The sequence below is a fragment of the Emydura macquarii genome, unplaced genomic scaffold, assembly GCF_026122565.2.
Source record: "Emydura macquarii macquarii isolate MOO-44397 ecotype Brisbane River unplaced genomic scaffold, CSIRO-AGI_Emac_v2 contig_767, whole genome shotgun sequence".
Taxonomy (NCBI): Eukaryota; Metazoa; Chordata; order Testudines; family Chelidae; genus Emydura; species Emydura macquarii.
Window position 1 is genome coordinate 63,620 of NW_027130904.1, and position 144,179 is coordinate 207,798.

The 144,179-nt window shown below is 44.4% G+C and overlaps 2 protein-coding genes and 1 long non-coding RNA gene across 9 annotated transcripts in view; 1 reads left to right on the forward strand and 2 right to left on the reverse strand.

The window, feature by feature from the left end:
- The first annotated feature begins 13,334 nt into the window (after window positions 1-13,334).
- Window positions 13,335-108,377, forward strand: BRD10 (bromodomain containing 10). Of its 6 annotated transcripts, none has more exons than XM_067543031.1 (8): window positions 13,335-14,777; window positions 24,380-24,580; window positions 38,049-39,490; window positions 74,868-74,944; window positions 89,729-89,818; window positions 101,709-101,824; window positions 103,336-103,523; window positions 104,077-108,377. In XM_067543031.1, exons 1-8 carry the CDS (start codon window positions 14,251-14,253, stop codon window positions 107,733-107,735), a joined length of 6,300 nt encoding a protein of 2,099 aa, XP_067399132.1. In that variant the 5' UTR covers window positions 13,335-14,250; the 3' UTR covers window positions 107,736-108,377. The 6 variants fall into 6 exon arrangements, with proteins under 6 accessions (XP_067399132.1, XP_067399134.1, XP_067399138.1 ...); XM_067543034.1 differs by lacking the exon at window positions 13,335-14,777 and adding an exon at window positions 22,711-23,092; XM_067543033.1 differs by lacking the exon at window positions 24,380-24,580.
- Window positions 108,378-108,812: 435 nt separating this feature from the next.
- On the reverse strand, window positions 108,813-112,489 carry LOC137149542 (uncharacterized). The gene is made up of 3 exons (XR_010918798.1): window positions 112,390-112,489; window positions 109,962-110,096; window positions 108,813-109,292 (listed from the first exon to the last, which is right to left on the reverse strand). It is a non-coding gene; the product is annotated as an uncharacterized lncRNA (long non-coding RNA).
- Window positions 112,490-141,831: 29,342 nt separating this feature from the next.
- The window catches only part of MLANA (melan-A), an 8,389-nt gene continuing 6,041 nt past the window's right edge, over window positions 141,832-144,179 (reverse strand). For both annotated transcript variants that reach the window (XM_067543065.1, XM_067543064.1), the window contains exons 4-5: window positions 143,043-143,144; window positions 141,832-142,011 (exon numbers count right to left, since the gene is read on the reverse strand). In XM_067543065.1, coding sequence (XP_067399166.1) covers window positions 141,937-142,011; window positions 143,043-143,144 — 177 coding nt within the window. In that variant the 3' untranslated portion in view covers window positions 141,832-141,936. The remainder of the gene's footprint in view (window positions 142,012-143,042; window positions 143,145-144,179) is intronic.

Below are 144,179 nucleotides of genomic sequence, written 5' to 3' on the forward strand. Positions count from 1 at the left end.
TCAAGTCTCGTAGGTGGACTGCTTACTATGGATAATAGCCCCATCTGCAGTCTGGTTATAAAGTGCCAGACTACCCATCTTTCATATTCCCACTTTTCAATTCAGAACACCTCTGCTCAGAGAAGGCACATGGTAGGATTTAGCTGTGAGAGGCTAATATATTTTGCCAGCTGCATGAGGCATTTTCTAGGGATTGAGAGCTCATGCTCAAACCCACTTTGACCATGACAGCTCAGTAGGAGGCTCTTTAATAAATCTAAAAAACAAATTATGAAGTACTAGCTACCAGAGGCATTGTGGCCTCTTTGTGTGACGCAGAAGAAGACCAGGAGATAACTTGTCAAAAAAGTTAGTGTATGCTGACTACAATAGAATAGGAAAAACAAAATTCTAAAATGGTGGAAGGGAGTCTGTCAAAAATCTGTCTGAAGTTAAAGCCTCTATATGATAGAAAAGATGTAATGTGGTTAAAATTTAATTTCATGGCTATATCGAGCTTCCAAATAGACTCAAAACAGAACTATAATTGTTAGTATATACAATCCATTTATCTTCAGGCACAGAATCATTATCTTAATAAACCTTGCAGTTGAGAAAAGGTTGGAGCACAGATAAAGTAACTAAATAGCAACACTGGACTGTAAATGCATAGTTTTCATATAAATTTAATCTTTCAATTTACTGCCCCAAGGATCTTAACCAAAAAGAAAATCATTGCCCCTGCATAGGAAGAAGCATAATATATTCCCTCCACTCCAAAATTTAGAGAACTGTTTAAATATAATATATACTTTTCAGCTATATTTTCTATGGAAATATGTTTGAATGTATTATCTGAATGAAACACTTTTAAACAGTTAGATTCTTCAGGAGTCTTTTACCTCAACTTAATTATAGGCTGAAAAAAATTGACCATGATCTCTGACACTTATTTTCCAAAACGTCACACTAAATATATACTGACCTATTGAAAAGATTGAGCGAAATTCACCCCCATATAGAAGACTAGTACAAGGCCTATGAAGGAATTACATTTATGCATTATATTAATCTGATAGTTGGGGGAGCCTTACTTGTGGTCTTAAAATACCACCTTTTTTTAACATGGCATGGCACATACGGTTTGTTATACAGAGCCATGGGGGAAAAGTATCTTATAACTTCATTACACATTTAATTATTTTTTTTATGTTGTAAGAACCATATCCTGGTTTCATTTAAATTGAAGGGAGTTCTGCCTTTACATTTAGGGGGACAGGGTATGGTCTTTAATGCAATATCACTCTCCTGTGGTAAGACTTACAAATTACATTTTAAAAATATTTGGGTTTTGGATATTTTTTTTTTTTTTTTTTTTGTGCATTTAGCACAAAATGCATTGCTTTTATCTTGTGTGTGGTATGTGATTTTTTTTTGGGGGGGGAGGGGGTTGTGTGTTTATTTATTTTTTAGAAGGAAAGAGAACACAAGCAACAGAGAGGATAGATTATGCTACAGAACACTTTTTTTTAACTTTATCTGTTTTTCTTCTGATTTTCCAGGAGTACCGTATTTCCCCATGTATAAGACGCTCCCATGTATAAGATGCACCTTAATTTTGGGGCCCGAAATTTGAAAAAAAATGTATTTCATAAAGTTATTGAACTCAAGTTTTATTCATCATAAATGCAAGTAAAAAAATCTACAACCACTGTATAAGACGCACCCAGTTTTTAGACCCCAAATTTTTCGAAAAAGGGTGCGTATTATACATGGGGAAATACAATTTTCTATTTATGTTTGCATAATTGTCTTTTTTAAACAAAAAAGGGAGGAAGGTAGAGGGGTGAAAGCAAAAATAAGGGTTAAATTAGGAAATTCAAACAGGGATGGGCTGCAGAGCCCCACATCTCAAGAAAGGGTGGCAGACATGCAGTCTGTAGTTGGGAGTGCCTTAGAGACCCAGAGCTAGGAACAGAGGTGTAGCCAATTAGTTCATTTTATCATCCATTAACATTGTATTATGTGGTGTAACAGTCAATTCATACGCTATTTCATCTATAATTTTACACTGTTTAAATCTATTAAGCATACATTGAATTATATAAGAATAGGACTGATAAGTATTTAAGTGTGATATGTATTAGGTATATAAGTAAAGCGTGACTAATACGCAAGGCCTGTAGGCTGAGACCTATAAAACATTAGCTTAGCCATACTAGGCCATAGACTTAGGAATGCTTGACATGAATGGGTGGCTGAGTAATAAGCCTGTGCCAGTAAGGACACGATTACTGTAAATATGTGCCATAGGTGATGTTATGGAAAAGTGAATTGCAATAGACTGGAATGTATTATCCAAAACCACAAGATACTTAATTGTAACCTCTTTAATGTCTGTCCTGACGACAAGATACATGTTGTGTGTAGATGCTAATGAGATTAAGAGGAAATACTAACAATCTATGAAAAATGAGGCACCCCAATATTCATGGGGTGTGGAAGTACAGATCTGGACAAGGTGGTTAACTGCGGAGTCAAAGAATTAATCATAGAATTGATTAACAGCATGCCTGGCCTGAAACTGATCATAGAAGGCCTGGCCTGAAGTTGTAGTCTGAAACTGAAATAGAAGCCCCAGGTTGAACCATTAACAGGATGTCCCAACTGAAACTAAGATAAAGATGCTAAAATCCCACAGGATGTCTCTGAACCACACTCTAAATGCAAATTGTCTGTTGTGAGCCTTAGGCCTTTGAAGTCTGTGAACAGATTCTCCTGTCCTGATAAGTATCGGTACGTGCCCCCCTGTCTACCCGGCCCCATTGGAACTTACTCCATACAAATTAGCATTTGAACATGTATTGTGTAACCACTCACCTTCGGGTGATAGCCAGGGTACCTGAAAACCACATTGTATAATCAAGTGGCTTGTTGGTCTTTCCTGTGAAAATGTCTGGCGTACCCCATTGTACACATAATTATCTTTCCTGTTAAGTATAAACTGTTAATCAAATTCCACTATACGATCAATATGTAAATGAACCTAAGCAACCCCTATATAAGTCTTTTGTATCTGGTAGCCAGGCAAATTACATTTGCCCAGCATCCAGACATGCTGCTTGACTTCCCTATAGCCACTTGAGTTTTTTCCCCATGGCTATAGTATTCCCCATAAGCTATGGTTCTTTGATTGTGTGTGTGTGTTACAATTAAAGCTGCACCGATCCAACTCTAAAGTATAGCAGCGTGATTCTTTCCACGACAATACCTTCATGTATTTGCATAAGATGTTAAGTGAGGTCAGAATTACAATATAAAAGAGGGTTCCATGGTTGGGAAAAGTGGGAAGACCTAATGGATGACCCCACCGGAAACCCCAGCAGGAACCATTACTCTAGCAATAATTTTGCTAGAATATCTTTGAGGATGCGAGTATGACTACAGTTATAATTGTATGGATTTCTGTAGGATTTCTACATGCACAGGTAATTGTAACTTCACTTATTGCTTTAATAAAGCTTGTAGTACAGACAAGACTTTGTACTTGTGATTGTGTTTGTGGTCATTATCCTTGGACTTCGTGTGTTCCTACTATCTCCAGATTTGAGAAAAGCACCAGAGGCAATTTCACCTTGAGCCTGAAGCTGGAGCTGAATACATGATGGTATAATACAACATCACCACATTCATTTTAAATAAAATAAAAGTTTACAATGACCTGGCTTTCCCCAGATCCAGGGTGCTTAGAAACACATGGTATCCAGCTGTTGGGTCAGAACAGACATATGTCTCCCCAGGGAGGGGAAATGATCCAGGTTGTGATGGTGTCACCTACAGAAATATTTCAATTGGCAACTTAGAAATGGATTGCAATCTAGCATGCTAGTTTTTTTTTAACATGTGTGTCAATCCAGCAGAAAGCCTGCCACATCCAGCTAGGCCTCTTTGATGCTGTCTTAAAAAAAGAGGCAAGAGATATCTTAACAAAATTTCCTTCAATAGAGGAATTAAAGTTGTGACCCATATGGAGGAAAAGCCACAAAGGACAGGAAATTATGAACTTCAATTCACGCAGCCTTACAGTGGAGTGGAAGGATGGCCTAGGGTGTAGCACATTAGCCTGGGACTTGGAAAACCTGGATTCAAGTCCCTGCTCTGCCACGGATTTCCTGTGCCATGTTGGGCTCTCTTTGCCTTGGTTCCCATTCTGTTAAGTGGGGATAATAGAGAAGAACTATCTTACATGGGTGTTGTGAGGATAAATGCACTAAAGCTTGTGAGGTGATCAGATAATAACTTACAATGATGAGAACTATAAATACCTAAGATTGCTATCTTTGGGATGGGAGAGAGGCTGAGATCCAGTTCTGTAGGTGTTATGAAATATGAGCACCTTTTGCAATTAAGCTACATACTTGTTGTGGAAGGCTGCAATCCACTGCATGTATTATAATTATACAGTGACTGTACTGCTTTTTAGCTGTAAAGTTGTGATTCTAATTACAAGTTTGTAGCTTTATCTATAGTTATGGATTAGTTTAACTAATCACCCACCCCACTCCAATGTTAGGGTTTACACCTATTTTATTTTGTGATGATTCAGCCCTAAGATTCTCTACAGTAGAGAAATTATCAATAAAAGGGGGACCCCAGCATGTACAACAGGGACAAGAGTGGTCTTTTTGTAATAATTACTTTTTTTTTAGCCAACCAAACAATAAACACAAAGCAATCTGGTAAATGGGATATAATACAATATGGAATGTTTAGCATTTCCATTACTCACACTGCAATGCAGAGAAAACCAAAATGTCAATTATCTTCATTCTTACCATCACCAGTGCTCATCATCCTGAGCTGAGCTTAGTCCTGTTTTGAGCAGGGGGTTGGACTAGATGACCTCCTGAGGTCCCTTCCAACTCTAATATTCTATGATTCTATCCTAATAGCCCCCAAAAGGCCAGGATACAACTTTTATACTGTTATGCTGACACTCCATGGGTTCTTACATATTGAGGAAGGCTTCAATCCCTTTTTCTTATTTAAACTTCTATAACTCACTACTTTTTGGGTGCCCCAGTTTTCACAGGCTAGCTTATTAGCTCCCCTTATACTCTCATTTACATCACTTAATCACCATAGCTTATGATTAGCACATTGCTGACACTCTATGTTTACAAAATACTCTAAATGACTTTAACTGATATACCACAATTTATCATTCCTAAATATTAGCAGTTAACACTTGTATTTCTGTGACTGTTTCATCTTGTGATGTAGGGGCACTTATCAGTTAGCTACTTATTAGAATCATAGAATATTAGAGTTGGAAGGGACCTCAGGAGGTCATCTAGTCCAACCCGCTGCTCAAAGCAGGACTAACCTCAGCTATATCATCCCAGCCAGGGCTTTGTCAAGCCTCAGCTTAAAAACCTCTAAAGATGGAGATTCCACCACCTCTCTAGGTAACCCATTCCAGTGCTTCACCACCCTCCTAGTGAAAAACTTCTTCCTAATGTCCAACCTAGACCTCCCCCCCTGCAACTTGAGACCATTGCTCCTTGTTCTGTCATCTGCCACCACCGAGAACAGCCTAGCCCCATCCTCCCTGGAACCCCCTTTCAGGTAGTTAAAGGCCGCTATCAAATCCCCCATCACTCTTCTCTTTTCCAGACTAAACAAGCCCAGTTCCCTCAGCCTCTCCTCATAAGTCCTGTGCTCCAGCCCCCTAATCATTTTGGTTGCCCTCTGCTGGACTCTCTCCAGCTTGTCCACATCCTTTTTGTAGTGGGGGGCCCAAAATTGGACACAATATTCTAAATGCGGCCTCACCAATGCCGAATAGAGGGGAATAATCACTTCCCGTGACCTGCTGGAAATGCCCCTCCTAATGTAGCCCAATATGCTATTAGCCTTCTTGACAACCAGGGCACACTGCTGACTCATATCCAGCTTTTTATCCACTGTTACCCCCAGGTCCTTCTCTGCAGAACTGCTGCCTAGCTCATCGGTCCCCAGTCTATAGCTGTGCATGGGATTCTTCCTTCCTAAGTGGAGGACTCTGCACTTGTCCTTGTTGAACCTCATTAGATTTCTTTTGGCCCAATCCTCCAGTTTGTTTAGGTCACTCTGTATCCTATTCCTACCTTCCAGGGTATCTACCACTCCCCCAGCTTAGTGTCATCCGCAAACTTGCTGAGGGTGCAATCTACCCCATCCTCCAAATCATTAATGAAGATGTTGAACAAAACCGGCCCCAGGACCGACCCCTGGGGCACTCCGCTTGTGACCAGTTGCCAGCTAGACATGGAGCCATTGATCACTACTCGTTGAGCCCTATGCTCTAGCCAGTTCTCTATCCATTTTATAGTCCATTCATCCAACCCATACTTCTTTAACTTCCTGATAAGAATACTGTGAGAGACAGTATCAAAAGCTTTGCTAAAGTCAAGGTATAATCACATCCACTGCCTTCCCTACATCCACAGAGCCAGTCACCTCATCATAGAAAGCAATCAGATTGGTCAGGCATGACTTTCCCTTGGTGAATCTGTGTTGACTGTTCCTGATCACCTTCCTCTCTTCCAAGTGCCTTAAAATGGATTCCTTAAGGACCTGCTCCATGATTTTTCCAGGGATTGAAGTGAGGCTGACGGGTCTGTAGTTCCCTGGATCCTCTTTCCTCCCTTTTTTGAAGATGGGCACTATATTTGCTTTTTTCCAGTCCTCAGGGACCTCCCCCTGTTGCCACAAGCTTTCAAAGATAATAGCCAATGGCTCTGAAATCATCTCAGCCAATTCCCTCAGCACCCTCAGGTGCACTGCATCCGGCCCCATGGACTTGTGTATGTCTAATCCTTCTAAATCAGTGTTTCTTAACCTGGGGTTTTAGAGGGGTCGCAAGTGCAGAGCTGGTATTGGGGGTGGCAAGAAAGGCAATTGCCTGGAGCCACAGGGGCGCCATGAAACTAAGTTACATGCCTCAGCGTCGTGGGGGTGGGACTCAGGCTTCAGGGGTACAGTAGTTTGGAAAGGTTAAGAACCACTGTTCTAAATAGTCTTGGACCTGTTCCTTCAGCACTGCGGGATGTTCATCTCCTTCCCATTCTGTGCCACCAGGTACAGTAGTCTGGGAGCTGATCTTGTCTGTGAAGACAGAGGCAAAAAAGGCATTGAGTACCTCAGCTTTCTCCACATCCTCCGTCACTAGGTTGCCTCCCTCATTCTCTAAGGGGCCCACACTTTCCCTAATCTTCCTCTTGTTGGTAGCTTCCCAATCCCATTCCCAATCTTTGTGTGGTCCCTCAGGAGTGGCAGTTGTGACCACATCTTTTCTCTCTGCAGCTTCTCACTGAATCATTTTCAGCCAAAATCATCAGGCATTATTTCCACTTCTTAGAAAACCTCAAAGATCGAGGACATGATGCTTTGGTACACCACAGGTGCTAAAGCAATCCTATAGTTCCATTAAGGTTTTTTGCTTGGAAGTAGCTAGTTCCATCCATCTAGAATTACTCTCGCAAGCTGTTGTAAAGTTACGTCTCTTTTCCCCCTTTGCTCACTTGAACTTGTTCATTTTTTGTTTTACAAATAACCAGATCATATTTACTTCAAAACTTTCCTTCCTGAAGTTCCTTGCTTCCACTATTTATAGGTGACATGTTCTCAAGAGCAATTCTCTATGAATCTCCTTCACAAGTCTGTATTCCATGTTTAACAAACAACCAGGCCACTCTCATCAGAGCTCTGAGTTATACAATAGCACACCACTAGTACCTATCCAATAATCTTTACTTCATATCATATTGCACCTATGCCAGATGTATCACAAGTTTTATGGATTTAATATTTACTAGCCATCACCGCAGTTGGGAGTGAAAAAAAAGAGACTTGTTATTGCTGAACAGGCCCGTTGACAGGAATTCCGGGAGTCAGGGCAGAACAGTCCTGCCTCGCCCCTTCTGCCTGTGGGCCCCCCCCACACACACTTGGACTGCTTGCTACCACGTCCCTACCCCCTCCCGCCCACTGCTCGATTCCCCTGCCTCTCTTCCACACTCCCCCTTCTACCAGGTGGCAAGTGACAACTGGAGGGGCTGAGTGAAGAGGAAAGATGTGGCAAGCAGCAGCCGGGGGCAAATGGGGGAGAGGAGGGACACAAGCAAGCGACGGCAGGGAGGAGGAGGGATGCCGTAAGCAGCAGCGAAGGGGTGAGCGGGGGAGAAGAGGAAGGACACATTCGGGGGGGCTGAGTGGGAAGGGGGACACGGCTGTGGGAAGGCCAAGCAGGGAAAGAGGGGTATGGAAGAGGAGGTGGGGCCAAACAGGGATGTGGGCTGGTGGGGAGGGACATGGTGGCAAATGGGGTGAGGCCTGGGGCAGAGCAAGGGTGGACTGTGGGCAGGGGCCACGGGCGGAAGAGGTGGGACAGGGAGCTAACCTCCCCGAAGGAAAGCTTTCACCTCGCTGCCCATGGCCCAGACCCCTTTTAAAATCACCGGGCCCCTGGGCAATTGCCCCCTTTGCTCCTCCCATTGGCAGGCCTGTTGGTGAAACAATTATAGGTAATGATAGGTTTTTCCACAGCTATGAAGACTTTTAGGAACTGAATGGCCAGTAGTGATTAAGGCTGCAAAAGCTAGCAAGAGATTTATTTATATTTATAAAAATGCATTTCTACAGTGTCTCAGATTGCATCACTAACTTCAATAAGTGACAAATTCGTTTCTGAACTAGTGTCATGATACTATACTCCTTTAGAGATGGGCAGTATTGAAAGGAGTCTCCAGTAAATCTTCACAGAATAATTTATATATCAGTCCTTTCTATGGGGGGCTCTCTCAGGGCAGATCTAGAAAAGGAACTGCATACTTCCTCAGATGCACTAGTGGATCCTGAGCCCAATCTTGCAATAATTGATCTGAGTCCAGCTGTTGAATCAGGAGGAAGGAACCAGGCCTGTACAACAGATATGGTAAGTATTTCAGTATGTATACCTGACAAACTGAGTCCTTGAAAGAACCAAATCCGGAACGTTAAAATTTCATAGGCCTAATTTCCCAACACCTTGTATCTGGCGTAGCCATTTATGCGACTTTCAAATAAGTAAAATGTGATCACTGGTGCGTGCGGAGGTAAGGGGTCTGGGTCCATGATTAGGTGCTATGGTAATACAAATAATAATCATTCTGATTTGGTGTTTCACATCTACTTTGCACAAAGAATGAATAATAATGCAAGGGAAATGGACCCTTTAGGTTCTTGACCTTGCATTGGTACATGCAGGCTGAGACTGTGTGGTGTCTGAAATTCGCCAACAAAAGACTGCCTAATGCAGCCATACGAGCCTCCACTGACAGTCACTAGAGTAACCTCTCTACATACTGTGGTATGAGTGGGGCTTCTAAAGAAAACAGACCCCATTCAGCCTCTCCCATCAAGAGCTACACAATGTGTCCTCTACTCACAGCTGTTTTGAAAAGAGCAAAGGGACTACGCAACACAGAGCAAAAGCTTTTCCCAAACTAAAGTTCACCAAAATTATCATGGCAATTTCTAGATTCCAAAATTATAGGCACCTTGGAAATATTTTGTTAAACCATACCTAAAACTTCTTGAACAAAGAAGACTGAGAGGGAACCTGATACCAGTCTTCAGCTATGTTAGGGGGTGTTATAAAGAGGATGATGATGATTGTTCTCCCTTTCCACTGAAAGTAGGACAAGAGGAAATTGACTGCATTTGCAACAAGGAAGATTTAGGTTAGATATTAGGAAAAACTTTCTAGCTATAAAGATAATTAAGCACTGGAATAGACTTCCAAGGGAAGTTGTGAAATCCCCATCACTGGAGGTTTTTAGGAACAGATTAGACAGATACCTGTCAGGCATGGTCTAGGTATACTTGGTCCTGTTTCGTTTCTGAGGAATTGACTAGATGACATCTCTAGCTCCTTTCCAGTTCTACATTTCTATGATTTTATAACTTATTTACCGAACAGGCTGCTCTTTGGTTTTGGCTTGACTAGTATAACATTTAATTCCCAGAGTGAATTTACTGAGAACCTAGGAACTATTATATTATTCTGGGCACCTTTGAAATACATTTTTGGAAGTGAATGATTTTCAGTTACAGCCAAATGTGTGACCACTGCACTCTTCCTTGGAATGATGAAAAATATCTTATTAAGTGCTCAGCCTACATCAAGGGATAATACCAGAGAGAAGCCCTACAAGAAGTTACAAATGCACATTCCCCAACAATAATACAATGTTCCCACAGCCTAAACATACAGCTTAATGCTTTCTGACCCAATTAATAGCTCCAATAGCCCTGTCCAACCTTTCTCTCTCCTGTGGGATAAGAACTAACCCTTCGCTGCAGTCACTGATGCTTGTGTGTGCTGCAAACTCATTGAGGGCTGGGTTCTGATTCCTTTTGTCTGAACCATCATCCTCATTGCTGCTGTGTTGGTCATCATCTGCCTCTTGAGTTCAGCTGTTTTCTGAAACCCCCTCACCACAGCTCCTAGTTCAGTCCAGGTGCTATCTTGGCACACAAATCAAACTTCCTGTGGCAGTGTCTTCTACCCACTCTCCAAAGGACATCTGACTGATCCAGACCTAACATCACTCAGTAACCCTCCCCTGCTATTCTCTCCTGTTGATTGCAGAGTGACAACTGTACCCTCCAATAAAACTCAAGTCACTGGCAACTGAACCTGTGTTTATGAGTGACACTCCTCCACCCTAATGGAAGTCCAGCGGCCAGATCCTGCCCTCACAATAGGGAGGTGATCCTGGCAGAAATTCCAGTGGGTGGTCCCCCCATTCCTCTAGCCAATCTAGTTTTTGCAGGTGGGGGCTATGCCCCCTCAGAAACTGTTCCCCCTTTGGCAGAGTGGTAGCTGAAATTCAAGGCTTTGCAGGGTGGTTTCAGTATAGGTTAAATTGGTGATACAGTTGGAGTATTTTCTTTGTGCAATTATGTGTTTACAAAATTCCTGTTTTCCTAAACAGTAGTAGGAATAAAACTGCATGCAGCAAGTTCTCTTTTGCAGAAGCTCAGCCCAGGCATCCCTGCCCTATACCAAGAAACTGCTCTCATGCCTCTTTTCCTCTGCAGAGACATGCAGGTTCTCAGCTGACTGTCAACACAACAGTTTAATCTCAGACCCTAAGTCCTGAGTTTGAAACCTAGGAAACCCTTCCTTTATCTGCAGTTGTTCTTGTGACACAAAAGATTCAACTGAGTGCCTAATGCACTCATTTACTTTAACAATATCTATAACTGCCTTTGCTTCCACAAGCTCTACTGGTGAAATACCAACACTTCTTTCATAACAATATACCATAGGGTCTCATGAAAACAGTATAGGAAAACTGAACTAGACCTCAATGGATGCCGTAATAATAGCTGTTGTCCTCACTCATAGTTGGAAAGATCTTATGACCTTGACAGCTGCAGGTAACATAACATAATTCATTAGACATTCAAAATCCTCTTTCATATCCTCAGATTAGTATCAAGTTGTCAAACATCCTTGTTCCTTTGACAGATTCACAAAATGCTTTACCTTTTTAGTTTGACTTCAGTATAGTAACTTCTCATCCCTCATGAATTTTCTTAAAAACTAAAAAAAACAAAAAAACCACAAACCCCAAAAACCTGGCTTTTACAAGCACACCTGTAACTATAGCTAATCCTCAGCAGGCTGATTCAAAAAATGATGTCTATTCAAAGAGGAGTGCTTCGGTAGCTACTAGAACTGAGAGTACACGCAACTCTGATTAAGTTTGCATATGAGTTCCAGTTCTGCAGTTTCTCGCTGAAGTCTGTTTTTGAAGGTTTTTTTGCAGAAATATGGCCAAAACAAAACCAAGCCTTCAAAAACAGACTTCACCGAGAAACTGCAGAGCTGGAACTCACATGCAAACGTGACACAATCAAACTGGGCCTGAATAGAGACTTGGAATGGTTATCTCATTACAAGAAGTAATTGTCACTGTTCACACATTCTCACCTTCTAATCAATGATTGTGAATAGGCCTCATCTACTCTAACTGAATGGACTTTGCTAACACCTACCCTCCCCATTGTTGTTCCTTACCCTTGGATATATATATATATATATATACCCCCTATCTGATTTCTGTTTCTTGCATCTGACGAAGTGGGTTGCAGCCCATGAAAGCTTATGCCTGCAGAAATTAAATTTGTTAGTCTTTAAAGTGCTACAGTACTCTCATTGTTTTTGCCGTATAAAGATTAACACAGCTACCCCTCTGGTACTGTACCTTTATAAATCTTGCACAGGTATTTATGGACTAGGGATTGTATTGTTGCTCCACAGGAGAGTTACAGGAGTTTCCTCTAGGAACTAAAATCACTGGGGGTAGAGGGGTAATAACTCATTTGAAGAAGCCTAACCCCCTGGGCAAATTGATATAGTAGTTTGACCTGGTTAAAGGCAGCTACCGAACTAAGAACTATATAAAGTGATCACCTGGTGTAGGGAGTGAGTGAGGTCACTTGTACTTGATCCAAAATCTAACATGACACTGTAACCAAGAAGCACACAATTATTTTGACAGTGCAACAAGAGAGAGATGAAAGTTAGCATCCTAAACTGATCAGAGGTGGGCGCTAATATTTTGATAGACAATGAGAGAGGATGGGCAGGGGGTGAGACAGACCTTGACAGTGAAGATAAGCAGCTGTTTGATGAGCTAGGGAAGGGGAAAGCCGGTGCAGGGATGCAAAGAGATAAAATTATCGGTGCAGCAGCATTCTGACGGACGAGGAGCAAGCCAAGGCTGCATTTTCAAAGCCAAAGCAAAGAAAGTCGCAGGGGGCTGAGCTGCAGAAGGATGATGAAAGCTGAAGTCTGGTCCCTCCCATCGTGTGCAAACACCAACACTTCAGCCCGGGCTGGCTCTGGTGCCCCTATCTTGGGCAGCACGCTGGCTAGTGCCAAGCAGGTCTCCCGCCTGTCCTGGCTCTGCCTGTAACCTGGCAAGCAATGCAGGCAGCGCCGCGCCGTACTACGCACACCGTCCACATGCGCACTAACTTTGCCCGTCCGTGCTAGGGAAGGCCCCCTAGGCTGCGCATGCGCTTTAGATTTGTGCTCCGTCCCACGGTAAGGAAGTCAGTCGCCGTCTAATGACGGCATCTCAGCTGGTGTCCAAAATAATCAGCGCACTGGGCTCAGCGGTCTCTGCTATTAGGCATGCGCGTTGATGAGGGGGCTCATTTCTTTTTCTCGGCCCTTCCCAAGCAGTCTGGGGGAGGGGGGGCTAAGCAGAGCTGCCGCCCCGTCCGCGGCCATTAATTGACAGTACTGCCGGCTCCAGCTGCCGCCTCCTCCTCTCCCAGCCCTCAGCCATGTTCCTCCGCGGGTAGAGGGGAGGGGGACAGGAGGCGAGGCCCGGCCCGGCCCGGCCGGTTCCCGTCGCTCCGTGCGGGGCGCTCCTGGAGCCCAGCAGACACGGGCCGGTCCCGAGAGGAAGCTGTAGGTGGAGACAGGGCTCCGGCTACACCACGCACCCAGGCCCCGTAGCCTGTTAGAGTAGAGGCACGGTCACCGGGCTTGGCTGCGGAGTCCAGGCCGGGCACGGAGAGAGGCCGCTTCACTAGCTCCTGGGGCAGGGTGACACAGAGCCTGGGATTGGGGCAGCAGCGTCTGACTGGCCAAGGTAGGGTCAGCCTGGCCAGAGCCGGGCGGTGGCGGCTTCCCTTTCCCGCTTAACTGGGGACCGAACCACGGCAAAGGCAGCAGCGCCCTTCGTGGTGAGGGGAGGCCGATACGGGCAGCGGGGATGCCCGGATACGTGCCATAACCTCCTTGTTACCGGTGAGGGGGAAGGCACAGACCTTGATGCGGGCAGCAGAGCCGGACACAAAGAGCAAAGGCGACTGCTTTGGCGCTTACTCGGGCGGGCGGAGAGTGGAAAACCTGGCAGGGAGGGAGGGAGGCTAGCTGGAGTACAGACCGCAGTAGCGGGACGTCCCGGTACTGTGAATGGGAGACAGCCGGAAGCAGAAAGCGCCAAGTCCCTTCGGCTGCATAGAGGGCAGAAAGACCCCCCGCCGAGCATAGGGCGCTGAGGGGTGCGCATAGACTGAGCTGTGTCTGTACATTGGTGAGCGTGTCCGCTCACCTGGCGGCTGAGTGACTTGCCTGAAAGGGCTGAGGAGCCCGCCCCCAGGCTCGGTCCCCGGCGGATAGCGGCAAAACCTAGACTCAGCGTGTGGAGGAGGGGAGGCATGAACCTGGCGCAGCCCGAGGGGGACATGGAGCCCCCGGCCATCGGAGATACTTCAAAAGGTCCAGACCCAGTCGGCGGCCTGCCAGAGGAGGAAGAACAGCAGCAAGAGAAGGAGGATACGGGGGAGAGCAGCCGTCACTGCCGCTGGCAACAGAACCTGAGCCCGGAGCTCCAGCAAGGTTATCGGATCCTGTGCGAGTTTCTTCTGGAGAAGCACCGGCCACTGACGGCTCCTTTTCTGAAGCCTCTGGTAGACCAGGCAGCCGTCACGGAGGAAGAAGGAGCCGCGTCCCCGGCAGTTCACCGTGCTAGCGACTCCCTTCCACAGCAAGCAGCCGGGATGTGGCTACTGAAGATGGAAGAAAAATTTTCCAGTGGACAGTACACTGGGATCACGGATTTCGTGGGCGATTTTCGGCTGATGCTGGAGACGTGTTACCGGCTGCATGGGGTGGATCACTGGCTCTCCAAACAGGCCCAGAAGCTGGAGATGATGCTGGAACAGAAGTTGGCGCTGCTGTCCCGGTAAGTGTAGCAGACACATGTCTGTCTGTGAGACACTAGAGAGGTTCTGACAGGTACAATTATGTGGAGTGGATCCTATAGTATTTGAGGACTCACTCCTGCCAATACCCACATTCTGTCTCACTGTTTTTAGTTTGAGTTTTGTGGAGATGCAGCAGACCCAAATATTAAATGAAAGCAAGATGCACATTAGGGCTCAACACTTTGTATTTAGAAAACTTACTTCAGAAGGAGGGGTCGAGCCCAAGCCTCCCCAACTTTAATGACAGCTGCAAAATGTATTTGTTTAATTTATTATTGTCTCCAAGCTACTTCCTTTAGGATATTTGATACTGGTAGAACCAAGAGTGCACAGCCTCTGTAGAAACTTCTTTTGAAAGGAGAGCTCTACCTGCTAGAGGCAGATGATGCATCTTTTAATTTTTTCTGGCACTTATTCTGCAATGCCTGTGCATTCTAGATATATCTGTGTGTAAAATAGCATTAAAGGTCCACAACCCCTCAGTTTTAGGCACCGCTATGATCCGCACAGCCCCCACTTGGCTGCTATCTAGTGTGATAGGCACCTAAATTCACTCAGTCCCTAAGTTTCTGCTGTAAAAGTTCCCTAGACACCTGAGTTTCAGTATCTGGTTATATGCACTGCTGTCTCACTCAGTGTCTGGACACCTGTCTAAGCCCCAGAGCAGTGCGTGAACCCGAATGCCTATCTCATCTGCAGGGCCCAATCCATTATGCATGCTCAGAGGCTACCTGTTGGATCGGGCCCCATCCAAAATCAGCGATGGTGCTCACTTTGTATCTTTTATACTAGTGATTAGAGCGCTCACGTTGGTGTGAGAGACCCAGGTTCAGTTCCTTATTTTGTGTGATGGGGAGATTGTTTGAACAGGGGTCTGCCACCTCTCAGGAGAGTGCCATAGTCTGGTGTGGGTCCCCCTCAGTCTTTCCTGTTGAATCTGTTCCACTTTAGATAAATAGTAATTGCAGCAGAGAGAATGGAGCCTGGTTTCCCACCATCCAAGTGAATGTCCTTATCACTACATTTGAGTCATTCTCATTCTTTCTCTGTCTCAGTGTCTCTTAAGTATTTATACACAGTTGAACATCTTCAACAGAAGAGATTGAGGGCCCCCTCCTTGGCATCTACCATTGACTAGCTTAGGCACTCCCTGCCTAGCATGTTGACTTTTGTGGCTCTCATTCTTAGGCGCCTATCTTTCCCAATGAATTTTATGCAACTATCTCAAGTTTTGTGTCTCCCATTGTTGTTCCATGGATTTTTCTAGGCACCTAAAGCTGCAATGCCTAAGTCCCTTTGTGAATCTGAGCCAAAAAGTGGAACCAAGATACAACTTTGTCTTAGCCCTCACTTCATTTGGTCAACAAAGCTTGACATTGTGGTTGATGCCATAAAAACAGAGGAAGATTTGGTTTCTGCTCCAAAGACTAATGAGATGAAACAGACACCATGATATAGATAACCACATAGATCCTTAGTACCAGCTTTCCTTTTAATATTGATAGGCATGTAGATCCCTAGTAGCAGCTTTTTTGTTAGTCAGGACAACTGGGGAATGTGAAATTAAAAAAGAAGGGCTACATTAAATCACTATTTTTTATCTCAGAAGTTTCTTTATCAGCAAAAGTAGAGTTTAGGCTAGACTTCTTAATCATTATTTGAAAGTGGTGAGAAGGTCTGACTGTGAAAAGTGAATCAGCCTTTAATGGGAACATCTAGGGGTTTTCCCTCAATACAACCATTATCTCCAACTGGTGGAAGTGGATAGCTGCTGGTGGCTGTGTGTGCGAACTAGCTTCAAATTTATTGATGCTTAGAATAATAATGGTTTGTGGATGTAACATACTTCATACCTTCTGCAGACTGAAGTCATTGGACAACAGAAGCTCCTTGCATCCCTTGATTATAACACACAAGGTCTCTGTGTGCCACCCTCCCATTTGACTCTTTCAGAGACTTCCTGCAGCTCTCTTATCTTTTCCCTGGAGCTCTTGGTGCCTCCCATTCTCCCATGCCAGTGTCATTGTATAGGCTTCTATGGATGGGGCTTCTTGTGCTACCTGCTCCACCCTAACCCCATACCAGGGTTCCCAGTTTCCTCCCCACCAGGAGTTCTGTATACCTCCTATTCCCCCTTCCTGCTATATCAGGGGCCCACATTCTTCCCCCATGCAAAGGGACTGTGTGCATGCCCCCATTCCACCTTTCCCTACCATTATTATTTGTCTAGGAGATAAGAGACTTATGGTGTCAATATGTTAATCTCTATTGGGATGAAGAGCAGAGGTGAAATATGGGTATTGTTATGCTGAAGGTATTAGTGCCATCAACCATTTTTTGATCTATAGGCAACTACAGAGATATCTGAAGCTGCTTCTGTGCTGAACAGATGGCAGGGGCTCCATGAGTCCTCCATTTTCTCTCTTAGTTTTCTGATTTTTCCAGGGTTCTGGCCATTGATGCCTATAACATTCTATGAAACTTTGGAATTGATCAGATGTGGCATTGAGCTGGATAGACAAATAGAGAAATGCCATTGAGTTGAGTATATAGCTTGGCCAGTTAACCAAATTAGATTATACAGAGTTATACCTCCACAAATGGCTTTATAATGGAGTGATAACAAATAAGTTTTATCATGAGGAATGTTATATGTCTCCATTTTGCAAAAAGAGGAAGCGTTAGTACTAAGAGTAATTATCACATTAGCCTCAAACTAGGCCATCTGAGTTTTATGATGATGACTGAACCTCAAGGAAGCTGAAACTGGGTAATAAGTGAAGATTCTTGGATGTTAGTAATTTCTCAGCGGGACCTAATTCTATAATTGTTATAAAAGTATAATTGCAACAGCTAATTAAATTCATATTATAAACTGCTGATGAAAAAATAGGAACCCAGTTAATCCAAAATGACACATATAGCAGAAAATGGGCAGAGGAGTCTGCAAAAGTGACTATATAGAAACCTTTCTAGTGCTGAGTCCTGGATTTCTCACCTGCTGCAATGGGCTGTGAGCATCGCTAGAACAGGAATTGAAAAATGCTTTTAGATTATTACTTCTAGCCTGAGTGATGTGTACGTTAGAATGGTGTCTGGGTAAGACCTGAGGTTTACAAGAAGATGAAGTTATGAAAAAGGCTGTTGAGAATGTTCTCATCAATAATAGGTGAATCAGATGTTTTGCATGGGTGGTGAAAGATGCCAATACATGCTTTTAAGGCCTTGTGTACAATAGCACTTATGCTGGCAAAACTGTTGTCACTCGGGTGTGAAAAACATAAGTTTTGCAGCATAAGGGCTAGTGTGGACAGCACTTCTCCCACCGACATAGCTACTGCCACTTGTTTAAGTGGTTTTATTATATCGGTTGGAGAGCTCTCTCCCGTTGGCATAATGCGGCAACACAAGCGCTGCCTCTTACAGTGGGACACCGATATAGCTGTGCCACTGTAAGTTTTAACTGTAGATTAAACCTAAGATACTTGACTCTTTAAAAGTAACACAGGTATGAACAGATATTAAGTTGAAACTTTGCATTGTATTAATTATTTAAACCGCAAGTATATGTACAATATTTTTATAATTGGCGTGGTTGTGAATGATAAAATACCATGTAGAAAGAAATGCTTGTAGGAAGGTGGTAAACTACAGAGACAATGATTTACCCTAGAAACCTTTTCTCTTCTTTTCTTTTTAACTAGTGTATTTCAGGCTGGTTTGGTAACTGACTTGCACCAATGCCATTAGTGGGATTGGGGCTTAGTTGGTGATGATCTAAAGCAGCGGCTCTCAACCTTTTTTTCCCCAGTACCAGTCAGGTCACATCAAGTACCACTAGTCCTGACCCGAGTGGTACTCGAGAAAAAAAGGGGAGAATCATAGAATCATAGAATATTAGAGTTGGAAGGGACCTCAGGAGGTCATCTAGTCCAACCCCCTGCTCAAAGCAGGACTAACCTCAGCTATATCATCCCAACCAGGGCTTTGTCAAGCCTCAGCTTAAAAACCTCTAAGGATGGAGATTCCACCACCTCCCTAGGTAACCCATTCCAGTGCTTCACCACCCTCCTGGTAAAAACTTTTTCCTAATGTCCAATCTAGACCTCTCGCCCTGCAACTTGAGACCGTTGCTCCTTGTTCTGTCATCTGCCACCACCGAGAACAGCCTAGCCCCATCCTCCCTGGAAGCCCCTTTCAGGTAGTTAAAGGCCGCTATCAAATCCCCCCTCACTCTTCTCTTTTCCAGACTAAACAAGCCCAGTTCCCTCAGCCTCTCCTCATAAGTCCTGTGCTCCAGCCCCCTAATCATTTTTGTTGCCCTCCGCTGCACTCTCTCCAGCTTGTCCACATCCTTTTTGTAGTGGGGGGCCCAACACTGGACACAATATTCTAAATGCGGCCTCACCAATGCCGAATAGAGGGGAATAATCACTTCCCGTGACCTGCTGGCAATGCCCCTCCTAATGCAGCCCAATATGCTATTAGCCTTTTTGACAACCAGGGCACACTGCTGACTCATATCCAGCTTTTTATCCACTGTTACCCCCAGGTCCTTTTCTGCAGAGCTGCTGCCCAGCTCGTCGGTCCCCAGTCTATAGCTGTGCATGGGATTCTTCCTTCCTAAGTGGAGGACTCTGCACTTATCTTTGTTGAACCTCATTAGATTTCTTTTGGCCCAATCCTCCAGTTTGTTTAGGTCCTTCTGTATCCTATCCCTACCTTGCAGGGTATCTACCCCAGCTTAGTGTCGTCCGCAAACTTGCTGAGGGTGCAATCTACCCCATCCTCCAGATCATTAATAAAGATGTTGAACAATACCGGCCCCAGGACCGACCCCTGGGGCACTCCGCTTGTGACCAGTTGCCAGCTAGACATGGAGCCATTGATCACTACTCGTTGAGCCCTATGCTCTAGCCAGTTCTCTATCCATTTTATAGTCCATTCATCCAACCCATACTTCTTTAACTTGCTGATAAGAATACTGTGAGAGACCGTATCAAAAGCTTTGCTAAAGTCAAGGTATATCACGTCCACCGCCTTCCCTACATCCACAGAGCCAGTCACCTCATCATAGAAAGCAATCAGGATGGTCAGGCATGACTTTCCCTTGGTGAATCCGTGTTGCCTGTTCCTGATCACCTTCCTCTCTTCCAAGTGCCTTAAAATGGATTCCTTAAGGACCTGCTCCATGATTTTTCCAGGGATTGAGGTGAGGCTGACCGGTCTGTAGTTCCCTGGATCCTCTTTCCTCCCTTTTTTGAAGATGGGCACTATATTTGCTTTTTTCCAGTCCTCAGGGACCTCCCCCTGTTGCCATGAGCTTTCAAAGATAATAGCCAATGGCTCTGAAATCACCTCAGCCAACTCCCTCAGCACCCTCAGGTGCATTGCATCCGGCCCCATGGACTTGTGAATGTCCAATCCTTCTAAATAGTCTTGAACCCGTTCCTTCAGCACTGCGGGATGTTCGCCTTCTTCCCATTCTGTGCCACCCAGTACAGCAGTCCGGGAGCTGATCTTGTCTGTGAAGACTGAGGCAAAAAGGGCATTGAGTACCTCAGCTTTCTCCACATCCTCCGTCACTAGGTCGCCTCCCTCATTCTCTAAGGGGCCAACACTTTCCCGAATCTTCCTCTTGTTGGCAACATGCCTGTAGAAACCCTTCTTGTTCCCCTTCACGTCCCTTGCTAGCTGCAACTCCAATTGCGCTTTGGCCTTCCTGATTTCATTCCTGCATATTCGAGCAGTGTTTATATAATCCTCCCTAGTCATCTGACCAAGCTTCCACTTCTTGTAAGCTTCTTTTTTGCGTTTAAGTTCGCCAAGGACATCTTTGTTAAGCCAAGCTGGACGCCTACCATATTTGCTATTCTTTCTGCACATCGGGATGGTTTGCTCCTGAGCCCTCAATAAGGTCTCTTTAAAATACAGCCAGCTCTCTTCAGTTCCTTTCCCCCTCATATTAGCCTCCCAGCTAATACTCTCTGCCGAATCTTGCTTCCAAAAATTTCGGCAGCAGGATTTATACCAGAGGGACATGCAGAGCCGGCCGGGTTGCCTGTACGAGCCGGCACCCGCCGCCTAAACTCTGCAGAGGGAAGGAATTTCGGTAGGGGCGTGGGGGGGAATCCGCGGCAGTAGAAAACGCATATTTGGAGGCAGGGGGAAATTCGGCGGCAGCAGGGGTGCAGCCATCGTTATGATACGCGTCTACAGCGGGGGGGGGGGATTCGGCGGCGGCGGCAGGGAACGCCTCGCGTACCACCAAGCCGTCCTCTGCGTACCACCGGTGGTACCACCGGTTGAGAACCTCTGATCTAAAGCAGTTCCCCTTAGGCAACACTGGAGACTAGCTTTGGTGTACACTTTGTCTGCCTCTCCTCAGTTAGAAGGCTTTTCCAGGCAGATATGGGAAATCTGAAAATGGGAAATTAGTTCATGTCTGTGAAAAAATGAGGTGACTCTGTAACAGAAGTTTTCAGAGTGTGGGGCACACCGTACCAGTCCCCATGGCTACTGGAGACCCTTGGGCCTCTTGTTTATTAAGAAGATGAGGGAACTCTCATGGAACACTAATCTCAAAAGGATGGCTCAACAAAAAGAAGTTCGGGAACCTCTGCTCTATAATGTTGCATTTTATAATCAAATTCTCTATTGATCTAAAAGAAATGCTGTCAAAACTACTTCCTAAACAAACTGATACAGTGAACTTGTTGACCTTGTATTCTGTTTCTGAACATAAGTGACTCAGTAACTGGGTAAATAAGGTACCATTTGTTAATATCCATAAGAGTTAGGGACTGATGAAAATGTGTGTAATTTTGAAGTTTCATCTGAACTTGGTGAAGGCAAAAATACTTAATCAACACAATAGCTCCCCCCTCAAAAAATCAGGGGAAGGTGAGAAGAAACTGGTCATAAATTACTAAAAAACAGTACAGGTGCAACTTGAATGAGACACAAAAGAATGGAAAAGAAGAAAATTGACATTGCTTTAAGATGAAAACTTTCATAAGATTTGTAACCAAGGAGGAAAAAATTGTCAGCGCCATCACACTAACTAGGATTTTTATTCAGGTTTGTGGCATAAAAAAAACAGTTATCATACTTTAGCAATAAATGGTAAAATAAAGGCTACCTACTAATTGTCTAATGTGAATGTACAGATAAACAGGTGATGAAGATCTTCTGCAGTGAAGGTTTTTTTTAACCTAAACACACAATGTGTTAAATTTTCTTTGGGTAGGAAAGCATGACTTTTGATAAAAGAACAATCTTTTTATAAGTGCAATTGGCAGTCATTATCCAGTCCTCAACTCAAACTATACACACATCTCTGCTTTTAAACACACTTTTCCCTGCTGATGTAGGCTAGATGTTAAAAATCTAATAACTTTAGTTCTTTCTTCTGGTATTGGCTGTGGAATGTACAAGCTAAGCACTCTGGCACCTGTGCTAGGGTTGCCATTTCCTCTGTGCCCTCCACTCCCCTCTCTATTCTCAGTGGTAATCCTTTGGCTGATGGAGTCCAAGTCTGAGTTTATGAAATTTGGGACAAGAATATCCTTGGAGAAGAGCCCATAATTATGAAATAAAATTGTACAGGAGATAAAGCTGAGTCCAAATCTGACCACATTTAGAGTAGTCCCCCAAATTACTCAACTCAAAAGGAATGAACCAGCAGTACACAATATCTGTTAGAAACTGGCATAAAAAGAGAAGAAAGATTATTTCTACTTACTAGAGGCAAACACTGTGAGCAAGAAAGGAACCATCGGAGTTTAATTTGCTCCCCACTCCCACTGTGCCAGAATTCCTGTAGTTGCACCATGAGAAAAATCAGAACACTGAACTGAGTGGCAGAACATTGCACCATGAGATGTCTGTCCAGAATACTGAGCGGTTTATTTGAACAAGCACAGATCTGGAAGCACACAATGATTAGCAGTAAAGTTTGTTAATTTGGAATAACAAAGCAGTGTGGATGCACTTCAGTTCGATGGAGTTAAACAGCTTCACTTACAGCAAACAAAATAATTTGATGTAACATCCCCACGTAGACATGGCCGAAGAGTTTATCTACATGGGAAGCTATGATGAATTAATCGAAAGTGTGAAGTTAAACTAAAGCACCTTAACTTCAAAACTTTAGTTACTTAATCTTAACTTTCTGGAGTGTCCTCATGTATACTAGCTCTAACTATAGGCTGATCTAAAGTGGTGAAAGGAAGAACCAGAAAGAGATGGCAACACGTCTGGCAATGAGATGAGTGCAGAGGATGATCACAAGGTAATCTCTTCGATACTCCTGATAAATTATTTTTGTTACAGCAATGCCTAGAATTGGTGTTGTACAGACCTCTAGGAAGACAGGGTCCCTGCCTTGGAGAGCTTATCTCCTAAAAAAGAGGTTACAGTCTAAAAAGTTCAATACGGGCATTTAAAATGAGAATCAGGGGCATGAAATGGATCTGAAATGCTTTTTGGGAACCAGTGCAGATTGTAAAGCATTGTGTGATGATGATCACATCAGCCAGCGCTACCTGGTTCTTGCCTGCTGCATGCTATACCAGTTGCAGTTGGGCCCTTACAACACCCCTCGATAGAGTAAATTGCAGTAGTCTAGTCTATAAGTGACCAATATATGGATCTTTTTTATGATGTTTGCAGTGGAAAGGAACAAGTAAAATTAGTGTAGAAGTACAGGTGGGAATTTTCTGTTCTTGACACTTCCCAGGGTTGCACCTTTAACTGCCTCATGTTCAGGCTGGGATAGTGGGGAGACTTAGACTCTTCAATCTTTAACAATACTAATATCTTATTGTGTATATGTTTCCCCCCCACCCCCTTTTTTTCTTTTTTGGTAGTAGACAAAGACATTCTCTGTTTTGTTAGGTCCAGTCTGGGAAATTGGTGGTTGGTTGGGTTCTTACATTTAGTAACCCAAGAAAAGAATGTGTAATTTTTCTTGATTTTTTTTTTTTATAATCTTGTGTTTTTTGATGAACTCAAACTGCATTTGAGTTCCAAAACACAGTGTAAGAGAGAGACATCCAAAATAAGAAAAGATAATTATTCTTTTGCTTTCAGCTATTTCATTTTGTAAATATTTCAAAGTAAAATATTCCCAATTTTGTGATCTAAAATTTGAAACTTTGGCAGTCTGTCATGTTGAGTTTACAAGTCTTTTTGTTTCATGTTTTTGTGTGTCATTCTAAAAATGGCCTTATCTGTCTCAAATATTAAATATTTGTGTGTTTTAGATGTTTACAAAATGTATAATATGTGGAAATTAATTTAGAAAATATAATTATTTATTCAGGAGGTGCTGTTGACCATTTTTAATAGCATAGGTCTTCAAAAATGTTCAGGTGATGGCATCTAAGTTTAATATTTTGTAAAGGACTATTAATTTGATCTCTGAAGAATTTGGCAGTTCAGTTGAGGATAGTGATGACATTTTAACAATATCATTTTTTTCTGACCTAACCTAGTTGTTGTACATTTTTAAGGTGTAGGTAGTGGATTACTGCTGGTCAGGAAAATTATTGTGCATTGATTTGGTTTTTCTTTCAAGGCACTTGAGAGAGAAGACAGCAATAGCAGTAACATCCAAAGGGTGCTATGGGCTGGAAGATGAGAAAGGAACAGCATGCACTTCAACAAGGCGACGCTCCACACCTCGCAGTTTAGCAGGCTTGACAACAGGTGTTTTTGAGTCCATAATGGTTCAGGTTCTGAGACAAGAAGAACAACTGAGAGCAAAAGAAGAAAAGAGGTAAAAGGAGAAAGGGATTTTTTTGTAATCTTGCCTTTCCATTTCTCAAATGTTTCTCCTCCGGGAGACAAAAATCACCTGTTGTTTGTGGTACAAAGTTCATTTTTGAGCCTTGGACTACAATATAGTTGAGGACACAATTATGTCACAGAACCATGAGTTTTTCCATATATTTCAACTCAACATTGAATGGTCACCACTATCATGGAACCTTTTTACCATTTACATGGACTCTGTGGCTGCACATTAGCAATTTGTTAGTTTGCTTTGATCTAGTCCTTGGTGAAAAAGGGACAGATCAAAGCGAACAAACATAATGTTAACCTGCAGCAGCTGATCAAAGCTTACAAATGAACTGTTCCTGTAGACTCTCCTAACCCACATTAATAAGTTTGCCTTGATCAGCTGCTGTACATTAATAGTTGATTAGTTCACTTGATCTAGTTCCATTTCAAAGAATACTAGATCAAAGTGAGGCTAAAAACTATTAATGCGTGACAGCAGGGTCCACAAGGTTGCTCTAATAGTGTGAAATTATCTGTTTTTTGCTGTGACTGTGCCATGAATTATACATAATTTTACCATTACAAAATTGTATCCACAAAACTACTAGTTAATTTTGATTCACTTTTGTTATTGGAAAATTTCCCAAACACTGTAATGATTTTAAATGATTTTCCAACAGATATTTGAATATCAGGAAATTTGTAATAGTGTTTGAAATTGAGAATGCTGTAGTCTATGGCCATTCCTTGTTTGCTCAGTCCTGATTTACCATACCTCCTCTAAGACCATTTTTCTGTACAACTATAGCAGAACTATAAGCAGTCACTACTGAAGTGCAGAAAACAAGTAATTTGAAACATTCTTAGTCCACATTTGTTGAAATAAAAAACTACATATAATTTTTAGTCTAGAACAATATATTCCTTATAAGAGAAGAGTATATTATTTCTTAACTCAGTACATTTGAGAATTGTTATATTCATCCTGATATGAATAGCATATAATTAATCACCTTTTTTATGCTCTATGTATGGTGTGTGAATGTCCATTTATATGTTCTGTGTAGGATATTGTAAAGTATTGTTCAATAAACATTTCATTCTGTGGAGCACTTTGAGAGAGGGAGATCCACTCATGGACTATCTCCTATCAATCCCAAACTTTTTCCACAGTATTCTTTCTTTTCTGGGGCTCTATGAACTATGTTTGAGGATCATTCTTAAAAAGACAGTATACTGATAGGGCATATTGCTTGCTTTCCTTTTCATTTGTCATAATGTGTAGTATTTCAGGGTCGTAGTATCCACTTCCATGTAGAAAGTAATGGAAAGGGAGAACTTAATAAATCTGAAGTCTCTCAGGGAACCTATTTGTGCTATCATTCTCCTTCAGGTGTGAAAACAGTAAAATAGAAAGGAACTAGGATAGAGATCTGCAGGTAATTTCATGGATCTTGGCTCATATGTGCCTTCATGATGCCATTGCACAGTTCCCAGTTCTGTACTCCAGCTCCCTCAATGACAGCATGACCACTGAGCTCACTATGCTGGTATTGGTTCCCACCTATTTCATATGAGGTTTTTTGTGGGGACCACCATTAGGAGAAACTACGTCAATGTACGGCCACTGTAGTAATTAAATCGCTTGTGCATGTCTTCACCAGGAGCACTTGTATTGATCTAACTGTCAGTGTCGGGCATTATGGGATGGCTCCTGAAAGGCAGCAACAGTCGATGTAAGCAACGGAGTGTCTACACTGACACTGCATCAACCTAAGCACTATGCCTCTCACAGAGGTGGAGTTATTAAATCAGTGTAGTGGATGAGTTACATCAGTGGGAGCTACATTTTAGTGTAGATGCTTATAGAGTTGGGTCAATGTAAGCTGCCTCACATCAACCTAATTCTTAAGGTGAAAGCATTACAGAAAAAAATATTAAAAATAATAAAACCTACATGCATTCTAATAAGCTTACCAGAGATTCTCCTCCCCTGAGCCCCAGCAGCTTCACACCCCACTATGGAGTTTTTCTGTGGTTACAAGTTCATAGCAGCTTTAGCTCAGAATAAGCGGATAGTCCTGTTTCTTTATGCAGTTTGGACCTTTGATCTCCAACCTTCAGCAGACAATGTTTTTTTTCTTCAGGATATAGTGTCAAAAACTTTGTTTTTTGAAGAACTGAGGATGGGGGGAAGGAATGTGCATTCACCTCCCTCTAGATATTTCCCAGGAAATCCGCTTCACACACATTGTCCCTCGCATTGTTCGGTATAGTCCTTTGATCATGTATGTTCACAATAATACATAACTTTTGCATTTAATACCATGGACTCCAGAGATACTAAAACTTAATTCAGTAGGGTTTTCCAATGCAATTGCCACATCTGTCACACCTACTTATTCATGTAAACAGCAATCACATCAAGAAAGAGTGCTAGAATGGGAAATACTTTTTGTTTAAAGTTAATACTTCATCTTAAAGTAGAATTTAATCACATTAAAGATGATTGATACTTTTACCAAAAGATTAATCAGTCTTTCTCAGATCACAAAAAATTAGTTCATCATCCTTTTCCCTCTATGCTATGGTAAGTATGCTAATAAAGAACATTCATGGTAGAAAACTAGATGCCTGGAGAAACCCTGAGAGAGATTCAGCTAGTCATTGTTACTGATTATTTTATTTCATTAAAGGTGTAGAACGAATGAAATTGTCCAAATCTATTATCACAAGATTGATCAGATGTTGTATGTCAGGAGGATAATTATTTATGGATAATCCTACTCCTCAGGCATTAATATTTTCAGTTGTATTTTGGGCAGAACATTAGTTCATTGAAAGAAATATATAAAGTAGCAGCTTGGTTTTCCATTTGTGTGCAAAATATTACAAATTGGATTTACAAGCTTCTTTGGATACATCTTTTGGGAGATGGGTTTTCTAAGATTATTCCTACAATACTGCCATTCCTGTTGGCGATTCTTTGCTGCTTTCCACTTGGAGTGTATTGACAGATAAGCCATGGGACAGAAAAAAAAGGAACATTTCTTGCCTATTAATTTCTTTTCTGGGTGGCATATCCACCAGTGTGGACCTAACCTGAAAAGAACCCCTTGAAGAACCAATGGGTGTGAACATTTTTCATAAAATGTGTGTATCAACAGTAGTTTATTTACTTTTTTTAACTGACATTTTCCTTGTTCTTGTTACAGCAGCATCTTTTTTTATTTTATTTTGTTTTGCACTGTGCATATATATGTAATAACATCTGACTTTTTTAAAATCTCCTTGTGTTCCGTTTTTCCCTATCTTCCTGATTCTGTTGATTATCAGTTCCATGTTGTGGGAGCTTTGTAAGGCCCCATTGGACTGTGTGTTTGAATTAAGTATTAACAAGAATAAAAGTTGTGGAATTGGGTTTAGAGATTTACAGCCAGGATTTACAAAGGTACTTCTTAAAATCCCACTAGGTACCTGTCTGCATTTTAGTCACCTAATACCTTTCAAAATCTGGCCATTAGGTATTTTATAGAAAATTATATTTAAAAAAAAAAATCCCTAAGCCATATGCTAAAATAATGTAATTTAGGTTGCAAAGTCAAGCACTCACAAGTTTCAAAATGGCAGAATTTACTTTGCTCACACAACCTTAATTCTGTCCCCATGTGTCCTTTCTGTGTACTGAATAAGTCAGGGGTCTTGTGGAAAAATAGTGTGTGATTATGTAATTAAAGACTGTGTCATAAGGTAAGTGAATAAAGTGGCATAATTAAGGTTGTGGGCAACCCTACATTTCATAACTACTTAGTGCTTGATTTAGCAACCTAAATAATATTTAACGTAGTATTATTGTATTTCCTAATTTGTATTTTTAAAGGAAAAAAATATAAAACAAAATGTATTACGTGCAACTATAACATGCATGGGCCATAGTGTCACAGGTTTTTTGTGCCCACCTGCACTATGTAACAGGTTTATCCCCAGATTTATTTACCATCCAGCAGTTATTTTCATGTTAATTTCACAAAGTTAAAGCTTTGAAAGTTCTCTCCCCAGTAGAAAGCACAAGAGGAGTCTCGTTAGATGCAAGACCAGATTTGCCCCTAAAATTCAGCTAGAGCCCTAAATTTTACTTAGAGTCCTTATTCAGTGTAAATCCTGTTGAAGTCAGTGGGGAATTTTTGATTGTGTAAGGAATGCAGGATTCGGCCATAAGAAGAGAGAATTTATTTTTGACAGTTTTTGGACATGTCACTCAGAGAAAAATGTTTGGATCAGACATTTATTTGTCAGATAATAGTTTAATTTTGTTGCAGCCACACTTTACAGTGATATTTCATCATGTCAGTGTTCTGACACTACTCAGTGTAGAGTATTTTATTACCAATGTGGTTTGGAGTTAAATATATAAAATACAGATTCCTTTTTAAATGTTACTTTACATACAATCACCCACCAAGTATTGAAATCTTGTTTGTTTTGTTTGTTTCCAAACTAGATGTGCAATAGTGGAGATAAAATATGGCCACAACACAATATTGTGTAATAAAATACAATCTTGGAAAATATGGAAAGACTTTGTGCAATAAATGTTTATTAAATTTTGTAGATTCATTCTCGAGAAAAAAATTTAAAAATAAAATTTACACTTGTTGCATGTGAGCAGTGATCAAACATATCTTTAGGATTTTGTTTTTATTTTGAGAGTTTGTCCTTAATTTAGATTCTTTTAGTAATATAGAGAAAAATATTTGGACAAAAATGATGTATTTTAGTGGAATTATATAGAGTATAAATGTTGCCCTTACAGGAACACTGACATGCTTTTGGTAATTTGTTTTAATAATACCCTCATAGTTCCGTGAAAACTGTGCAGCAATCTTATATATCCAGCACAGATCAGAAACCATGCGGGTTACATCTCCTCTGTGCAGTCCCATCAGCGCTCTGGTGTGGCCCTTTAAGAATCTGCTTGTCCTATCCCCTATGACAGGGTGGGTTTTGGCCAGCATCATTGCTGCAGGGAACTTCAGTTTTCAGGTCCTGCTCGGCCCAGCCAGGAGAAGGCATTGGCTCTGGGATACCCCTTGTGCAGGAGCTCAGAGGAGGGGCCTGGCTGGGATCTGTGGTGCTGGCCTGGATTAATGGAGTCTCCAAAGCTGTGACCCGATGGGGCCAAAGCATACATCGCTGACTCCACACCCCTCCTCATCTGCTCCAGTAGTTGGTTTCCAGGGACATGGCAGTTGCTGCTGTCAATAGGCAGCAGGGGAGGGAGCTGTGCCCCAGCCTCCTTTCTAGGAGCCCCCCAAAGAGTGAGTCTCAAACCCCTGGTGCAGGGAAGGTGTGGTCTCTCTCTCTCCCCCTCCCCTGGCTAGGCTCCTAAGGTGGCTTCTGCATAGCAGATCGCTTCCCTCTGGGACACCGGCCATAGTGGCAATAGAGATTAACGTGTGAGATTGGGGAGGGTTATGGGCTGGGGCATCCCTCTCCAAACACCATTCTCTCGTGCCCCTCCCTCCCCTCACAGAACATTTCTCTAAACATTCCATATCTCATACACACACAACCCCTCCCATACATCTCACTGCACAACGACAACTCCCCCCCGTACACAACCCCTCACATTTTTTTTAATAAGTGGCCCGAAGACACAGCTGTAATATTGAGTGGAGTTTGTAGCACCCTCAGTACAAAAGAAAATATTTTTGAGGGGATAGTGATGCCAGTACATTTCTCCAATGAAGTACTAATTTCATGAATGTTTTACTAATTGCTGCTGAGACCCATCAAAAGGAAAAGGAGTCCAGATGTAAATCTGACTCCTTCTCAATGGCACTGACAACCCTGGTGAAAACCACGGCACTGAGGCTCTCACCCTTGGCTATGCCTCCACCACCGGTGCAACAACCTCATTGGCACTGACAGACACAGCACCACTCATTTCAAGCAAGTCAGGCTGCAAAACACTGGCACTACCCATGGTACTGCCTAAACCACTGACATCAGTACTGATGGCACCAAAACCGAGGACACACCAACTATTACACCGCGAAGACATCACAGTATTCTCGGTACCACACTCGTCGCTCTTCGGCACCAATGATACTCCAGAGTATACGGCACCAGAATAACCAGCATCACCCATCGTTCCACCATTCTTGAGCAATGAGGGCGATGACTAAGAAGAGGGTGCCTTCTTCTCACACCACTCTTCACCCATCAAATACAGACCACCACTGGGATCCATGAAATCAAAAGCCCAATGTGGGCAAGAGATTCAATGATGGTACAGTCAACCGTGGCTATGCCCACCCATACCCTTTACCACATAGGGATGAAATGAAATTGCCATCACCTTCCCTCATACTGGAGACCACTGAAGCTTATGAAGAAAGGGGGATGAGAGGGAAGAGGGTACAGAGCAAGACACAACACCACCTGCACATAACTCCTTATCGTCACCAGAGGAGGCCAGAATGCCCCCACCTCCCACCACTGCTGACTATTTTAAGCAGTTCCAAGAACTATTCAAAAGACCAGGAGATCCCTCTGGAGGAAGTGTCTGACACTCAGCATGAACTCCTATGAATTCTACAAACCTCTTCCACTTCTAAAATCATGCTACTTATAAATAATGCACTGATGGAGCCAGCAGAGATTGTGTGGCAAACACGAGGTACGGCCCTGTCGACATGTAAAAGAGCAGATAGGAAGTATTGTGTGCCAGCCAAGGGCATGGACTTCTTTTTTTCTCACCCCGTGCCCAGTCCCTGGTAATGGAAGCCACAAACTAATGTGGCAAACAACTGCAGTACAGATCCACTCCACAGGACAAAGAGTGGAAGGAGCTTGGCTTATTTGGATGAAAGGTCTCCTCATTTGTGCCCTTACAGTTCTGCATGGCAAATTACAGAGCACTCCTTGCCAAGTATGACCATGACAACTGCAACAAGCTTAATGATGTTTACCTACTAGAGGTCAGGCAGGAACAGTTTGTTTCTAATTATTAAGGGACAACTTGTTGCCTCAATGGCGTTACAAATATCCCTTGATGTAGTAGACACATCAGCAAGAACAACAGCCATAGCAGTTGTAATATGCAGGGCATCCTGGGTACAGTCATCAGGTATCCCAAAAGACATACAACTAAAGATCTTCCCTTAAACAGGGAAAAACTCTTCTCTGTTAAAATCAATGAGGTCCTCCACTCTATGAAGGACTCCTGGGCAACCCTTCTTACTCTCACTGACTATCGCAGCCATATCAGCATGGCAGGGACACCTCATTCCCACATCAACAAAGACATTTGGATCCTTAGAGACAAAGACAGAAGCTCCAGAGACAGACCATCTCAGACCCAGTCATCTACCACATCGACCAAACAACAGTTTTGAAAGCTTGATTGAAGCTCTGAACGACCTTCCTCATCTCATAGTGCAAATACCAAACACCAACCAGATCTTTGGCCACCAATTTACACCCTTTCTACCATACCTGGGCGTCAATCACCAAGGACCTTAGAGATTACATGACTGGACTACTCCATCCCCTTCACTTCATTGCCACACACCCAACCCCATTCCCCAACCCTCTTCAGGGACCCTTCTCATAAGCACCTTCTGCGACAAGAAGTAAACCACCTTCTACAGTTAGGTGCTGTGAAGAAAATTCTTACACAATACAGAGAGAAAGGATTTTACTCCCATTACTACTTAACACAGAAGAAAAGCAGAGGATAGAGACCCATTCTAGATCTTAGAAAGCTCAACAGGTTCTTACAAGTCCAAAGATTCAAGATGGTTGCACTTGCCACGATAATTCCAGTGCTGGAACAGAAGGATTGGTTTTCAGCCCTCGACCTACAAGACGCTTACTTCCACATCCCAATTCATCCTGCTCACAGAAGGTTATTTCGCTTCACACTAGGAACAGACCATTATCGATACCATTTGGCCTTTCCATAGCACCGCAACTATTCTCTAAGACCCTCGCATTAGCAGTGGCACATTTACGCAAATGAGAGATATTTCCATATTTTGACAATGGTCTACTAAGAAGCCCCACTAGATCAGAGATAATCGACAGTACTCAGAAAACCATCAGTCTCTTTTAGGACCTAGGGTTACAGATAAATGAACAGAAATCAATCTTAATTCCTGTACAACAATTGGAATTCATTAGAGCATACCTGGACTCCATAGAGGCCAGAGCATCACTACTGATGAACAGACTCTTGACATTGATAAACCTCATTTTGGTAGCCACGGACAGCCCTTGCATATCTGCACGTACCTGCCTACAGGTACTAGGACATATGATGGCCGTTACTTTCATAGTAAGACACGCATGACTGCATATGCGTTACCTACAGGGCTGGCTATGTTCTGTTTATATACCGAGCAAGCACAGCTTGAACAGAAGCCTGACAATGCCCACAATGATCAAAGAGTCTCTACGCTGGTGGGCATGATCAGAAAACGTATGCACGGGATCCCTTTTCACCAGGACCAGCCATCTGTATTGATCATAACAGACACCTCCTTAATTGGATGGGTGCTCACCTGCATAATCATACCATTCAAGGGCGATGGTCTCCTGTGGTGACACAGCTACACGTCAATCTACTCAAGCTACAAGTGGTTTGCAATGTATGCTCCACTTCCCTCCATTGATAAAGAACAAAACAGTACATATGATGATCATCGACAATATTGCCTGCAAGTTCTATATAAATCAACAGGGGGAGCCTGATCCCACTCCCTCTGCACCGAGGCAATGAAACTGTGGGACTGTTGCATATGCCACAACATAAACGTCTCAGCCTCCTATCTCCCCAACTGTCAGAACATGACAGCAGATACACTGAGCAGACAATTTCCCCACGATCATGAAAGGGAAGTAAACAACACAGGCCTACAATCCATATTTCAGCAAAGGGGTTTCCCATCCATCAACCTGTTCGTGGCAGCACAAAATCAAAAATGCCCATACTTCTACTAGAGAGCAGGCCTGGGACCCTGGTCACTAGGGGATGCCTATTTTCTCAAATGGGAAGCAACATTCCTCCTATATGTTTCCATTGATCTCCTTAATATCGCGAGTGATTCACAAGATAAGCCTTGACAAGGCCAAGGTCATTCTGACAGCCCTGATGTGGCCCAAACAAACTTAGTAGTCTTATCTGATGCAGCTGGCTATCTGTGCTCCACGACATCTCCCTATCCAGAGGGACCTCCAATCATAAGATGAGGGCCAGCTTCTCCACCTGATTCTGAAGAGATTCACCTGAAGGCCTGGCTCCTACATGGTTCCATCATGATGAATTAACCTGTTCAGAACAAGTTAAATGTGTTACTAAACAGCAGGAAACCAAACATGCATAAGACGTACCTTCAAAAATGGAAAAGATTCTATTTATGGTGTCAAAACAAGGGCATTAACACATTTTCTACATCCTTCCCATTAGTGCTAGACTACATACTGGAACTAAAAAATTCAGGACTACCCACAAGCTCCATGAAAGTACACCTTGCAGCCATTAACGCATTCCACCAGAAGATCAATGGAACATCACTGTTCACATATCCCATTACCAAGCGTTTTCTCACGGGTATACAAAATACATACCCAGAAGTTTGCGATCCTACAGCACCATGGGACTAAAACTTGGTATTAAAATGCTTCATTGGTCCACCGTTCAAACAGTAGATACATGTTCCCTAATATATCTATCAATGAAAGCAGCATTCTTGGAAAGTCTGCATGGCCAGTAAGCAAGATATGGGGGCCCTCATGGCCCATCTTCCATATACTGTATTTTTTTAGGGATAAGATCATCATGAGACCTCACCCAAAATTCGTACCCAAAGTAGCATAGTCTTTCCATATAAACCAACTGATTCATCTCCCTACATCCTACCCCAAACCACACGGGAGTAAGCAAGACTCCATTCTACATACTCTAGACATCAGACGAGCACTGGCATTCTACTTGTACAGAACTAAGCCTTTCCAGAAATCTCCAAGATTCTTCATCTCCACAACGGAACAGTTTAAAGGTTCTGCTATATCCATACAGATGGCTATGGATCCATCAAATGGATCTCTAGCTCTGTCTACCTATGCTGCCAGTAAAAGAAAATACAACCCCCATCGGGGATTGGAATCAATTCTACAAGATCAATAGTGACTTCAGTTGCCTTTCTGAATAATGTACTACTCAGGGCCATATGAAGAGCTGCAACCTGGGCCTCTGAACACACATTCACAAAATATTATGCAATCACTGAGAGGTTTGGATACACTGTTAGACTTCACAGTGCTTAGTCACTCAAGGAACTCCGAAGTCCCTTCCAGCCACAGTGGGGCACTACTCTACCGTCACCTGAAGTGGAGCACTCACACTCAAAAAAGAGAAAATTACTCACCTTGTGCAGTAACTGAGGTTCTTCAAGATTCATGTCCCTGTGGGTGCTTCACTACCCACCCTCTTCCCCTCTACTTCAGAGTTCGCATTAGGGATTTTACGGTAGAGAAGGAACTGAGGGGTTTAGGTTGCATGTGCGTGATATGAGGTGCCCTAGGGTTAGGGTTCCTATTTTTATGCACGCCCCAGACAGACACTGCTGCCAAAATTCTCCAATCAATGGTGCCAGGATGCATGGACACCTGAAATAGAGCACCTACAGGGGGAGACATCTTGAAGAATCTAAGTTACTGCACAGGGTGAGTAACCTTCTCAAGTGCTTTTTCCTACTGATACAGTGAAAATATTTATATAGCCAAATTTACTATGTATACTCTGCAAGGATGTGTCTGCATGTGATCTTTGGCTGTAACTTCAACATCTTTAATAAATTAAGGATTGGTTTTGGCTATTAACGGCTCTTCCCTGTGAGAAGCCCACTTCACCATCTGCTAAACCTGACTACTGCCTTCCCAGTGGCAACCTTGACACTCCCATCTCCAAGGTTCAGAAATCCTTTTGGTCCTACGTCTTTTCAAACCGAAGTGCTCTAATATACACAGCTACCTGTATATATATTTCAAGAATTCACATATTCAGATAAACACACTGCCATATATTAGAGTATTTAGCTGCTTGGGAGGAGATAAGGCATTTGGAATCGCCTTATGCAGTTGGGAAGGAGCAGCAGGCTTCTTGCAAGTGGGGGAGAGATTCAGGAGTGTGTGGCAGTTATATGGGTGTTGGATGGGAATACTTAACTTTTTGTAATCTTTTCTCTATTCTTCTACTGCCCCACCTTCAAGAAATTAAATGAAAAAAACTTAATACAGTACTGAAATATAATATTTTAATGGACAAAAGTTAGAAAATGTAGACGTGAAGGTTCCTAATTAACTCAGACACCTTTGTACATATGTGTTGGTTAATGGCATATATTTAACATCTTAATAATTGGTAATCCTGAAATATAATGCAGAACAGATATAACTCACTATACTCATGCAAGTAGTCCTGTTTACTTTGGTGGGCTTACTCATCCAGATAAGGCAAGCAAGATTTGGCCTCATGTATAATGTGGCTGAATTAATGCTGCTCTGGGATCATCAGCTTTTAAATCTACTGAACTTTTTGCATTTCAGTTTTGATTTTCAGTGTTGCATTAATGTATCTTTTGGTGTTTAATAAGTAAATAAAAAACAAATATTGAACAATGTAGTGTTAGGAAACTTCATCTTGGGGTTTCAGTTGCAAACCAATTAAACTTTACTGATTTATGTCAGATGAAACTTTCATTGGAATTGTATCCTGATATTACATGGCTGTTTATCTGTAGATCTTGCACATTAATTCATACGTACAGCACACTCACTCTGAAAAGTGCTGGTCTGTGGTATATTTCTCCGTTTGCAACAAAGATACAATCTAAACAAGGCTTTGTCACTTCTGAGGTATTAATGAAATACATAGACATTACTCTGCCACTTTATACGTTATATATATATTTTGGAGGCTAGTACTCCATTAGTAGTTTTCCGTCATCAAATGAAGGAGTTATTGCTTGGTTGGGGGTTATTTGGCTGAATTGGGAGGAGTTAATTCTTTTAATTGATATTTAACATTAATGTATTTGTGTGTTAAGAGGGAGAATTGGTGCAAGCAGTCTGCAAATAAGATAATAGGAACTGCAATATTGGGTCAGACCAGTGATCAGGCAAGCCCAGTTTCCTTGTTTCTGGCCATGGTTAGTATGCCTCAGAGGGAAAGTGTAAGAAACTCTGCAATAGGCAGTTCTGGAATAACTTTTCTCGGGGGAAAAATTCTTCCTTGGCCTATAAGTTAAGAGTGGGCAGTTAACAGGGCAGTGTATCCCCCGAAGCCAGAAGGTTTATATCCCATTCAAACTTTAAAAAATATCTTTACTAATGAAACTCTGGATGTTCTCATTATCTACATATATGTCCAGTTTTTCTTTAAAACCTGTTACCTCTTGGCCTATCCTATCTTATGGCAGTTAGTTCCATTTGATTGTTTAGTTGTATTTGATTGAATGTACTGTGTACTTCCACTATGAAAAAGGTAAATAGAAGTGCCCCGTCTGTCTTCTCTATACTAATTATTATTTTGTATACTTCTATCAAATTCCCTCTTATTAGTGTGTTGTCTAAAGTAAAAAAAAATCTTAATTTTTTCACTCTTTCAATTGAAATTTTTCTAGGTTAGTCTCTAATTATTTATATCACCTGTCCCGAAATATACCCTATTTCTGCTGTATTTTTTTTTTTTTTTTTTTGGATGGGGGACCAGAACTGAATACAGTATTCCAGCTGAGGAATACTGTATTAATATATAATAATTTATATTGATATGTATAAACATAATGTCACTATAATATTTTCAGTGTTATTTTCCATTTAATTCTTCATTTATTCTGACTTTTTTTTTTCAAATCCCCATTGTAAATTGACTACTAAAACCCATACAGGGAAAAAAGTCATGTATACAGTAGAATACTTTTTGTTAAGTGTGTGTATTTGCGCATAAATCAGAAAGATATTAAATGAAACGAGATGACAAGGTAGCTGTTATAAATCACAGTGCAGCAACGTGAGGGTAAAATCTCAAGTATACAGCTCAATAGGATTTTAATTGGTGAGCAAACACTGTCTGCTGATAAACTGACTTTAGATGTGTTTTGGGGGGATCCCCTGATGGTATCTATCAAGTTTTTCTCGTCCCCATCACCCTTTTTTCCAAGTGGCAGCAAGAAGTGTAGGTAAGCTGTAATCTCCTATACTTTCCCATTTTGAGTATTGATGTGTTACGTAATCCACAATAGAGGCAAACTGAATTCTGATTTTATGTGCTGCATTCTTTGTTGCCTTAAAGAAAATCTATTTGTTTTTCATACTATATTTCTGACTTGTCTCCTTTACTGTTTAAGGTATATGTGATACCTGAATTTTTGTGAATTTTCTTTTTTTTCCAATAGGCTGCGAGAGCAAGAACGAAAAGAGGCAGAAGAAGCTAGTCAGAAAGAAATAGAAGAATGGGAAAAGTCACTTTTAGCTCAAGCAGCACCTACAAGGATGGAGACCATGTGGGAAATTCCAGCTATTGGTCATTTCCTTTGTTTAGCACAGCAGATTCTAAACTTGCCTGAAATAGTTTTCTATGAGTTAGAACGTTGTCTTCTCATGCCTCAGTGTAATGCTTTTTTATCTAAAATAATGACTTCTCTGCTAAGTCCTCCTCATCGTAGATCTACCTTGCATCGAAGGCCAACTCTTCCTTATAGGACTTGGGAAGCAGCACTTAGACAGAAAGTGCAGCAGTGGTACACTGTTGTAGGGCAAACTGACAACCCTGATGGTTATGCAGAAAAGCTTGGGCTATGTCCCCAGTTTTTTAAAGTCCTTGGGGAAGTTAACCCTTTAGAGGGAAAGCCATTTCATGAACTCCCATTCTACCAGAAAGTATGGCTGTTAAAAGGCCTCTGTGACTTCGTATATGAAACACAAAAAGATGTTCAAGATGCTGTGCTTGGGCAGCCTATCCATGAATGCAGGGAAGTGATCCTTGGTTATGATTTCTTGGAGAATGCCTATGTTCATTTTCCACAGTTCTGTGGTGCCGATGTACGGATTTACAAACAGAAACCTTTTCAAGCTCCTGCCTTTCCAGCTCCATCCATCAAAGTAAAAAAAGTACCACGTTTTAAATTGGAGAAAGTGAAATATGAGTATGTCGGCAAAAGCAATGGGGAAGTCAAATTTGATGGTAGAGAAGAGCTATTACCTCACTGTAAGACAGAAGCAGGGGAAAATGTGGATACTCTTCTTTGTTGCCCAGCAAAAATCCACTTGGATAAGTTCAGTATCACCACAGAAAAGGAAATGAAACCCAACTGTGAAATTAAAATGCATAGAGCCTGTGAGATAAAAAAACCTGGCTGCTGTAAAGAAAACCAGGAGAAGCCAATTAGTCTGGGGGAGATTGTTAGCTTTGAGGAACCTCTCAGCCCAGGAGAAATCAGGATTGTAGAAAATGGAGAGAAACATGATGAAGCTTCCCTAATAAAAACTGAACCAAACCCATTGAAAACGAATGCCCTTAAAATCTGCCAAGTATATGTGAATAGGAGTCATAGCAACAATCCAGATATGAATTGCCACAAAGTTGCTAGAGAAATGATTTTAGAGAATTCACTACGGAATAATAAAAAACTAAAACTTACTAAGATGCGGGCAAAAAAAAAGAAAAAGAAAAAAAAGAAACTGAAAGACATTTTGAATGAAAATCTGCAGAGAAAGCGTGATGATCTGCAAAGAAAGCGTGAGATTCATTCTCACCCATTCAAATCTTACAAACCTGAGATCCAGAATAAGTTGTTTATCATCAAAAAGAAAGCAAAACACAAGAAGCACAAATCTGGTAAGTTGATTACACTATACTAAAAATGAGAGAAATGTCATTGTGAAGTGTTCTTTAAATAGTCTTTGTAGTTTTACTTGTTTTGTTTTGTTTTATTTTGTGAATGGGAACGGTATCATGCATTACACATTTCTGATACTAATTTTACATGGAAGAGTTTCACATCCAATATATGGTATGCACAGAGCAAGTCCATTAGTCGATAAAACTTGACAAAACATGATTCATACGCAGAGTTTTCAGGGTGTGTGTAGAGAGTGAGTTTGCTGGGAGAGATTTTATTTATTGCAAAATGTATCGGAAGCTATGTCTACACTAACAGCAGCATGTAGAGTACAGACACCACATGCCCACCTAGCACAGTTATAAATAGTGTAGTATTTAAAAAGGATATAAAATGTGTGAGTTGTTTTACATTGTGCTGCCACACTGGTATTGTCAAACTCTTTTCAGCAAGATGGTCATCACTAGCAGTGCTCTCAAAAATACCAATTGTATTTAGAGAAATTTTACAAAATATTTTGCGATGTGTGCACTGTGAAAAGTTTTTTTTACATTTTGAACATTCAGACTATTAGGCTGAGCAAGGTACCTGACTCTCCACCACCGAAATAAATGGAAATTATGCCATTAACTTCAAAGGGAGCAGGAGAAGGCCCTAAATGGGGACAGTTGTTTCTTGTAGGGGGGCACTCCCAACTTAAAAAATTATTCTGTCTGAATTTCTTTTACTAGCTATTGTTACAAATAATATCATTTTTACTATAACTAGATTACTGTAATTGAGAGATTGGGGGGAAATTGCTTTTTTCAGTTTGTTTATATATCATATATAGTGCATTGAGCATTAAAAATCCCAAAAAATCTTGCTATCACAATTTCCTCATTTGTGTTAATTGCTGTAACTGTAATTTGATGCCCAATTTTTATAACAAACTAATTTTTCATTTTGTTTTAATGCTTAAAACATAACATTAAATCTTGCTTAAGACAACTTCATGAACTAGGATCTGATATCAGATGAGTCTGGTAGACAGTTGATGTAATTTGTTTTATCCTATTTTAAGGGCTTCTTTATTTCTACTAATCTTTATTAAGGTAAACTTTGGGTTCCAAGCATGTTAAATTGGGACAGCCTGTTCTAACAGAAATTTGCTAGATTGCAAATTTAAAAAAAATGTAGGCAATGAAGTAGTATTATAGTAATCATAAAATGAGCTTTTGTGAGTAAGTAGTAAATCTAGCAGTAAGCTAATAGAGGTACCTGGTGTGACAGGGCCAGATCTGATGGCTATAGGAGAGTATCGGAGTGGATATATATTAGCCCCAGGATCAACAAATCCTTGTTCCCTCGGTGATTCACCTGGAGTTACTCCAAGTGAATTAGGCCAATTAGGCCAGCTGAGGCCAATTAAGGAGCTTGCCCTAGCAGTTAAAAGCCTCCCTGTCAGGCAGATAGGGGCAGCTGGAAGTGAGTTGAGAGGAGGAGCGGAGCAGAGCAGAGCTGCTACGGAGCTTAGAGCGATTACTGTTGCTACCACACCACCAAAGGTACTGGAGTTAAAGAGAAGCCCGTCCGGGCTGTGCCAAGGGGCATAGGCACAGAGGCCTGAAGGAGGACCCAGTCGCTGAGACAACTGAACAAAGGAGTAAAGATGGGGTGACCTCACCCAAACAGGGAGAATCACAGGGAGAGAGAGACCCACAGCGTGGAAGGGAAAACTCTACCCTGGTTCCAGGGAGCAGCCCTTGAGCAGTGGGTCAAGGACAGGAGACCCAGGGAAGGTAGTAGCCCTCATGAATTAAGTGGTTTGAGGCTACTACTCACAAGGTCCCTGGGTCAGGGCCCAGGGTAGAGGGCGGGGCCAGGCCCCCCCTGCTCCCACCCAGCCATATCACCAGCATAGCCGAAAAGAGCACAGGACCCGCGGAGGAGCAGAACAGATCTCCCTCGCCACAGCTGGTGTCGGGTGGGATTGTATTGTGCGCAGCGGCTAAGAGAGAGGAGGGGGAAAAATAAAAAGAGGAGAGGGGAGTTTTTCTTTCCCTCCTTCTGCCATAATGGAAGACGCGATCAAGGCAGCCCAGCAAGAGGCCACCAGGGCCCAGATGGCCACCCAACAAGAATCAGTGTGACTCCCGCAGGAGACCAACCAGTTCCTGATCAACCAGGCCAACCAGGATCGGGCCCTCTTGTGAGAGGTGGTGGCCCAGTTGAAGACCCTGACTTCTCAGACCCTGGGCCTGACAGGATGCGAACATTCCAGGCCACCAGTTTTGTGCAAAAGATGACTGCTGAGGACAATGTGGAGGCATACCTCCTTACCTTTGAGAGGATAGCTGCACGTGAGGCTTGGCTGGTATTCTTGCCCCCTTTTTATATGGAGAAGCCCAAAAAACCTATGACCTACCCACAGTAGCTGCAGCTGATTATCACCAATTGAAAATGGAGATCCTGGCTTGATCAGGAATAACAGTGGCTCTGCAGACCCAGAGGTACCACGACTGGAGGTACCAGGAAGGCAAGGTCCTGAGCTCGCAGCTGTTTGATCTCGCCCACCTCAGACAGAAGTGGCTGCAGCTGGAGATCCATTGGCCAGAGAAAGTCCTAGAAATTCTTATCGACTGGTCCATGAGGGGGCTACTGCCAAACCTCCGTGCTTGGGTAGGTCAGAATGACCCCTCTTCCTGTGATGAATTCGTTGCTCTAGTAGAAAGATGGGTAATGGCCAGGGACCTTTCCCGACCAGCCAGAGAGGACTTACCGCGGGTCAGACGACCTACCCCAGTTCCTGGGGTCCGGATGACCGCGAGCCCAAGGAAGACCAAGTGGAAGACGAGGGAAACGGAGGGCCCATTGGAGACTACTAAGGGATGGGTCAACTCAGGCAGGGAGAATGGGGGCAGACCCCCAGCCCAAAGGACAAAGGGGTACCTCGAGCTCCCTACCAGTACTATGCACGTGGAGAGTGGGGGCACATAGCAGCCCAGTGTCCCAATGCGGAGGAGCCCATGCAGTGTAATATGGGAAAGTGGACATACTCCTGCAGCCTAATCCACCTTGGGGGGTAGCACTAACCCCACATAGATATACGAGCCCCATAAAGCTAAACGGAGTTGAGACCCTGGCATTGGTGGACGCCAGGAACTCCATCACGCTCATTTCAGGGAAATTTGTGAAGCATAGCCAACTGACAAAGGCCAAGCACACAGGGGTAACTTGCGTCCATGGGTCGGTTAGCTATTACCTGACCATCCCAGTAAATATTGAGGTTCAGGAAGGGGTCACAAGGGTGACAGCAGAAGTGGTTCCCCGGCTTCCGTATTCCGTCTTCATAGGAAGAGATTTCCCGGGTTTTGGAACCCTACTTTCCCCGGTTGGCTTGTGTGAAGGGGAGAACCCTGAAACTACTTGATAGCCACCCCCCGACATTCTTCGAGATCGCCCAGAATCTATTCCCGGCCCCTGAGATGGGCTGAAAGACCAGGGCCGAAAGGAGGGCAGCTAAGGCTCTGGGTACCAGGATTTTGACCCAGGGCTTAAAGCCTGCCATGGTAGGTAGGCAGACCCGGGCCGCAGTTAGAGAAGCTGCTCCGGAAGAGGAAGGTCCTGAAGTAGGCCCCAAGCCAGGTCTCCCCAGCCCAGAGGGAAGGGGTGGAGCTGGGCCTACCTGAGCTTGGACAGGTAAGCCCGGTACGAGAGAACTTCAGCCGAGATCAGGCCGAGGACCCAAGATATGACAATGCCCGAGCAGAAGTGGCAGAGATAGATGGAGTGCCCGTAGAGGGAAAAACTCAGTGTCTGGGGCCATATTTTATGATGAAGGGAGACTTGCTGCATTGGGTCACATAGGTGAACGGTGAGAGGGTGCTGTAGAGAGAAAGCCCAGGAGGCCCAGCGGGTCCACTATAACTGCCAAGCAGCGGTTTGCTTTCAGCCAGGAGACCAGGTGATGATACCGGTGCCTGCTGCCGAAAGTAAGCTACTAGCCCAGTGGCAGGGGCCCTATGAAGTGATCGAGCCCGTGGGGGAAACCTACTATAAGGTATGACAACCAGGGCGCTGCAAGCAAGAGCAAGTCTACCATATCAACTTATTGAAGCCCTGAAAAGTATGTATGACCCTACCCCGGCAGTAGAACCACTCGAGCAAGTGAGGATATCCCCTGACCAAATCAAAAGGCCGAGGCGTCAGAGATGGTAGATCAGAACCAAGATGTCTTAGCGACTAAGCCGAGTTGAACAACGGAGGTTTTTCACCAGATCATCACAAACCTCGGGACTAGGGTCACAGTGAGGCCCTAGAGAGTTCCGGAGGCTAAGAGGAAGGAAATTAAGGCTGAGGTAGAAAAGATGTTGGAGCTTGGGGTCATAGAAGAATCTCATAGCCAGTGGTCTAGCCCAGTCGTGCTGGTGCCTAAGCCCGACGGCACTACAAGGTTCTGCAATGACTTTCGCTGACTGAATGAGGTTTCTCAGTTTGATGCATACCTCATGACCCATATAGATGAACTTGTGGACCAATTGGGCAAGGCCTGCTTCCTGACCACCCTCGATTTGACCAAGGGGTATTGGAAAATCCCTCTAGCTAAGGAGGCAAAGGAAAAGACCGCTTTCTCCACACCAGACGGGCTGTTCCAATACACTGTCCTCCCATTCGGGCTATATGGAGCTATATGGATAAGCTGCTACGGTCCCATACCGAATATTCTGCGGCATACCTGGACAATGTGGTCATCCACACCACAGGCTGGGAAACCCACCTGAGAAAGGTGGAAGGGGGTATTGAACACCCTGAGGCAAGCCGGATTCCCCGCAAATCCCGCCAAGTGTGCCATAGGTCTCGCCGAGGCTAGATACCTCGGATACGTCGTAGGGAGGGGCATGGTACGGCCTCAACTAATCAAGCTGGAAGCAATCCAGAATTGGCCCCGGCCTAACTGAAAGAAGCAGGTCCGGGCCTTCTTAGGGATGGTGGGGTACTACCGGCGGTTTATCCCCCACTTCGCCTCCCGAGCCAGTCCCCTGACAGACCTGATAAAGGCCTGAGGCCTGGACATGGTGCGATGGACCCCTGTGGCAGAAGAAGCCTTCAGAGACTTACAGACAGCCCTCTGCAGTGACCTCATACTACTTGCCCCGGACTTCACAAAAAAATTTATACTGGAGACTGATGTCTCTGAAGTAGGTTTGGGTGCAGTACTGTCGCATATGGTAGGAGATGAACACCCAATAGTGTACCTCAGCAGAAAATTCTACCTGAGAGAACAGAGAGATACTGTAGTAGAAAAGGAGTTTCTTGCTGTCAAGTGGGCTATGGAAGCCCTCCGTTATTACCTGTTGGGATGCCACTTTACTCTTGTAACCAATCATGCGTCTCTCCAGTGGATGCAGCAGAACCGGAAGAAAAATGCATGGTTGGCCAGGTGGTTCTTGTCCCTCCAGCCCTTTCAATTCACTATACAACACAGGACTGGAAGTCACCATGGAAATATGGGTGGCCTGTCCTGGGTTCACTACATGACGTCCCAAGTTGTCCAACAGCAGGGGGCGGGGGAAGAATGTGTGACAAGGCCAGACCTGATGGCTATAGGAGAGTATCGGAGGGGATATATATTAGCCCCAGGATCAACAAATCCTTGTTCCCTGGGTGATTCAGCTGGGGTTACTCCAAGTCAATTAGGCCAGCTGAGGCCAATTAAGGAGCGTTCCCCAGCAGTTAAAAAGTCTCCCTGTCAGGCAGATAGGGGCAGCTGGAAGGGAGTTGAGAGGAGGAGCGGTGGGGCAAAACAGGGCTCCCTCGCCACACTGGTTATTTTTATCAATTGCACTTTGTGTTGTAAGGAATCAGAGTTTCATACTGAATTGTTATGGTGAATTTATCATGGGAAATATTAAAGAATATAAATGATTTATTAAAAATAAATTTCTCCATAATTCTAGTCAACTGTCTATACTTTCCCTTCATAGATTTCCACTCTTAAGTGGCCTCCAGCAGATTGCTTGGGAATGCTCTCACACACTAAGAGATTTTCAGAATTTCCGGTACTAAGATGGCAGTTGGGAACGTGGGAGAGAGTGTACGAAGTGCCAGAGCCTCCATACATTTTATTTGTGCAATACATTTATAAAGCACTTATCACAAGGCATCTGAGTACCATGCAAAGGAACCAAATACAAAAAACTAAAGCAAAATCAGATAAGAATACAATGTGCTGCATAACAAAAATCCAAAACACTACCAAAGGGTCAGTTTCAAACTAGTAAGAAAAACAGATAAAAGTAGATGATGTAAGAAACCAAGCAGGGAATCCAAAGACTAAATAAATGGGTCAAGTGAAGTAGATAAAACTTCTAGCACATACTAAAGAGAGTGAGTGAGGTGCTCTAGTGGACCTCCTCTAGGAGGAATTTCCACAGTTGAGACCCTCTGACAGACACGGAACTTCCCTACAGCCTTGCTCTGGTTGAACCAAAGACGAAGAGCAAATCGAGGCATCCACATACTGGTGAGTTTGAGGTAAGAACTAGAGAGAGAGAGAGAGAGAGATTTACCCCACCTGTGTCTGACAAGAATATAGAGCAAGAGGCAATCACTCAAGTTTAATTCCAGAAATTGAGGTGGCAGGGAAGAGGGAAGGAAAACATGAGAGGGGGCATCCTCTCTGGGTTTGAGGAGAAATGTGATCTGCATTCTTTCTCAGCTTGCTCTTTTGTGTGTTGAAAATCCTCATCTTCATAAACAGAACTGCTGCTACGGAAATACTGTTCCATGACACATGGCTCTCACAGTAATAAGGGAACCCCTTCCCTTCAGCCTTAGGATGCCATAATATGGGAACATTACCAGGGGCAATGAGGAGGGATAGATAGGGTCAGGAAGATGGCTTGACTGAATGGGATGAGTGATTAGCTGTTTTCTGTCCTAGCCCATTCAGGGATTGTGGCCCAGAGTAGATACATGGGCCTCCAACACAAAGGATCACCCCCCTGCTCCCTTTTCTCCATCTGCTCCCAGCCCTTCCCTATTCCATTCTCACCTCCCATGCTTCAGGTAGAGAGTGGGGTGATTGTTTTCATACAAAACAGGAACAACGCCAACATGGGAAGGAGAAGAGGTTATAATAAACTGAAGGAGATTTTAGGCTTCCCTCTCACCTCATCCACACTAGATATGCTTGAGAGAGGGAGGGTAGAGTGAAATCTGCCTTGCAGAGCTCTGCTCCTGATGAGCAACCTGAGGTCCACTGAAATGAAGGTGTGCAGTCAGGATGCCCTGCAGCAGTAGATTTTGTAGCTACTTAAAGGCATAAAGAAGTGGAGAATAGCAGCTAAAGGCAGATACAGAGCGGATCTGTAAAATCTGATGCAGCACATTCAGATTATCAACCCTCAGGTATGGCTTATTGGAAGCAGAACCTATTTAGAAAGAGCATGTTGTCTAAGAGCAGTTAATGGGATTTGGTAACTGATGTCCTAAAATCTCAGAAATAGTATCAGTATATATTTATTCTTAGGTATGCTCTACTGACTTCAAAAATAACAGAGTACTTTAAGAATCAAATAGTGAAAACCGTTCTGTTTTTAGTAGTCTGATTTTAGAGTTATGTTAAATTGAACAACTAGATACAGCCTTAACATAGCTAGATACACCAGCACATCTCTGTTGTTTGATGTATTTCCCCACATAAATGAGGAGAAATACATTTAGCATTGTTGGTGGGTCTCCTCAAACCGACCTGGTTGCTGCGGCCCTTCCTCGGGACCTGAGCCAGGAGGAGGCCACAGCACCTTCCTGTTGGGAAAAAGTCCGCTCTCCCGTAGTCTATCGCCCCGGCCCTGAGGCAGGGCGGGCGAGCAAGCTAGCAGTCTATCGCCCCGGCCCTGAGGCAGGGCGGGCGAGCAGTAGTTCTGCTCTGGCAGCAGTAGGGAGGTTGAGGCTCTCCCGAGGTGGCTAGGGGAAAAGGGGGGGAAAGAGGGACGCAGGCCCACCCATCTCCACTGCGTCCCAGCCCAGGGCCCTAACAGCGGCAAAGGTTTGCCACTGAGCCGGCGGGTCTCCTGCCGCAACATGCCAGCAGGGTTGTCCCAACTCCGCCAACATCTATAGCTGCCCCTGGGTTACTTCCTCCCCATATCCTCCTGTACCTGCTTCTCTGGGGTCCACTGTCCTGGGTAGGCCCACCAGTCCCTCCTCATCCGGCGGCGGCAATGCGGGGAGCTCCTCTTCGAGGGGCAGTTCCTCTAGGTCACTGGGTTCCAGGAAGGGTCCGGCCTCAGGCAGCTCGTTGAGGTCTGGTCCCGACTCTGGGGAGTCAGCGGCTGGCAGCTCCTCCAGGTCCCGTCCGGCCTCAGGGGGTGTTACCCATCCGGGGTGCGCCAGGGGCTTGGCCCAGTCCCGGGGTTCAGGCGCCTGGGTCCGGCGCCGCGGTTCAGGGGTCTTAGCCCAGTCTCTCTGGCCGGGTTGTATGGTCCAGGTACGTGACGGCCCTACCCTGTCTCTAGGCCCGGTTTGGTCCGGGGTAGGTCGGAGCCTAGGTCTCAGCCAGCGAGGCAGCACGTCTGCCTCCGGCGGCGGTCTGCTCCTGACGGGGCTCTGGGGCCTGTCTCTTATACTGGAGCCTTGAGAGGCTCCACCCCTCTTGAGCCGATTGGGCAGCTCCGGTGGCCCTATCACGGCCCGGCTCCTGGGTTGCCAGGCAGACTGGCCTGCCGGCCCCATCACAGTCCAGCTGTGTGGTTGCTGGCCAGGCTGCTCTGTGGGGCTGTGTCTTGCCCAGCCTAGTTGCTGCTGCCCTTTCTCGGGTCCTGAGCCCGGAGGAGGCCACAGCGCCTTCCTACATGGCGCCCCCCCCCCGCAAGTCCGGTCTCTGGGGCCGGTGGGTCTTGCCCCCTCTATCTGGGACAGAGTATCGGCGTTGGTATGGTCGCGCCCTGCACGGTGCTGGATAGTGAAAGCAAAGGGTTGCAGGGCGAGGTACCACCGCATCACCCGGGCGCTCATGTCTTTCATGCATTGCAGCCAGCGGAGAGGGGAGTGATCTGTCACCATGGTGAACGGGCTTCCCAGGAGGTAATAGCGCAGGGCCTCGAGTGCCCACTAGACGGCTAGGGCTTCCTTCTCTATAGTGGCATAGCGCTCTTCCCGGGGGATCAACCTGCAACTCAGGTAGAGGATGGGGTGTTCCTCGTCGCCAAAAACCTGGGTCAGCATGGCCCCTAGTCCGACGGCCGAGGCATCGGTTTGGACTATGAATGGGTGGGTGAAGTCCGGGCTATAGAGTACCGGTTCCTGGCATAGGGACCTCTGTAGGGCTCGGAACGCTCGGTCTTGCTCGGGGATCCACTGGATGTGGAGCGGCTGATCTTTGCGCAGGGTATCCGTCAGGGAGGCAGCGATTGTGGCAAAGTCTGGGACAAATCGCCTGTAATATCCAGCCAGCCCCAGGAACTGCCACACTTGTTTCGTGGTGGCCGGGCGGGGGTAGTCCTGCAGCACCTGTACTTTCCCCACCAGGGGTTGGAGGGTCCCCTGGCTAATTGTGTATCCCAGGTAGGTGGTTTCCCTCCACCTGATCCGACACTTCCGGGGGTTGGCGGTCAGGCCAGCATCCCGTAGGGTTCGCAGCACAGCTGCTACCTGGTTGAGGTGGTCGGTCCAGTCTCGGCTGTAGATAACCATGTCATCAAGATACACGGTGGCATACTCTAAGTGGCGTGTCAGGAGACGGTCCATAAGGCGCTGGAAGGTCGCGGGGGCCCCGTGCAGTCCGAAGGGCATGCGCACAAACTGGTACAGGCCTCTGGGGGTGGCGAAGGCCGTCTTTTCCCGGGAGCAGGTCTCCAGGGGGATCTGCCAGTATCCCTTCGTGAGGTCGAGGGTGGAGAAGTAGTTCACTTCCCTGAGCCGGTCCAGCAGTTCGTCAATGCAGGGCATCGGGTATGCATCGAATTTGGATATACTATTGACCCGTCGGAAGTCGATGCAAAACCATCGGGAGCCGTCGGGCTTTGGGACCAGCACGACGTGGCTCCGCCACTCGCTTGTGGAGGGTTCAGTCATCCCCAACCATAGCATGGCCCAGACCTCCTCTTCTACAGCTGCCTGAAGGTGGCGGGGTGGCGAATGAGCGCCGGTTCGCACGACTTCCCCCGTCTGAGTGTCAATGACATGGTAGACCTGGGTGGTCTTCCCAGGAGTCGCGGTAAAGGTGGCAGCAAAGGCTTCGATTAGATGCCAGGCCTGCCACCTCTGGGTGTCCGTCAAGGTGTCTCCGAGCTGGGGTGTCCCTCCTTCCTCTTGTTCCGGGACTACCGGGCCCAGCTCGGGTTCCGGTGGGCGCGGGTCAATCAGTAACCCCTCTCGCTCTTTCCAGGGTTTAAGCAGGTTTATATGGTAGATCTGCTTTTTCCTTCATCGGTCAGGCTGGTGGATCTCATAATTTACGGGTCCCATGGCCCGGAGAACCTCGTAAGGCACCTGCCACTTGGCCAGTAATTTCGACTCGGCCGAAGGTAGTGGGACTAAGACCTGGTCGTCGGGTCCGAACGAACGGGTCCGGGCTCCCCTGTTGTAGGTTGTGTCTGGCCCTTCTGGGCAGCCTGGAGGTTTTCCTGTGCCAGGGTTCCCACCCGGCGCAGGCATTCCTGCAACTCCAGGACATACTGGTGCATGCCCTTGTCCAGGGATGGGGTCTGCTCCCATTGTTCCTTCATCAAGTCCCAAATCCCTCGGGGTTGCCGGATGTATAGCAACTCAAAGAGAGAGAATTGCGTGGAGGCCTGGGGAACTTCCCGGATCGCCAGGAGCAAAGGCGGGATAAGCTGGTCCCACCGCTTCAGGTCCTAGGGGGGGAACTTGCGAAGCATGTGCTTAATGGTGCGGTTGAAACGTTCCACCAGGCCATCGGTGTGGGGGTGGTAGACCGAATTCCGCAGTTGTTTTATCCCGAGGATGGCGCAGACCTTCTTCAGGAGCTAAGAGGTAAAATCCATCCCTTGATCTGTTAACAGCTCCCGGGGCAGTCCCACTTGGGCGAACACTTTGACCAGCTTGCTGGCCACGGTGCAGGTGGTGGCATTTTTCAGCGGGATGGCTTCCGGAAAGCGGGTGGCATAGTCCACCATCACCAGAAGATATTGGAAGCCAGCCACGCTCCTCTCCTGGGGCCCCACCAAGTCTATGGCCATGCGGTCAAAGGGGCTGCCCACCACGGGAAGCGGCACCAGAGGTGCCTGGGGGACCACGGCTGGGGCCAACTGCTGGCACTCGGGGCAGGAGGCACAATAATCCTGTACCTCTTGGTGGACCCCGGTCCAGTAAAAGCAGGCAAGGACTCGGGCAAGAGTCTTATCAGTACCCAGGTGCCCTGCAGCCGGGATGTCATGGGCGAGTCTCATTACGGCCCGCCGGTGGGGCCGTGGTACCACCAGCTAGACGCGGGGTTCCTGTGTCTGGGGGTTCCGGTCTAGTCTGTAGAGCCGGTCCCGCTTTAGTTCGAACCGCGGCCATTGGGTGGCCCGTTAGGGTAATCCTCGACCCCCATCTGCCGCAACCAGTGTTCATATGCCCGCCCGAGGGTGGGGTCCTCCTGCTGAGTGCAGCAGAAGTCGGCCAGGGGTCCCTCGGGGGGGCGATGTGGCTCCGTCAGCAGGGACCGTCTCGTCCACGGGCTCCTCAGTTTCGCCGGCAGGGGGTGCATCGTTCGCAGACTCCTCCATTTCATTGACCGGCCTGGCCAGGGGACTCGGCGGATTCGTGTCCCCTTGCGGGTCTGGGGTCCCTGGGGTTCCATCCCCCTGATTGTCGGCTCTGGGGTCGGGCCCGTTGTCCGCTTGCTGGAGGACTCCCGCCCAGTTGGGCCAGTCCCGGCCCAGGATCACAGGGTAGGGCAGCTGGGGAGCCAGCCCCACTGTCAGCATCCGGGTCTCTGGTCCAGTCGTCAGGGGGACGAGCAAGATAGGATAAAACTGGAGGTTCCCATGGATGCAGCGAAGGCCAGCCTAGCCCAGGGTCCTTTCGTCCTCGGGGACCAGGCCGTGCAGGATCAGGGTCTGGCCGCATCTGGAGTCTACCAAGGCCTTGAGCTGCCGCCCGGCTAGGCCTACCGTGATCGTTGTTGCGGGACTGGACCGGCTCCAGGTGCGCCCCTCACCGGCATAGACTGTGCCGTAGGTGCAGGACCCGGTCAGGCGTTGACTTGCCTGTGGCCAGTGGTGCCATCTATGACAACGGGCACGGTCCCCCAGGTCCTTCATGCGGTCCGCTCTGCCCAGTGGTATTCGGGGGCTGTATCTCACAGGTAGGGCCGGGGGTTATTCTCCCTGGGCCCCGGCCTGGACCAACCTCGGGGTTTCGGCAAGGTCGGGCCCTGTGTTCTGGCAGCCGCGTTGTGGGTCCCGCCAGTCTGGCCTGCCTGGCGGAGCCATTCGTCGGCCCGAAGGGTCTCTCTGCCGCTAAAAAGTTCTCCATCAAACGAACTGCCTCTGCTAAGGTTTCGGGACGGTGTCTTATCACCCATGTCCGCCCTCGGGTTGGCAGGATCTGGAGGAATTGCTTCAGGATTACCTGCTCTGCTACCGCCACCGCGGTGTGCTGCTCGAGCTGCAGCCAGCGCCAGCCAGTGTCCCGTAGCTCCTGGGCCACGGCCCGGGGACAGGCCCCGGGGGGGTACGTCTTCTCCTGGAAACGTTGGCAGAATGTCTCGGGACTAATGTCCAGGGCGTCCATGATCGCCGCTTTGACTCTCGGGTAGTCCCAGGCCTCGTCATTGCCCAAGGCCCTGTAGGCTGCCTGGGCGGCCCCCGTCAAATATGGGGTCAGCACGGTTGCCCATTGGGTAGGGTCCCACCCGGCGGCGGTGGTGGTGGTGACCCATTCAAAGGTTATATGCTTCAGGATCGTCAGTGGGTCCTAGCTTCGTCAGACCCGGTTGAGACCCGGGTGTAGGTCGTACCCGGCCCAGGGCCTCCCCGGGGCCCGGACTTCCAGTCCCCGGGTGGTTACCCAGCTGCTGCATCATTTGACGCTGTAACTCCAGCTGCTGCGTCCCCAGGTCCCAGATCAGTTGCTGCTTCTGGGTACCTAGCGTCTGCAGGAGTTGCTGTTGTTGTTGCAGCTGGGCTGCCTGTTGCTGCTGCTGCTGGACCTCTGTCCATCACTTCATCAGCTGCTCCGCCTCCATCGTGGGATCAGTCGGTGTCTGGCGGCCACTGAGGTGCTCAGGCAAGCAGGTCCCCTAGGCATCAGGGGAGAGTGCCTGCATTCACCACCACGTGTTGGCGGGTCTCCTCAAACCGGCCCAGTTGCTGCGGACCTTCCTCGGGTCCTGAGCCCGGAGGAGGCCACACACCTTCATGTAGGGAAAAAGTCCGCTCTCCTGTAGTCTGTCGCCCCGGCCCTGAGGCAGGGTGGGCGGGCGAGCAAGCAGTCTGTCGCCCCGGCCCTGCCTCAGGGCCAGCAGGCAAGCAGTTACGGGCTCGGGCCCTGAAGCAGGGCGAGCAGGCAAGCAGTTACGGGCTCGGGCCCTGAGGCAGGGCGAGCAGGCAAGCAGTTAAGGGCTCGGGCCCTGAGGCAGGGCGAGCAGGCAAGCAGTTACGGGCTCAGGCCCTGAGGCAGGGCGAGCAGGCAAGCAGTTACGGGCTCGGGCCCTGAGGCAGGGCGAGCAGGCAAGCAGTTACGGGCTCGGGCCCTGAGGCAGGGCGAGCAGGCAAGCAGTTACGGGCTCGGGCCCTGAGGCAGGGTGAGCAGGCAGTGGTTCTGCTCTGGCAGCAGTAGGGAGGTTGAGGCTCTCTCGGGGTGGCTAGGAGAAAAGGGGGAGGGAAAGGGGACGCAGGCCCACCCGTCTCCACTGCGTCCCAGCCCAGGGCCCTAACAGCGGCAAAGGCGTTGCTACTGAGCCGGCAGGGCTCCTGCCGCAACACACCGGCAGGGTTGCCCCAACTCAGCCAACATCTATGGCTGCCTCTGGGCTACTTCCTCTCCGTATCCTCCTGTACCTGCTTCTCCAGGGTCGCTGGGGTCTGCTGTCTGGGGTAGGCCCACCAGTCCCTCCTCATCCAGCGGCGGCAATGCGGGGAGCTCCTCTTCGAGGGGCAGTTCCTCTAGGTCACTGGGTTCCTGGAAGGGTCCGGCCTCAGGCAGCTCGTTGAGGTCTGGTCCCAACTCTGGGGAGTCGGCGGCTGGCAGCTCCTACAGGTCCCGTCCGGCCTCAGGGGGTGTTACCCATCCGGGGTGTGCCGGGGGCTCGGCCCAGTCCCATGGATCAGGGGCCTGGGTCCGGCGCCACGGTTCAGGGGTCTCGGCCCACTCTCTTTGGCCGGATTGTACGGTCCAGCTATGCGACGGCCCTGCCCTGTCTCTAGGCCCGGTTTGGTCCAGAGTAGGTCGGAGTCTTGGTTTTGGCCTAGGTCTCAGTCGACGAGGCAGCACGTCTGCCTCCGGCGGCGGTCTGCTCCTGACTGGACTCTGGGGCCTGTCTCTTATACTGCCCGTGCCTTGAGAGGCTCCACCCCTCTTGGGCCGATTGGGCTGCTCCGGCGGCCCTATCACGGCCCGGCTCCTGGGTTTCCGGGCAGACTGGCCTGCCGGCCCCTTCACAGTCCGGCCATGTGGTTGCTGGCCAGGCTGCTCTGTGGGGCTTTGTCTTGCCCAGCCTAGTTGCTGCGGCCCTTCCTCGGGTCCTGAGTCCAGAGGAGACCACAGCGCCTTCCTACAAGCATCTTCATGTGTTGTCCCGAGATAACCCACAAAATAACCTTATACACAATTATAGTTTATGCATTGCTTAGTTGAAAACTGTTCCTAATTTTTCTGAATAGGACTCACCAGAGAAGATTGCCTTAACCATACAAGAGCCTTGTGATAGACATGGAACTGATATGTAATAATCTTATGAATACTGAAATGTAACCATTTTATGAATAATTTATATGATCTGGTCAGAGAGGTAAAGTTACTGTGTAGCTATGTTGGTTTATTAGAATTTCCTGTATGACTGTATTGATCTAAATTATATTGGAAATAGGGAAATATTTATTATACAACTGTAATGCTTGAATTCAGTATTGTCTGTACAGGAGGATGGCACAATGGCTTTCCACATAAGAATACCCAAGCACATTCTTAGACAATGGCATCCATCCAGGGTCTAGGTCAAAGTGACTCAGCTGTTTCATCAGGCTGGGAGGCTAGTGAGCAAAAGGGCTATAACCAGTTAAAAAATATCTTGATCCCTGCAAAGGGAAGGGTGAGTCACCAGAGGCTCTCCAGATAATGTCATTGAGCTCTGTCAGACAGAGAAAGGCTCTGTGTAAGTTTATATAGGGAGCAAGTCATACTAGGATCCCAATGTGGAAGATGGTTAAACACCTGGTAAATTAGACATGTGTTGTGTTGTATTTTATTGTTTTTAAGATGTGTTTTTCCCAAAATACTTTTTTTCCAAGTAAACAATACTTTGCTTTTAAAAGGCTATTCGGTCACTGATTACCACTGTTGTGGTCCTGGGAGAAGTAGAATTGCATAGTCTGGATGTAAGTCAGACCTGCTGAGGTAAATCATGGTTGATACACGGGACTGCAACTCAGGGCCTGGTCTGTGTGTGGGAGAATGGTGTGAATCCACGTTCAGTGGTGAGTGCTACTGAGGCTTGAGACCTAGAGGCGGTGTGCTTAGAGAGACCAGGAGAAATCAGAGGTGCAGTACTGTGACGACAAGCCTAAAACAGAGATTAAAATAATTATTTTCAATCTTGTAAATCTGATTCATTGATGCAGAAAGCCCAATCTCGGATAGTCTGACAGCTCTGCCAGAATGCAAGAGATTTCCTGAAATACTTTGCATTAAAGGAGCTTTGATGTAAATCCTGGATCTTGCAATAATGCTGTAAGAGCTTCAAAGCAATCCACTTACTGAGCATTTCACTGTTTCGTCCTTATTTGTAGTCAAAATTTCAAATACTTATTTAGAACATCAACATGGTTTGTGTTTGGTATGGAATTTAGACTCTGAGATTTAAGCAGTATTCATTTTAACACTTGGGTAATTAATCTGGTGATGATCTGTATAAATTCAACCCATACCCTCTTAAATTCCAATGAAATTCTCTTAAATTCCATCCATATACTCAACTCTGTTTTTAGAATTATAAAAACCCTTTTCTACAATAGCATCAGCTGTCATCTAGATTTAGAAAGACCTATCAAGTACGTCATCAGCATATAATGAAATACTGTAGGACCACTTTATTTTTTTATAATTGTAACAAGGTTCTTGAAGGTCCTCTGCATTTGTCAATTAGCACCAATATCATCATCAATGTATACCATTTACAATACAATTTACAATATCATTTTATTTGCTGACATTCTGTGTTGTGAGTCAGTTTAATTGATTCATTTGATGTAAGATCTTCCCAGCTGTTTTGAGCAGAGGCAGAGAATGTGAGCATAGAACCCCCCTGAAGTCAACTCTATTTCTCAGTTTGCTAGTGTCCTGTACCTTGCATATTTCTAGGTGAGGAGCTGTTGGAGGGGCATAGAATAGTCTACATTTAAAAATAAAAAAGCATCTAACAAATAGGAGATTTCAGTTGCCATCTGAACTTCTGGGAACAACAAGGAGGATAAAGCGTGTCCCACACCCATCTAAAGGTAACCAGGTGTTACTACTTCCGTTAACAGATAATTCAATTCAATTTAAGATTTGCCATGTCAAATCAGGGGTTTATAGCTAGAATTTGATTGAAAATGTTAGAATTCATGCAAGTAGAGAGACCTATATTCTTGCCTTTAAAAGTGGTCTTGTAGGTCAGAGTTGAGGCCCATGGACATGGCATTATGGAGGAAGGTTATACTGGCATTTACAATGCCTGATTTGTATTGTAGTCCCCGGGGCTGTCTATATGGCAGTTTTCACAAGCACTAAAACTTAAGGAAAAACAAGGTTCTTGTTTTAGAACAGACCAGTGGAACTTTATACAGTGCATACTATTCCAGTGCAGAATAAGGACGGAAAGCTTTCTGTGTCTGTTGGAGAAAAGAGAGAGCTGCAATTATATGATGTTCCTAGACTTGGGAATTCTGATCACTTCTTCACAAGCACCTCAGACTTCAAATTTAGTAATCTAACAAGAATTTGTTATTTTTTTCAATTAGTTGGGCTTTGGTCTCATTCTCTCAAGTAAAATGAAATAGTGTTGCCACTGGGGAGTTGCAAAGGACTGATGTTGTGCCAATATTTTTAAAAGATAAACGGGGCCACCTGAACAGGTATATGTCTGTCAACCTGACATCAATCCTGGGCAAAATAATAGAATGGCTGATATGGGTCTTGATTAATAAAGAATTAAAAGAAGATAATATAATTAATGCCAATCAGCGTGGATTTATGGAAAATAAATCTTGTCAAACTAACTCTTTGAGATTTCAAGTTTGGGTGATAAAGATAGCATTGTTGATGTAATATACTCAGAGTTATGTAAGGCATCTGGCTTAGTACTGCACAACATTTTGATTAGGAAACTAAAATGATACAAAATCAATATGGCATACATTAAATGGATTATAAACAAACTGACAGGTTTCAAAATGTAATTGTAAATGGGGAATCATCACCAAGTGGTTGTGCTTCTAGTGGTGGCTGCATGCTTTTATTTTTACTAATGACCTATAAGAAAACATAAAATCATTACTGATAAAGTTTGCAGATAACACAAAGATTGGGGGAATGGTAAATCATGAAGAGGATAGGATCTAGAACAATCTGGGTTGCTTAGTCAGCTTAGGCGCAAGCAAGCAATATGCATTTTATTATGGCCAAATATAAAATCATACATTGAGGAACAAATAATGTAGGCCATACTTACAGGATGGGAGACTCTATCCTAGGAAGCAGTGACTGTGGAAAAAACCTTGGAAGGGTCCTGGTGGATAATAGCTGAACATGAGCTTGCAGTGCAACATTATAGCCAAAAGATCTGGTGCTATCCTTGGGTGCATGAATAGGTGAATATCGAATAGGAGTAGTAAGGAGGTCGTATTACTTCCTATTTGGTATGACGCAGGCTCATACATTTCAGTATGACCACTACTGGAATAATGTGTCTGCTCAGCCATCCCATCAGTGGACATTTTTCAGATATTCCAAAAAAAATCAGCCAAGTCTGTGCAAATGTAGGTTTTTATACACTTGTGTTTAAATTAATGCTCAAGGAGTGATTTGCAAATTAAACTTCTTGGCCCTGATAACACTAACTCTATGTTTAATTGCAAGCTTATCACTTAGTATTAGAGGGAAACCTCCTAAAATCATATCAGACTGTGTTTTGCAGTAGCAGCAAGAATCAATCATAGTTTAATATATCACAAAACCTACTCTGGCTTGGCTGAAAAATTAAATGCTTGTGTGCCTTTCTGTCTTATTCTCTGCACAGCTTCCATCTTCTACAGTGAATGAGGCAGAGTCCTAAGAAAAACAGCCATATTCACTACACATCCCTTATTCATTCACTGAGCACTAAATGAGGCAAAGGTCCTGTGGAAAAAAGATCATACTTTACTTGAATACTTTACTTTGCAACCTTCGCAATATTTTTTTTAATGTAGCTGTGACAGTTCTTGGGGTACCTAGGACTGTGAGTCAGCTTGTTATCACCTGTCAAGCATGAGGGAGTCTCGCTAGTGGTAGCTGGTTGTTAGCTCCCTAATATCACCAGCCTTTCAGCCACTCAAGCACTGTCATCTGGGCTATGCCAGCCCTGTTTTTGCCTTGCAGGTTAACAGTCCTGAGTTCCTTTGAATTATTACCTTGTGATATCCAGCCCCTGACACTGGCTATTCACATATGTGCCTAATCCTCCGCCCCCAAAGGAGCAGTGTACCCCAGTTCACCAGTTTTACCTTAAACTACTGCTCCTGTAAACCACATAGCACTTGTAAACACTTATAATAAGACAAAAGTAGCTTTCTTTAAGAAAGAATAAAGATTTAACTAGAAATAGGATAGAGTAATGGGAAAAAATAGTTACAGTACAAAACAAAATCGTAAAATGTGAACCTGGGTCCACACTTACTAATAGTTGCCTTTCCTATCTAATAAAGTAGGTTTTCTTCCCAAGGTTCAGACTGTTGTAGAGCTAGGTGGCTTCATAGGAACCAGGACCCAATTTTTCATGAGAACACCTCGCTTTTCAAGATGACTCCTCAGTGAAAGGATTCAGAGTACCTCTGCCTCCTCTGTATTACACTGAAACAGTCTTTTGTTTCTATTCATAGACAGTGCAAATCTTTGTCTTGTTGTAATGTTTCTAATTTACCTTCAGGAGGTTTCAGTTATTTGCAGTTGTGTCTGAAGGTTTGCCATTGAAAGTGTTGGGACTAAGTGGGGTGATAGCTCCCTCCTACCTGAATGGGCCATCACTGTGACATGTTATCTCCTAGTGATTAATTTTACTCCAAACGCATGAAGTATACTTTCAATAGTTACATTATTCCTTAAATATTATATACATCTCTCAATGATTATGAATCTTGACAAATTGAGGTTTCTGTATATACCTGTCCGTACTGCAATTAAATATTCGTGGCTGGCCTATGTCAGCTGAAAACAAAAATACACACATCCCTCATTCATTCACTGAGCACTAAATGAGGCAAAGGTCCTGTGGAAAAAAGATCATACTTTACTTGAATACTTTACTTTACAGCCTTCGCAATATTTTTTTTAATGTAGCAGTTCTTGGGGTACCTAGGACTGTGAGTCAGCTTGTTATCACCTGTCAGTCATGAGGGAGTCTCGCTAGTGGTAGCTGGTTGTTAGCTCCCTAATATCACCAGCCTGGTCTTACATTAATGATAAGCACCATAGTTATCTGAGTGCTTCTCAAATGTTAGATAATTTATGTTGATAGTACCCTTGTGATGTGAGGGGATTGTATAATCCCTGTTTTACAGAGGGAGAACTATCCATTCTCCTTTTCTTCCCAGTCTACTCTATCTTCTCATACCAGTTGCAGTCTCCCTTTCTAGGCTCACTGTCTGAGCCCTAATCTCCCACTCTGCCGCTCCCTCTCTCCACACCAGTGCCCGTCCTCTTGCCCAACCAGGCCCGGTTTACTCCTCCCAATTCAGCTCTTTGTCTCCAGTCTTATTCTGCCAGTCCCCTGTTCTGGCTGTTTGTTCAATCCATCTCTCCCCTTTCCCTTCTGCCACACGTCTCTCGGTCCTAGTCTTGCTCCTCCGAGTCCTCAACCAGTCTCAATTTCTACTCAACATCCCCTCCCCAACTTTTTGCTCTAGTCTCCCCCTCTCCTTGCTCCCTGTCTTTTTGCCCAGCCAGTCCCAAATTCTCTCCACCACAGCTCCTTGTTAAAGATCTGTCTCCACTGCTCTTCACTCCCACTAGTTGCTAGTTCCAGTATCCTTTTCTAGTCGGTCCCAGTCTCTCCCTCTCTCCCAGCTACTCTTCCAGTCCCAGCCAACTGGATTCCAGTCCCCCTCTCCCATTTCCCTCACTGGTTGCCAGTCTGTCTGTCCCTGGTTCCTAGTCCAAGTCTCCTTGCCTAAACAGCTCCAGCCTCCCCAGCTTCTAGTCTCCTTGCCCAGCCAGTCCTAGTTTCTCTTGCTCCTCCCTTCCAACTCCAGTCTCATGGTAGAGCATGGGAGAGACAGTCTCCCTAGTCTCAGTTCTGGTGCCAGGAGCAGCCATTACAGCAAAAGCCTGGCTTTGCCCATATAACCCTGGCCTGGAGAAAGCATGCTGAATTGTTTTGTGGAAATGGCACATGTGCAGTCCAGTCATGTGCAGTCCAGAACTGTGAGGGGATGTAGCATATTCAGTTGTTCTGTGAGGATGGGGCATGCAGAGTCTGGTTAGCGCTAGGAGCTGTGAGAGGCTCAAGCAGCTCACTGAGGGATGAGATCTTCCGTGATTTTAGCTGCTGACATTGAAGTCTTAGACTATGTGTGAACTGCAATTTTTCAAAGGCTTATTGTTTGGATAGATTTCATGGGGGTGGCAAAAGGCATTTCCCCAACACAAAAGCCACCTCCCTGCCAAATTTCAAGTCCCTGTTCCAAAGTAGAGGTGGGGCTGTTCAAAGGAAAGTTTGGCAGAATTTTTAACATGAACAAAACAACATTTTCTTAGCCTTGTTTTTGGAAACAGTGGAACCTCTTGATACAAATTTTCCCAAAATGACAGCCAGCATGACAAATTTCAGCCCAAGTGGTTAAAGTTTAACAAAGTTTTATAAGCAATTGAAAATAGAGTCTGGTAATGGGAAGTATCGGGCAACCTTAGTAATAGGTTATGTGACCAGCTCCACCTATAATTAACAATAATTTAGCTATACCACATCCCAAACATTTGTCTTTGGATAATACTGCTATGCAGTGTACTCAAGTGAGGGTTCAGTATCTTAAGGAATACTATATATCAAATAGCTTTAGATAGAAGAGCATTTCCTCTGATATTTTACTATCAGTGTTATTGTTCTAATCAGTTTCTGAGGGGTTTTTTGGGTCAGTTTCTCAAAGTAAATTCTAGCATCTATTTTTTTGTTCAAAACTTATATTTATATCATCCAATGTCTCAGTGGTTGAAGTAAATAGTGCTTTCTAGAAGAGATTTTTTCTGAAAGAAATGTGTAGATTAAAATAAAAGGGAATTTTATATAAAACTTAATAGTAGTTATAGCTAAAACTGGTCTGCATGATATGGTTAGTGTCCCTTAGTATCAGAGTGGATTGATTTAAATCAAGGCGATTTAAATCATTGATTTAAATCATGATTTAGATCGAGAGAAAATCATTGATTTAAATGAAGTTTTCCACTGATACTTCTTCACATATTTCTTAAACAATGGTGCAAATCTGATAATTAAAATGTTAATTTACAACTCAGTACAGCATTTTACAACATCTAGAGGGTATACTTTGTAACTTTTTTAGCTAACTTGATTTTTATTAATTTAGGAAATAGTCCATAATACTCATTACCTGTGTCAAGCTGCAGATGCAGCAGCAGGACATTAGGAATGGTAAATCACACACACAAACACAAAAGCACTTATATTTAATTAAACTAAATCTTAAATGTTACATGTTGCAGTTGCAGCAGTCTCCTGAGTTGCTGGCTGACGGCTGTCTTTAAATGCCTTTTTTTTCTTTTTTTAATTTTCAGATTTTATTAACTCGAACAGACAAGTCATCACAACACTAAACATACGCTGTCCTTAAAACTTCTACAACTAGCTCTCATCTTCCCCACTCCCACTGTCATTTTTATTCATAGACTGAAACAGAAATACGAGTTTTCTTGCTTTTTCAACTCCCGGTCAATTTCTTAGCTTTGAGTGAAAAATACCAAACGATGAAAATATTCTCTCTGTGCTTGCAGAGTGAAGCTACTGCTGTGAAAAGTTGGCTTAGCAATTGAAGGAACTCTGTTTCAAGGTGCCTGGCTAATGATTTCCACCAATTCAGGAGAGTGACTTTGTTCAAAACATCATCGGTAAACATGTACTGTTTAAAATGGTTCTCCTCCAGCCCTGAAATGTATTATGACTGGCATAACTGAGGAGTGATTTTGAGATGCCCATGCCATGGCAGCATCTTCTTCAGAAGTTAGGCATCTACCTTTTGTATCTGGGGTTGAGAATGTTCGCAAGAAAATGAGGTGGAGTTAGTGCTTGATCCATTCGCTTCTTTATTGCCTGCAGTTTAACTTTCTGGTGATGTATTTCTTTCTTCATTGTCTCTTGAAGTGCCTTCCAAATTTCGACAGCATCAAGCAATGAGCAACAATTTCTCTGAAGTTTGTTTAAGGCTATGGATGTAGGCTTCAGTATACTGAGCATATCCTCTACATTCCTTTTTAATCCAGTGTTAGATACTTCGGATGAGATACTTGCATCTATTTTATCACGGTTTTCTTCATAAAGTTTTATGAGAATAAGCCAGTTCTTAATAAATTGTTCAAAACTATCAACCACAGAATTCCATCAGACATCTTGAGTGAGAATTAGTTTGGATCCTCCTGCTCTCTTCAGTGAATCTGAAGCAAAATTGTTGTTACTGAAGTATTTTGTGACTTCTGTAACATTTTGTTTTACTCCTGGAGAAGACGTACTTAAGTCTTTGGCTAATAGATGCGTTAAATGGGCACTGCAATTATATGTTATTAAGGAGCATCCTTTTGTTTCTTCTAAGTATCTTCTGATCTTTGCCACGTTTGCAGCATTGTCTGTGGCAAAACTGCGCACGTGACAGTTTAATTTTTGTTCATAGTTTATTACAGCTTTCACTGCACTTCTTTTAAATATTCTGTTGTGTGAGCATTTCTAGATGTATCTATTGTTTCTGAAAGATATGCAACTCCATTTTCTGTTGTCACACGGGCACATATTACTGGATCATTGTGTACATTGCTCCACTCATCAAGGCTTAAACTGGTAAATTTTCCCTTAGTATTTCTTGCACACTATTCAAATTCCTTCTCATACACTGTATCTAGCAACCTTCTACCAATGTCTGCTCTACCAGGTGGAGTGTAGCTTGATCGTAGGGACTCAGTCATGTCAATGAAGTGTTTATTGTTAACAATGCGAAAAGGAGAATTCGTGGCATAAATGAACCGAGCAATCTTTTCATCTATCGTGTCTTGTTGGTATTTGCTGGTCCTTACTACAAACCCATCCATGGTGGTGGTTTTACTGGATGATTGAAATCTTTTGCTTGCTACTGATACTTTGTTGTCTATACCAATGGATGACTCTGAAGTTGTTGCAGATAGACAGTCACAGTCAAAGTCTCTTATGCTTAAATGGGTTCCTGAAACAAAATTCAAAAATGATTTTGAATAGTTGTTCTTCTCAGTTCTTCTCACTCTATTATTCAGTTAATCATTTACATTTTTTTCAGCAAGGATGCAGATCTGATTCCAAATGACCAAAAAAGCGAAGACAGACTGCACGTAGAGTGCACTTAATTTTGGAATAAGCCCCATAGAACTCACTGGCCCATTTGAGAAAAGAAGTATAAGATGGGGTTCCCTTAGGAAAGCTGAGTTATGCTGAAGTAAAATAGAGAATAGATTTATGGCATCACCATTATGGTCTGTGGCCATGATGTTCCAAAATAAAGGACATGTATTATGTAATATAAAATAAGAAAATGACACCCAGTGGGAACTGGCAACTCTAGATTTCTCTTACTGCAGCTTTCTGTATCGTATACTTGGGTGATAGATTCTAAGCCTAGTTAACTAATTAAACAAGCCATAAAGATCAGCTATGGTAAACTTTTTTTTCTAGCAACATCCAACATAGCAAACAGCTTGAAAATTTACTTGTTAAATCACACTTATACTAAAAGGCGTAGAGAAAGAGTCTTGAAGAATGATGCATTACAAAGTGAATTATTTAAGTTACTAACCAGATGATCCACATTGTTCTTCAGACATATCCACGCCTTCATCCCCATCATTTTCTCCCAATCAGCAGTTTTCATTATGATGTTTCATTCTAGCAACTAGGCCCTGCATTTCCTTCTTGCACTGCTTACACTTGACACATTTTCCTTTTTTACCCAGGGAAGGAATTTCTTCAAAATATTCCCAGATAGGGTCTCTCTTAATGCCCAGAAGTCATGACAGTTTTTCTGTGACAAAAGTGTGAGGGAATACAGGAAGCTGTGTGTTTATTGAATAATGTCTTCCCTTTTTCTTGCCAGTCCACTCCACTGTTCCTTTATACTCTGCCTCCGTCCTTTGTCTCTGTCTTTGTCTTTAACTAACTCCTCTGCCTTGCTTGGCCCACCTCTACCACAGAACAACAACAGTCCTATCCAGCCTGTGTCTTTCTTTGCACATGTGACTTTAGTCTGCTGAGAAATGGAAACGGAAACTGAAAGCCCAGAACTTTCAAGAAGCAAGAGCTGGTAGTTAGGCTGGACAGACTAGAACCACTAATTCATTTTTATGAGACTGTTAGTGTAGGTTTAGCATGTTTGTGATGAGATTTAATTGTAACTGTTATTTTTTAAATGAGAGAGAAATTTAGTATTTTATTGATGATTTTAAAAAAATCCAAAAAATCTGATTAAAAAAAAAAATCATTGATTTTTATCCACCCTGCTCTTAGTATAGATTTAAGGTAAACATATACTGAGGGGGAAATGGATCTGACTGACTTAGTCTCAGATTGGTTTGACTCAATTCACTTGGCATTTCATGGCTAGCCTCAGATTAAATGTAATAGAGACCCTGGGATTAGGCTAAAGTAGGATAAAATCACCTGGAGCTAGAAGAGGTTGATGTTTTTAAGGGTCATCCAGGATTTCTTTCCACCCCATAAAGAAACGAATAAGCAACCTATCATCCTTTTTAGAGACTGAGTCAGAGATTGACAAGGGCAACATGTTAATTAGGCACATGTTTTTAGTCATGTTATTCACTTTAACAGTATTCATGTGCTTCCCTCCTAAAGAGGTATCTTTATCTCTTTATATCTTTATCAAGCAGGTTAGGAAGTTGTCTTTCACAATGATACTCTATTCAGCATTGATCATAATTCCCAGATTTTTAAATTTGTCAGATTGCCAAGAGAGCTCACATTGCAGCAATGGCTTGAAGGCAAGCCTGATATAGCATTGGTTTGAATAGACGCAAATTAATTTTGAATTAAAAAGCTGGAGTAATCTTCAATTATTTTTAGAACACACAAGATTGAAATATTGTGGTTTGAGAGCTATAGCATAATCTCTGCATACTGCCAAAATTTCGGAGTCACTCCTTTAATGTAAATATATTTATTTTAGCAACCAGTTGTGTTGTTGATAAAATATATAATAAACAGGCAATATACATGTCATGTTCCTTTTAAATTAAAAGATGAGGAGTAGCCCAATTAATGGGTCAGAAACCCCAGAACATGTTATTCAGTCCCATCATATCAAGGGAAAAGACTATAACAGGGTGGTGTTTCTAGCTCTGTGTAGGTATATCAAAAATCTCACGTTGTTGATAGCTTTCATTTTCAAATACTGTTTTTTCTAAGTATATTAGATAATGTATGCAGTATTTATATTAATCATTGAGATGGGCTGCTACACTCTACAGTCCAAGGCTGGATTATCTTTTTGATGGATAAATGAGAGAAGTGCTATCTTCATTCTATGGGGGAATATCCAGAAAGTTTCATTTCTTTAAATGTCCAGATCTTTATAAAAATTTGAGGGAAACCCTTCTGGTTCTGGAAATTTCCTGATGAGAACATGCTAACTACTGATTTTCAGTGGGAGTTAGGTACCCTTTGTGCCTTTGAAAAATCTCTTCTAATATCGAGGGGTGGGGGCCCAGATGTGCATTTAGTGTGGTGCCAGTCACAGTTTCGACTTTTGGTAATTTAAGACTCCTAATATGTAGTTATAAATTCAGCATATGCAATTTCAGATCTAGGAATAGCCTGATTAGATCACACCAGTGATCTATTTAGTTCAGTATCCTGTCTCTGACAGTGACTGTTATTGGCTGCCATTAAACTGGTCAGGAAGACTTTTCCTCTATCAGTAACTGGTTGGCATATATCCAGAAGCATGAGAGAGAATCCTTGGTGAAGAAGGAGTGAGGACTTGTTCTTGGTGTGAGTTTGTTTGTGTGTTTGGTTTTTCTTTTGGCATGTTTAAAGTTTACAGTGTGGTCTGTTGGGATTGTGTGTCTGAGGACTATGTGGGAGTGGAAGTTAGAGGCCTGCTAGCTGAGAGTGCACTAGCAAGGCCCTAGCCTCCTGTCCCTTGATCACCCTTCCTCTGATGTTAGAGGGGGCAGCGCTGACTTAGGAGAGAAGGGCTTAAAAGCCAGACACTAAGGGTATGTCTTCACTGACAGTGGCAAATTCGCCGCCATCAGATTGATTGAGCGGAAGTGAAGACCCCTCAATCGATCCGGAAGTCAATTTAGTAAAACCACCTCCACAAAAAGTGTAGCGCTGCGTCAATGGATAAGCATTTCCCATCGGTGCAGCATAGTGGAAACGGCACACAGAACGGACTTTAGGAAGTCGATGTAAGTTACGCAAAGCTCCTATATGTAACTTGTGTAACTCCCATTGACTGTCACTGAATTTGCTGGTAAATATAGACCTGCCTTAGTGACAAAAGGAAGCTAGCGAACAGGGCGGTTTGAGAGAGAATAAAATCACCCTAGTTGGAAAGGCCACATTGCCAAAGCCAACACTCTTTCTAGATACTCCGCTAGCACCTGTGTCCAGACAGAGACCCTGACCATGGATGCTTCTACCCAGGTCCTGATGTGGATTTACAGATAGCCAGGCTGGTGATACCATCCAGAGTGATAGGTGACTAATGACTCCAGAAGCAGGTGGGAAAGCTACAGGAGAAGGTAACTACTCTGAGGATCATCCACGCACACAAGGAATTCAATGACAATATGCATGTGGAGACCTCCAAGGTTAAGGAAGCAATTCAGCTGGAGAGGACTGCAGTAGCATCATCAGGTGAGGAGGAAATGGCTCCTTCATAGGGAGGAAGTTGGCTGCTGGTTACTTCTGGCAGCAGGCAGTGCTCTACCCCTGCTCCCAACGTATCCATAGATACAGAATGCTGCCCTTTTCTTCTTCTTCTTCGTATGGCATTGGTTTGGTTTGCAATGATCAGTTTATAGGTCAGTGTCCAGGTTTGAAATCCACTTCATCGCATCAGGGGTAAGTCAGTGAATGTCAATGAGACTACCCTTAAACAAACTCTTAGGCAGGAGGAGTATGGTCCATGGTTTGAGGCACTGGTCCACAATCACAGTCTGAGCTACTTCTCATTTTCCATTGGAAGAGTTTCTGGGCACATCGTCCATGCAATATTCTTATGCAGGTAAGTATGCACCATTTTTTCCACCGTAGGTCAAAGCCTGTCAGTCCTTCAGTAGGATCAGTAAGAAGGTGCTTATTTAGGACTCATGAGTTATCCCAGGTTGCATGCCATTGATTATCACCACTGAAATCCAGCAAAGTATGCTGCAAGTCCAAAGGAGGTTCCTAGATTTTGATCTTTTTCTAGGAGGATTCTTCAGGTCATCGTGCAGAGGGATTCTGTTGTTTTGGTTTATGTTGGAGAGGAAATTGGAGGTTTGGTAGTCCCTCTGTATTTTTGGAGGGTGAATATGGGACAGAACAGGGAGCCAGTCTGTTGGAGTTGACATTAATGTATGAGGGATAAGGGATTGCCCCCGAAGATGGTGGAGGAGGAGAATCTGTGTACCCCCAAGGCTGTGAGGATTGCAGCCACCACTACCAAGAAGAAACGAAGGCAGGGGTTGGTGAATCCCTTTTAAGGGGGACAGAGGCATCTATCTGCTGGTTCAACATGGCATCCTGGGAGGTATGCTGCCTGCCAGGGGACCATATCCAAAACATTACAGAAGGATTGCTGAGGATCATCCGGCCCTCTGACTACTACTGATGTTGCTTATCTGTGTGGGCACTAATGATATTGCAAGGTATGACCCTGAGCAAATCAGAAGTGACTACCGGGCTCTGGGAAAGAGGGTGAAGGAGTTAGAGGCACAGGTGAAGTTCTCATTGATTGTTCTGCCCAAGGGTGGGGTCTCAAGCAGAGACAGGCACATCCTGGAGGTAAATGCATGGCTGCACAGCTGGTGTCACCACAATGGCTTTGGCTTCCTCAATACTGTTCCAAGAAGAACTGCTGAGAAGAGATGGAGTCGGCCTGTCAAAGAAGGGGAAGAGTATCTTTGGATACAGACAGGATAGTAAGGCGGGCTTTAAATTAGGTTTGACAGGGGCAGGAAACAAAAGCCCATGGAGACCTGGGAGAGGAGTTGGAATCTGGGGGCAACATGAGCAATCACATCAGGGATAAAGGAGAGATGAGGGACTGTAGAGGGGAGATCTAATGAAAATCTTAGATGTCTGTATACTAATGCAAGAACAGGAAGAATTAGAGATACTAGTGAATAATCACAGTTTTGACATAATTGGCATTACATAGACTTGGTGGGATAATTCACATGACAGGAACATTGGTATAGAAGGATACAGCTTATTCAGTAAGGACAGGCAAGGGTAACAGTGGAAAGTGTTGACTTGTGTATCAAAGATGCATATGCTTGCACTGAGTTTGAGACACAAGGGTGAGGCAGAAGTGTTGAAAGTCTCTGGGTAAAGATTAAAGGGATAAAAATCAAGGATGATGTTGTGTAGGAGTATTATAGACAACCTAACCAAGAAGAAGAGGTGGATGAGGCTTTTTAAAAACAAGTTATAAAATCATCCAAAGTACAGGACTTGGTAATAATGGGGAGCTTAACTACCCAGATACCTGTTGGGAAAATAATACTGCAGGGCAAAGATTATCCAGCAAGCTCTTAGAATGCACTGGAGACAACTTTTTATTACCGAAAGTGGAGAGAGCGGGTAGGGGAAAGGCTGTTCTAGATTTCATTCTGACAAATAAGGAGGAACTGGTTGAGAATTAGAAGGTGGAAGGCAGCTTGGTGGAAGGTGATCATGAAATGATAAAGTTCATAATTCTAAGGAATGGCAGGAGGGAAAACAGGAGAATAAAGGCAATGGACTTCAATAAAGTGGACTTTAGCAAATTCAGAGAATTGATAGGTAAGATCCCATGAGAAGCAAGTCTAAGGGAAAAAATAGTTCAGGAGAGTTGACTGTTTTAGAGAGAGATTATTAAGGTGCAAAAGCACATTATTCCAATGCATAGGAAAGATAGGAAGTATGGTAAAAGACCACCCTGGCTTAACCAGGAGGTCTTCAATGAACTGAAACTGAAAAAAGTCACACACAAAATGGAAACTAGGTCAAATTATGAAGGATGACTATAAAAAAACAGCATAAACATGTAGGGACAAAATTAGAAAGGCCAAGACGCAAAACAGGATGAAATTAACTAGGGACATAAGTGGCAACAAGAAAATCTTTTACAAGTATATTAGAAGCAAGAGGAAGACCAAGGATAGGGTAGGCCCATTACTCAATGAGGAAGGAAAGACAATGACAGACTACATAGCAATGGCTGAAGTGTTAAATGCCTTTGTTTGTTTGTTTTCACTAAAAAGGGTAGCAGTGATTGGATAACAACCATAGTGAACATCAGTGTAAATGGGGTATGATCTGAGGCTAAAATAGAGACAGAACAAATTAAGAATTACTTAGACAATTTAGGCTTTGTTTACACTATAGAGATAAGTCGACCTATGTTAGATAGACTTACAGCCACCGCATTAGTTACTGTGGTGGCTGATGTCCACATTACCCTTGGTTGCCACCCTGGGTGCCCCGCTCCCAGCTGTGAGAGGGGTCCAGTTGCTCAGCTCTCCAAGGAAGTGGGGGCAGCTGGGCTCTAGCTGCCTGGCTTTCTTGTGAATTTCAGGCTCTACCCAAACCATGAAATTGACAAAAATTACAACCAACAGCTGACCTAAGGAATGCAGTGTCTACACTGATGCCGTGGCACCCTAACTACACTGATGTAAACCCTACACCTCTTGTTGAGGTGGTTTTATTATGTGGTATTTATTATGTTCATCAGTGGGAAGAGCATGTCAATGTGTATACCTCCACTGTTTTGTCAACAAAAGCTGACTTTTGTCAACAAAACTCTGTAGTGTAGACCTGCCCTTAGATGTCTTTAAGTCAGTAGGGCTGGAAAAATCATGGAGCAGGTCCTTAAGGAATCCATTTTAAGGCACTTGGAAGAGAGGAAGGCGATCAGGAACAGTCAACATGGATTCACCAAGGGAAAGTCATGCCTGACCAACCTCATTGCTTTCTATGAGGAGGTGACTGGCTCTGTGGATGTAGGGAAGGCGGTGGATGTGATATACCTTGACTTTAGCAAAGCTTTTGATACTGCCTCTCACACTATTCTTATCAGGAAGTTAAAGAAGTATGGGTTGGATGAATGGACTATAAAATGGATAGAGAACTGGCTAGAGCATAGGGCTCAACGAGTAGTGATCAATGTCTCCATATCTAGCTGGCAACCGGTCACAAGCGGAGATCCCCAGGGGTCGGTCCTGGGGCCGGTTTTGTTCAACATCTTCATTAATGATCTGGAGGATGGGGTAGATTGCACCCTCAGCAAGTTTGCGGATGACACTAAGCTGGGGGGAGTGGTAGATACCCTGGAAGGTAGGAATAGGATACAGAGTGACCTAAACAAACTGGAGGATTGGGCCAAAAGAAATCTCATGAGGTTCAACAAGGACAAGTGCAGAGTCCTCCACTTAGGAAGGAAGAATCCCATGCACAGCTATAGACTGGGGACCGACGAGCTAGGCAGCAGTTCTGCAGAAAAGGACCTGGGGGTAACAGTGGATAAAAAGCTGGATATGAGTCAGCAGTGTGCCCTGGTTGTCAAGAAGGCTAATAGCATATTGGGCTGCATTAGGAGGGGCATTGCCAGCAGGTCACGGGAAGTGATTATTCCCCTCTATTCGGCATTGGTGAGGCCGCGTTTAGAATATTGTGTCCAGTTTTGGGCCCCCCACTACAAAAAGGATGTGGACAAGTTGGAGAGAGTACAGCGGAGGGCAACCAAAATGATTAGGGGGCTGGAGCACAGGACTTGTGAGGAGAGGCTGAGGGAACTGGGCTTGTTTAGTCTGCAAAAGAGAAGAATGAGGGGGGATTTGATAGCGGCCTTTAACTACCTGAAAGGGGCTTCCAGGGAGGATGGGGCTAGGCTGTCCTCGGTGGTGGCAGATGACAGAACAAGGAGCAACGGTCTCAAGTTGCAGGGGGGGAGGTTTAGGTTGGACATTAGGAAGAAGTTTTTCACTAGGTGGGTGGTGAAGCACTAGAATGGGCTACCTAGAGAGGTGGTGGAATCTCCATCTTTAGAGGTTTTTAAGCTGAGGCTTGACAAAGCCCTGGCTGGGATGATATAGCTGAGGTTAGTCCTGCTTTGAGCAGGGGGTTGGACTAGATGACCTCCTGAGGTCCCTTCCAGCTCTAATATTCTATGATTCTATGAAATACATCCCTGAATACTTAACAAACTGTGAGGAGATATCTGAGCCATTAGTGATTATTGTTGAGAACTCATGGAGGACAGGAGAGAGCCCAGAGACAGGAAAAGAGTAAATATAGTACCTAAATATAAAAAGGTGAATAAGACAGCCCAAGGAATTATAGGCCAGTCAGTTTAACTTCAGTACCCGGAAAGATAATTGAGCAAATAAACAAACAATCAATTTGTAATCACATAGAAGATAATAAGGTATAAGTAACATTCCACATGGATCTGTCAAAAACAAATCACGTCAAACTACCCTAATATCCTTCATTTACAGGGCAACAAGGCTTGTGGATAGTTGGGAAGCTGTAGATGTGATAATCTTGATGTTAATAAGGCTTTTGATACTGTCTCACATGACTTTCTAATAAGCAAACTAGGGAAATATAGCCTAGACAAAGCTATTATAAGGTGGGAGAACAACTGGTTAGAAAACCATACTCAAAGAGTAGTTGTTAGTGGTTCACAGTCAAGCTGGGAGGCCATAACGAGTGGGGGTCCCTTTGGGATCTGTCATGGGTTCTATTCAGTAACTTCATAAATTATTTGGACAATGGCATAAAGAGTACACTTATAAAGTCTGGACAATACCAAGCTGGGATGGATTGCAACCACTTTAGAGGACATGATTAGAATTCAAAATGATCGTGATAAACTGGAGAAATGGTCTGGAATAAATTGGATGAAATTCATAAGGACAGATACAAAGTACTTTGCTTAAGAAGGAATAATCAATTGCACAAATACAAAATGGGAAATGAGTACTGCAGAGAAGGATTTAGGGATATAGTGAATCACAAACTAAATATGAGTTAATGTAATATTATTGCAAAAAAAAGCAAACATCATTCTAGGATGTATTAGCCGGAGAGCTGTAAGCAAGACAGGAGAAGTAATTCTTCCACTCTACTCTGCACTAATAAGGTCTTAACTGGAGTAATGTATCAATTCTGGGCACCATGCTTTGGGAAGGATGTGGACAAATTTGAGAAAGTCCAGAGGAATGCTACAAAACTGATTAAAGGTCTAGAAAATATGATCTGCGAGGAAAGATTTCAAAAATTCGGTTTCCTTAGTCTGGAGAAGAGAAGAATGAGGGGGGACATAAGTCTTCAAGTACATAAAAGGCTGTTATAAAAAGGAAGATAATCAAGGACAGGAGAAGAAGTAATGGGCTTAAATTGCAGCAAGGGAGATTTAAGTTAGACATTAGGAAAACCTTAGCGGTAAGGGTAGTTAAACACTGGAACAAATTACCTAAGGAGTTTGTGGGATGTCTGTCACTGGAAGTTTTTAAGAACTGGTTAGACACACAGGGATGGTCTAGAACAGGGGATCACAAAGGTTTTTTTGCTGGGACCCCTTTGAAAATATTTCAGGCTGTGACAACCCCCTCCCCTCCACCCCACAAAAAAAGTGTTTTCCCCTCCATGCCTTGCCACTCTTACAAGCATGCGCAGGGGTTGACAGCTAATGACCCCTCCCGCCCCCCCCATAATAATCTCACGACCCCCTGAGAGGTCACAATCCCCAGTTCGGAAATCCCTGGTCTAGAAGATAATACTTAGTCCAGCCTCAGAGCAGGGGACTGGACTAGATGACCTATCAAGGTCCCTTCTAGTCCTACATTTCTATGATTCTATGAGGTTTATAAATCTCGTCTATTAAAATAAAATATATCTCTCTTAAGTAACTGTGGATGTTCTCATTATCCATATAAATATATAATCTGTTTTTGAATCCTACTAAGCAGTTGGACCATTATGACAATGAATTCCACACATTCTTTATGTATTTTGTAAAAAAGTATTTCCTTTTAATAGCTGTATAATTTATCACCTTTCAGTTTAATTGAATGTCCCATTGTTCATATGTTGTTATAGCAAATAGGAGTGCTCAGTCTTTCTTTATACTATTAATTATTCTGTGTTTGTCTCTCATGTCCTCTTTTATTCATGTTCTTTCTGAATTATAATACCTCAGTCAGCTGTTTTCAGCTGATTCTCATATGGAAGTCTTTCCACGTCCACAATCATTTTTGTCTCCTGTCTTTAGACCACTTCTGTTTCTGCTATCTCTTTTTTTGAGATAATGTGATAAGAACAGAGTATTCCAGAACAGAATATTCCAGGTGACAATGTTCCATTGATGTCTATAAATAATATATTTTCACTGTTATTTTATATGCTGTTTTGAATACATCCTAAAAATATGGACCAAAATATGGTTAATGAAATTTTAATCACCTCACAAAAAAACCTAAACACTTACTCCAGGAAAGTAAATGAGAAGAATTTGGTATGTTTTTTGCCTGATCCATATTAGAGGGGGGAGGGGAGCATGGAGGGAGCTTTTTGTGTTTTTAAATTATTTGGTTGTTTTTGTTCATTTGCAGTTTTTTTAATATTACTCAAAGGTTTGGAATAGTAATAGTAGTCTTGGCCAAGATGGATTAATGACCGGAAGGTAAATGAAGAGGACAAAGATGTTAAATATCTACAGTTGTATGTGATTGTAGAAATAAAGAAATGTATTCCCTGCGTATCTTGCCCACATGTAACATTTATAGCTATTTTGTTAGACTGAGAGGTTACAAGGAATATTAACCCTGATATTTCAAATGGTAAACTGATTGCCTTTAGAGCTGGGAAGGAATTTTTCTTCCATATTATTACATTGTGCAGTTGGACAGGAAGTGCGTTGTGGGGGAGGTATCTGCCTTCTTCTAAAGCAAGATTAGGTTTTGGCTGCTGCTGAGTACAGGTTGCCAGACCAGACGAAAGAGTGGTCTCCTCTGGTATGGTAACTTCAATGTATCCATGAGGTGATTTATAGACATTTACTTGTGCTCTTAGAGCACACTTAATATCACACACCAAAGGCCACAGGCCTAGTGTGTGGATCAATGTGGGATAGTAACATCAGAAAACAGTTTTTGTAGGCAAGTTATTTTACCCATTATGTTTCTGGTTTAAATTTTGGATTTTTTCCCCTCTCTTTCACCATGATAATGTGACAGTTTCTTTTATGATTTACCAATGTTCTTGCAATAATACCTTAATTTTCATTTGGTGTATTTTGGAATTTATAGTGGGCTTGTACATTGTTGAAATAAATCTGCCCTACACACAGGTACTTGTAGTTTGTTTTCTTTTGCTGAGTCAGGTTCTGATTCATTATGTTTGCATGTCTCACCATCAGCCATCTGTTTAGCTATAATTTAATTTACAAGGCTATATGTAATTTGATTATATTAATGAAGTGAAATAAACAGCATTATGAAGCTTTTCTCTTTTAATCTTACAAGGAAAAAAATCCATATCTAAAAAAGCAATCACAAAGAAGAGGAAAGCTGTCACAAAGCCTACTGTGCCAGAATTTCAGGTAAATAATTTTTTGTTCTATATACTTGAAATCTAAATATCTTTAGAGCATGTATTTCCTGCAGCAGTTAGCTGAGATTAGAATTTATGCTTGCAATTAATGAGAAGTGACTCTTATTTTCTTCCCACCAAAGACAAACAGTTCCAAAGAATTAATCTGATAGACATTTCAAATGTGTGCTCTGCTTTTTATTGGTAATAAAAGTTTTCATATGCATTTAATCATGTACAGTCTTACACAGTGTTGCAGGGTACTACTTAAGTAAGATTGTTTGTCAAGGAAAAAAAACGCAGAACATGCTAATACTTCACTAAACTAATAGTGATACATATAATAGGTAATACTGTACATATTAACAAACCTGTAGTTTCCATGGATAAAATTAGTTGCATCTTACATGTTCTGTGATGTTGCATATCTGTGTATGGAGAGATCTAATTTGATTTACTCTGGAACTGAAAAATGCTAGACTTGTGAAATCTTTTTAAACTTTTAACTCATATCTTTACATGAACTTTAGACTGGAGAGCACAAAGAGCGATAACTATAATAGTTTTTTTTCTTGTGCTACTACAGCTAAAGTCTTTCAGTATTTCTATTATAAATCATGGTTTGTGTATGCTTGTTCATTTGGATTGGAGTGCTCCTATAACTACAAGAATGTCTTTTTATATCTCTTACTTTAAGAAAAGCATCAATAATATTCTTAGCACTAATGCCTTACATAAATTGTAATTACTCTGCAAAACCCACAAATAGAACCATTTCTTCCTGAAGATGCAGTGTCCCAGAAGGGATCACGAGTAGAATTTCTAAATGATAATGCTTAGTAACTAATCCTTGATGCTGGATTACTACCTACATCGAAACGTTTTTTGTTGATAATGCTTCTAGTATTAGATTATGGTGAAGAAAAGAGCAGTCATAAAAGAAAGGGGGAAAGGAAAGTATGTAAAGTTTGCCAAAAAAAATTATTTTCTCGGCACATTATCCACATGTATTTTAATTCACAATTAAATAATCATGAGGCCCTGCCTGGACTCTTGTTTTTTAAAAACTGTTTTAGCTAGTCCAGTTATGCTTCCAGTGTAGACAAAACATAACTTATCTAAAATGTCTTCCACATAATACAGAGCCCAAATGTGTTTTAGAGTCATTTTAGCAAAGTTATGACCTGTCAATACTGGCAGCACAACCTTACTGGGAAATCTTTTTTAATATAATTGTGCAGGCAGGGCTGAACTAGAGGAGTCCTATCCAAACATATGTACACATGAAGGAAGTGTATAGTGGAAATACTGCTAAAGTTTTTGGATATGGTAGGGAAAAGTGTGCCTTTAAAATGCTTTCCTGTTGCCCTCTGCTCTAAATATGTACTTAAAAGATATCTATAGCATTTCATTAAGAGAGTAGTAGTCTTTTAATTAAGTAACAAGACGCACCTCAAGTCTGTTCTTAGGGTATGAATATGCAAATTGAGGCACATTAATAATAATAATAAGAGTATTACTATCCTTGCACATTAACTTATTGTAAAATAAATAATTTTTTTTTCAGAAGTTGCTTTATATACATGAGACATATCTGGCAATATAGAAATTCTGTATAAAACCATAATGTACACATCAATTACATATTATATATTGAACTTTATTTATCAGAATACATCTTGCGAGAAGATCCTTTAAAAAGAATCTCAGTGGCTGAGCAAATTATTATTCATACCTTGTAACAGCCACAACCCACCCAAAATACAAACTTGTACCCAAATTATGCATTACAAGCTCATATTGGTAAATATTTCAAGCATAGTTCTAACATCAAGTGGGAGGGCATACAGGAGGAGGAACCACTTGAGAAAATATTTTCCCCAGTTTCACTGTCCTTTCTTCATAGTTTTAATATCAAAGTGAGTATGAAATCACAGATTATATAATATTTATTGCCAGACATGTTAGTATAATTTAAAAGAATGAGGAACAGAACAATAAAGACACTTTCAAATCTGTGAACATAAATCCTCCTCTGTAATGATTTGCTTCCTCAGTTTTTCATAACCTTGTAAGTGATTAATCTTCTTATCATTAGTTTCAAATGAACCAGGCTTTCAATTTACCTGGAAAGACTTGCTCTGGATTGTTACAATACTTATTTAATAAAATGTGAGCTCAGGGCTGATTTAAAAAAAACAACAATCAAGAGCAGGATTGGTAGGGAATGCATTCAACTGATTTTTGCATAATGAGTGCATATAAATAGAAGTCAATGATTTACCATGCTTTTTTGCATTCTGAATATTAAGATCTGATAATGGAAATTTGACATGCCATAAATCATGACAATTTTTAGCCAATTTTTCAACAACTTTTACAGCATGAGTCCTAAATTCATAATTACACTCCTAAAAGTCATGCTTGAATAATTTTGTTTGAGAGAAATTACAATAATTAAACTGGTAAACAAGAAGGAGATATTCAATTTTCTCATGTAAATAAAATATGTTCACCTTCTGTTACATAGTTTTTTTGCATAAAGTATATTTTATTTTAAGAGCATAGGACTAGTTCTACATATCTCCATTGAGATCAGGTTTTAGTTTATGCCAGCTGAGGTCTGCTCAGTAGCAAATACAAATTTCAAAATAAAGGTAATACCTGAATTTTTTTTCAATAGGGAATAGCGACATATAAAAAAGCAGGGCCATAATAAAAATGGTGCAATCTTCCAATCCTTTCTCACACAAGTAATTTTCATTTGTATGAATAGTTCAGTTTAAGTGAGAAAAATTATGTTAATGAGTAAGGATAAGCCCAGTTGTTTCCCTCCTCACTTAGAGATCGATACATGACCAATATCATCTCTGCAGCATGGAAGGGGAAAGGTATAATGCCTCCATGACACCATTCCTCTCTCTTCTGGACATCCCTGGAGCTGTGAGGATCAGCAATGATGGAAAGGGTGGAAACTATTTAGCTTTGAGGGGGGTGCGCATATCTGCTGAGATTCTTTGGAGAAGAGAATACAGTTTGAGTCTGTGTTATCTCTTCTATGACCTCTCCCCCAGGAGCAGCCGTGTCTGTCACCCGTTCCAGGGTTGCCACCTGAAAATACCAAGGTCAGGGCAGGCTGCAAAAGGAGAACAGATTCTCCCAACACTGGTGGGTGACACTGAAGTCAGACTTCCCAACCAGCCACAAACAATGCTTCTGATTCCCCACACTGGTTATCAAGAAGCTAAAACAAAAATATACCCAGCCCCCCCTTACTGCATTTCAGTCTCTGGCTCCCAATCAGCCACTAGGCCCAGTAAAGAGATAAGTTATTTAAAACTCTATGCTCTTTACCAAAAAGGTTCTCCTGACCCCAAAGGGTCAGCCACATTACCAGATTAATATAAATTTGGATCTTATCCAAGATAACATGCTGCCATCCAATCCTTTAGTAACTAAAACTAAAGGTTTATTATGAAAGGAAAGAAACAAACTATAAGAGAAATGTTAAATGATTAAAGCAATCAGATACATAAAATCATTTGAAAGTCCATATATATCAGGTTTCTAGTAGAATTATGGAGTTTGGAGGCTTGTATAGTCCCTCGGTGTACATCCAGTACCTGGATGGGTCTCAGTTCTTTGTTTTACAGATTCAGTTGTAGTTGATCCAGAGGTAGGTGAAGACTGAAGGCAAAATGGATGTGGTGCAACTGCCTTTTATGTCCCTTGGCCTTTGCCATGCTGCTTGTGGAAATTTACAGGAATAAGATGGGGTCCAGAGTCACATGAGTAAGTCCTGGTGACTCATCAGATATATCCCTGGCTTCTCCCCCTGGGCCCATTGTACCTGTGAGTTTCCTTAATGGGCCATTAAGCAGGCTAGTGCTGCAGTCATCCTGTCTGGGGTGTTGCCCAGAAACACAGCACAAGTTGAAATACAGATATATCACACATAGCCATAACTTCCAATACACACATAGGACATGAACATAAACACTATCATCTTACTTAGCAAATTATTGCCTTTCTAAAGATACCTGACACGACATATCTCATATAAATTATTATGATTTTGACATATTGATGTTAAATAATATAAATGGTCCCCCTAATCCAGCCAGCATCACAATGGCCAAGAATTATTGTAATGAAGATAAATGGAGGGGTAGCTCTGGGGATTCGAGATGGGATGGAGGCATATGGGCTCTACACATATGGCTCTGGCTCTCAGCAGATCTCCCAGGATTCCCCATTCTGTGGATGGTCCCTGAAGACTTTTCCACTTGGAATTTAGAAGTGGAATTCCCTATCCCACTATACAACATGGCGGGATCTCTGCAAGAGGATTGTCATGGAGATATACTCCCCCAGACTGTCCTTCTGGAGGTTTTACTATAGAAGGGGATGATCTAGGCCTAAGTTTTACCCAGGGTGACAAATTGAGTATTACATTTTAAATCTAAATGGATGTGAATACTGGAGTGCTGAATACCCACAATTCCGATTGATTCCAGCGGGTGATTGGTTAACACTTTTGAAAATCAGGTCCGTATATATTAATGAAATCAAATCCTTGATTCTTTTTTATGTACGTGCTTAACTTTAATGTTCATAGACTTCAGTGGAACTAGTGACATGCTTATAGTTTAAGCACATACATAAATATTTGTAGGCTAGGTGCTTGAAAGACCCAAAACCTCTCGTCAGTTGCTTCCTGCAATAAACTATCAAGGAGATGACGTTCCTCCCACATTCATTTTCTTGTTCAAAATATTTAATAGTAGAATGTGTGTTGTTTCACATGCTGCTCTTGAAAAGGAACCAGCAGCTAGCTATCAGGATGTGACAATATGACGTAAAACATAGGTGTTTCAGTTTCATTAGTGGCATCTTTCCTTGAGTGGCAAAAATTTTGAACCAACTTAGAAATGCAATATTATCACAGGAAACTGAAATACTGAATTCAGCCTACTAGCACTTTCATCTGAGTTTTTAAAAGAGAACACTGCGGTGCTGTTTATGCAGTCTTATTCAAACAACTGACTGCTTTCTCCCATTTCAAAGTAGCATGCATAAGAAAACATACCTTCTTTTTCATTATTTTTATGTAAGTCAGTGGATGTTATAGAGAGGAAGATAGAATAATTTATTTTAAGTTCTGTATTAAGGAGAAACAGTACATTATGATTTGATGGTCTTTTCTCTTCCCTAATACACCACAAGTTAAAGTAACAAGTCTTGAGTTAAAGCTGCAAACACAAGAAAATACAGAATGAAGGCTGAAAATATTTTACTTGTCTTGCAGTTGAAATATTGGAAATAATTTGATCCTCCATTAAGGGGCCTTAAAACTATTCTTTAAACTATATTACCCATAAAAACAGTGTTAAAAGATCATTAAGTTATCAAAGTCAAATTTACAAAATTTACAAATTAAAGTAGCCTGTGCAACTGTAATTCTGCCTCTTGGGCATATGCATTATGATACAGTCTATAATTACGTCATCACATACTTCTCTCCCCACCCTTCCAACCTCCCAAACTCTGTCATCATTCAGTGCACAGAATTGATGGTGCTCACTGAATGATCTGCTTTTCAATATTTTGGTTTTATCCTCCTTGTTCAGTGTGTGGCCTCAGGCTTTATTTACTGCATATTCTTCAAATCCTGCTGTGAATACAGAATTACTGATATTTTCATGGATTCTTTAAGGCATTTATCAATATAGTATCTGAATGCTTCACAACCATTAACTAATTTATCTTTGCAGTACACCTGTGAGGTAAGGGGATGGTATAATCCCAATTTTACAGGTGGGAAACTGAGATACCTAGAGATTAAAATCACAAGTATCCACTTTGGGTGCTAAACGTGACACCCAATGACCCAAGATCTGATTTTTCAGACAACTTAGCTTTATATAGCCCTTTATATATTCAAAACACATTTCCTATTACCTTGACATGCAGCTGTAAATGCTCAGCATTTCTGCATATCAATCCCCAGGGTCTCAATTTAGGCATCCAAGAATGTGCAATTAGTGAACACCTGTGAAAAGTTTGGATTAAGCAGCTTGCCCAATATCTGTTGCAGAGGCCATAGAATCCTGTTCTTTAGGGTAGCATTCATGCCTTAATTGTGAGACCATCCTTTCTCTTCCTGCAATTTCCTGCCTCATTCACTACACACCTTCCAACTTCTGCAACAAATAAGGTAGGGGTTCTACAGCCTCCTTCACTACATAACTGATTCATTCTGAGAGCACAGTATATCCTGTACATTGAATGATGCAGGAGTCCTGTGAAAGAAATAATACATGATCATTTAATTAAAAACTGTAACATAGTGCTTATGTATGCACAATCTTAATTATGGCGTTTCTTAAAGTTTGAATGGTCGATTTTGGTGCCTCAGTATTCCTTAAACATAGTTTTTTGTATGTAATTTCCTAGGTTTTTAAAAAAGCAAACTGAAAAAGTAGAATTCCATCCTGTAGAATAATATTGGTATCCATATGGCTCATCTGCAGGATTGGAAACGTAGATCCACGGCACAGATCTTCACTACCTGAGCTGATAGTAGTAGTAGATAGTCATTCTCTGCATGAATTAGCACCAGAGGGGATTAGATGAACACTTTGCCAAGATATTTTCTGACAGCTGAGTAATGGTGAGACTCAAGAATGTTGGGTTACATTCCAGGTTCGAGAGGGGAGTGTCCTCTAGTAGTCACAGACCTTTCTGCTCCTCTTCTCCCTAAACTTGACCTTTTCTGTCTCATCCTTCTCATCCAGTCACTAGCCAAGTCCCTTTTTTCCACCTCCACAGCTCCTCATCCCATGTCTTCACCTAGCTAGTCCCAGTTTCCAACTATGGGCAACTTTTCCTTTCCCGGTATCCTTGCCCATCTAGTTCTAGCTTTTCCATCTGAGTCCCAGTTATCCCTTCTCCCTCAATCCCAGTCTTCCCTCAGGCAATCTCCTTGCCAAATTTCAAGCTTTTGCCCCCAACAATGGAGGGTGCTACAGCTTTTAAACAAAACAGTTATAATAATTTGTTCAACATGGGCCATACAATGTATTTTCCTCTTATTTCATTTGTGGAAATGGCTGGATCATTTTTGCTGAAACATCTTCCCCTCTCCTGCTCCTCCCCCCCCCCCCCCCAATAAATAAATAAAAAGCCACCCTAAGGCAGGCACCTGGCATGGGAAACTTCAGCCCAAGTGGATAAAGTTTGGCAAAGTTATAAGCAACTGAAAACAGGGTTTTATAATGGAAGAATTGGGCAATCTTAAGAATAGGTGGTGCTATTAGCTACCTGAAGAGCAGGTTGTGCATACACATACTTTTTGTACTTGCAGTAAAAAAATAATACTTTGAAAAAGACTAAAATAGCTTATTCTCTAATTTCAATTTTGTTTAATAAAGTTAGAGTTGCTCCACTTTCTTAAAAGGACCCATTGAAGTGTGCACAAAACTTCCTTTTTTCAGTAAAATGTTAGGGAAAGTAATTGTTGCATGTGTGCATTAGCTGTTTTTTACCAAAAGATCCTATGCCATATTTTATTAACAAGGCTATTTTTAAAAAACAATATTGGAGAAAGGAAGTATCAGAAACAACAACAACATTGTATTGAGAGAAGGTAAGGATATAAATCCTTTGGAGCCTAAAATAGCCAAATCAGTGTACATAAAATCTGTTAGTGTTGTGGGTTTTATTTTAATTTGCTCCCATGCTAAAATAACTGGAATCAAAATGCATTATAATAATTTGAGGATTTGCCATAAATATTAGTAATTGTATTCTAATATTTTTTATTTTGTGTTTTATTACTGCAGTAGTTGTTAAAATATTTCATTCTTCTTTGCGTGCTTGCTCATGTCCATTCCATGTTAGGGGGGGTGTGAGAGCCACATGCACCAGTGCTGGAGATTTTTCCCTCAGTGGTATCCTTAGGGCCAGCTCTAGTGCCCTCTGGAGTTGCATGCATATGCACTGGTATAAGGGATGCCCCCGAACCGCCTGCCCTCTCAATTCCTTCTTACTGCTTGTGATGGTGCTGTAACGTCCTCTTGCCTTGGCAAGTTCTCCACACCAGTGGTTCTTTATTGTTATATAGTGTATAGAGTTGTATAGAGGTAAGTTTAGTTTAGTTAGTTTGTAGTTTGTGGATACTAGTCCCACTGGGAGCACTGTCCCAGGGACAGGCATGCCTCAATTCTCGGGCTTCAAACTGTGTGTGTCTTACAAAAAGCCTATGCCTGTGAGTGATCACCATCAGGCTGTTTAAAGTGCCTGGGGGAACTCATGTACACGATAAGTTTAGGATCTGCAAGGGATTCAGACTGCATACAAAAAAGGATTGAAACATTAGAGCCGGGCCATTCAGATTCGGCGCCGAGTACATCAGTGTCGGTGCGGAGTGTCCCTCTGTCACCGGGCTCTTCCTGGCACCAATCCCCATGACTGGTTCCCAAGAAGAAGCATAAAAATCAACATATTGAAAGAGGGCATTCCCCAACAGCCAGGAGAGAAAAGAAGGGAGCAGGAACGAGCGAGACCCGCACCGGACCGCTCGTCTTCCCCAGATTTGAGGTCGGCAACTGCTTCGCTCCTCAGAGCTCCAAGTCCAACCCAGGACCCACCACCAGCTCCAAGGAATGGTCAGAGCATCCAACATCTGAGAGTCCCTTCTATGCCAGAGAAGTTTCAGGCAGCCAAAGACCTATTGTCGCTGCCAGTGCAAACAACGCCTTGTGACCCCCTGGCTGTCAAGGATAAAGGAAAAGGGAGATCTTAGCACCAAGACCCACCTACAGTTCCAGCAACCATGGGCCAGAAGCAATCCAGCTATGAGACCCCACAACTGTCCCCAACTCCATGGCACCATTCCACGGGCCTGTTCCACCAATCACTGGGCTCCTCACCAGCGGTCTCCATTTTCCTGGTGCCGGTTCCCGAAACCTTGGTATCAGTCCCCAGACCCTAGACACTGGTCTCCAAACCCCTGGTACCATTCTTCAGGACCTAGCTGTGCCCCTCAATATAGATGGGTGGCAAAGGCAGGTGCAGCACTGTTGTGGTCGCAAAGGGTGGACTCCTCAGACTTAGAGGGTGAGGACGTAGCTTTGCTCAGAAGACAGGGGAACCCTGCTCTCATTCCAGGCTTTGCCATGTGTCCACCAGCGGGTGCTTGGCCACCGGGGCAATGGCCCTTGCCTTGTCAATTTTGGAATCTGGGGGGCAGTTCCCTCCAGCACCACAATCCCATACCCAACAGACATTCTCTGGAGCTTCAGAGAGACAAACTGCAGTGGCAATACACCTGGCACTGGACCCTGACTTGGAATCAGATTACAGTACCGAGGCAACAGTAATAGTACCTGATGAGGCTACTCCAGCAAGGAAGGAAGAGCCAGTTCCTCCCCCCATTTTGGCCTCGTCCTCTCCAGATGATATGGTTGTAGGCCCATCAAACCCAGTACCCCAGGATGACTTCAGAGCTCACCAAGAGCCTCTTAAGCGTGTTGCCTTGAATCTGGGCCTAGAGATGGAGGAGCTAAAGGAGCCCGTGGATGCTTTGTTTGACATCCTAGTGGTATATCTACAACCAGCAAGCTTTTCTGGGGAGGTACGATTTCAATATATGGGACTCTATGGACAAATTTAAGGACTTGCTGCCTCAGAAGTCAAGGCAATAGTTTGTGGCAATGCTGGAGGAAGGCAAGACAGTGGCCAGGGCCTCTCTCTAGGCAGCCTCGGACATAGCTGACTCGGCAACCAGGATATTGGCGTTGGCCGTCTCGATGAGGAGGGCCTCATGGCTCCAATCTTCGGGCCTGTCTCTTGATGTCAAACAGTCAATTCTGGACCTCCCCTTTGACAGTGCAGCTCTGTTCTCAGAACAGATGGACACCAGGCTGCACTGTCTGAAGGACTCCAGAGCTACCCTGTGTTCCTTAGCGCTTTATACACCCTTGGTCTCAATGAAACACTTTAGGCCCCAACAAACTCTGAGGTTTTTGGGCCAGACCAGGCATGAGCCCTATAGAAAAAAGAGTAGAAATTACAAGCCAGGGCCAACCTCCTGCTACATAATCTCAATCAGCTGTAAGCTGCTACACAGGTGGAAACAGACAGGCCTTTTGAAGGCATATGCACGAAGGTGACCGACGAGACTCTGTGCAGGATCCATCCTATCATTTGTTTTTGAACTGCCTTTCACCCTTCCTCCCTGCTTGGTCCACCATAACAATCAATGGTGCTCAGCACCATAGCAATGAGGTACACCCTCCAGTTTATTTCTACCCCACCTCCATCCCCGTCCCTCTTCAGGGACCCTTCTCATGAACAATTTCTCACCTAGGAGGTACAAGCCTTCCTATAGGTAGGCGCTGTAGAGGAAGTTCCACAAGACTTGAGAGGAAGGGGTTCTACTCCTGTTACTCACTAATTCCTAAGGCCAAAGGGGGCTTATGGCCCATCCTGGACCTGTGTTGCCTCAACAAATATCTCAAGAAGTTGAGGTTCCACATGGCCTCCATCATCCCCTCCCTGGATCCAGGAGACTGGTACATCACTCTCGACTGAAAGGATGCATACTTCCACATCTCCATCTTCCATGGCCACAGGAGATTCCTAAGATTCAGAGACAACAACAGCCACTACCAGTTCACAGCACTTCCCTTTGGCCTATCAACAGCACCTAGAATATTCACAAAGTGCATGACAATAGTCATAGCCTACCTAAGACATGTTGGGGCATACAAATCTACCCGTATCTTGACAATTGGCTCATCAAGGGCCATTCAAGAGAATAGGTTCAGCACAGCATGGCCACCTGCCAGATGCCAGGTCTGTTGATAAATGAGCAGAAATCAACATTGATTCCAGTACAAAGGATAGAGTTCATAGAGGCAGTCCTTGACTCTCCCCGGGCCAGGGCCTTCCTTCCGGAGGCCAGATTCCTGGCCATGTCACAGTTGATGGCCCAAGTCACAGTTCACCCGCTCACTGCCGCCTGGGTATGCCTCTGGTTGCTGGGGCACATGGTGGCATGTACATATGTCATGCAGTATGCAAGACTTCACCTCAGGCCCCTGCAGATGTGGCTGGCATCAGTCTACTCCATAGGTCACTCACTAGGTCCTCAATGATTCTGTCATCAATACTGACCTTGCTAGCATGGTGGTCAGGCCATGGAGGCGTTACATGATGACAAGGGTACCCTTCATGGCCCTGTGACTGTCATTGACCTTAGTGTCGGATGCTTCAGTCGTAAGGTGGGGAGCCCACTTCAGCACTATGAGAACTCAAGGCCCTGGTCTCAAGAGGAGCTGTCTCTGCATATAAATGTCAGGGAACTCAGAGTGATCCACTTTGCCTGCGAAGTCTTCTGTCCTCAGCTCTTCAGCAAGGTTGTACAGTCTTGACAGACAACACAGTATCCATGTTTTATGTCAACAAGCAGTGGGGAGCATGGTCCTCAGCCCTCTGCCAAGAGGCTCTCCGCCTTTGGGACTTCTGCATAAAGCATACTATCCACCTAGATGCCTCACACTTAACAGGGAATCAAAATGTATTGGCAGATCACCTCAGCAGGTTCTCTCGCCACGAGTGGTCCCTTCACCCAGAGGTCGTCAGGATCATCTTCCAGAGGTGGGGGACTCCCAAGGTGGACCTATTCGCCACCAGACAGAACAGAAAATGCCATTATTTTTGTTCCTTGCAGGGGTTCTACAATGGCTCTTTCCAATGCTTTTCTCCTGCCATGGACAAGGGACCTGATGTATGCCTTTCTGTCAATTCCCCTCATTCACAAAGTTCTCCTGAAGATCAAGAGAAAAAGTGTGGATCATCATGATAGACCCAACATGGCCTCGCCAGCATTGGTTCGGCATGCTACTAGATTTAGCGGTGGCAGCCTCTTGGGGACTCCTGAAGCTCCCAAACCTGATTTCACAGAACCATGGAGAGCTCCTACATCTGAACCAGGCTTCCCTGTACATTATAGCATGGATGCTGCATGGCCAAATCTCCAGGAGCAGGCCTGCTCCAGGCAGGTCCAGCAAGTTCTGTTAGGTAGCAGGAAACCCTCTACCAGGTGGACCTACCTGAGTAAGTGGAAATGCTTCACCTACTGGGCATCCGAATGGAACTTTTTTCTGGTTCAGTCTTCGTTGCAATCCATTTTAGAATACCCGCTTCACCTAAAGCATCAAAGTCTGGCGCTATTGTTGATCAAGATACACTTGGCAGCCGTCTTGGTCTTCCTATCCAGGGCAAATCAGTCTTCTCCCATAAGATGACAGCCAGGTTCCTCAAAGGCTTAAAAGGGCTCTTCCCGCAGGTCCATGATGCGATCCCCCCATGGGTCCTCAACCTGGTCCTGTCAAGGATTTGAGCCCCTAGCATCTTGCTCTCTTGTTATTCCTGTCGTGGAAAGTCACCTTCCTCGTGGTAATTACTTTGGCAAGAAGAGTCTCTGAGATCAAGGCCTGAACTTGAGAACCCCATTATGTGGTGTTTTACAAGGACAAAGCCCAGCTGCGCCTTCACCCAGCCTTTTTTGCCAAAGGTGGTGTCGCAGTTCCATGTCAATCAGGACATCTTCCTCCCTGTCTTCTTTCCAAAGCGTCACAGCACTGATGAGGAAAGGTGGCTGCATACTTTGGATGCCAGACAAGCCCAGGCCTTCTACATTGAAAGGACTAAACCTTTCTGCAGGTCTACACAGCTTTTTGTTGCTATGGCAGACAGGATGAAGGGGTTTCCAGTGTCATCCCAGAGAATCTCATCCAGGATCACTGTCTGAATCCGAGCCTGCTATGAGCAAGTGAAGGTTACACTTCCAGCTATTGTGACAGCCCATTAAACAAGAGTGCAGGCATCATCAGAGGCTTTCCTAGTGCAGATTCCAATCCAGGACGTCTGCAGGGCTGCCTGCGACATGGTCATCAATCCATACCTTTACGTCCCACTATGCCATCACTCAGCAGGCCCATGACGATGCTAGCTTTGGCAGAGCAATGTTGCAGTTGGCACATCCATGAACTCCTAGCTCACCTCCAGAGGCACTGCTTAAGAGTCACCTAACATGGAATGGACATGAGCAAGCTCTCAAAGAAGAAAAAAGGATACTAATTTTTTGTAACTATTCTTCGAGATCTGTTGCTCATGTCCATTCCATGACCTACCTTCCTGTCCCTTTGCTGGAGTTCTGGCAAGAAGGAACTGAGAGGCAGGGGGGGAAGCTGGCAGTGCCCCTTATACTGGAGAATATGTGCACGACTCCAGAGAGCGCTAGAGCCAACTCTACAGATACCATTGAGGGCAAAATCTCCAGCACCGGAGCACATAGCGCACGCACACCTAACATGGAAAGGACATGAGCAACGTATCTTGAAGAACAACATTTATAAAAGGTTAATAACCAGTTTTTATGTTTGTAATCATTAGTGAAAGTTTTGAAAATGGACTTGAGTGATATTTTAAATCCTGTGACAAACCATTCAGAGTTTATCATATCAGAGTTCTAGCCTTTGGAAAAAAGTTGCTGTCAGCTGATATGCACGTGCATGCACACTTACACCCACCTACAGTTCTTAAAATTAAATTATATGAATTAAAAATTATAGTTTTCTACTTTCTATATTAAAAGCCTATTGTTGACATAAATGTCAGTAAACCATAATTCTTCTGCTATTTGCTCACATTATGTTAGTACATATAGGCCTGGTCTACACTAGAAAATTAGGTCAGATTAATTACATTAGTCAGCATGTGAATAATCCACACCACACAGTGGCATAGTTAAACCTACCTAAATCCCCATGTAGACAGCACTAGCTACCTCCTCTCAGGGAGGTGGGTTACCTTTGCCAGTGGAAGAATCCCTCCCATCAGTGTAGGTGGTGTCTAAAGAACCACTTCAGTGGCACAGCTGCAGCCGCACAGCATTTTAAGTGTAGACAAGCCCATGGTTAATCAAGAAATTAACAGCCACGTTCTGAAAGGAAATATTAAGAAAACAAGCCATCTGTTGAAGACATTAGTAACAGTCTTTATATTGTAACGGACAGACATATTGGATGCATTATTTTTGTTCAAATCATGTTAGTTTGTGAAAATAACTGTGTTTATTTGATTACCTTTTGTGAGCGTCTAGTGAAATGTGCAACTTCACTGAAGTCAGTGGAGTTGTACTTCCTTACATCAAGGCTGAATTCGGCACATTGTCTTTTGTTGACTTTCTATTTTAAATGCTAGTTACACTTATTTACTGGTACTTTGTATAAACAAATGAAAACAAGGTATAACTACATTACTAGCCCAATTGCAGCTCAGTTTTAGCATGCATTCACTCACTAAGGAGTTGTTCAGTACAGCATACATGAAGATATTCAGAGGCACAATTAGAACTAGGACAAGTTTCCTGATTTGTGTCATTCTGTATTCTGAGTTTGTCTGTTAGAAACTGCCTGGACTCTGAAGCAGGCATTGACAAATGGGGAAGTGTAAATTATGTAAGAACGTATGGAGACGAAGCCACTGGTATCAAAATTTCAGCTTCTCTATCTGTATGTAAGCTTGAAGACTAAAGTCTGTCTGAGATTTTTCTCTAAAAGTTATGGGGATTTTTTCCTTATTTGTTATATATTAATTGTGATAGTAAAGAAAAGATCAAGTGGTAAACTTAAGCATTAGAATGTATTTTTAGATGAGTTTTTTTAACTTCAGTGTGTATTTTTAAATGATGCATTACCAAGTTTTGTTTGTTTGTTTTTAGCTTATTTGCACTAATCTTGATGAACTCAGGGAATTAATCACAAAAATCGAGAATGAACTCAAAGATCTGGAGAACGTTAGAAAGAAATCGGTATGTGATGTTCAAAAACTTTCTTTTGTATGGGTATAAAATTGTTCCAGTTATTTTCTGAGGCCTGTCAATTGTAAAAAATGTGTGTTTTATCAGTAGTTGTATGGAAGCCTCTAGAGTTAACTAGCCCGAAAGATTTTATTTTTTATTTCCATCATATGTTTATATTAGTGTTCACTTAGCAATTACTGTCAAGAAACAGTAATTAATTAGTATATAGCTATCTTTAAGCATTTTTTCATGGTTTTGATCCAGTAAAGCTTGGGCAAGGTGATACTACCCTAGACAAGAGTAGGTTTATTTCTAGTTCGTTTGTGAGCACACTTTCGTAGGGTCACATTATGGTGCTAGACACCATTCAAGGTGTGGAACCACATAATTGTGGTCCTGCTTAGCTCTCCAGTTCCACACATGGTTACACAGGGCCTCATGGTGTAGACACATAATGTTATGTGATGTCTGACTACTCCCTTTCTGCAAATGTGTAGTCAGATACAGCGTAGCCTGATTTTTGTATTCATAGTCAGTTGTTGCAGAGTTCATTCAAGCGAAGCAATGGATCACCATCATTATATCTGGCTTTAGAGTTGGGATTGAGGGACAGATTCATACCTAGCAGACATTGGGCCACATAACCCAAGATGCTGTAGCCAAGAAGCCAAAATCAGACCCATTGGACCAAAGAATCCAGCAGATATTGGGTGTGGTGGCAAAGAGGGAAAGACTCTCACCAAGATTAATATTTTTAAAAGCATAAGTGGTGGAACCCCATTGTTTATTTGACTCTCTCTCAAACCCCTTCTTCTATGGATTTCCATTCTCCTTTCTGCCTTTTGATAAAAGTTTCATCTATGACAACTGTAATTGATAGAGTTCATAAAAATGCCACAGAAATGCCTAACAATTTTTAATCACTTTGTGTCTGTATTTTAGACAGAAAATTAGGCTATTAAGCCTATATTGCTTCAGGTGATTGAAGACATATGTTCAGGTCACCATAGATTATTGATATATATAACAAATGTTCTGTTTGCAAAAAAAAAAAAAAAAAAAAAAAAAAGTGGATTTGATAGGTTTAGAGAAATGGAAGAGGTATTAAATGTTAACCTGGACTATGAAAGGTAGAGACTTCACTTTAAAAACTCAGAATGATGCCTGTAACAACACTCATAATTGCAGTTATGGACCCCATTTGAAATTATTTTTCAGCTGCAGGACTGCAGCCTGGTTTCAAGACTAATAATCCAAGAGGGGTTTACCAGAATGGCTGAGATTAGCAATATGGAAGTAAAATCCAAAATATGTACATCAGTAAAAATTAATAGCTGTATGTGTGCTCTTCTGCTGGTGTTCCTCCTATAATGGATTATCTAATACCAGCAAGACTTTTAGAAGGGTATGTAAATATCTAAATTTTTCATAAATGCTCTCTAAACTGAAATATAACAATGCCTTTATATATGCTGTGATTGGTTCTGGTCACGTTAGCTCAAAAAGAATACAGCATAAATATTAGGGAGTGCAGATACAGGCAATGCACAGAGTCAGGAAAAGACTTCCGTGTAAAGCTCTTTGGGGGAGGGACCATCACATTGTGTATGTTTGTATAAGCTTGGAGTAATGGGGCCCTGATCTGGTTGGTTTCTAGGTGCCATAGCAATGTAAATGTTACCTGCAAATAAAATAAAAATTTAAAAATATGAAAAGACGGGGGCTGAGTTTAGTTTAGTTTTAAAAAGAGTTTACTAAAAGGAGAATTAATAGATAATAGCAGAAATTATACAAAATAATGAATGCTATAGAGAAGGTAAATCATGTGCTTCTATTTACTTTTTCTCATTATGCAAGAAGAAAAAGACATTCAATGAAATCATAAGGCAACAAACTTAAAACTGATAAAAAGAAGTAATTTTTTTACCACAGATGATTAACCTGAGGAGTTTATTGCCATGAGGTATCATTGAAAGTTTAAGAGGCTTCAAATAAATTTATGTTGGTAAGAAGACAGCCATAGTTGTAACATCTACAGTTACGTTAGATAAGAAATTTTTACAATAGAAGCAGTATAAATCTTCATTCTTCAGGGCATGGGCCAGTCTCTAGCAGGCAGAAGTTAAGGGCTTATCCGCATGGAGATTTACTGAGTGGTAAGATGGGGTGTAAATCTACAGCACGTTAGCCTGTGAAGCACTAACTGGCCTTTTGGACCCTGCTACCACTCACTAAAAGTTCTGTAGAGCGTAGGTCAAAATGTACTATGGAACTTCTAATATCTAGTAGCAAGATCTACACAGCCAATTCATGCATGGTAGACTAGTGTGTACTACGTCTTCTTGTGGATAAACCCTAAGAATAACATTCCCTTTTTGGGATGCAATTCCATAAGTGTTCACAATGGGGTTTCCTGTAACTTCCTCTGAAACATCTAGTTCTGTCAGAGACAGCACACTACTAGTTGAACTAGGCTGTTATGGTATGGCAGTTCCTATGTTATATTGTGTATTATCGTGTCTTGATAGTTAAGACCAGACTCTTTTAACCCGTTGCCAAAAAAAGTTCAGCAGCTTTTTATATCTGATGGTCTTGGGCTGAGCTGTACTCTTCTTGAGGCCTGTTTTGTTTTTGGCTCTCTGTGTGTGGCAGTCCAAAGAGTGACACTGAAACTCTTCTTGCAGGATCATTGGAAGAAGCTGAATTATCAGAGGCCTTTTTTTGGAGTTATGACCCCTTTGAAGCGACTGGAATTTCTCTCTCCTTCATGACATCCCCCCTGCTCATCCCCATTGTAGGAGTTGTATTACCTGCCACAGTGAAACGTTGCTGGGGGAGGATGTATGTCCCTCAAGCCCATTGTTTTAAAACTGAGTGTATAAAATCTCCCACCCACAAAGTCATTCCTCAGTTTCTCTCCACTAACCTATTCTATCATGTGATATAACTGTGTAGTTGTACTATTAAATTTAGTTAGATTTTTCTTAGCTTAAAAGTTGGTCACTGCTATATTGTGTTGTGTGGTCCATAGTTACTCCGGTTACTACTTTTTGTAAATATTAGGATTTTGTCTACTAATGTCTTTTTGGTTGTAATTGCTATTTGTAGGCACACAGCTATGAAATTCTGGTCTTTCAATTAAGATGCAGGCAAAGGTGATAGGCCTGCTGTTTGAGGGGAGAAAGCTCTTTCACTCAAAGTGTGTGAAACAACTTTAGAAAAGTTAAAAGGAGCAGTAAGAACAGCTTAGTCTCCTGGGTTGAATCAGCCTTCTTTTAGGAAAAGGGTGTATCAGAAGCGCCAATTCCACCAGCTGCTTTTCCTTCTTAGGTTGATTCCAGTCTTACTAAGGATCTAGGGCTACTGAACTAGAGAAGATTAAGGGCTATTGGAGCATAAACTGTCTTTTTGATTGGTCACAGGGCCATCAGGTTTTTGTAATGCTGGCTAAAAAGCTAATATGAAGATTTGCCAGAGGATCTTGATCATTTATCCTCATTTTTGCCAGATTTGGAAATGTATTTTAATACTAATGAGTCCTTGAGTTTATCTGATGATGGGAGGATCACACCCTCTAGTTCAAAGCCAAGCTTTGAGATTTTTGAGCCAAGCCAAGAGATAGAATCATAGAATATTAGAGTTGGAAGGGACCTCAGGAGGTCATCTAGTCCAACCCCCTGCTCAAAGCAGGACTAACCTCAGCTATATCATCCCAACCAGGGCTTTGTCAAGCCTCAGCTTAAAAACCTCTAAGGATGGAGATTCCACCACCTCCCTAGGTAACCTATTCCAGTGCTTCACCACCCTCCTAGTAAAAAACTTTTTCCTAATGTCCAACCTAGACCTCCTGCCCTGCAACTTGAGACCGTTGCTCCTTGTTCTGTCATCTGCCACCACCGAGAACAGCCTAGCCCCATCCTCCCTGGAACCCCCTTTCAGGTAGTTAAAGGCCGCTATCAAATCCCCCCTCACTCTTGTCTTTTGCAGACTAAACAAGCCCAGTTCCCTCAGCCTCTCCTCTTTTTTTTCATGAGAGATTGGTATCAAAAAAGTTAACTCCTTCTTAGAAATGGCAGAATTGATGCCAGAGCCTAACTACGCCATGGATTTTATTCCTGATGTTTAGTCATTCCAAACTTCTTTCTTCATAGACACATACATACATTCATACTTCTTCCTTCTCCTTGTTGCTTGGACACTAGCAACAGGAGCATTGAGAAGACAGGAGAGACAGTACCCCTATTCTCTGTTTTTCTGCTAGGCACCACAGGGGATCCCTAGAGCCAGGAGGAGCAATTGCCAGGAAAGTCGTGAGGCCCTGGGAAGGAACATAGCCAATCATTTTGTTGGGTTAGTGCAAATGCTATACTGTCAGTACATAGGGACTGTGAAGAGATGGAGCATGCCCAATGCAGATTAACTCTTCAGAGAATTTATTCTGAGCATGTGCAAACTGCAGTTTTTAGAGTTTTGTTGTTTGGTCAAATTTGGGTGGATTTTCACAGGAACGGAAAATAAGCATATCCTGGGTATTAAGGTAACTGTGCTGTCAAGTTTCAAGTCTGTGCTCCGAAACATGAAGGTACTAGAGCCTCTTAATTAAATAGTTGTAAGATTCTTTAATGTAGGAAAACCAGCATATTTTCCTCAGATTTCATTTTCTGAAATGGCTAACCCATTTTATCTGAAATTTTCCAAAACAGTTCAGCCTGAGGCAGACTTGTAGCATGGAAAATTTCAGCCTTTATGGTTTTAAGGTTTACAAAGTTATAAGCAACTGAAAACAGGGTCATATAATGGAAAGTGTTAGGTAACCATAACTTAGCTATCTGTTCCTAGCAGCTCCACCTACAGTAATGAAAATAGTGGACCTACTAAGAAAGTTTTTTCAGTTATTCTGTGTCTGGATATATCAAGCAGCTTGATCCTAGACTCCACTGTACAATTTAATATCTTTTGCTTTAGTCGTGGGTCATGTTCATCCTTCAAGAAAAACTGATCCTCTTCTGTACTATTTCCTGATTTCTGCTAGATTTGTAGCAGCCTAATGGTATAGATCATGAGTGTCCAACACATGGCCCTTGAGGAGGACGTGTTAAGAAGAAAACGTGTATTTGATTATGAATTGAAAATGAGCTGCACCATTCATTTTTAAACTGGAGTTTGAATCAGCCTCATCACTGTGTCCTTCCACATTGCCTCCCGCCACTTCTCTTGCTGCCGCAGCACCTCACAGAATTACTTCTAATATGATCTGGGTGCTCTCTGAGCTGCTGCTATCCTTTCTCTGCTGCAGCTGCCCAGCAGCTCCCCTGCTAGTTTACCTGCTACATGCAGGGAATCGATTCATTGCTTGCTTTCTTGCTGCTCTGCAGGAGTCAAAGAGATGCAGGAAAAGGAACTTGAACAAATCTGCCTGAGCCTAAGGGAGTATCTAGCAAAGGGTGGTGGTTCCCCTTCCCCACACAGGCCACAGCAGCCCCAGAAAGGGTAAAAAGAGGAGAAGCTGAAAACATTCAACCAGTTACATCTCCCTGATTCTCTGCCCCAGCCCAGGTTAGTGCATCCTGAGGGCTGCTTTTGTCTTATGCTAGCTGGCAATATCTTCTAGGAGTCATACACAGTGTGATCTAGCCATTTCCTCTTCTCACTTCCAACACACGCTTTGTGCCAGGGGCTGTATAGAGGGAGTAATCAGAACTGACTATACTAGCTATAGCTCCAGGGGAATCCGCAGCTGCAAACTTTTGGGTGGTTTCTCTTCACTTTCACTGCCTGAATGGTACAAAGGGAGTGGAACCTGCCCTAAATATTGATTTTTGGCACCTTAAGTTTTCTGAAATTGTTTGCCCCTCAGGCTGAAAAAGATGGACATGACTGGTATAGATTTTGTGATTCTTATTTTGGCCAGTTGTTAATGTAAAGCCTGTGGGGCTCAGGATTTGTATCCATTTACAGTAACTGGTTTCTGTCCAGAAGAGAGGACTCGAACAAGTAGAACTACTGGTTTTTCCATGTCTCTGATTCCAGCAACACGCCAATGTCTTATCACACTATGGGACATTTAAGTAACCAAATTTACACAGGCAAAACTGTTCCCTTTTGTGACTGACTTGCTACAACTTGCTTGCCGAAGTTCTTGAAACCATAAATAATTGATTGGGGTATTACCAAAACCTTAGTGCAGGGGTGGCCAACCCACGGCTCGCGAGACGCATGCGGCTCTTTGGTCATACAAAAGCGGCTCGGGGCTCTTTGCATGCGCTCTTTGCAGTTTGTTCTTTGTGGCTCTTTGAAATTGACAAGCTTTTCCAGGGAGGGTAAGAGAGGAGGGAACTGACAAGTGAAATTGACAAGCTGCTGCCAAAATTGACAGATCAGCAGGAATTTTCCAGGGAGGGTAAGAGATGAGGGGAAACTGAAAAGGTAAATGTGGCTCTTCGTCTCTGACTGGTTGGCCACCCCTGCCTTAGTGAATTCACTAAAGCTCTGCAACTGATAAACTAAGTAAGCCTATAAAGACTTCACATATAGCACCCATGGAAACTTTGCTGAATCAAGCCCTTGTTTTTATGAATATGTGGTAAAAGTATTTTTGTTGTCATTTAGTTGACTCTTAGTTTCATTATCTTTGATTCACCTTTGTGAATGGTATATTCCTGTAGGGCAGTGGGTTTTGAATTTTAAGGGCTAACATATAACATGAAATACAGTTGTCCTTTGTGTACCACCTTTATAATTTTTGTTCAATGTAGTTATATCAGGTTCTTGTTTTGATAAACCAACTGATTGTGGAAAAGTAAATATGAAAAAGTAAATAGTTGGAAAGGTGAATGATAGAGTTTACTCTCTCTCGAGAATTGCCTGCTGTAACAAAGTGAAAAATACAATGACAAAGTGGAATCACAAAGTGCAAAATCTGGGCTTGCTTTTGGGTTACATTGGGGTGGAGAGTAAAGGGATATATTCTCATCTTAATGCACAGGGATTTATACATGCAACTCCCTTTCCATTAGGATAAAAAAAATCTGTAAAATTGTCATACTGTTGAAACATTTTATTTTCACCTACATTTAGACTTTCTCTTACTACAGCCAGCTTCTCACTGCCCTGCCACTTCTTATTCTGTAATGTCTGTTAGTATAGCAGAGGTCTAACATATAGCTGTGTTCACTGAGATCACTGTTGAGTTCTGGTAGTTCCAGATAGTCCAGCAATCACTTCATTGATCGTTGTACTCTTCTCAGGATTCTGTTATGGGGAGAACGTTGTTGTAACTAACCAGGTAAAATTGGGATGCGACATTGATGAGGAAAAAAAATGTTAACCATTAGGTTAGGATTTACAGAAGTTTTTTATTGTAGTCTTGCACATTTGACTGCTAAGAGAGTACATATGTAAGAGAAACAACATATTACTCATTTTGTATTAGAAATTAAGACTTATTTTCTGTTAAAGGAAGTACTGTTAATATTAATAGTCAGCCACTGAAAGACTGAGGTCTCATTTGTGGGAACAGCTTGATTTTCTTGGCTCCCTCTGCACGTCTTGAAGTTAAAGCAGATATTTTTTAAAGAAACATTGAGCTGAAGTTTGATAATATCCCTGTCAATTCCATAACCACAGAAGAAATTCTTAATTATATAATTAATGCAGAGATGTGTGATGAGTTTTTAGACGTTTTTTCTGAATATGAAATACAGTTTACAGATTTTTGTTTGTTTCCAATCCTACTCTTCAACTGACAACTAAAGCCACATATTTTTATTTATTTATTTTTATATATATATTTGGTTTTTTTAAATTGGAAATTATGTTGCAGAATTTAAAATGCACATCATTGACCTGCAGCCACTTTTGCAGTTAAGTAAAATGGAAGCACCTGTGTGTTGTATGTTAAATGCCGTCATAAGGCCAAGTCCTGCATTCTTTAGTCACCCAAAGCGCCTATTGAAACTAGTGAGTCTGAGTAAGAATTGTTGTAGGAGTTGGCCCATAACTAAGGCAAGAAGGGCATTCAAAACATTCTGAACTTAAAAGTTACCAATTTTTTTCTTTAGGTGTCTGATGTCCAAAGCAGCTGCATTTCACCAGCTCCCTCTCCATGTAACATCACTAGAACACACTAGACTGGTGATGTCACACATTCCACCAAACCCCGCTGCAGAATGGAGCAGGCCTATAAGGGTAAGGTAAGTTTTCTCCTTCCACCACCACCCTTTTTGAACAATATTGCATAGTTTTGTAAGATTCCTAATATTCTTTATTTTATATCCCTTAGGATATAAAATAAGAATTTTTAAAAATCTTATAAAACTGCATAATATTGTGGTTGTGTGTGTGTGTGTTTAAAAAATAAAAGTTTAGTCCTTACCCCCTGTATGCATATCCTGGCTCCAGTCTGCTTTGGGGTTCCATGATGAATATGCCATTAGCAGACTAGTGTTTGCTGGGCATCACGGAGAGTGGAGTCAGCATTCCATGGCTGCTCTGGATGTCGGAAACCTAATTTTTAAAACAAGGTAAGTTTTAAGTTCAGAATTTGTTGACTATCTCTCTAAACTTAGTCATATGGGAACATTCAGCACATAATGCTAAAGGTTTTTTTCTTTTTGTTACATTTAGTTATAAGTTAAAGAGCACATTTTGCTTTAGACAAACTTTTGATCATTTGTTCAAAAATCCAAATATCATAACTTATTGATTCCAGAACAAAAATACTTATTTTTTGCCACTGCCTATAACTAGGAGTCACATTGGGGAGAAAAAGTTGTGGTACTACTATTACTCTCTTCCAGCTCTGTCCTCAGTTTAAAGCTCCACCTACAATCCCAAAGTTGCTAGATATTTCTGTTAAAATGATCAGTAGAGAAATAGTTAAAAATGTTGACTGTAAAGTGTTCTAATCATGCTCTGGAGTAAGCTCAAGGAAACAAATTGTAATAGTTCACATTTCTCTTAAGAACAAATGTTGAACCTCTGCTAAAAAAGTGTTTGAGGGAAAAGATCCTTACATCTTCAGTACAGTGGCTTGATGTGGAGCATCTCCACTTCCACTAATACAGTCCATAGGATTTTGTAATGGTTGGAACCAATATATATACCCCCTCACTGAGGGGAGGAGTTGTGTGTGGAATCATAAAGTGTCAGATCTATTAGTCACTCTATGGGAACCCCTTCTGTAGTGTTCCTTGACACCCTCTTCTTTTGTGCAGTAGAATCATACTTGTTTCACTGCATATGGCCCTTTCAGTGCCCACAGAAGAAAAGCAGCATTTGGTCATAAGAGGCATTTTTCATTCCATTTGTTTGTAGATTCGGCACAGCATCAAGTCACATTCAGAACTTTATTTTTGAGACAATAGAGACTAGAAACATACTATTTTTAAATGAAGGTTTTATTTCTGTGGAAACTAGTGGGCCACCAGGGAAATGCTTGTATAGATGTAATACCATGAGCTGGCTCAATCCGCTCCCTGTCCATAGCTGTGAATTACTTTTTTCTGTAATAAAGAATACAAGGCTATATGTTCTATCATAGATGTGAAATAGAATCCTGATTATTCTGCACTTGTGTAGGAAATATAATGCTGGGTTTTGTAATGTACCTCAGGTTTATAAACACGTTTTCTGTTGTCATTGTTTTTTACTAATTTTATGTATGAAGTATGCTAGGAGATCATTTGTTCCACCAAGGGCCTTTCCACAAATCACCACTATCTCTGAGCTGAAAGTGACATTGAACTGATAAAGATTCAAGGCCATTTGTTTTACTGGAACAGGTTTTTTTCTTCTCTATTGTGTGCTTTGAACATACATGAGGAAAGGGTACTCTGCACATTCTATTCTACTCATTTTTATTCAGTGGGTTATGCAGTGGGTTTATCTCCAACAGCTATAATCCAGGATCCTGAGAAAAATGAAGAGTTGAGATTCAAAAAGATAACTAGATTTCAAATAAACTGTGACTTTTTTTGTATCATATTCACACAGAAATGATTGGGAAAACAAACAAAATATGGAGTTATCCAGAGATTTTAATCTGGATGACGTGAATTTTCTTAAGAAATTGCATTTAGAATTTCCTATTTTGCTTTTTAATTTAAGAGAAATGTGACCTCTACATATCTGATGTTCCCTTCTCAGGTGATCTTAATCTAATAAAAAATCATAGTCCATTCTTATTCTAAAGCCTATGCTTGTGCCAATTTGGTCAGCACATGATACAACTTTAAAATAAAAAGTTTATTGAATGGCCCCATCCACCTAATATAAATTCTGCTTTCCCTGCCCAAATCAGAATATCAGTCATCTCTAGATGTAATAGAGCCTCAAAAAATCTGTTTATTCCATCATTCTTTGTTCCTTCCAAGTCATGTTTCATGTATTAATCCCTCTTTATTTTATTTGTCTTAACCTGTGCTGAATTCAAGACATCTACAGTATCAATGTCCTGAAATGAGTCACATTCTATTTAGTTATTTTAATATTTTGTTTTTAGTGTGATCCATTTTATGTATTCCAGTAGTACTATATGATATACAAATGCATTTATTTCTGTAATTCTCTGTGTGGTATTTTAAATATAGTCTTTAAAATGAAAAATAAACCTACTCAAACTAACACTGTTTTACTACTGTAAATAGTTCTATTCACTAGTCACATGAGCAATCAATATCAGAATTCTAATTAGGCTAGATTGCACATATATAACATTTTTTATTATAATATGTGGTGACAGCTTTTCTCCTTCAATATTTAATATGTGCAGCGTGACCAACTTACACATGGGGAAATTAAAACACATAATTTCCTGACTCTTCTATATGTTAAATCTTAAGCATAAATTGTCATTAATGTATAGTTTTTCATTTAAATACCTTGTTTTTTGTAATTTTAATTAAAGAATAAGCAATGAACAATAAGTAGTTCATTCTGCTGTATAAAATTCAAATGATTGCCCATCATAATAAAAATAGTGAACTAAATTTTCAAACAATCCAGCAACCTGAATAATCATGTGGTGCACTGGGGAAGTCTTCTGGGGATGGGTGGAAAGGAATCCTTCCAATAAGCCATAGAGAGGTCACTACTGCAGACTATTGAAGAGCTGCACTCCAGGCCCCAATCCACCTCTTCCTCCAGTCAGCTGGCCCAAAACTCCATACATTCTGGCGTACAGATAGCCCTTATAGAGCAGAGCTCTGTAGCAAGCTAAGGGTGCAGATCGAAGTTGTAGATGAGTTCCCAACTCTTGTCCCTATTTCTACAGCTGAACCATGTTGTCTTTACTATGTCAGTATCCTCCATGGCAAGAGAGAATCTGGGATTTGGTCCACTGAGTCCCAAAAATAATTTTTCTGAGAAGATTATAATATGAAAAATTATGATAAATTTCTTTTTGTAAAGTGTCTATGTAAATCATATAATTTATAAAATATATACATTTAATTAAAAACAATGTTCAGGTTTGCTGTGATAATTTTAGGCCCTAATCTTGTAAACATTTATACATAAAACTTTACATACGTGAGTAGTTCCCTTGAGCTCAATGGGACTATCTCACATGTTTAAATTTATTCATGGAAGTAAAGTTAAGCCCATGTCTAAATGTTTGCAGAATTGGACCTTAGTCCCAATTTTCAGCATCCTAAAAAGGTAAACATTTCTGCAAGAGTCCTTTATTTGAGGAGTCTGTTTCTGGGTTTGTTTGCAATATAAATACGCTATATAAGATTGGCATTTGCTCTATTAAAGCTGAGAATGGACAGCATTGATGAAGTCAAATGTAATGTGTTTTTAGTTTTGAATTTTCTTTTTTATATCTTGCATGGAAGTACATTGACATTGGTGTCAGACTAATATATTTATTAGATAAATGGTATTGATATGTTTGCAGGGAAGATGGTACCATCGGAAACAAGCAGTAAAGGAATTGCACTGTACATTGATACGACTGCTAAATGAATTGTTACCATGGGAACCTAAGCTAATGAAGGCTTTTCAAAGAAACAGGTAATTAGGTACTCTTCAGAACAATAATATGAGAGAAATGAACAAAACACAGAATTATATTTTTTTTTAAATATACTTAATTGATGCTAAAATCATGGTAACAACGATCCTTTGTGGTTATGTGACAGTGTTTTAATTTAAAGAGCTAGATGTTTTAGTATTATGGAGGAGTGCTAATGACTCCATAGAGAAGGTTGAGCAGAGCTTTCTGTTTAACCACTGATATTCCAAATGCCCTAAAATTCCCATGCATACTCAAATGGTCTTTAGAATTATTATGCCAAGTCAATGCCCAGGGTAGAATTAATGGTGCAAATTTGGATTCATTTGATCTCAGGGTTCTGAGATACAATACCTTTAACTGTCAATTCAATTATCCTGTTCTTACAACTCTTTTTGCACTCATGGCTCAAACTTTGGCATTGATTTCCATGAAACAGATTACCTGATTGGACTGACCTCAACTGGTGTCAGATTTGACCTCAACTGATGACCAGCATCAAGTTCCACATCAGGGAAGCTGATTTTAAAATGTTGTTAATAGGTCTTTCCAGCTCTGTAAATTACGCTTGACCACTTTGCCTGTTCTAGACAAACCTCCAAAGACTTGCTAGTTGTTAACACCTAGTACTAAGGATTCCCCCTTGGTCATCACCTTTAGTTAGCAATGTCTGATCCTTCTGGTTCACTGTGATATATTCCAACAAACTGTAGAACTCCTCAGAGCAGTAGTGCAGAACAGAGGACAAAGAGAGTACATGGCAGTGTGTGAATGCTAGGACAGATGTGGAGTTCTGGTGGACACTGAGAATATACAAAATAGTGTTTAAAATGGAGTGAAGCTACTCTTATAGTCCCATCTTCCTGAAGTATATCTAAGGGAATATCATATCAGACACTGGAGGCGAGTGGCAGCTGATGTATCAGCCCTGAGACTTGAGGCTTTTTAAAAATTCTTTCATATATTCTTAGATTTTTTGAGCCAAGGAGAAACATTATGATCATCTAATTGGACCTACTAAATAACACAATCCAGAAAGCAGAGATCCCTGATTTCTGTAGCTGCAGCTGTATCTCTCCTCAGATGTCAGAGTGAGCTCCGGGAACTTGCTACAACTCATCCCTGAACCAATCCAGCTACACCTAATATAGTGAGGCTTTGTGAAAGTGCAGGAAGGCAAATGATGGCATAGAATTGTGTTGGATACAACACAGAAAGTGGCAGATATTGTTAGCAACAGGTCAGATTTGATTTGGTCCCAGTACCTATTGCCAGCTCCTGGGGGACAGAATTTTGGTTGTGGCAAGAAGGGAGACGTTACCATAGCTTGTTTCCTGGTTTTCAGAGAGTTTAACTTTAGCCAAACCTGTGCTAGGCAATCTTAACTATATGTTAACTAAGTTTTTGGGCAGTAAATATAGGCACAAGTATGAACAGTTAAGTATTTCCTTAATAAAGTATTTAAAATAGGTTGCAGAAGTTAGTCATCATGCCTGACGTTCTGTTCAAGGTCTCGATTGAAGAAGGACTTTGATGATTTCAAAAGACAGCCAGACCATGATAAATTTACCAGAGAATTATGGAGTAATGAAGAAGGTGAAGTTGATACTGGAAAAGAATCTTTCAATGCAGTAACCAGTAAATCTTCAGAATCTGCAGAGCATCTGGAGATCCTGCATAAAGATCACTCAGAATTTGGTAAGCACTTAAGTGGGATTTAGTGACCAGTTTTCCCACATCTCTTGTGGTTTTTTGTTTTTTTGTTGTTGCTGTGTATTACATATTATCTTTACTCTAGTGAATTATAATGGTTTAGATTCTGTGCTTCAGTTCTTGGGAAACATAGCTGAGAGAAAGGTTGGGCAAAGTGGCTGATGCTGCCTTTGTGCTCTCTGGATTCTGGTCTTTGAGGGGGGGAGCTGAAATGGCACCCCAACATAACTTAGAGCTTAGAACTTTTGGACTTAGTGATTTCTGAAATGAAATTCTGTGCCTGCTCAGAAGGATTTGAAGTGTAAATTGGCTGGAGCCTAAGTTATTGGGGATTTTTAAAAAATGTGTTTAAGCATGCAGTTAATGAGACGATTAGTACTGTCATCACATCAGAAACTGTTCTTGACATAACAGCATGCTTATGAATTACTGCATTGCTTTTATACTAATAAACACTAATAAATTATCTTATAGCTGTGTCAGTTGCAAACGTAACTTGTGATATCTCTACAATTACTTGTTTTAACTCTTTCTGCAGACGAAATGAAACTATTAGAAATAGATTTTCCTGCAGAAAGGAGCAGACTGCTGAAGAAAGAATTGACTTCTAAAGAAATACAGAAGACACTGCCCAAATCTATGAAACGTCAGTCCAAGCAAAATAGTTACCTGGATGAGAGCACAAAAGACATTTCACCAAGGAAAAAAGTTAAATTAAGCATAAGTGAGACTACGGTTGAGAGCACAGAAAGTGAGATGCAGACCGACAGTTGTTTGAGTGAACTGAAACAAAGTGAGCTACCATCTCCAGTATCGTTTGCCCTGACAGATTCTGCAATATCAATATCAAGCTTTCTAAAAGGGACCAAACCCATCCAAGCTTTGCTTGCTAAGAATATTGGGAACAAAGTGACCTTAACAAATCAGCTGACACCCCCTATGGGCATGAACATATTTGCTTCTGAAAAGGCAGTTATATCGCCTGTGGAGTCATCCCCACTAAAGCCAGCATTGCCCTGCCAGACTAATTCAAAGAGTCCTTTACAAATGGTATACAAAATGCCAAGTGGCCATTGTGTACCAATAGATTTCAATAACAGCTCAGTGAAGATTCAAATGCAGCCTGTGATTGACCCTAAAACAGGAGAAAAAGTCATGCAGCAAGTTCTTATTTTACCCAAAAGCTTTCTCATACATCACAAAGAAGGAAAAGCTGTGGCAAAGCTGCACTGCACATCTTTCCCACAGACAGCACATGTTAATGATTCTTTAGCACCGGTTCTTGTAAACCCAACTGTAGATGCTACCACTCAACTGTCTTGTACAGTTTTTAACAAGAGTATTACACATTTGTCACAAGTGACTAGTCCAGTGAACATATCACAATCTTTATCCTCTGTAACTTCAACAAGTAACTTATCAGCATCAGCAGTTAAAATGAGCCAAAGTGAGGCTTGCAAAACCAAGACTGCAATTTCATCTGCCACATTCCCTGTACCGTTAGCTTCATCCATTGTTTCCACAATAGGTCAGCCTTTGACATCAGCAACAACACTAAGTGGATCTACGAATACTACTTGTTCCATCCAAAGTCTAGCACCACTGCAGACTAGTGACACCAGTGAAGCTAAACAGGAGCTGAAAACAGTGTGCATAAGAGACTCGCACTCCATTCTTGTCACAACACGAGGGGGGAACACTGGAATTGTTAAAGTACAGACAAACCCAGACCAGATTTCACCTAATACTTTATCTCCAAATTCAATTTTCACTTATGCACCTCAACTTCAGGCATTTTTTATTCCAAAACCCACAACATTGTCAACCTCTACTTTTTCATCCGTAGCAACAGCCACATCTAGTCTCCCACTGTTTGGTCAGTCTTCTGTTTCTGGGTTTGCACCCTCAGCGTCTTCTGTAACCATTCCAGCCATTCCTGCAGGCTTAAACCAGATAATAGGGAAAAATCTCGAATTTCCATTAGGTCAGCTCCCCACTAGTGGCAGTTTGGATCAAGTGATAGAGAAAACTCAACAGGTGTCTTCTCCTAACTTCTTTTCCTCCATTTCATCAAATAACACTTTGTTGCCAGCAGCTCCAAACAGTACTGTTAATGTAATTAGCATTTCTTCAGGAAATACTGAACAAAGTAACACAGGCATTACCCAGACTCCTTCAACACAGCAAGCAGTTGAAATTAAAAACAAAAAATATCCTGTTACACAACCTGAGACTGCTACAGCAACAAATGGAGATGTGATCAGTGGTACTCCAATTCAGAAATTTATGTTGATCACAAATCCACCTATTCTTTCTCCTTGTGGAGCTACAGGAGTAAATATAATACCTGCTCCAACATCCACTGGTGTTAGTGCCCAGAAATTAGTTTTAATTAATACTCCAATTCCAAGTAGCCCATCAAACACCAGTCTAATTGCAGAATCATTAAAACAGGCCCTTCCTTCCTCCATAGGGAAAACATATGTTAACACCCCAGAACAACGTCAGTTACTTCTAATTCCATCTACAATGGGAGCACCAATAAAAGTAAGTTCATCACCTACTGTGTCTCAAGTAAAAGATGTTAAAATTGGACTAAACATAGGTCAAGCCATTATAAATACCACAGGCAATGCACAGCATGTTCCACCAATTAACATATTGCAGTCTGCAGCTCCTAAAGGAACAGATGACATAAACAGCAAGGGTTTTATTTTGCCTTTGTCAACAAGTGGTAGTTTGGTTCCAGTATGTTCAAGTTTTGTGAGCCAGAGTATTACATCTGCTAATAAATCTATAGGTGTTACAACAAAAGCAACAAATGCTTTTACAGTAACAACAACAAATGTATGTTTAGATTCTGTTTCGGTGACACCAAGTGGAACTTCTGTTGGGACTCGTCCCACTATTTCAGTTAGTGGAAATGACACTTCAGGAATAAGGCCAGTTTTAGCTAATCGACTAAGTATGTCAAATATTGGAAACACTATGGCCATATCAACTGTGAAAACAGGACATCTTGCTTCGTCTGTTCTTATTTCAACTACAAAACCAACAGTATCGTCTCAAAGTGTATCATCTGCTTTCCAGTTTCCAGTTACAGTTACCTTGCCTGGACCTGTTGCAGCCTCCAATAAAGTTATACAAACAATTCCTCATTTGACAGCAGTTTCAGCTGCTGCACAATGTCTGCCCCTTCCAAAAGGACAGCCCCCCACACCGGTGCAATTTCAGTCACCAGGAATTTCAGCTGCAGTGCCAACTAATGCAAACATTAACAAACATCAAAATGTATTGCCATCAGCTTCACCAAATACAGATAAAATAATTAGTTTTTCCAACTTTGCTTCTCTCCCATGTCAGCAGATGCCTCCTCGTTTAACAAAACCAGTTCATGCTTACTCTTGTGCTCCAGGTGCCTCTGTCATTCAGACTGATACTGCTTCACCAACTGTAACTAACCAGGCAATGGGTCAGTTGAATGAAACTTGTATTCAACAGAAAATAGTTATCAACACCTGTACGCCTTTGGCACCTGGAACTCACATCATGATTAATGGCACTCGGTTTATTGTTCCACCACAAGGTCTTGGACCAGGCAGCCATATTCTTCTCATCTCTGCTAATCCAAAATATGGGCCTCCTTTTGTTATTAACAATGGCCAAGGGGCTCAGGGTGTACCACTTGTTAATACTATTCCCCAGAACATCACACTAGCACAAAGTAATTCATTAAGTTGGCAGACATCCAGACACCTTCTGAAAAGCTCTACAAAAATTGTGAACTCTCTTGGGACAGCAAACACTCTGCCCATCGTACATGCAACACCACAGATAGTAAACACTGCTGCTAAATCATGCGCTCCACCCTCTACAACAACACTGTCTATGTCTCCAGTAATAAAATCCCCAGTTAATGTTTTAGCTAAGTCTTCTTTGGTTTCTGCCATAAATGCTGGTAACCCTCAGTTACCAAGTTGCACTTCAGTATTTCACTTAGATACATCTATCAAGAAACTGTTGGTCAGCCCAGAAGGAGCCATTTTGAATGCTGTAAATACTCCAGCATCAAAAGTGGTTTCTTCTCTGTCTTCATCCCTGTCTCCTATTGCAATGTCCAAAAGCATAAATCCTACCAGTGTCTTCCCTGCTTTTCAGTCAGCTGGCCTAGGTAAATCTGACAAAGCTGCATCCTGAATTTAGAGCGAATAAGCCAATTTCACATGTTTGGGGCATTCTTTGGACTTTGGAAATCATTATAACTATTGAGCATTTCTTACACTGTTTGAAACATACTTTAAATAGTTGATTTCTTTTAATTACTTTATATTAGAGTGCAGCTGTTTTCAGTTTGCTTGTGGAAGATGTGGGGGGAGGATCTGTTCAATTTCCCTCTAAGCTAAGCTTTCAAAGGATTGTTTAATAAAATGGTCAAAAATGACCCAAACTGTTTAATATACATTGCAAAGCATAAAATTTGATTTTAGTGTAAAGGAGTTTAGACATTTGCACATTTATATGTTTCATTTTACAATTTGAACTGTTAGTCAGCATGTTTATAACAGTATGTCTTTTATTTTTGTCAACTCTTATTTTTATTTGATTTGTTTCTGTAAAAAAATATTTAAGCATTGTAAAAATCCAGCCCATGGTGTAAAATTGTACATATTCCTGATCCCTAACAATCTGTACCAAACTATATGTACAAAGAACTATGCTGTCTTATTTATGTTTTGTTTACATAATGTATAGTTTTTTAAGTATTTTAGTAATTTTGGACCAGTGTACTGTTAAGCAACAATGCAGAAGAATCTGCATGTAATAAATCAAGTTGCTGTACTGTTTTGTTTTGGCAGTATTTTATGACTCTGTATCTATTGCATTGTGAAAGAAGAATACAGACATGCACACCTTTGTAGTGTATATGCATTAATACAGAAAAACCTTGCAATATGGCACTTTGCCAAAAAGTATTAGTTAAGCCACAATACTCTGAGCTGTGATTTGCGTTACATATATGATTTCAATAATTATGAACAAACTTCCTGTTTGCAGATTTTGTATTCTAGGAAACTCTCATTCTAAAGTGATACTGCCTTTGATGTTGCAGAAGAAATAATTTTAATTCCTTTCAAAACGATGTTTCTATCAAATCTTTTGTTCCATGTGTTTATGAGGAACTATTTGTTCCTGTAGTAAATTCATATATTTTTGTATGTATAGGAATATTTATTTATCAGTATGGGGGGGAAAAAAACCAACAACACACAAGTGTAGTTTCTACTATTTTAATTTTGATATAGACTTCAGCATGTTTAGTTATTGTGACATGCAAATATATGACCATCTAATAGCCAGTCCTTGCTCAAATAACATCTGATTGTCATCGAATGAAATTCTGTACAAGGAACATGGATAAAATATAACTCGTGTTTTTTGTTTTTTCCTGCTTGGGCTGGGGCTCCACCGATCCAAATCCAGTGGATTGCTTCTCCTTCTCATATATCACTGTATCCAGTCACAATCAGGAATACTCAGCGGTGAGTTCTGGTGTCACTCCCATTAGATCAGTTTTTTCTCTTCTGAAAGGACCAGGCATGCCTACTTACTGTATGTGCTACTTACTCTTCAAGCAAGGTTGTGGCAACTGCTTTAGTTAACAGGAGAAGAAGGAACTCTAGCTGTGGGTAAGGGATGATCAATTCATCAGTTGGTGTCTTCTGTACCTCTTGTTGTCTGGACCCTTTCATGCTCCTGGAGAAGAGTTCTGGTCAGCTCTGTGCAGACACTTCAGCCTCCACAAGATGCCCTTCTAATAATAAGTTCAGGTGCCATGTGTGATTGCATGAGGAGAGGCCTTTTCCTTCTGCTCACTTTGGACAATTCTTTAATCTGTTTCTTGAATTTGACCTTCTTCCAGATCAGAAAAGAAGTTCCCTCTCCCAAATTCAAGGTGCTCTTCACCCCTTCTCCCTAGCATTGTGTGGGTCTCACTCCAGATCACTTGGCTTCTTTTACCATCATTTTCCCTCAACAATTTCCAGCAAACACAAGCTGGTTCACTAGAATTCTGAGGACTCCCTCCTTTTTCTGACTAAAAGATGCCACTGGCTGAACAAGAGCTATCTAAATATATATTCCTTGATATGCCAATCACCATGTTGTTTAGTTAGCTACATCCCAGAAGTTCAGACTTCTTTTTTCATTTACCCAGGGTCCTTTCCAGCTCCACTCAAGAGGAGAGTGCTCTGACCAGACTGTAGGGCAATTTGCTTTTGGGGTCTTTTTCACGTCCTCCTTTGAACTGTTTGCATAACTTTGGATGCCTATTTGGGGAGGACCATGGGGGACCCAAAGCCTACCAGAAAAGTACATGTTTGGTTCTACTATGAAAAGTGACTGTAAAAAATGTTATATTCTTACACAATAGATCTGCTATCTCTGCTGACATGGGTGACAGAAACACACTTTCACTGCTTTTTTATGTCCATTAGCCATGCCACTAGCACATCTTCTTTTGCAAATAACGCAGGTGAACTCTCTGATCCCAAGCTGAGTCTGTAAAGTGAGCATATAGGATTAAGAAATTGAGTGAGAATAAACATGCCATTATGCCATTTTTAAGATTCACTTTTCAGACCAGAACCACTTTAAAGCCATTCAGGGAATCATGCAGGAATCCTGGGAAAAATTTCACCTTTGACCCTGCCAAAGTTGCCAGCAGTCTAAATTTGGCTGGAACTGTCCTAAATTTTACAATTTTGTCCTGGGTGTTTGTGGCAACTAGACTCCGATCCAGTACTCACTGAAGGGAATGGAAAGTCTCAACATCAGGTAGAGTTTGATTAGGTCTTTATCAAATGTGAAAGAAGTGTTTTTCCATAAATTATCATCTGGGGAAGGAGTGTTACTTTAGAGTATGTTAAAAGTTGAATTTCCATTATGAGTCTAAGAAATATCTCAGAGAAAAGCTTCTCACTGTAAAAGCTGCTTTTCTGCTAGTCATTTGTATAGTCAGAGGACTGGGGAAGCTTCACGCTCTATTCTGCAGCAGTCTCAGACTGGTTTTTCATAAAGTTAAGGCTCAGGTTCTCTTCCCAGTTTCTTCTTCAAATGGTTTTCCCCTTCCTATTTGCCCCAAGGATTCTCTCTTAACGTGATTTGTTTAGCGCCTTGAAATGAGAAATTAAAGCACCATCTCAATCCTGGTATAAGGAGGACTCTTCATATCAATCTAAAAGAAGTCTGGAAACTAGGAATTCAGATCAATGGTTTATAATTTTTTATTCCCAAGAAAGGCTTATTAACCTTATAAGACTACCAAGTTCACTGAGTGAGAGGTTGCATTAAGAAAGTTTATCCTTCCTGGAGAAAGAGGCCCTGCCTTCAGTGAGGTCTCATTTCATAAGAGTTGTTTATTTCTTGAGTCAAGAGGGATTGCCTTCTCTTCGGAACTGTAGAAAGCAGCTACCATGTGTGCCTTACCTACCTTACAATTACAGGCTTGCTGTAGCTGCCTTTTCATATGCCTCAATTTGTAAACAGGGCCTGCATGCTGTAATGTAGTACAACTCAAAAATTTTTAGGTACTGACAGTGTTCTGGAATTGAGTGCTGCAGTTGAAGTTTGTCATGTCTGGACAGGCAGAAAGGAACATGGGAAAATGGTCATTTTTTACCTGATAATTTAATTTCTCCAAGACCACATATGCCAGCTATGCACTGCATATTTTCATTTTGCCGGTGGAACTGGGGATTCACTTTCTAAGATTTTGTTCTTCTGAAGACTATTTTGGTAGATTTTTAGTAGAATGACTTTCATTATTACTTGGCAGAATTAAAGAGAGCAGGTTGAGCCTCCTTTTAAAGATGCGGAATGATATCACACTAGTTTTTTCTTTTCTCCTTCTGCTGGTATAGGAGGAGGATTTATGCCAGGGTTTTATCTCGTATGGAAGAAAGCTGAAGAAACCCAATTAGCAGGTTTTAAAAAATACTATTTACACAGTAATTAATTCTGTTTGAATTTTTCTACAAAAGTATTTTTCACTACAATGGAACTTCAAATGACAACATTAAAAATAATTTAGCAAGTATAAACTTGTAATGGAGGTGTTCGTAAAAGTGCTTGTTTGGAGGAATACATGGCAGTCCGATTGCAGTTTTCATGGACTGTTGTGTTTTATAAAGAGAATTATTGGAAATGTATATTCACATATCTGAAGTAATGTTTGATAACTGAAATAACCTGAGATTGACTGCCAAAGAGGCTTGATGATTAAATGATAAAGCTGGGCAAAGAGTAATTTCAGTAATTTTGTGAATACAATTCCTCTCTTCATCATTGTTCTCTACAAATTGAAATGATAGCCAGAGTCAAGCTTACCTAGAGGAACTGCAAGTAAAGGGGAAAAGGACCCTTGATCATTTGCTATATAGCTATGGCTTCTGTTTTTTGGTTTAATTAATTTCATACATTTGGATTTATTTTTAGCAATTTTTCAGTTTTATGTAGATGTCTAAAAATCTTTGTGATGTTCACTAGTGCATTTTAATATATCAATCAGCACTATGTTAAAGCACACTAGAGAACTTTTAGTGTACACCTTGTGGCAAATAGTCCGCTCCACTCTAGTGAGTCCCACACTCGTACAGTTCGTAGTGGGTCAGGGAGTGTCCAGTACCCGCCTTCCCTGAGGAGGGGGGTAGGGACCCGGGCCCACCCGCTCCTTCGGGTCCCAGCCCAGGGGCCCTATGAGCAGCAGCTATCTGCTACTGGCACTGTTTCCCCAGCTGCGCTGTCTTCCCCTGGGCCAGTCTTCCCCCTCCTTCTGGCTCCTTGAGCCAGGTACCTTTCTCTGTCCACAGGACTCTCCACTCTCATCTGTTCCTCCACGTAAGCCAGCACTCCGTATCCTATTCGCGGCGCGGCGCGGCGCGGCGCGGCGCGGCGCGGCACCCCCACTCCTCCAGCTTGTGCCCTGACTGTTTGGGGCGGGGAGCTTTTATGAAGCACCTGGCTGGTCCTTCATTGGCCCCAGCTGCCTCTAATTGTCCCCTGATGGTACATAGTCAGTCCGCAGGGAACAGAGCCCTGAGCATTCTGGGACTCACATCCCTCCCCTCCAGCCCTCTTCTACTGTCGGTGGAGGAGCCTGCTTGGTTGTGGAGCTCCTGGGGCTGCTGCTACTGCTGCTACCACTGCTTGGGGGCCCTGCCGGCCTGCCCCCCTCCTGGCTGGCCAGGGGGGAGCGGCCTCTTCACCACTGCTGCCGCTGCAGCCACCATCACCATTGCTGCTGCTGTCGCCACCACCACCTGCACCACCGGTGAGGAGGCCTTCCTGGGCTGGCTGCTGCTCGGGAGCCTGCTGCTGCTGCTGCTGCTGTTGTGCTTGCTGCTGCGCCTGCGAGGAGGGGACTGCTCGCCATCCCTGCGACCGTTGCTGCTGCTGGGGAAGTGCTCAGGAGGGGGCTGTATTCTAGACTGAGTGACTGTGCCACCTCTGCTCTTGTGGTGGTGGGGCCAGGTACTGTTGTGTCTGTGGGGAGTGGGGGGGGTAGCGTGGAGCCCCCCCCCCCCCGGTTCGTCTGCTCCCCGCTCCGGCCCCCCACCACCACCGTTGTCATCGTCGTCGCCCCCTCTGCTGCCCCCCAGCCACCGTTTGTCGCCCCTCCTCGCCCTCAGCTGGGCCGCTTGTCCCCGGACTGCCTGGGACTTTTGCGGCAGCACGGACTTGGCTCCTTCCCACCACCTGAGCCCACCTGGGCGCCTGTGTCCCCCTGCCCTTTGCCCTCCTCCCCTTGCTGGGTCGGAGGGCTCCCCTTGCTCCCTGCTCTGCCCTCTGGAGCCCCCCGTTTAGTTCAGCCTGCCCCTTGCCTTTGTCCTTCCCTGGTCCCGAGTGTTTGGCTTGTTTGCCCCGCCCGGCCCCGCCCTTCAGCAGTTTTGTTTGTTCCTGCCCCGCTCCTTGGGGCTTTTTTGCTCCTCCCTCCCCCGCCCTTGTTCTGTGCCTGCCCCTGTTCCTCCCCGTACCCCTGTTGCCTTTCCCTGCGCTGACCTGCCCCCTCCCCCGCTCAGTGCGCCCAGGTGCTCCCCAGCGCCTGTGAGCCCCCAGGACCCCAGTGCTTATTTCTTTTGACCCCTATTCACCGCACCCCTTGATGAGCTTGTGACCCCCCCCCCCCCTTCCCAGTGCAGCCGGAGGAGCCGGCACCCCCCCCCGTTCTCGCCCCATCCCCCCCCCCCCCCTTTGCGGCACCCCCCTCCCCAGCCTACAGCCTAGCGGGGAGGGGTGGTGAGCCGTTCTGTCTGTCCCCCTCCCCTGACCGCCCTTGCCCCTCGGTGTTTGCCCCTGGAACCCCGCCCTGCTCGCAGCCTGGCAGGGCGGGGCGGTCTGTGTAGACCCGCCCCCTTCCTCCTCCCTTCCCCTTCCGGTTGCTCGCTCTTCCGTGCCCCCCTTTGATGGATCAGGCGGCCCCTGCGATGGTCCCTGTCCCCTCCCCTAATCCCCTTCCCCCGCCCGCCCCGCTGGCCGCCGATGCGACCGCTGCTCCTTCTGCCACCGCTGCCCCTCCCGAGACACCGGGGGCAGCCGGCGCAGGGGGGGCCTCCGCCGCTGCTGCTTTGCCTCCCTCGACCGGCAAGAAGGGCCAGGGTGGGAAGAAGGGCAAGGGCCCTGCCCGGAAGGTCCCGCCCCCGAGGGGCGGCCTTCCCTCCCTTCCGCGGCCCCGCCATCTGCCGCGGCCCTCCCCTCCCCTGCCGTCCCCTCCACCAGCTCTGGGGGTGCTTCTGCTCCCCTCCCCAGAGCGTACGCCCAGGTAGCTGCCCCCCGTCCAGCCGCCGCCTCGTCATCTGCCCCCGCCGCCTCCTCTAGTTCCATCTCTAGTGGCCGGGGCCCCTTCTCCACCCTGACCAGGAAGCATGGCGTCCGCTGCCTCCTGGTCCCCGCCTCGCCCCACGTCGAGACCTATGTGCGGGCGTTGGCGCGGGTGGTGGGGCCCTCGGCCATCGTGGCGGCCTCCAAGATGTACGGGAAGGTCGTTTTCTTCCTGGCATCGGAGGCCGCCGCCCAGGAGGCGGTCGAGAGGGGCCTGGCGGTGGGGGGCGTCTACGTCCCCCTCGAACCCTTGGAGGACCTGGGCGTCCGGCTGGTCCTGACCTCCGTCCCGCCCTTCCTCCCCAACGCTGCCCTGCTCCCCTTCCTCTCCACCCTGGGGAAGCCCATCTCGGTCCTCAGCCCTCTCCCGCTGGGCTGCAAGGACCCCGCCCTCCGTCACGTCCTGTCCTTCCGCCGGCAGGTTCAACTACAGCTGCCGCCGGCGGTGGCGCGTGACGGGGGGGTCCTCGAGGGGTCCTTTCTGGTGCCCCATCAGGGGGCCCACTACCGGGTGCATTATTCCTCGGGGAGGCCCGGTGCTTCCTCTGCCGGGCGATGGGGCATGTCCGGAGGGATTGCCCCTTGGCCCGGCACGGAGGAGCGCCTGGGCCGCCCGAGGCTCTGGTGTGCCCCGGCCCTACCACCGCCAGCAGCCCTGGCCGCTCGGCGCCCGTGGCTGCCCCTCCTCCTCCTTCGTCCATCTCCGCTCGGGACGCGGGGGTGGCCCCCCCGTCGTGCCCCGGTGAGCGGCCGGACCCCGTCGCCCCCGCAGTGAGTTCTGGGACGGGGTCCGTGGGGGAGAGGGCGCCCGGGTTGGCTCCGGGCTTGGGAGAGGGCTCGCCCCAGGGGGAGGTTCCCCAACCCCTCGCTGCCCTGTCCCCGCCCCTTGGACCCTTGATTTCACCTCCCTTGCCGCCCGACCCCGGCCCTGCGGGCCTGCCCTCCGTCACCACTCTGGAGGGCTGGGTGCTCGTCGGGGAGAAGCGCGGCAAGCGGAAGAAGGCTCGGCACCTCCCCGCTCACTCGGACGGGGAGGAGGCCCCCGGAAGTCCCGGAAGGGGGCCACCACCGCCGAGCCTTCGGCCGTGCCCCCCGACGGCACCCCACAGGTGGCGCCGGTCGAGGAGGCCGTTGCAGCAGCACTGCGGAGTAGCTCCGCCCCCATTCTGGAGGCCCCCTTTGCCCCCCTCCGTGCGGGAGCCGCAGAAGGAGATGCCTCGGCCCCCCTGCCCCCCTCGTCTCCTGTCGTCGATCCGGCGGCACTCGGGGTGGCGGAGGGGGACTATGGCGCTATCTTTGCCGAGATTGAGGCCCTGGGTCTGACCCCGGTCACCCAGGGGGAGGACGACCCGTTGTCACCGGGCCTCGGTCTCGGCGGTCTCCTGCCGGCCCTCCCCCTCCCTCCCTCTCCTCTCTCCCAGACAGCTGTCCCTGCCCTTGAGTTGCCATCATCTGATGCCCCCGAATGCCCGGCTGTGGCCGGCTTTCCATCGGCGGCCGCCGGGCCTCTCGAGGCGACGGCCAGCGCCGAGCAGCCGGGCCCTGGGGCGTCTGAGGCAGGGCAGCTGTCTCTCTCCCCTTCTGGGGGCCCTGCCCTGAGCCGCCCCCTGTCTGTCGTGGGGGCCGTGGGCGCCGAGCTTGTCCTGGCGCCCGGGCCGAGTGTCATCGAGGGCCCCCTTCCTGATCCTACGCCCCTGCCCCCTGCGTTGGGCTCGGAGGAGTCCTCTCCTGGCGGGGCTGCCCCTGGGGCCGCTGATCCTCACCCTGGCCCCGCCTCTGCCCCTGATCCCACCCCCGGCCCTGACTCCGCTCCCGCCCCTGATTCCGCTCCTAACCCTCCCCTGCCCGGTTCCCAGTTTATCACCGCCCCTGGGGTTGTGCCATTCCCCTTACCACCTGCTGACTCCCGGGAGGCGGTGTTTGCGTTGTCCCTTCCACCTGGGGCTGCTGGTTTCCCTCTGCCGCCGCTCCTTGTGCCGGGGGTCGAGGCGGGCAGCGCGGCGCCCGTGCCATCGGCGCCGCGTCGGGGCTCCGCCCCTTGTCTGCCCGTCTCTGTTGGCCACGGGGCCGCTGCTGGGCCCCGGCCGGAGGACGGTCCGGGGTCCTCTACCCCGGCCCCCAAGGCGCTGCGGGAGGAGCTGCGCACCTTCCTGGCCGACTGTCGTGGGGCCAGGAATCGGGTGCAGCTCGCCCTGCAGCGCTGGGGGGATTTCCATCTCGTCCTCCAGGCCGTGAGGGCTATTCTGAAAGAGGGGAAGGGGACCGGGCGGCCGGACGCTGCCTCCTACCGCCGGGCCCTCAGCTTCCGTGACTCCCTGCTGGCCTTTGGGGTCGGTCACGGACTGCTGCGGGGCCTGACGGGGGCCGCCAGCGTTCCTGCCAGTGAGGATCCTCCCCAGCCCTCCTCATGGCCCCAACAGTCTTTGCCACTTTGAACACCAGGGGCTGTAGGATGGGTCTCCGCAGGACCCAAGTACTCTCCTTCCTGCGGGAGGGGGGGTACTCGGTCGCGTTCCTGCAGGAGACCCATACGGATCCGGCCGCCGAGGCCGCTTGGCGGCTGGAGTGGGGGGACGGGGTGTTCTTTAGTCATCTCTCCGCCCGCGCGGGCGGAGTGGCCACCCTGTTCTCCCCCGACCTACAGCCCGAGGTGCTGGGGGTTGCCGAGGTCGTGCCGGGTCGCCTGCTGCACCTCCGGGTCCGAATGGAGGGGCTGGCGTTGAATTTGGTCAACGCCTATGCCCCGACATCGGGCTCGGAGAGGGTGCGGTTCTTCCAGCAGGCGTCCGCCTTCCTCGGCACCTTGGATCCTCACGAGTGCCTGGTCCTGGGCGGGGACTTCAACACCACCCTCGAGGAACGGGACCGCACGGGGACCGAGCAGTGCCCGGCCGCCGCAGACGTCCTCCGGGAGATTCTAGACCATCACTCCCTGGTGGACGTCTGGCGCGACCACCACCCGGACGACGTCGTCACCTTCACCTTTGTCCGGGTGGGGGAAGATCGGTCGCGCCACTCCCGGTTGGACCGCATTTATGTTTCCCGTCACCATCTTTCACGGGCCCACACCTCCAGCGTACGGCCGGCCCCCTTCTCGGATCACCATCTGGTGTCCGTGACGGCCTCTCTCACCGGGGAGAGGCCGGGGCCGGCCTACTGGCATTTTAACAACAGCCTGCTGGAGGACGTGGGCTTCGTGGCGTCCTTCCGGGAGTTCTGGCTGGCCTGGCGGGAGCAGAGGCGTGCCTTTCCCTCGGCGCGGCGCTGGTGGGACGTGGGGAAGGTGCGCGCCCGGCTCTTCTGCCGTGACTACACTCGGGGGGCCAGCCGGCGGAGGGATGCGGGGATAGGGCAGCTGGAGCGGGAGGTTTTAGAGCTGGAGAGGCGTCTGGCCGCCAGCCCCGAGGATCCGTCCCTCTGCGGAGCGTGCCGGGAGAAGCGGGAGGAGCTCCGGGCCCTCGAAGACCTCCGGGCTCGGGGCGCCTTTGTTCGATCCCGCATCCGTCTCCTTCGGGAGATGGACCGCGGCTCCCGCTTCTTCTATGCCCTGGAGAAACGGAGGGGGGCCCGGAAGCATGTCATCTGCCTCTTGGCGGCCGACGGCGCCCCCCTCACGGATCCGGTGGAGATGCGTGGCAGGGCCAGGGCCTTCTACGCTGACCTTTTCTCCCCGGATCCGACCGACGTCGCCGCCCGCAGGGTCCTCTGGAACGAACTCCCCACGGTCGGCGCGGGCGACCGGGACCGGCTGGAGTTACCTCTCGCTCTGGCCGAGTTCTCGGCGGCCCTCCGTCTCATGCCCACCAATAAATCTCCGGGCATGGACGGGCTGACCGTGGAGTTCTACCGCGCGTTCTGGGACGTCCTCGGCCCGGACCTCGCCATCGTCTGGGCCGAGTCCGAGGGTGGCGGAGCGCTCCCCCTTTCGTGCAGGCGGGCCGTGCTCGCTCTGCTGCCTAAGAAGGGGGACCTCCGTGACCTTCGGAACTGGCGTCCCCTCTCGCTCCTCAGCACGGACTATAAGATCATAGCCAAGGCCATCTCGCTGCGGCTGGGTTCCGTGCTGCAGGACGTGGTCCATCCCGACCAGACCTACACCGTCCCGGGCCGGACCATTTTTGACAACCTGTACCTGGTCCGGGATCTCTTGGAGCTCGGGTGTAGGGACGGCCTGTCGTTCGCCCTCCTGTCCCTGGACCAGGAGAAGGCGTTCGACCGGATGGACCACGGGTATCTCCTGGGCACCCTGCGGGCGTTCGGCTTCGGGCCCCGCTTTGTGGGCTTTCTCCGGGTGCTGTACGCCTCCGCGGAGTGTTTGGTCAAGCTCAACTGGACCCTGACCGAACCGGTCAGCTTCGGGCGCGGGGTGCGTCAAGGCTGTCCGCTGTCGGGCCAGCTGTACGCTCTGGCCATTGAGCCCTTCCTCTGTCTCCTCCGTCGGAGGTTGACGGGGTTGGTGCTCCGTGAGCCGGAGCTGAGGGTGGTCCTGTCAGCGTACGCCGACGACGTGCTCCTCGCGGTCCAGGACCCGGGCGACCTGGAGCGGTTGGAGGCTTGCCTGGCCGTCTACTCGGCGGCCTCCTCCGCCCGGGTCAACTGGGTCAAGAGCTCTGGCCTGATGGTAGGGGCCGGGTGGCGGGCGAGCTCCCTCCCACCCGCGCTTCAAGCCATCCGGTGGAGCGCGGGTCCGCTGCTCTATCTGGGCGTTTACCTTTCCGCCACCCATCCCTCCCCGGCGGAGAACTGGCAAGATTTGGAGGGCAGGGTGTCTGAGCGGCTGCGGAGGTGGACAGGACTGCTCCGGTGCCTCTCCCTCCGGGGAGGGCGCTGGTGCTCAACCAGCTGGTCCTGTCCATGCTCTGGCACCGGCTCAACACCCTGGTCCCGACCCCGAGTTTCCTGGCCTACCTCCAGAAGCTAGTTCTGGAGTTCTTTTGGCCAGGACTGCACTGGGTCTCTGCAGGGATCCTGAGTCTCCCCCTGGAGGAAGGGGGGCAGGGCCTGTGCTGCATTCGCAGCCAGGTCCACAACTTCCGCCTCCAGGCCCTGCAGAGACTCCTTTATGGTGCAGGTAGTCCGGCGTGGAGCCACTTGGCGCGCGCCTTCCTCCGCCGCCTCCGAGGGCTCCGATACGACCGGCAGCTCTTTTTTCTCCACCCGAGAGGTCTTCCGCGAGACCTCTCCGAGCTGCCGGTCTTCTACCAGGACTGCCTCCGGACCTGGAGGCTGGTCTCTGCCTCCAGGCCCCCTTTGGTCCCCGAGGGGGAGGATCTCCTCGCGGAGCCCCTGCTACACAACCCACAACTCGGTGTGCAGGTGGCGGAGACCCCCTCGGTGCGACGGAGGCTGGTCCTGGCGGGAGTCACCAAGATCGGAGACCTCCTGGACTATGCACGGGGGGACTGGGTGGATCCCCATGCGCTGGCTCGGCGCATGGGGCTCTCCACCCCTCGTACCTCCCGGCGCATACTCGAGGAGGTGAGGGCAGCCTTGCCCCCCGCTGCTCACGCCTACCTCGTGCGGGTCCTAGGAGAGGGTACTCCCCGCCCGCCCCTCAGCCCTGGCCCTCCGGCACTCTCCATCGGGCCCCGGCCCCGCGAGCCCGCTCGGCCCCCCCTTCCCTACGCACCGAGCCGGCTGCACGATTTGCAGCCGGTCCCCTTTCGGACCGCGCCGAGAGACCACCTTTACACGCTCGCGCTCCACACCCTACACTTCCCCGCCCTCGCGTCCCGCCCCGACACCAAATGGCGGGACCTTCTACCACCTCTGGAGGGCGGGGACCCCCGGTGGGCCAGCCTGTATTCCACCTTGACCCCACGGCCCACCGGGGACATCAGTTGGCGGCTCCTTCATGGAGCCGTGAGCACGGGCGTGTACGTGGCGCGGTTCACCCCCCGCCCTGACACCTGCCCCTTCTGCGGCACGAGGGAGACCCTGGCGCACGCATACCTGGAGTGCGCCAGGCTGCAGCCCCTCTTCCGGCTCCTCCAGAACCTCCTGCTGAGGTTCTGGCTGCACTTTTCCCCACACTTGTTTATCTATGCACACCCCGTCCGTGGCCCCACGAAGTCGCGGGACCTCCTCGTCAACCTCCTCCTGGCCCTGGCCAAAGTTACCATCTACAATACCAGGGAGGGGAGGTTGGCTGGGGAGGCGCCCTGCGACTGTGGGGCCTCTTTCCGTTCCCTTCTCCGTTCACGTCTCCGGGCAGAGTTCTCCTGGGCGGTGTCCGCCGGCTCCATGGATACCTTCCGGGAGCTGTGGGCGCTGTCCGGGGTTCTCTGCTCGGTGTCCCCTTCCGGTTCCCTTCTTTTATACCTTTGACCTTCACGCCCTTTCCTGTTTTTGCATTTGTTGTCCCCCGGAATTAGTTACCTCCTAGGTCCAGAGGCTCCTCCCCTTAAGCTGGGGGAGGGGCCTTGAACGGTGGGCGGGCTGGCGCCCGCCCACCTCCCTAGGTTGTAAATAGGAGCTCTCTTCTACTGTCGGTGGAGGAGCCTGCTGCTGCTCCTCCTTGGGGGCCCTGCCTGCTTGCCCCCCAGCTGGCTGTAGGGGCCTGCTGCTTCCCCTGCTGCCGTGAGCACCCTTCCCCTGCTGCTGCTGCTGCTGCTGTCCCCCCCTGGCCCCAGCCTCTGGGGCATTCCTGCCCCTTCCCTTCCCCCCCCCTTCCCCGCTACTGCCGCCTGCTTTTTTTTTTGCAGCTCTCCCCGCTCTGTAGCCTCCTCCCTGTTTGTCTGCCCTGCCCCTGCCCCTGCCCCTGGTTTGTTTGTTTGTCTGCCCCGCCCCTGCCCCTGCCCCTGGTTTGTTTGTTTGTCTGCCCCGCCCCTGCCCCTGCCCCTGGTTTGCTCCTTGCCACGCCCAGGCTCAGTGGGCTTGCGACAGGGCCTTTTCAGCCCTGCTTTGGAAAACCCTGCCCCCCTTTCCCTTCCGCTGCAGCTTCCCTCTCTGCCCTGGCCCAGCATTCCCGCCCTGCGGTGCTCATGGCCCCCTTTACCTGACCCCCCCCCCCCCCCCACCCCGGTTTTTTTTTGTTGTTGCCCCCCCCCCCCCCCACACTGCACCCCCTCCCCTAAGCTGAACTAGCCCCTGCTCCCAGTGCAGCCGGAGGAGCCGGTGCTTCCACCTGGGCTGGTGAGTGTGTTTTTTGCATCCCTGCCTGGATCGTCCCCACCCCCCCTTCTCCTTTACCCTGGTGCCCTCCTCCCCTGCTTTCAGCCTAGCGGGGAGGAGCGGTTCACCTTTCCCCTCCCCCACCCCCTCCTCTCCCCTCTCCACTCCCCTACCCCGTCTCCCTTACCCTCCCCGCCCCTCCGACCTCGCTCCCACACCCTTCCCCCTCTACTTCCCCTCCCTCTCGCCTCCTCTGCTGCCCCCCTTAACTCCCACCCTTCCCGCTGCGCGCCTACCTTTCCCCAGGATGGCGTGCGTGTCTGGGGCCGGGACCCCCTCCCTGGACGCTCCTGCCCCTTGCCCCGAGCCCCCCCTCCCGCCCAAGGCGTCTACCCCCACCACCTCCACCAGGCCACCGGCCGTCGGGCCCGGGGCCCCGGCAGTGGACGCCCCAAGAGGGGTCTCTAGGGACTCTGCTGCTGCTCCAGCTCCCGCCCCCCCTGCAGCTCAGGGGGGAGTGCCCTCGGCCGGGAAGAAGGGCCAGGGGAAGATAAAGGGCAAGGGCCCTGCCCGAGCGGCGCCCCCGCCCGTGGTGGGGCCTGCTTCCCCATCCCCCGCTGTCCCTTCCCCCGCTGTTCCCTTCACCAGCTCTGGGGGCGGCGCCGCTCCCAGAGCGTACGCCCAGGTCGCCGCGGGTCCTCCACCCGCCGCCGCCGTGTCATCTGGCCCGCCTGCCGCCTCCGGCACCATCCCTGGAGGCCGGGGCCCCTTCCCCACCCTTACCAGGAGGCATGGGGTCCGCTGCCTCCTGGTGCCTGCCTCGCCCCACGTAGAAACCTATGTGCGGGCGTTGGCGCGGGTGGTGGGGCCCACGGCCGTGGTGGCGGCCTCCAAGATGTACGGGAAGGTGGTCTTCTTCCTGGCATCGGAGGCCGCCGCCCAGGAGGCAGTGGTGACGGGCCTGGCGGTAGGGGGCGTCCACGTCCCGGTGGAGCCCCTGGAAGACCTGGGCGTACGGGTGGTTTTTACCTCTGTCCCGCCCTTCCTCCCCAATGCCGCCCTTCTGCCTTTCCTCTCGGCCCTGGGGAGGCCCATCTCCACCATCAGCCTGCTTCCCCTCGGCTGTAAGGACCCCGCCCTCCGCCACGTCCTCTCCTTCCGCCGGCAGGTGCAAATCCAACCGCCGCCGGCGGCGGCACGTGGCGGGGAGGCGCTAGAGGGGTCGTTCCTGGTGCCCCATCAAGGGGCCCAGTACAGGGTCCATTACAGCACGGGCAAGGCCCGGTGCTTCCTCTGCTGGGCGACGGGGCACGTCCGGAGGGACTGCCCCCTGGCCCGGCAAAGCGGGGAGCCCGGGCCCCCTGGGACCCAGGGGGGTGCCAGCCAGACCAGCGGCGGCGCCCCCCTCAGCCGAGCGGTCCCTGTGGCTGCCCCTCCCCCATCGCCGGCCACCTCCGCTTGGGCCCCGGGGGTGCCTCCCCCGGTGCGCCCAGACGAGCGGGCGGGCCCCGCTGACACCCGGAGCAGTCTGGCGGAGCCTGCGGGGGAGAGGGAGCCAGGGCCGCCTGTGGCGGGCACTGGGGTGGGATCGCCCCAGGGCGGGGTTTTTCCTTCCCCTGCTGCCCCACCTCCGCCTTCCCTCGTCCCATCCCCTGCGCTCTTGCCCCCTGGCCCTGCCCCTACCGCCCAGCCCTCCACCTCGGAGGGCTGGGTGCTCGTGCAGGGTAAGCGCGGCAAGCGCAAGGCCGGGACCCGGCGCCCCCTCCCCCTCGTCACCGAGGGGGGTGAACGTCCCTACAAGTCCCGCAAGGGGGCTGCTGGCCCCAGGCCTTCTGCCGCGCCCCCTGCACCGGCCGAGGAGACTGCAGCGGCAGCTGAGGGCGGTGCCATCTCCCTCCTAGAGTCCCTTCTAGAGGAGTCCCCGGCCGGAGGCCCCTCTGCCCCCACGCCCCTCGCACCACCTGCCGGTGTCGAGGCTGCTCCCTCCTCGGTCCCTGCCGAGGAGGACCTTGTGGTGGCGGGAGGAGATTTCTCCTCCTTAATGGAGGAAATAGACGCCCTGGGCCTAACCCCGGTGTGTCCGGGGGTGGACGAACCCTCCCGTCCGGAGGGTTCGGCCGAGGACGGCCCCCAGACGCCCTCCCCTGTCCCCTCCCTCCCTTCTCTAGCCGATGGCCCTGCTCCTGTCCCCGTGGCCCTTCCAGACCCCTCTCCCTCCCCGGTCGACGGTGCCATCTCCGCTGCGACTCTTGGGGCGATGGCCGGGGCCATACACCCGGGCCCCGGGCAGCTGGACTTCCCGCTCTCCAGCGCGGGATGGCCCCCCCCCCCCCCGTCGACCCAGTCACCCCTCCCCGGGAGTGTGGAGCCACCCGTGATGCGGCTCCCGAGTCTGGCCCCGAGGGCGCCCCCCCCATCTCGCCTGACCCTCCGGCTCCCGGCCCCGATCCAGAGGCACCACGCCCCGCTGGCCCGTTTCCTAGCTACCTTTGTTGTTACCTTTGTTGTTTCCTAGCTACCTTTGTTGTTGTACCTAGCTACCTTCCGTTGTTTCCTAGCTACCTTTACTTGGTGTACTGTGGAATTTAAATAGTTCCAGTTGGTTCTGAAATGAACTCAGCCTATGATGCCTGGTCTGTCTGCAGAGTTGTACAGGTTTAACTAAAGGAATGATTTTAAAACCAATTTAGTTAAATTGGTCCAACTTTCAGGATATGGAAACTGTCGCATTGATTTTAAATTTGGTTTGTAGCAGTTTAGTTTGCACCTGTAAATTTACAAAAGCAAGGTAAAGTGATGTTTGTTGATCATTTAAAACTGATAAGTGTGCCCACAGAAGGGTTTTCACTGGTTCAGCCAAATTGATGCAACTTCTGGGTATAGATAATTCCTAAGTTAGTTTCTTTTGTGTACGTTTTGGGTACACAATTTGGGCTTGGCTATTCTTGTGTAAATTTAATAGCTAGATGAAAACTCATTTTGTATACATGTTGTTTGCATTTGCAAATCTAAAGTTTCTGGACCCTCAAAAATAAAACTTTTGGATACTTTAGAGGCTGCTTTTGCAAATATTGGCCATAATACATTTTTCTATATATGTAAAATGCTGCTGAATGTTTTTTTGTGAAATGAAAATACAGTGATGCAAATGTCAGACTTAAAGCAAATTTTATTAACTTAATAAGTAATAATTTTTAGTAAATATCCTTTTTTTCCCACTCTCTCAAAAGATTGTATTTACTAGTTATCCTGTTCAGCTCTATTCCAAACACTTGGTCTACAAAACTGGGCTGGAAACCAAGTATATGCTTTCTTGTCCTGATTGAGCTAAAAACTTTTCAAGAATATTTTTTTGTTATTTCAGTATTTTCTCTTTCAGTCTCAGTCAGAACCTGGAAAGTGCAGAAACAAGTGAAAATGGTATGTAAAAGTTGGGGAGGGCAAAAGTAAAAGGAACTATTTGATTACATAATCATAATGAACACTTTTCATCTGTAGATTTCAAAGTGCTTTACAAATGTGGATAAGTATAATTTTTCCCCTTTTACAAATGGAGAAATTGAGGTACAGAAGTTATATAACAAAGTAAGTGGTAGAGCTGGGAATAGAAGCTAGGTCTCCTGGCTCCCAGGCTGGCATTCTATCCACAGAAGATGATGTAGGTAGATCATTATTTTATGTAGTTAGCTTATCTCTACTTAAACCCAAAAAAACCAATATTCTGAACAGTGATCTTGAAGTAATAGAAAATTAAGAAATGGGACACAATTTTCAAGCATTTGAGTGAAATTGATAGATACAATGCATTAAGATCAGGGAGTATTATCAGGAAAAGAAAATCAGGTGGAAAAGAAGCCACCTGTAGTACCATTTTTATTTTTTGCTTTAGGTTCCAAAGTCTTGCTCAGCGAGTCTGCCATTGTTGATGTCACAAAATGAATACAATGATCTTCTTTGAGCGATTGTCCTCATGGATTCCACTTCAAGTGCATGTGCATGTGAAATCAGATCCTTTTGGCCAGCAATGTCCATTGGGACCTGTGTCCTGGATGTTCTCATACCATCCCCTCCCCATCTGAGGGCATAAAGGGTAAAGCAGACCCAACTGTTCCTCAGTTCCTTCTTATCATGCATGACAGTAAGATGGAACCCCTGTAGTGTCTCCTTACTATGCGCAGTGTGCGGTTTTTTTAGCTTTGTATATGATATTAGTTAGTAAAATTAATATAGTTTTTCTCTTTGTATGCCTTTTGGCATTTTTAAAAAAAGGATATATTAGAGTTTGGGATGACTCCAATATGGGGTTTAGCTGTTATGTCTAAAACAAAATGCCCCAGGTTTAATGCTTATGTTTCCTGCCAAATAATGGGCATGCAAGGTGTCTTTTGTACCTCAGAGAAGGGCACATCCCTTTAGGATGCCCAGTCACTTCTTCTCCAAGAGAACACAGAAAGCGAGAGAGCTCCATCTTAAACTTTTTCTCCTAGAATACACAATGAGATCTTCCTCAGAGCAGGAAAAAAAAGGGCCTCACCAAATCTGACTAGGCTTCCTCAGCTAGTGCTCCTATGAGTCTTGAGTTTATTCCAAGCTTCTAGGTTCACTCTTCATCTAAGAGATTAAACACTTCAATGGCTGAGTCCAACAGAACAGCCAAGATCTTCTCTATCCAGTCAACAGAAAAGTATAAGAAGGAACATCATTTCCATAGCAAGCACAGGCCTAAGTCACACTTCCCAGGTCCTAATCAATGAAAAGAGGCAAAAATCTCTCCAGACCTCTCAGCTAAAAGGCTGTTCAAAGACCAAGTTGGATTCCTCTAAAACCTTGGCATGGACTGGTCACTGAGACAGCGGGCTGCACTTCATCTAGTACAAGTTCCAACTTCTCAGTCCCTATATCAACACTCTTGGTGTCAACGAGCCCAGTACTTATGATTCTGGCACTGATCCCTGTGATGCAGATACTTCTGGCACCAAAGACATACTTGGTATTGAATGATATCATAGTAACTGCATAGCCAAAGTCGTCACTGATCTTGTCTGCCATTAGAGCACCTTTTGTAGCAATCACTAGTATTGCTGTGGTACCGATGAGGTCTCCTGCTCGGTGGGGGTGGGGATTTGAGTTCAACCTAAGACAGTGGTTCTCAGCATTTCCAAACTACCGTACCCCTTTCAGGAGATTTGTGTATCCCAAATGTATTTGTCTTGTGTATCCCAAGTTTCACTTCACTTAAAAACTACTTGCTTACAAAATCAGACATAAAAAAACAAGTGTCACAGCACGCAATTACTGAAAAATTGCTTACTTTCTCATTTTGTATGTGTGAAATTTTGGTTTGCACTGACATCACTAGTGCTTTTTATACAGCCTGCTATAAAACTAGGCAAATATCTAGCTGAGCTGATGTACCTCTGGAAGACTTCTGCATACCCCCAGGAGTTTGCTTATTCTTGGTTTAGAGCTATTGTCCTAAAACACCAGACAGCATAGCCCTCAACTTCCTCCCCCCAAAAGGAGTACCCTTCTCTTCCTCTCCTTCTGATCCTAGCAGGGAATTATCTTCCCATGCATTCACCTCACTCCCATTCATATGAGCCTTACTGGTTTGACAGGGAATCCAGAAGTTGCCCTTATAAACATAAGCCCCTGAGATCTTATGGGAAAATTCACCATGGTATTCATCCCCTTGGCCCTCAGTCCCTTACTCCTATAATATACATTCTTGGCCTTACTGAGCCTTGTGGGGTATGCAGCTAGCTAGGAAATCTTCCTCTACTTGCCTCCCCACCCTCAAGTTAGATCTACCTCCCCTACAAGATATTGTAGGCCTACTCAAGAGAACCAGTTGGTTCAGTCCCATAGCCTGCACCTGCAAGAACAAGATAGTGAGGAAGAACACCTTTGAGAAGCTGAATAGTGACTGATTCCTGAAGAAATATCCTCTTCCTCACCAGAAAAGGCAATAGTTCCTTCCAATCCAAGCCAGCCAGATGATTTTAAAATCTTCAAATATCTTTGACATGACAGGACAGACACCTCGGATTCTCCTGTGGAGGTATTGCAAGAAACACCCCACAAGTTACAAGATAGTGTGCATGCCTCCATACATGGACAGCTTGCTGTGGCCATTAACGAAGGGCTACAGGAACCAGCAAAAAAACTGTGGCAGAGCCAGATATAAAAAAGCAGATAGATGTTATCAAATCCCTTTCCAGGAGTTTGAATATTTCTATACACACCCAGTTGCTGGATCAGTAGTTGTGGCAATGGTGCACAAAAGGTCCAAACGACAGGGGCCCATGAGAGACAAAGACCCCAAAAAAGATGGATTAGAAATTACTTATCTTCAAGTCTGCAGATGTGTATCTCAAATTATCAGCTTTGTCTGTCAAAATGAGATTACCTGAATTGGAACAAGGTGTCACAATTTTCAGAAAAACGCCTATGAGAACACAAGGAAGAGCTGAAATCCATTGTCAGAAGGACAGGTGGTATCCCAAACATTGCTACATTAGGAACTCCAGATATGGCAGTATGCCAAATGGCCACTTTCATCACCTTGGAAACATGGAATATAGAAAGAAGTCCAACCATTTTCTGATAGATCAGAGGCCACTCTCCACTCATTGGGAGTCTGTGCGCCAGTCTCTTGTGACAGATGTGAGACCTAGGAAGTGTAAAGAGTTGAAAAGACTATAATTTGCCAGTCAGACATGGACTTTTGTGAACATACAAGATAAGTGAGTCTCCTGGGCAAACCCTGAGGAGTGGTTAATGTAAATTCTACAGCACTGGTTATGTAAAAACCCATCCTTTTGAAGCTTTGCCCTGTGGAGAGGGCTATTGACTGGTGTTGGGGGAGGCCAGAGATCAAAGGCCCAAACTATATAAAGAAATGGTTGGATTTTTCCAAAGCGCCATTGTTCTTCATCTGAAACCTGACATAGACTGTAAATAAGAGAGCAAACCCAGCTGAGGGGGGTTGAAAGACTGACACATAGCAGAACTTATTTTGGAGTTGGTGATGACCCCTAGTAAGGTTTTAGCATGTGTGTAGGTTCGTTTGTTGTTTTTGATATTTTCTCTGAAATACTTTTGCCCTAAGAACAAATGCACTTTGCTTTGTGAGGGCCGGTTGGTAACTAGTGTACACTGTTGTAGCCCCTGGAGAAAGCGTTAACCCCAGGTGCTGGACTCAAGTCAGACCTGCTGTGGAAGTCACAATGCAGGGTAGAGGGACTGCAAGCCTAAATCCCCTGTCCGGAAGGAGAGATGCACAGTTGGCAGCTACAAAGCCTGAAACATTAAGTGATTGCCTTCAGTGAAGACTAGGAGTGGGGTGAAAGGTGCAGTTGAGCCTGAAACTTTGATACCCCTGCTTTAGGACAGATCAAAATGCTTTACCAAACAGAAGCCCTCTACTGATTATTATAATCCACGGAGGTAATCAGAACTATTGAGGAAGGAGCAGCCTCTTCCTATGCTACACAACAGGAAGTTAGACACCATCGTCAAGAACCAATCACAACCACTGGAAAATCATACCATTCCCTTTGCCCTTTGATGACTGCTATCTTTATTTTCAAGGCTGGAATCAGATTACTTTAGAAGTTATGAATGTGGGGTATTCCACTGAATTGCAGGTGCTTCTTACTCTGCCTCCTCCTTCCCCATCCTTTTGCAGGGACCTCTCTCATGAGGTATTGTTAAAGCAATAAGTGGATTGTCTTCTAAGTCTCTGAGCAGTGTGCATCTGGAATTCAGAGATGAAGGATTTTCTTGCCATTACTTTATAATCCAAAAGAAAAAAGGCACCCAATTCTAGAATTGAGATGTCTCAACAAGTTCATCTGCCATTTCAAATTCCCTTCATTAGATCCACAAGACTGATTCATAACTCTTGACGTGCAAGTGCATACTTTCACCCAACACCAAGGGATATTCACCAAGTACTTGGTAGTTCATGGTGCTTGCCTGAGGAGTCAAAGGGATCCAAATATATACACATCTCCATGATTGGCTCATTTAAGAAAATCACCCCAACGATGAAAATTCACTGTTCACTGGATACTACACCTTTTACCACTGGGTCTCAACAAAGAAATGTCTTCTCTGTTGCTGCCCAAGGCATAGAATTTATAGGGGTTGTATGAGACTCTGTGTCAGCAAGAGCAATTATCTACTACAAAAGAGATGCCAGACTGTGGTGGATCTCATCAATCATTTACAGGTTTATCCTCAGGTATCTGTACGAGCATGCCTCAGACATCTGGGTCACATAGCCTCTTGCACTTATGTCATACAGCATGCCACACTTCATCGATGCTGCATGCAAAGATGGTTGAGGCTAGCGTACAATCTTTCCAGGCATCACTGGGACATAGCCCTCTGTGTCCACCTACCCCCAATATTGTCATTCCTGTACTGGTGAAAGAACCTCACAAATTCATACAGAGGCATCTCCTTCCATCCTCCTCTCCTCTTCCATTCAGGACTATTGTGACGGATGCTTCACTTCTAGGGAGTGGAGCACGCAAGGAAGACCTTGAGTACAGGGCTTCTGGACCTCCAGAGAGAGAAGAATGCATATCAATCTCTTTGATTCAGAGATGTGTACACAGCTTGCAGCTTTTTCTTTCAACACATCAATGGGCAATTGGTCCAGATAATGACTGACAGTACAACCACCATGTTCTACATCAACAGGCACAGTGGTGTGAGATCTCCCCTGCTTTGCTAAGAAGCTGTCATACTATAAAATTGGTGCATCAGACATCAGATTTTTCCCTTGGCTGTACACCTATCTGGTTTACAGAACACTTCAGCGGACAGCCTCGGAAGGGTTTTTGACACAGGCGAGATCAAGGATTCCATCCTTTGGGGCATCTTTTCAGACTTGGGTTATTTACAGATGGACCTGTTTGCAACACAACATAAGAAAAAGTGTCATTCTGTACCAGGGGAGGCATGAGCCAAGTAGCCTGGGAGCATGTATAATTCCATGGACAAGTTAATGATAGAAATATATGTGAGGGGTCCCATTTGATTCATAAAAATCTACAGGAATATAATTTCAGTGGCGTCATATTGTGGCATGCTGAGGGGGGACTTACTGTCCATCCGTGCCCTTCCTGGCTCCCAGCTCCAGGTCCTCCAGTTGGTGGAAATTTTGTTAATACAGTGTCATCACAAATGGGTCAAGTTGGGCATCATTTGAAAGCCCTGTCTCCCACAAACACAATGGTGCCAAACGTGACAAACCTAGAACAATTACATATTTTCCAGAAAATGTTTAAAAACTATGTTTTTTTTAAATGATACTTTAACACAGGCATGTCAAACATGCAACCCCTCCAAAGTTAAATTGTGGCTCTCATCTGACAGTACTGTGTTATCAATTTATGTTCAGTACATGATACCTGATTTTTTTTAAGTTACAGTTTACTGTAAATGGAAGGAGCCATTTGCCATGATCAGCAAAAAAAGAAACAGTTCATTGGTGTTGATTATCAGCTTTGTTTATTATACCAAAAGACTTGTAATGAAGCACTGGTGGAGCTGTCAGCATCCAGCCAGAAATTACTGGAATCCATCTGCAAATAGTATGCACGTAGTTACATGACATACATTACATAATTAATTGCAACCCCAAAGTAATTTATAACAAAATCCTTGTTTATAATTTGGTCTTGATCATTTTTAGACATCAATGGGGTGATGAATAGTACCGACTGATAGCTGAATCTTTGGAGAATATCACTGTGGAGGACCTAGTTAAACACAACACATTGGCTTATTATTGGTTTCTATTTTTAATCAACCTAGTTAAACATAGCACTCAGTGGCATCTTACATGCTGTAAGAAGTGCACTCACAAACTAAATTTGGGAAGGTTGGAGAGAAAGTATACCAAACATTAGGAAAAATTTGAAGATGTCAGAACAAGTACTAGCTTTGGCAAGACTTGCCTTTTACTAGGTCACAAGGCACACATTTCAAGAAGAACACCTGCATTTACTTCTGTAAGCAAAAAGCTCAAAAGGCATCCATTAAGCAGAGTGTCAATATGTGAAACAAGTGAGAAACTGTATGAAGCAGTCACTTTTAGTAAGAACATTGCATGGAAAGTAAAGTGGGTGCATTGACTCAAAAGACTCCTATGTGTTTCACATTGTGTATCACATTGAGTGCTAGGTCAAAAATGTAGGTAATTCGTTGTATCAAAAGGTAAAAACTGAAACAAATACTGCTACTACTGCAAACTGTGCAACTCAACTGGAGTTCAAAAATTGCCTCACAGAGGCCCTAATGGATGGGAAACTGGTGGTGATGGCCAATGCAGTGTCTAAGTACAGATAAATATGTGCTTTGAATGGGAGTGAAGAGGAACAAATGCTGAGCAGAAACGCTTTTAAAGCACTTATTGAAGATGAACTATGGGACATGGATGTAGTTTTTAGTAATCCTAACTGCAGAAATGAATCTCAGAGCATATCCTTAAAAGCTGCAAAGAATGTAGTGCTATCAAAAGCAGAAGAAAGCACTGATGTCAACAGTAATATGAATACACTGTTTGTAGCGGCTAAATTTTTATGGAAAAGCACTTCGTCCTGCAGTACGTGGGAGTTTCAGTAATGCAACAACTGAAAAAGTAATACGGTGTGACCTGTATGTCTTTTTTAAGCAGTGCATCAGTGGTCACAGTGACTTCAACACCAGCAAGTATGACAGGTTAAGCAAGAATTTTATCGTCACATTATGTAATGAAGCTGCCACCTTTAGAATCATAGAGTTGGAAGGGACCTCAGGGGTCATCTAGTCCAACCCCCTGCTCAGAGCAGGACTAATCTCAGCTAAACCTCACCTTGCTCTGTTCAGTGGAGTTTCTTCATAGTTCCTATGTGGAGGCTCACACTAAAATTGCTATCAATGCCACAGAGAGAGATGCTGTTAAACTCCAGATTTTTGCACCAGGCACAGACGTTCAGGTTCTCTGTGAGAGACTACCCAAGCGTCTGCAACATAATGTTTTTGTGCCTGCTGCTGAGGAACAGAATTGCTGTATATCCCTCAGAGATGTGGTTTTATCACTTGGACCAATAAAAGCCATCAAGCTGCCAGGTTTCCACAGCTTTTCAGATATAACATCATAGAGAGATCAGATTATTTTACTGGAAAGCATTAGATTCAGCTTCCAAACACTGTCTCCTCATCTCAAGGTGCTTGGAACAGATGAGACAGTCACAAATGAGGTCATAAATGCACAGGAGACATTCATAGGCTGAGTTTGCTATTTGCCATTACTTTTGCAGAGCTACATTGTTGAATGTTTTCCAAGAACAGACAAGTGGAGAAAAATTGCCACCAGCAAGGAATGCCTCTATACCGGCTATCAAAGAATGCTTCTATACTGGCTATCGAGAGGACAAATTATGAATGGCTGAAGGATGATCAAGTGCATCCAAAAGTATCTTTCCCTATTGGGGATTAGTGTGTTTGAAGGATGGATTGATCACACCAACTATGTGTGAAATGCCGTGCACTCCTGAATCAACCTTCAGCCAATCAAATGCTGTTGTGCAAAGACCAGCTGCTCACCATTCTGCAAATGTTTCCCTACTCTTGTATGGGAATGTGAGAGTGTGGCACAGATGAGGATCAGTGTGATGGCTAGCAGCGGTACCCTAGGCAGAAATGACACTGATGATGACTTTGATGAATAAATATTTTCAGTCCTACATGTCAAGGCTAATTTCCTTGGGATTAACAAAAATTAATGTCTTTTCATGTAAACAGTGCATATCTGTGTTAAAGTATAATTTTTAAAAAGTTGATTTTGAAATATTTTCTCAAATACGTATCTACATAATTGTTCTAGATTTGTTATGTTTGGTACCATTGTGTTTGTGGGAGACAGAGCTTTCGAAAGATAACCAATATGACACATTTCTGATTAAATGGCATTATCAAAATTTCCATCAACTGCAGAACTGGGTGCTGGTGGGAGAAAGGGGGAAGTGAGTGCCCCCAGCCAAGCTGCAGAGGTTGGCACAATTGAAATTATGATTCTGTAGACTTTTACAAATCTAATGGCCTTACCTTTCTGTCATTAACTTGACACATCATGAGACTTTACTACATTTTGCTCCTAGACTACAAGCTGATGCTTTCCTCATCCCATGGTCAGGACCACTGATGCTTGCCTACCCCACAATTCCATTGATCCTGAGAGTGCTTTGCAAGATAAGACAGAACTCTGCAAAGCTGATCCTCATAGCCAGCATGTCAGCCTCCCAGCCCAAAACCTTACCTTTGCTTCTGGATCTAATATTACAAAACAAGGGGATAATCCTGCATTTGTATCTGAGTTCATTTCGTGGCATGAAGACTGGATAGGTGGTGATCGTAAAGTATGCATGTCCATCTCCAGTTAGAAATATCCACATAAATAGCAGGAAGGACCGTACAAGACAGACTTACCAGGTGAAAAGGATAATGTTTTTCCACTGGTGTCAGCAGAAGTCAGTTACTTCTTGTCACTTCTTGACACCTTAAATCCTGAAATACCTTCTGGAACCAAAGTAATTAATCCTTGAGCTCAATCAAAGCACACTTGGTGGCGATCTCTGCCTATCAGCCACCTATAGACAACTATACAGTCTTCTTCCATCTGACTGTGATCAAGTTCCTCAAAGGTATTCCCATCAATCAAGAGCTATTACCATCTGTGGGACCTCAGTTTAGTTCTCTCGACGCTAATCAGAGCACTCTTCGAACCTCTGAGAGCATGCTTCCTCTTGCACCTATCAGTGAAGGCTGGATAAGTCGCTATCACTCTCACAAGGAGGGTGTGGGAAAGCCAAGCATTGATGGCTGATTCCCCTCGCTCCCTGATATGATTTTATTCGGATATGGTGTTTTTGAGAATGCATCCCAAATTCCTCCCTAACATGGTCACAGAATTTCACATGAACCAATACATTTACTTGCCAGTTCATTCCCAATCCTCAAATGTCCAAGTCAGACGCTCCATATCTTAGATGTTTGGAGAGCCGTTGAATTTTACCTGCCCCAAATAAAACCATTCAGATCATTACCAAGACTGTCTGTCCCGATAGTAGAAAGAATGAGGGGTATAGCCATATTCACAAAGAGACTGTCTAGCTATCATGGACTGTGTGAGAACCTGTTAAAAGGTGGCAAAGGTAGAGCCCTTCACTTCACTGCAGGTTCATTCAATTAGAGCACAGGCATCTTCAGCAGCATCTCTTAAAAATGTGCTGATCTTCAATATCTATAAGGCAATAACCTTAGGGACCACTTACAGGATTAAAAGACATAGTGCTCTGACAGAAGCTTCCGGTTCTGACTTTGCATTCAGCAGAGCTGTGCTGCAATTTTTATTCTCCTAAAGATTCCAAGCTTCCACCTCTGTTGCACAAAATCAGTGCTTGGGAGTCACCATCAGTGGAGTGTTCATAAGGACAGTCACTCAAAGGAGAATAAGAAGTTACTTACCTGTACAGTAACTCGAGTTCTTTTACATATGTTGACCATATGGACATTCCATGTTATACCTTCCATCCCCTCTACCTTTTTATACCTGGGATTCTACAATTGAGAGAAAACTAAATGGCAGCTGACATGCTCCACCTTTATATGCCCTTGACATGGAGCAGGATACTTGTGCACCATACAGATACTGCTGGCCAAAAGAATCCTAACTTGAGCACATGAGGTGCATGCACACCATAAGTGGAATGTGCATATAGATGATACATCTCAAACAACTCCAGTTACTGTACAATTAAGTAACTTCTCACTCTTTGACATGTGTTATCCAAATGTATTCCACAACCTGCCTTCCTTCCCTGTTACTAGGGAGTACTATATAATCTGGATTCTCTGTTGCCAAGGTACTGAGGTACAATTGAGCCTGCTCTATCCTTTATGCCTTCAGATGGGGGAGCATGAGGGTATCTGGGGTGCAGGTGTGACCCCAATGGACACTGTTGGCCAAAAAAAATCCAATCTCATGCGCTTGTGCCTGACAAGTGGAATTCATATGGGCAACACATCTTGAAGAACTACAACTACTGTAAGGTAAGTAACCATACTTTCGGTTTGTTGCAAGGAAAACTCTAGTATTCTCAGAATCCAAAATCTCTGAAAGAATGGAATAAATTAAACATTTTGTGAAGGTGCTGAGTTTGGCGGTTCAGTTCCATGGATGGCTTAAGAACTTTATACCAGATACACGACCAACATTTATATATTGTGTTTTGACTGTGAAGTGATTTTTCAATTTCTCTCTTCTGCTGTTAGTTTATTACTTTTTTGAAATTCAAACAAATGCAGAGGTGTGTGGCCGAGATAAGACATGAAAGACATTAAATCATCATTCAGATATAATCACCTGTAAAAATGTGTTTGGATGTCATGGTTATATAAGAAAAAGTCAGACTTTCCGTGTTCGAAGTTACACAATTTAATAAACTATAAACCACAGTAAAACATTATCATATACAAAAACAAACAAGATTTCTCCAAAATACAAAAGAACTCATTTATCTTTTCCTTGTAACAAAAGAAATAGCTAATTATATGCTGTAAAAACTAATCAGTATTCAAATTCGGAAGAAATAGATTTGCTTTTCCAACTTAAAATTTTTGTGAACCTGTTCTGTATCTTAAGAGTTACGCTCTCAAAATGTGTTGTTTAAAATCAAAAACAAATTATAAAATGTTTTTATATATTTGGATAAAATTATGCAAATATAGTAGTGATGTCATAAATCTTTGACTGGTATTAGATTTGCACTGGAATCCATCATTTTGAAAACATTTTATCAAACTTAATATTTATTCTTGAACAACCACATATAGCTAATACCAATGGATGGCTTGGGGTCTGATTGTCATATAACTTAAGTACACTTTAAACCACTCTAGCAGTGTAAAAGCATCTTATAGTGAGTTAATTACATTGATACTCAGTTTATGGCTGCTTTACAGTGCCAGAGCAGTATAACAATACCTTGGTGTAAATCAGGTTGTTGGTATTTATTCATATCCTGGCTATGTGCCCTTTTGTTTTTCATAGAGCATGTTGCTGAACACTAATTACTTGCCAACACAACAAGTTGGATAGGCTAATTTGTCTAGGTATATCTGCTATATCTAACTGTAAAATGGTTGCTTTGTTCTGCCCAATTTTCCACACAGAGACTGGTTGCAAAATAATTTTTTTCTACACTTAGTCTAAGCAGTCTTTTATTGTGTGGCAAGCCAAGGTGTAAATCTGCAGCACGGTAGCCTGCCATGCACTAACTGGCAACAGGGACCCTGCTGACAAGCACTAAAAGTTCCATAGTGTGGTTTTACATGCTGCTGTTTAGTTAAAAGTGTAATACACCAAAGTGCACTACAGAACTTTTAGTGAGCGGTAGCAGGGTCCACACAACCAGTTAGTATGCAATAGGCTAGAGTGCTGTAGAGTTACATCCTAGTTTGCTGCACGCTCACAGATTCTGTAGATAAGCCCTAAAACCCTTCTTGGTGTTGGCCACTACTATTATAGTATACTGTATAGTTACATCTATACTAGCAAAACCTACTGGAGATGCAGTTTATACCTGCAAGAGTTCTTTTTGCCAGTATAGCTTATACCAGTTCCCTGAATAAAATAAGCTATACTGACAAAAGGATTATTTTGTTGATATAACTGGTTCTACTAGCATTTTTGGTGACATATCGTATTGGTTGGGGTGTAACTTTTTTCACACTCCTAAGCAACATAGCTGTGCCGGCAAAACTTTTAAGTGTAAATCATGCTCAACCCTGAGCATGAGGGAGTTGGGGTTATATAGGTGCATCACCCCACGAAGACTAGGAACTAATGGTTGTTCATGATCATCTCCACAGCTCCCCTTTTGTTTTGAGGGGAAGTTATTTATTGCAGACTGTAGCAAGGTGCTGTGGCCTTTCTCAGAGCCTGGGCCCAAGGAAGGGTTGTGATGCCCCTGCTGGGCAGATCAGGACACTGCAGTCCACAGACCCAGGGAGCAGAGTGGCGGGCCCAGGACAGGAAGGGGAGGTATAAAAGACTGGTATAGCAGCTCAGTCAGGAGGAAGCTGCTGCCAGAGAAGGATGTGCCTTCCCTGAAGCTGTGGTCTGAGCCTGACTCAGGCCCCGTGGCTGTGCAGCATAAGCCCTCTGCTGACTGGAGCCTTAAGGGCCTGCCAGGGCTCCTGGGCCCTAGTGAGTGGGAAGGACCACTATAGACTGCTGACTGGGAAGGACCCCTCAAGGCCAGCCACAACCTAGAGGAGCTGCTTGTTGCCTGGTACTGCCAGAGCTCTGAGTGCTGGAGTACCCACTGGCTCCCTGTGACCTGGAGGAGCTGCCATCTGCTGACAGCCCTGAGGAGTTCCCGGGCCTGCCACTGTCTACCCTGAAGAATCGGAGGAAGACCTCTGGCTCCAGGTTCCTGGGTTCAGGGTGAGAGGAAGTAGCCCAGGGGCAGCCAGCTACAGTTTGGCTGAGCTTGTGGTCGCACCAGTGTTAGCGTGTTGCAGCTGGAGCCCCTCTGACCCAGTGGCAGAGCCCCTTGCCACTGATAGGGGCTTGGGCTGGGACACAATGGAGTTGGGTAGGCCTCCTTCCCCCTTCCCTAGCCACCCTGGGAGTGCTTATCTCCTCTGAGCCCACAGCCACAGAGGATACCGAGCATTGTGTTTACAGACTTTTTGCCAGCCCCGCCCCGCCTGGGGGCCAGGGGCTACAGACTCTTTGCCAGCCCACTAACCTTTCCCTTGGAGCAAGGTGCTGTGGCCTTCCTCGGAGCCTGTGCCCAAGGAAGGGCTGGAACACCCCTGCTGGGCGGATATTCGCCAGCTTACACAGACCTGAAAAGGGGTGCAGTTTATTTCTCCCCATTATGCTCACCCTGCTCTGCTGATTGGCACTCTGGGGGGAGAACTAAGACTGCCCACTCAGTCACCTACTTGCGCCTGGGGTGGGAAACAGTTTGTGTACAAAGACTGTGCTCAAGAGCCAGAACCACAATGCAAGCACTCCTAATGGGGCCATCAGGAGAGTGGAAGGGTCCTTACTTACATTGCTTACATCCTTGCATGATTGCATTAGAGCAATTCAAAATCTAGCCCTTTGATAGCAGCTGATACTTTCAGGCCAGTTAGCCTTCTGTTTAAAAGAGAGACCACAGGCCCTCTTCATGCTCACCAGTGCACAGACATCCATACATTCCTCAGTTTTGTCTGCTTTCTTTGTAAAAGGACCAAGCTTACATCCTTGAAATTGTCATCTTATCTTTTACTCAGTGTATCAGTTATCTACAATTGTGATTGTATATGTGTTTTAAGATACAGAAAATAAAATATATATTTTAAATGTTAGCCACCTTGACAGGAAATCTATGGAAGGACTCTGCAAGGTCATCTATAAACTTTGCTTACAGAGGAGGATGATAGCTGCATTACCTTCCAGCTCCTGGAATGGTTAAGCTGTTTGTTTAGACTCAGCTATTCTCTTTGCCTATCAAAGCTACTATGACTGTCACCCAGATCCAGGCTTCTTTCCTCCTCAACTAGGCTATAGAATGGGTAAAAGTGATTGGAATCACTTATGAATATTCTTGGCAGTTTTTAGTATTCTGGAAAAATGTTTAGAGATTCTCTAGGTGTTTCTGTAAGGTGCATAGTATCAAAGCTCTGAATGGACAAATTACAGTTGCTTTGTGCTCTTTGCATAACAGACATCAGAGGATTTTGCTTTTTCACTCTTCAAGTTGTAGGAAGATCTGCTGGGGTTTGTTTGATTTTTACTTCAATGATGGTGGAATAGCATTGGCAATTAGATGGCTTTCACAGTGTGCAGTTTTAGCAAACAGGTATCTCTTGTGGTTAAGATTGGCTTAACTACTAAAATTGACTAATCTACTCTGGCATTTCATTCCACAGTAGAGCCCTCTTGATTACAGAACCAATTTTGTGCACTGACAGGGCAAACCTGACCTCCCAGTCACCTTGGGGTAGTTTAACATGAGTGGTTAATTGCTTAAAAGTCTTATTGTAAAACACTCCTGAAGCTCCTCTTTTTGTCCTTCGTACCTTCATACACAAATTGAAAATTAAACCCACTGCTTGACAGTATGCCATGTAAACACAAGGGTGCTTCTACTGGAGAAAAATAAATTCTATGGCTGGAATTTTCTGAAGAGCAAGTGGGTTCAGGCCAGATTTCCAAAAGAGCTCAGCTACCATTTGGGCACTTTTAAATAACTGTCCTGAAATTCAAAATAGTTAAGCCCTCTGGCTGCTGAGCACTAAAAATATGACTTCATGTAACTATGGCTAGTAGATATTTGATTAGCTTCATGGATCAATATTTGATTAGCTGGATTCCTGTACAAACCTAACTCCCGTATCCATTATCAAAACATATTAGAGATCAAATAATGCTTTTACGGTTAACATTTCTTCATTTAACCCCAGTTTGATCTTTAAGGATTATAATAAAAATCATTTTTAGTCTTGATGCACATATTCACTTTCTTGAAATATAGTTATTTCCTTAGAAAGGATGTCTCAATATACTGAGTTATTAGTTCTTGAATTATGTCCATTTCAAACAGGACCTCTTGATCTTCATTTCTGCAACAAGGTTAATCATTCTACCATTTCCTTTATTTATTGATATTTCTAACAGGATAAACTGACCATCTTGCATATTTTCCTATGAATACTTCCTTCTTATTGCTAAACAAATCCAGGTAATACCTTCCTAGAAGAAATGCAAATGAACAATTCACACAAGTAGTCATTTGTCCAATGTCCAGCATAATTTCAGTTTGGAGACTAATGGAGAATACAACATTAAATATTCTAAATCCAGATATCTAATCAATTATAAAATCAGATATGCTACTTATAACTTGCCTTATTTACTGTACGAGTTTGTTCCCACAAGCATGTAGTGATCTGATTTAACTGATCCCACAAACCGTTTGATACAAGTATCTGTAGGATTTGTTATGTATCTCCATACACTAGGTTATGTTATATAGGTAAATAAGTCTACTGTAGATTTAAAATTTATTCTGCCTGAAGGCTTTTTTTATTTGCATATTCATTTAAGGAGGAACCAGATTCTTAACCACTGGTATTGTGCTGCTTCAACATTCCCTCTTTAGTGATCACTTGATTTTTTTTTTCCAGCTAACATAGGACAGCTTTAGGCTAGCTCCTTGCTGTATAGATAAGGCAGTTCTTTGCATATAAACTTGTCAAACTGCTTTTAATTTGAAGTAAAAATCTAGTTCTAGACTATGCTTGGCAATTAGCTACAGACAAGGACATTATAAAAAATAAAAAGATGATTTCTTAGAACTGTTGTAACACTCAAGTGTGTTACAGCTCTTAGTACGTATTTATTTTATTTTGACGTATGTGTACATGAAAGGTGGAAGATTGACAGTGCTGGAGCCAGAAGTCCTCTGTTCATTTTTCATGGAATGAGCTGCCATAACTCCCTGTGCTGAATGAGCTTTCCCATAATACATCATCATTTGTGTCTCAAATCTGGTATCTACAGACAAGATGGTTTTGGCGACTCCATGCCTATTCAGTCCTTTTCTCTGGTAAGACTTCCAACAAGGATGCTAAGTGCAATGGTGATTATACCATAGTGACAGGTGTGATATAAGATAGATATAACTTATTTACTTTAAGCAGAGATTTCTAACTTGCCTCATTCATATTTTAAGTTTCACGAGGAGCTGAATCTAATACAGATGCAGAAACAGTCATGTGGGGATAAGACCCAGAAAACCAGCATTTTGTCAATTATATGTTTGCTCTAGCTTCTACTGAGTCCCTATGGCTAGTGTGCTTTTTTTAAACTGCTTGTAGGGGAAATGACTAGTGTTTGCAACAGTAGATGTAGTAAAACTGCTCTTGCTGCCCATTTTATGCTGACTTTTTTTTTTGTAGAAGGAATTTCAGAAAAACGTTTATTTAACTAAAAAGGAGCATTAAAAAGGAGAGATGAGAGCAAAGACATGCTTCTCACACTGATTGATAAGCCACAATATATGCGTATTCTTCATAGAAATATGGGGAATATAAGATACAAACAAATCACAAGATTGGCTATGTTGAATGAATCTGACCAAACGGAATGAAAAGTTAAGGCCAAAACATGTTCAACATCATCTAAGTATCACAAAAACGTGCTGTAGATGAAAGGTAAATCGGGCCAGGCAGTAACTGTCAACTATTCATGACAATGTACTTTATTAATTACAGTTTACCCATAAAGTTGCACATGAGTTAAGCAAAAGCACAAAGAGATCAGTTTGTATACTTAGATTTTAAGACTGACTCAGCATCCCGGTGAATAAGGTGGTGGCAATGGTTCTGCAGAGATTTTGTCATATGCTGGTGGAGCATCAGGGACCTGTGTTAATGAAAAATAGGGTGAAGATGCTAACTAGAACAAATACATTGAGGGACAAGCAAACCATATTAAATATTATAATGGATCTTTTAGCTGTCTATGTTCCTCTTAAAGGAATTCATATCAGTTTAGTTGGTTGTCCTTAAGTAACACTGTAGTTCAGAATAGCTGAACCAACTGATTATGAATTTTTGTTTAAATTAGCATTGGTTTCCTAGTTGTCCATAGGATTGAGTTCATTTTGTGTTGAGACATTTGCAGCTGCAACCAAAGAATAATTCAGTACTGTAAGGATAGGGGAGATTTTATTTATTGATATTTCAGGTAGTTTATAATAAAACATTTCAATTAGTGTCTTGGCACATGTAAGTACATACCTCATTTAAAAATTAACAATATTTAGCAGCATATCTATTGCATATTGATCATGAACTGTTATTTCATTACCTTTCTTCAAATTAATTACACACAACAATAACTCAATATGTATATTTAACAATTTGTATTCACTTTCTGGAAGCTGAATTATTTTGGGGGATGGGCATTTATTGATTACAGAAGCACATAATCAATATCAGATTATGGAATCCAACATAAGATTTGATCAATTTGCATCTGCTCTACCATAAAAATGTTAGTGCTGTTGACATGAAGACCCTTCTATTGCAGGATATTATTATAGCATGTAGCCATTTTGTTGCAGCTAGTAGATCAGATAGGTATGATCATACTGCTATTCTGATTCAGTTGCAATAAGTCAAGGAGGAAGAAAAATTTTAAAAGGCAAGCTATTAATATTAGATTTCACAAATCATTTTCACTTTAAGAATTACAAGGGACAGTACTTTTCTTAACAGATTGGGTCAACATGGGGAAAATGCAGACCCAGTCTAGATATGGCAAATCCAGAGAACAAACCATCAACCAGAAGTAAGAGTGCGGCATTACTTCTTTACCAAAGGTCATCTCCCTGACTAACTGCAGTGCTTACTAAATGTTGTAAGTAAATGAAAACTTAGACTTCAGTTTACCACAGAGTTGAAGTTGCTGTATTCCTGTAAAAGTGCTTTGCAATCCAATGGGGCATCTTCACCTGCCAAGCTTCTCAGACTGCTAGCACCAGAGCTTTTACTCTGTGATAGACAGTAAGGAAAGGTGAGAGAGTGACAGAAAAAGAAACTTGAGTATGACTAAATCAGGGGTTCTCAATTTTTTTTTGCTGGGACTCCCCTTTGAAAATATTTCAGGCTGTGATGACCCCTCTCCCCATAAAAATGATGACCCCCGCCTCCCCAAGCCATGCCATCCTTACAGCCATGCACAGGGGGCTGACAGCTTGCGACCCCCTGAGGGGTCACGACCCCCAGTTTGAGAACCCCTGGACTAAATGTTTGATTTTAAAGTGTGAAAGTCAATAAGAATGTGGGACTAGAGCCAGACATAATGCCAGCAGGCACTGTGCAAGCTTTGTTACTGCTAATGCAATCCATGTTTTCACTTCAGCGACATCCAATCATGTGGTGATCAAAAATGTGGACAAAGATGTACTAACCTTCCACCTGTCTCCAATTCCCACACTCTTTGCTGCTGGATCCTGTTCTTCTCTGGCTGCTATGCCTCTCTCTCCCCCAATTTTTAAAATTATTCCTTCTGCTTCCCTCTATTCTTCCTTTCCTATTATTTCCTACTTATCTCAAGTGCCTGTACACAAATGCAAGAAGCCTGGGAAACAAGCAAGAGGAACTGGAAGTCCTGGCACAGTCAAGAAACTACGACATGATTGGAATAACTGAGACTTGGTGGAATAACTCTCACGATTGGAGCGCTGTCATGGATGGGTATAAACTGTTCAAGAAGGACAGGCAGGGGCGAAAGGGGGAGGAGTTGCACTGTATGTAAGAGAGCACTATGACTGCTCTGAGCTCCAGTATGAAACTGGAGATAAGTCAGTTGAGTGTCTCTGGGTTAAGCTTAGAAGCAAGAACAATAAGTGTGATGTCGTGGTGGGTGTCTGTTACAGACCACCAGACCAGGAGGATGAGGTAGATGAGGCTTTCTTTACTCAACTGGGGAAAGTTTCCAGTTCACAGGGCCTGATTCTCATGGGAGACTTCAATCACCCTGACATCTGCTGGAAGAGCAATACAGCAGAGCACAAACAATCCAGG

Excerpts from the sequence above, each read along its gene's own strand:
- BRD10 (XM_067543031.1), top strand. The coding sequence starts at position 14,251 with ATGAACCTGGCGCAGCCCGAGGGGGACATGGAGCCCCCGGCCATCGGA. Across the intron at positions 39,491-74,867 it reads ACACAAGAAGCACAAATCTG|GAAAAAAATCCATATCTAAA; the intron begins GTAAGTTGATTA and ends TAATCTTACAAG. Across the intron at positions 89,819-101,708 it reads AGAACGTTAGAAAGAAATCG|GGAAGATGGTACCATCGGAA; the intron begins GTATGTGATGTT and ends ATATGTTTGCAG.